The sequence below is a fragment of the Dermacentor silvarum genome, chromosome 3 (genome assembly GCF_013339745.2).
Source record: "Dermacentor silvarum isolate Dsil-2018 chromosome 3, BIME_Dsil_1.4, whole genome shotgun sequence".
In the NCBI taxonomy this organism is placed as follows: domain Eukaryota; kingdom Metazoa; phylum Arthropoda; class Arachnida; order Ixodida; family Ixodidae; genus Dermacentor; species Dermacentor silvarum.
This window is the reverse complement of record NC_051156.1, coordinates 110286098-110430276: the sequence shown is the minus strand read 5'-3', so window position 1 is coordinate 110430276 and position 144179 is coordinate 110286098. Positions and strand designations below refer to the sequence as shown.

The 144179-nt window shown below is 46.5% G+C and overlaps 2 protein-coding genes and 1 long non-coding RNA gene across 3 annotated transcripts; 2 read left to right on the top strand and 1 right to left on the bottom strand.

The window, feature by feature from the left end:
• The first annotated feature begins 56633 nt into the window (after window positions 1-56633).
• LOC125939638 (nematocyst expressed protein 3-like) lies at window positions 56634-63465 on the top strand. The gene is made up of 4 exons (XM_037709967.2): window positions 56634-56792; window positions 58292-58362; window positions 59536-59628; window positions 62555-63465. The coding sequence occupies exons 1-4, from the start codon at window positions 56726-56728 to the stop codon at window positions 63410-63412; spliced, it is 1089 nt and encodes a 362-aa protein (XP_037565895.1). The 5' UTR covers window positions 56634-56725; the 3' UTR covers window positions 63413-63465.
• Window positions 63466-69389: 5924 nt separating this feature from the next.
• On the top strand, window positions 69390-115658 carry LOC119445688 (uncharacterized). Its single transcript, XM_049663522.1, has 4 exons — window positions 69390-69624; window positions 87431-87501; window positions 105736-105828; window positions 115032-115658. The coding sequence occupies exons 1-4, from the start codon at window positions 69561-69563 to the stop codon at window positions 115497-115499; spliced, it is 696 nt and encodes a 231-aa protein (XP_049519479.1). The 5' UTR covers window positions 69390-69560; the 3' UTR covers window positions 115500-115658.
• On the bottom strand, window positions 77056-80490 carry LOC125943937 (uncharacterized). Its single transcript, XR_007466003.1, has 3 exons — window positions 80137-80490; window positions 78939-79042; window positions 77056-77338 (listed from the first exon to the last, which is right to left on the bottom strand). It is a non-coding gene; the product is annotated as an uncharacterized LOC125943937 (long non-coding RNA).
• Window positions 115659-144179: the final 28521 nt, after the last annotated feature.

Sequence of the window (144179 nt, the reverse complement as noted above, 5' to 3'; positions counted from 1 at the left end):
TGCTGGCCAACTTCCTAATTCATCACCCCACCAATTTTCTGCCGTCCTCCACTGGGCTTCCCTTGTCTTGGTACCCCTTCTGTTACTCTAATGGTCCACCGATTATCCATCCTACGCATTACATGGCCTGCCTAGCTCCATTTTTCCCTCTTAATCTCCACTCGGCCCCATCGACGCAAATAATTTCCAGTGCAGATAACTTCCAGCCCACACTCTTTCCAGCCAGCGCAGATAGCGCAGATAACCGTATGAAGAGTGTGGTGCCGACTTCTCAGATTGGTTCGTTTCGCCTTACTTAGCTTGTGGTGGCTGGTCGAAAATTGCAGCGGCGTGCAACGAAAGGATATGAATGCCGCTAAAACGAATCCTCAGCAAGGAAGAGTTGGCAGAGCGATATCGTATGCATGCCGAATGGGCTCGATAACTTTTTACTGCCACGCAAAAAGGTTTATCATGCGCAAATAAATACACGCTAACGGGCAGGTGAGAGTACCGAGGGCCTGAGCGATCGGCGGATAGCCATCTTCTATTCCTTTCGGAAGGGGTCAGTCTGTGGCTATTCAGAAAATTTTCAGTTTTGTTTGGCATATTAATGCATTTTTTTCGCGTACACGTCACTTTGACGTAGTGAGTTCTCGCGCTTTTGTGAGGTCGAATGAAAGACAGGCGAAGGGGGCGCAGCCAGAAAACATTGGACCAATAGCAGAAGGCTAATGGTGAAAAGGCGTCTAATCAAGAATGATTATTTTTGTTTTGTGCGGTTTAATCATGCATAATCAGCGTGTACACGTTGTATCGGATGGGGAGCTATCGCGGTTTTCGTGACGTCGCGCGATAGACAGGCGAAGTTGGCAGTGACCCGAAAATGTTTTGACCAATCGCGGAGGCTGATTGCAGAAATTGGAATCAAAACACTTTGGAATCATTTTACGTTATAGCGCCCTTGGTTAATATTTTCTACAGTACTGAGAGCAAGCTTATCGGCCAATTTTTTTCCAATTACCTAACCTCTCCCTACTTACAAATTAGTATATTGTTGGCATTCTTACAGTTCTCTGGTATTTTAAGTCGTGAGGCATTGGGTATGAAGGGCCGCACGCTTTTCAAGCATGATATACCCTACGTCTTTTACTAAATCGGCTGTTATTCCCTGTTCTGCCACTTTTCCCCTGGTTAGTCTTGCAAGGCCTTTGTAATTGTATCACTAATTATAGAAGGAGCCTCTGTATTCTTTTCCTCGCTGCTTCGAATGAAAGTAGCTTGGCTGCTTTGGGAACTGTACAGGTCAGTATAGAATCCTTCCGCTGCTTTTACTATGTCATCGAAATTGCTGATGAGATTACCCTGCTTATCTTTCAGTGCATAAATCTTGCCTTGCCCTGTGCCAAATTTTCTTCTAACTTGTTTCATGCTGCCGTGTACATTTTACGGATTCCTCAATCTTTCCCACGTTATAATTTCGAATATCCCTTACTTTATTCTTGTTGATCAGTTTTTGACAGTTCAGCGAATTCTATCTGATCTCTTGAGTTTGAAACTTTCAGGCTTTGTCGCTTCCTTATTATGTTATTTGTTACTTATGAGAGCTTACCTACGGGTTGCCTTGGTGCCTTACCAGCCACTTCAATTGCGGCTTCTGCGATGAGCCTCGTCTGCGTAATGGGATCCAAACCCAAACACAGTCACCGGGCTGGTACTCCACGTAGCGTCGTCGAAGATTGTAGTGTCGGCTGTCCGCTGACTTTCGTTTCGTCGTAGCGTGTACGGTAGTCAGTGGCCACGACGATTCACTGGTTTCCATATGTTGACGTCGGAAAGGGCCCGAACAAGTCCATCCTGATCTGCTGAAATGATTGGAAGGGAGGCTGGATCGGCTGTAGCAATACCGCTAATATTGTCGATGATGTCTTGCGTCGCAGGCAGCCTTGACAGGTCTTGATGTAATGGGTGACGTAGGCGTTCGAGCGTTGATAGTAATACTTCTCTGCATTCTTGCGAGCAAACGGGAAAATCCGAGATGCCCTGCCATTGGGTAATGATGAAAGGTATGGAAGACCTCTGGCCGCTGCGCTGAAGGCACAACCAGAAAATTGTTGGCGCGGACTGGCAAGAATTTTTTTATGAGGAGGTCGTTTTACATTTAAATAGAAGACAATCGGCGATTAAATAACCTTGCTACAAAGCCGCTCTTCCCTTCCAAGTACGGTAGCTAGCTGCGCGAGTCGGTACATCTGCATCTTCACTTACAGCGCGAACGAATCAACGAAGACAAAGAAAGGTGGAGGCTCCGACTGTAAGAATTCAGTATCGCTGTGATATACAAGTCCGACGAAAAGACTGATGTGGACTGCCTGTCCCGTGCTCCTAATGGCCCGCCGCTGCAAGACGACAAGGACGAAGGCCCAGATCTGAGAAGTCTGGTCGAGTTTTTGGAAGGCTGAAGACGTAACACGAGCGCTGACTCGTGCTACGTGTTCAGGTCATGGCCATGTCGCAAAAAATGTGACCACCAGCATTCTTCAAAAGTATTTTTCACAAGTATACCAGAGGCAGCAGCCATGTAGAAGTAATGCAAGCTTGCCCTCAAGCGTAGCTGTTTTCTGCAGGGGTGTGATGTCGCGAAGTTGCGGTAGTTACTTTTCTTGTGAATACCTTGAACCTTCTGGCGCCAGCCATGCCTTACTCGTCCCGTCGGCGGCGTTGAGCGAATGAGGGCACGTCCCTTTTGTCAAGCACGCTCATGTCCACTCGAGCGCCTTCACGCCTGATTATCTTGGATCCTACTCGGAGTGTGCATGGACGAAAAAGAAAAATGTAGTTCGAGAGGAGACCGACAGACAAACAACTTTATTGATATCCTGAGCAACCGCGTTAGGGTACCTCCCTTTTCAGCGAGTCCCCGTAGCCGTCTCGGGCCGCACCCACGTCGCGGTCGGAAGATCGTGGTCCTCCGCCCTGTCGCATGCCCTCTGCACAGCCTCTAGTTGCTCTGGGAGGTCGCCGCTCTTAAGGGCTGCCTCCCAGTCCGTTAGAGTGGTAAGCGATGAGCTGCGTAACGCAGAGAATTGCCAGAGAATATGAGATAAAGAGCAGTACGCCTTCCCACAGTCTGGACAGTGGGGTTCTACATTAGACGCGAAGTGACTGAATCGGCCCCTGGAGGGTAACCAACCCGTTTGGAGCATGCGATTGTGGGCTAGTGAATTTAGGATGTGGTAGCCGAAATGCCCGCCGAGCAAGTTGATAATGTGCCAAGATTTCATAGAAGGTGAGGAACGAATCCCTGTACAGTCCTAAGTCGCCACCGTGAGTCCACCGGAACTGCCGCGGTGTGTACGACCTCGCGCGCAGTCATGGGCCAACTCATTGGCGTTAACAACCTCAGAGCGCACATTGATTCCCATATGGGCCGGGAACCATTTGATGATATGAAACCAGCAGGTCCCTCAGTGCCGAGGATGGCCACCGCCTCCTTTGAGATCGAGCCGGAGGCGAACGCTCGAGCTGCAGACCTGGAGTCTGTAAAGATATGGGGATTTAGAGGGTCCTTCAGTGCTGTAGCTATAGCAACCTGCTCGGCTAGTGTTGCAGAAACCTTCCGCACAGATGCTGAGTTAATGAGAGTGCCACTGGAGTCTACCTAAACTGCGGCATTGTGATCAGAGCGTCCGTACTGGGTGGCGTCAACGAAAAATGCAAGATTCGTAGTGGCCTCAGCCGCTTTTAATAGGGAACGAGCCCGGGCTACCCGGCGCCATACATTGTATTGAGGGTGGACGCTACGTGGCAGGGGGTCTACCTTGAACGTATCTCGGACCAAGGGTGATAGGGTCGCATTGCGCTCCGTTATTTCCTGGTGACCGCATCGAACGAATTCGAGGATGCGTCTCCCCGCTCTTGATGATGAGAGTCGTATTATTTGGGCCACTCGTTGGGCCTCGATCACCCCTGACAGGGTGTTGTGCATGCCTAGTTGCATGAGACGCTCGGTGCAGGTAGTGAGTGGTAAACGAAGCACGCGCTTGATGCTTTTGCGCATGAGGGCGTCTATTTTGGCCTCTTCCGGTTTGGACCAGCGCAACGCGGAGGCTACTTAGATAACGTGGCTCATAAGAAACGCGTGGTAGAGTCTGAGGTGGTTGCTCTCAGTTAACCCCCCCCTCCCCCCCTGCGGTTCGAGGGGATATGCCTAAGCATATTCTCCATCTTGAAGTTGATGCGGGCTATAGTTTGGGAGTTACCCCCGAGAGATTCCAGCAAGAGTCCAGGACCCTGATGGTATCCACTCCGGGGATTTGTTGTCTGTCCCTATGGGAACTTGATGTAAGGGTGTGGAGCACCTAACCCCCAATCGGCTGGGCCTATACAATAGAAGTTCGGACTTGATTGGTGAGAGACTCTGACAGACAAGAAGTATTCTGTGATGTCGAGCGCCTCTTGGAGCGCACTCTAAACTGCAACGTCAGACCCTCCCATGCACCACACGGTAATATAATCCACGTAGAGGACGTGACCTGTTCCTCTTACTGTGGCCAGTCTTTCCGAGAGGCCCTTCGTGGCGATATTAAAGACTAGGGTAGAGATGACCGCCCCTTGCGGGGTGCCTCTGGCTCCCAATGTAAATTTCTTGGATTAGATGTGCCCTATTTTGACAGGGGTCTTGCGATCCCTGAGGAAGGAGCTAACGTATGCATGGAATCGTGGCTCCAGGCCCAGGTCCGAGATGGCGTCCAGCATGAACCGGTGTGACATGTTATGAAAAGCCTTTTACAAGTTTAGATCCAGGATGCCCCGAGTGTCTCTAGTGTCGTCTTCAATGATTTGCCTCTTTATAAGTAGCATGACGTCCTGTGTGGAGAGTGCCGGCCGAAAGTCGACCATGTTGAGAGGGAATAACTCATTAGTTTCTATGTGCCTAGACATACGGCTGTGAATGGCATGTTCGGCCACCTTGCCCATGCAGGACGTGAGCGAGATGGGCCGCATGTTCTCCGGCTAAAGAGGTTTGCCTGGTTTCGGGATGAGCACCACTGAGGCTGTCTTTCAGGAGTCGGGGACGAGGGTCGTTTCTCAGATTTCATTGTCTTCCTAGGTGAGCAGCGCAACTGAGTGTTCGCCCAAGTTGCGGAGGAGCTTATTGGAGATTCCATCCAGGTCCGGTGCAGAGCGACTGCTGAGCGTTTGGAGCCCCTCCCAGATTTCGGATTCCGTGAAGGGGGCGTCGAGCTCTTCCACCAGTTGGAGAGGAGTAAGGGGCAAGAGGAGAGGGAATATCTGGGTATTTCCCCTCGGAGTAACGCATGTTGGTGACGTACAGAGCGGTCCACTGCTAAAGGGAACATCAGAGCGCGTTGCGTCTGCTCGGTGCCACCGCCGACCAGCGGCTGCAACGACCGTCGCGCAAGCGCAGTGTGTGCTGTGGGCGGTTCTTTTTCGTCGTCTGCAACTGCAGGCTTCCATGCTTCGGATCGTCGCGAAAGAAGCAGCTCGCGTAATTCGTATTTAGAAGCAACCACTTTCCTTCCAGCTGGAAGGAAATTGACTGGGTTGATTTATAATCAAATAAATTCCTAAACGTTAGGAGCGTTGCCAGTGTTGTCTTTTGTTCGCCTTTGCGCTTCATAAAGATTTGCCTGCTTCAAAAATTTTTTTACTGTGCTCGTCGATTCCAGTGATTCAAAGATAGCTCGAGTGATAGCTCTTTATAAAGTACGCTCGTACAATAGACTCCCTTAAGACGAACTTGAATAGACCATGAAAATTTGTTCGTCTTACCGGAAGTTCGTCTTAACAGAAGCGCACTCCAAAAAATTATTTGCAACATGACCAGGTGCATGCAAATATCTTACTTAAAAACGGTAAATAAAGTAGACTTACAACGGGGGAAAAATGACATAAAGCGCATTTATTTAGCTGAAAACTGTTTGCAAGTGGCACTCCTGCTTGGTTTTATCCAGTCCGTGATGAATGTTTGTCGCTTCTGTGCAAATCGGCGAGCAGCCACAAACGACGTCATCTCACCTAATGACCTTAATTCTGTGCTTTCGTGCTGTCGGAAAATGTTCACTAGGGAGTTCAAGCAGGCATCAGCCGCCTCACAGGTCATAACCTGTAGGACCCATATAATGACGCGAGGTCACATTCTCCCGATGAGAAACAGCGCTGACTAGGAAAGTTTCTCCGCTTTTTTCTTTTTACTTTGTTTTTGTTTTTCTTCTTGTTTTCGCCTCTGTCCACCGACGATGTGCGCCGCAGACCTCCAGTAGGCTAGCCTCCAAGATCGGTAGCGGTGGTGGTCACTCCGTTTGTTCACCTTAACCGAAGAGTACGTCTGAGGTGGTTCGTCTTAAGCGGACTTTTTTGTTGCATTGAGTCTATGGAAAATCAAACAAACGTTCCCGTGTTTGTCTTGAGTCAGGAACATGAACCAACTAGACTTCGACGAATTATCAGGCTACTGCCGCCAAGCCCATGGCTGTGTTGGGCAACATCTTTTTCCTATAAGTTCGGAAAATCGATAACTGGCTTCGCTAGAGGTGTTGCACTAGCCGTATAAAAGACAGGTTTATCGTTAGTAGAAACGGTGAATTTCGGTTAATAAGAAAGGTTATTATAAGCATCATCTTATTCACCATCATTGACAGAAGCTACCCCCCCCCCCCTCCCCTCAGAAAAACCTAGATCCGCCCCTGTGTCATGTAACTCCAGAGTACCTTGATAAAATATGTGCCCGCATACGACCGCAATGAGCAGACGAGCATTTGTTTGCCTTCCGCATTCAAAGCAGGAAGCAGCCTATCAGGAACGCTGATCTGTGTTGAGAAACATCCAAACGTAGACGGCGCAGATGCAGCTTTACTCATTCCGTTAATGCATGCTAAGAGTGTGTTTCATTTACTTTCTGCGGAGCCTGTTTTATCCATTTTCATTGTGTTTCAGCAGCACTTTAGCTTATAAATGCCGGAAGTATCACGCTACATATTTACATTATGCGCGATAACACACCGGTCATTCACAGATCCTTCTTAGTGGCGTCCTTGCAATAGTTACCATAGTTGTCCCTGTCTTTGGCTGCGCTGAGGAAACGCTTCCCCCAATCTAGTACACCACAGTTCCGAAAACTGTGATAGCACGTGGTTTGTTTCTGGTGTCACTTCAGGACACACAGTCGCACTATATCCTGAATTTTTCCAATGCGGATCTTTAAGTTCGTAAACGACTTTTCCATGGTTCGAGTGCTGGTGCAGCGTTTCGTCACCGCCATCTGCCTGGAATACAACAGATGACACTAGCAGGATGCGATGCAGCCGGCGGCGCTTTTCGTGTACGATATTTCTCATTAGTTTAGCCGTTGCACAACACCGACCACGGCTTTACATTTTTTCTTGCTTTGTAATTCATAACTTGTTTATGTTCAATTCGTTTTCTCTCTCTCACGAGTGTGCCGGAACTGGTTGTGGCTCGTGACGCCTCATGGCGGCGTTCAGAGGGCATTGAGCACTGAGTCATTCACAAACGTTAAAAAAGACAAAAGAAAGAAATGAATAGCGGAAGAGGATGGCACGTGCGCATTCCTGAACGTTCGAGCAGAACTTCAGTTAGGTACGTATGGATTCTGTGCGCTACAGAAAAAACGTGCTGGTGAAGCTTTCTACGAAGCTGTTGAATGAAACGAGCCATAGTTTTTAGTCGCATTCACAATGAAATACGCGACGCTATTGTGCGTCTTATTTACTGCGGCACTTTGCAGTGGTAAGTGTTTTTTTTTTGTTCACTTTTTTTTTACAGCAGAGCACAGCAGGGAAATAAGTGTTTGATGGTGCAGAAAGCACCTTTCCAATTATATATCAATATCTTTCACTTTCTCTAAGGAATTCTTATTGCCAGGCGTTTTTCTACGGACGCACTGTTTACTACGGCAGCATTTAGATGATATAAATGGGCTTTGTTCTCAGTTACCGTCCATTCTTCCCCTTACGCCACCGTTATCGCCTCTCAGGCCACCTTCCTATGCCTAAATTCACCATAACAATATGGCAAAAAAGTAGAGAATTGTTGAATCCCATGCACAAGTGTCAACCGGTGATTAATAAAGCTGTCCGTTATGTTTATGTTTACTGATACATATTTACTTCACTTCTTTATGTTTGGGTAGCTCAACGCCCCGTGCGTAATGCACGCCCTATAGGCCCATGCTTCAGACTTGTTTATCAACACTACGCTGCTTCTGTTGCCGAATTATTGATTTCTGTGTAGCCGAATTATTTATTGTTTTGTTGTTGACTTCATTTGTATCTCTAGTTGTGATATAGATATATACTTTACGAGAGATATATACCTTACTGAAAAACAAGCAGAGAGGTCGTCTTGAACTAGAGTGCCTTGACCTGCTTCTTTGCACGTTGAGATAGTATAACTCTAACCGGACCACATCATCTCTGAGCGTACGTTGCATACTGCCGCAAACAATACTATAACGAAGGCAGATGACAATGTGCCACATCGTGAAGACGAAGTGGTTATTGAGAAAATGACATGTTTTTTTTGTTTCCACTCTTACAACGAGCATTTCTCTTAAGCTACCTCCTGCCGTCGATTCTTGGACTATCCTCCTCAGTGGCTGCGCGTCATAACTGCGGAGCATCATCATCATCTTCATATCTCATAGTAATAGCTTGCTGCTACTGCAGTAGAGTTCATATCTGGAAAAGCGAAAACCTGTCGTCTCGTTGAGCAGCATCAACAATTGACCAGTTTGCTTCTTGAGGGATGCTCTAGATGGTTATTGGGTGATCTTGTAGATGCTTTGAACTTTAGGGAATTCTGGACACTTGAGATCGTAACTGATGTTAAAATACGTGAGGTGACCCGAGGGTGTGTGTTTGCTCTTTTCTTTTACTTCAGTTACAGCGTTCGTTGACATGTGGTGCACATTATCCTGACATGAACAACAGGAAGTTTGCTTTTTTTTTTTTGTTGCACTGCAGTTACAGGGGACGTTGACATCAGGGGCAAATTATCCTGACATGAACAACAGGTAGTTTGCTGTTTTGTTTCGCTGCGGTTACAGCGGCCGTTGATATGAAGTGCACATTATCCTGACATGAAATACAGGAAGTGACACCGCCATAATTTATGCGGGCGCATTTCCATCGTCAGGATAGACGGAACCCTGGTCGCAGAAAACAAAGCCCAGTTTTCATGGTTTTTTTACAATGGCTGGTGTGGAAAGGATTGGCTAGCTCCATGGCTTCGCAACACTTGTCGCATTCATCGCAGATTCGACGACCTTTGATAACTGACGTGGCATATCTTCCACACGCTTGAATACGTGTCTACCGATAATCTGTCCAAGTTCTCCCAGGGCAATAACTTTAGTCACCCTCCAATCACTGAAGCCCGTTGCTACGAAGACACCTGCACAACGTGCCCACCTGCGGCGAGCGTCCGCGTAACCGAGCGTACGAGCGCAGCCAATGAAAGAGCGAACGCGAAGTGCAGCGGGTGACGAAAAAAATCGGCGAGAGTGAATCGGGCGCGAGGAGGCAAGCGGAGGAGCATGGCTGCCCAAAAGGCGTGAGAAGAATAGTGTAGTGCCGCGCAAGGCGCACAGTGCGGCGATGATGGCTACTAGATGGCGCCAGAGTAGCGTGCGTCATCTTGGAGGAGGTCTGTCTGCGGCGGCTGCTGTGAATCGCGCCCACGCGTCAACCACGCGCTGCTTCTCGAGATCTCCCGATTAGCGAGGCAGTCGCTCCACTCTTCGCTCCGTTTGCAACGTGCCGCATGAGACAGATTGTCCGCGCCAGGCAATACGTCGCAAAATGGTTCCTTATGAAGAAGAGATTGCGCCAACCTTTCCCTTCTTCATAAAGAAACACTTCGACATAAAGAAAGACTGCGCTAAAATTTTGCGTTAGGGAGTATCGTTATAGTCGGCGAATTTTTTTTTTTTTTTTTGCGCGCTTACTCAAGTTTCCTTGGCGTATAATTCTACGCACCACCCTAGCACTCCTAGTCCTCTTAAAGCAGTGATTGCTATCTTTATTTTTGCTAATACATGCAATCCTAAATATTTTCGTTTGTGTTCCAGACCGCTTCCCAATTACTAAAAGTTCCCCAAGTTGTACCGCATATTACGCACAGAGCCGCTGGTATCGTTGTGACCACGTGTAGTATCTGCAACATGCAACCATCCAGAAGGGAGGTGGATATAATGGTAGAGAGAACGCCGTGGAGAGCAGGCCAAGAATGGCTAGAACCGACGCAGTCACAAAATGAGTGAATAGAGAAAGTGATCAAAACAAGGAAATGACGCTTGATTCTGCAACCCCTAAGGGATTGAATAGTGAATAACAGCGAGTGAATAACAGCCTTGGTGTTCTTTGCTAGCAACTCGTTTATATGGGGGAAGCGAGGGCGAGGGAAACGGCGACGTAAGAAGGCAAGGAGACGCTACTACTAGGCACGAAAGCGGTTGCGGACAAACTGGAGAAACCGAAGTTCAAGGTAGGGTACGACATGTTTCTGCCATTTCCGGAAAACAATAAACATCACGGAAATTTGTTAAGCAGACAACTGACACACGGTGTGCACACTCAAAGCCGTATAAAAGCACCGTAGCGTCTAGGCGACATCGTAGCCCTGTAGCATATAGGCGCATGACGTCATTTTAACACTTCTGTGCTCGGCGTGGTGGCTTTGCGGCTATGGGATTGCTCGAGGTCGCGGGGTTGATCCCGACAGCGGCAGCCACATTTTGATGGGGGCGAAACACAAAATCACTCGTGTGTTTAAATTTAGGTGCTCGTTAAAGAACCCCACGGGGTCAAAACTATTCCGTAGTCTGCCACTACCGAGTGCCTCGTAATATGATTCTGGTTTTGGCACGTACAGCTCCACATCTCAATGAAAGTTTAAGACTTGTGCCACGATGCGATGTGCCGTGGTAGGGAATGACAATGCTAGCCTTCTCGGAGGCTATGAACAACGGCGCACAAAAACGCCTCAAGCAAACACGTCTCGGTGTGTGTTCTGTGTACTACGCAGACAAGCAGTTGTGGTGCACGTAAGCTAACATTTACCATGAACTCACCGTTGTCGTATTGCACTAAACGCTGCCGAAATAAAAATTTCACCGTCAACATAACCGCTACTTATCGTCAGTCCAAGGAAACAGCACAGAAAGCTGCGCTTACGTCGATTACCACATTGCGTGGTATCCGCATGACTTCTTATCTGTGCTACCCCAAAGAACGTATTTTCCGATGTTCTACTGCGGCGACAATATCTGACAATATGCTTTCGCGTGACGTAGTACATGGCGCGTTGTATGATTCGAGCAGTTTTGCTCAACCAGCCAATTACCTCAGTCGGTTTTGCTCAACCAGCCAATGAGAGCCCATTCAAAGTGTCATCTCCGAAAGCGACTGCTCGACGGACCGCTCCAGTTCACGTGGGCTGTCAAATAAACGTGTGCTTTAGAGCACTGCACGGGCCGATTTTTGCGGCCCGGGCCCGACCCGGGCCCGTTTTTACATTGGGCGGCCCGTCCGAGCCCGATCAAAACTTTTATGGTGAGACCCGGGCCCGGCCCGGGCCCGGAAATAATCTACGTTACCCGCCCGGCCCGGCCCGCCACCCCTTTACCTTAAGCCCGAGCCCGGCCCGAGTCCGACTCGAAACTGGCCCGAACCCGGCCCGAGAACGAAAAATACATGTTTTTCAGAGTTGAGAAGCCCGAGAATATCTCTCAGAAAGCCCGAGCCCGGCCCGGGCCCGGGTCAAAAAGCACACGCCATGCCCGAGCCCGGCCCGAGCCCGTGAAAAAACTGGCCGGGCCGGGCCGGGCCCGGGCTTTCGGGTAAGCTCGAGCCCGTGCAGTGCTCTAGTGTGCTTTACCATCTTCTACGGCACGTAAATCCCTATAATATAATATATAACATCTTGTACAGTGATCTGTAAGATGGTCTGACCAGCTATTTCCTGCACATTAGAATAGGGCTCCGTCAGCCTATCATTGACACACGTACCGGTTTGTGAAACAAAATTATATAATTAGGAACCAGATAAGAATACGAGGTACACCACCGTTAGGCATGCAAAGGAATGCGCGACATGCTTTGTTGCGCAGATGGCACCTTTTTCTTCTATATTGCTGGTGGTTCGGTACATGTGTGCCATCTTCTCGTGCGCTGAAAGCAGTACAGGGACACCATTCTTAGCACCTTTTCGGCCAATGTGAGAGCTGGTGTGCATGGGACAAAACGACTGATTGCTTCTGAGGTTGACGGCGATTGCATTTTACTTTCCTTTCTTAGGACTTTACCTCTTTGAGCTAGAATGCTCTTTAGCACAGAGGCCACACTTTCTGGAGGAAAACCCGCCTCTTTTAGCCGCTGTGCCTGCTCTTCTAATCACGTGGCCAGCTAGTGCTCATACGACTTACTTAGGGCCGCACGCAGGCATTTGACAGCAACGACATGCTTAACCCCCTCAAAACGAGCCGATCCTTAGCGCAAGATACGCTTTTTCGAAGGGGATTTACATATCCAAGACACAGGCTCATGAAGAAAAAAAATTAATATCACGAAACTTGAGTTCACCCTCCACGGGTGAACTTCTGGACCGGTGGACATGGCCTGAACACCCCAAGATCCCTTGTTAATAGTATCGGTAGTTTCTCAACACCGACACACTTAAGAACCACGAGATAATTATTAACATAACTGAGCATTTTCGCCACTTTAGATTTGTCAGTCTAGTGCTCTAACGTTTATTACATTAACCTAAAAACAGTTTACATAAAAAAGGTACTACACAGCACCTAATACAAACAATGCTCTGGTTTACTTACTTTTGGCCTACGGCCGTCTCTACGGCCGTCCCTTCAAAGTGGTGACAGACCACCATGCTCTATGTTGGTTGGCGAACATACGCGATCCTTCAGGGCGGCTGGCACGGTGGAGCTTGCGGCTACAGGAATTCGACGTCACCATAGTTTATAAGTCTGGCCGCAAGCACGAAGACGCCGACACGTTGTCGCGTGCTCCCGCCGAATCTTTCAGTCGACAGTCAGAGGACGACGACGGCTTCCTCGGCGCCCTTACTACGTCGAACTTGGTCAAATCGCAGCGTGACGACGCTGAAATTCGACCTCTCATCGACCACTTAGAGGGCCGTGAAACAACCATACCACGCCATCTACGTCGCGTCTTGACGTCCTTCTGTCTACGAGACAATGTGCTGTACAAGAAGAACGCCCGCCCGAATGATCGAGCCTACCTCCTAGTAGTTCCCAAAGACTTGCGGGACGATATTCTTTTCGCTTGCCATGACGAGCCTACATCTGGCCACCTCGGCTCCTCACGAACGCTTGCTAGAGTGCGCGAGATGTATTACTGGCCCGGACTTTCAGCAAGCGTCAAGCAGTATGTGAAAGGCTGCCGTGAATGTCAGCGACGAAAGTCACCACCCCTGAAGCCCGCCGGGTTATTGCAACCCATTGAACCACCTCATAAGCCATTCGACCAAGTCGGCTTGGACATTCTTGGGCCTTTTCCTCTGTCAACCGACGGCAACAAGTGGGTGATTGTCGCCACTGACTATTTAACCCGCTATGCCGAGACAGAGGCGCTCCCACGAGCCACGGCTTCTGAGGTAGCACAGTTCTTCATGTGCCACATTGTATTGCGTCATGGTGCCCCATCCACTGTAATCACAGACAGAGGAACGGCGTTCACGGCACAGCTCATGGACGAAATTTTTCAATTGAGCAACACCAGGCATCGAAAGACGACTGCTTACCATCCGCAGTCCAATGGACTTACGGAGCGATTAAACAAGACCATCACAGATATGATCTCTATGTACATCGACGTCCAGCACAAAACATGGGATCGCATCTTGCCTTACGTGACCTTCGCGTATAATACCGCCGTACAAGAGACGACGCGGTTCGCACCATTTCGCCTCGTTTACGGCCGCGAAGTACAGACGATGCTGGACGCTATGCTTCCGTGTCACGACACCGAGCACCTAACGACTGACGCCGAAGAATTTGCTGAGCGCGCTGAGGAAGCCCGCCAGCTCGCGCGGCTGCACATCGGTGAGCAGCAACATGCAGATGCACGGCGCTATAACATCCGTCACCGGCAAGTGCGCTACAGTCCCGGAGACCAAGTGTGGGTGTGGACCCCTGTTCGCCGCCGTGGCCTTTGTGAAAAGTTGATTAGCTGGTATTTTGGCCCATACAAAGTGCTGCGCCGCATTAGTGACGTGAACTACGAAGTCGTTCCAGACAGTGCGGCGCAAACACGGCGTAGACAACAACCTCGCCCTGACGTAGTTCACGTTGTGCGCATGAAACCATATGTTGCGCGTTCGTGATTATTATTTTTTATTCATCTTTCTACTTAAGCTACTGTTTGCAACCTCTCTGTTTCTTGAGACTGTACCCGTTGCGCTTCCCCGCTGCTGTGCTTTTGTTTTTCCTCTAGCTGTGATAGTGTCCTTTGCACGAGCACCTGCCTTGCCCATGCTGTTTCCCCCTCCATTTCTAACACCGCTTCTTGAGCATCGAGCCGATGCTCTTTCCGAGGAAGGAGGGAAATGCCACCAGCAGTAGTGGGTACAGTGCTAAGAGGCAGGCACAGACAAGAAGAAAGAAGTGCGCGTGCTTCTCCGCCCGCTCGATAGCCAGCCCCCAGCGCCGTGCTTTTCAGGAGCCGCTACCCTCAATAAACGTCGCGTCGCCCGTTCTCTCACAAGGCACGTGACAATATATAAAAGCAATTAAGGTAGAGGATAGCTAAAAGAGAAGCCCTTCAAGAAAGGTGTCACTTGGTAACAGTGGGGAGCTCTTGAAAGACAAAAGGCCAGAGTCTTCAATAAGTTATCTCACTACCCTGTGAAATTCAGATTTAGAAATAAAATAGAACAAATCAGCACCAACCGAAAAGGACCATGTTGCGGAGATCACTGTAGATGACGCAATTGCCCACATTTATGAGAGATTTCACGCGTTTCAGATAGATAAAGAAAGTAGAATAATTTATGAAGCTTACTGCGTCGTAAAAACGAAGTGAGATGTACCGGAGCACTGCGTCGAACCCTTTCACCACGAAAGAATTTAACTAATTTATTCAGCGGGTTCATGATGTGCATATGTGAAGAACAATGAATCGTATGTGCGATGACTGAACCATTCGCTCTGTGTCCGCATGGCATGTAGGTGTAAATCTTATGTAGAAAAATTAGTTGAAGGCCAATGTCTTATCGTTATTGTTCCCCTGAAACGTTTCTTTTTCCTACACGCGTTTGATATGTAATACATCTCTAGCTTCTAACTGGCGCATCTGTCAGCTTTGAATACGTCTACCAAAGGTATCGTAAAACAATTTCGAAGAACGCTTAGGCCATTCTCCATCAGCCGGACTTTATCTTTAGACCAAAACAAGCATTTGGATTGCGTTTCTGGATATGTAGGTATTTCAATGAAAGCTGTTAAATGGAATAACGTATATTTATAATCCATTTCCATAGCCTATAGTGGCGGAAGGTTCCAGGAACTCTACATGGTAAATACGTACAAGGAAGCCGCTTGGTCATCAAGTGGAAAGGCGACCAGCTCGTTCATCTTAAATCAGTAGTCCGCCCTGAACAGCAAGCAGGTTAGAAGTGCCTGGGCAGACATGCTCGGTACCGGGTTGCAGGTTCTTAACAGTAACGCTTAAAAGCATGTTGTCCAGCAGTAACGGCGTTTATACGTCCAACAAACTTAAATTCTTCTCCTGTTAAGGTACATGGGCCCATGGCCTCTCGTCAATAATTTCGGCCACACTTTCTCTAGCAGATTAAAAAAGATATTTGTTAGCTCCTTGCCCCACTATCCACAAATGGCCTTACGCAGAAGCGTATCTCGGGGCATAAAATAACATGGTGCTGTGTAAAAACGCACCTGTGAGATGGCAGTCGGGTACGTTAACGGTGCAATTGAGAATTCGTTGCGTTTCTACTCGGTATACATATTATGCATGGACTGCGGGAACTCACGCAAAGAGCGAAAGATCAACCGCGATAACGCTCACCCTGTTTTATCGCATTCTCGCTACCAGTGATTTTGTCGTCAAATGCACCGCGATCAAAACGACAGCCAAGCGCGGGCTGCGCTGACAGCTGGCAACAACGGTCATGATTAATGGCGTTCATTTAAACAATTCGATTGAAAAAATGGTTTTAATCTGATAAAGAACCACAACTTACAAGTTGACGTGTTAGTTTTGTTGATGTAATTTGTGTTTAGAAGGTTTATTATTCTTGCGTCAATGCTTCATTTTGAACAAAAAAAATGTTTTAAAGGAGAAGTCATTTTGAAATGTTCTATCAGTTTAAATCTACACCATTTATTTGCTTTTACTTCAGTGTGCGCTTGTGAATATCTCAAACTCTTGTTTAGGAAGAAACTCCTTTTCACGGGACTCCATGCACGTGCACAATGAATGCATCCGCGGAATAGTACTATCATGACGAACATATATTTATCCATGCCGAGCTAGAATTATCAAAAGTGGAGGGTTCGCAAGGGCAAATGCACTATTTCTCGGCGATTTGAACGGCTGGTTCAACGATTGAACGCGAACGCGATTGAAGCGCCAAATTTAACGCTCATTTTGTGAATACCTAAGTCCATCTCAGAAGGGTTTGGCCAATGTTTGAAAATGAAAGTCTATCTCTTCACAGCGTGCTTTCATTTACTACCTTTTATTTCACACACTGCCCGCCATATATTGATGCCCACATTAAGAAAACTTCGATTTTCAAATGCAATGACTAAAATAAAATTCCTGGACAATAAGCGGACATATTAAAAGCAATTACACTCGTAAGCTGACGTGATTCAAATAATTTATATTGCTTTTAATTTTGCAGATGTGACCGTGAACGACGTACCTTTAGTCGACTATTGCCGACGAGCTATGACTTTTGTAAGTTCAGCATTCCTGATATGTGTCGGAAGGTTTTTCTTTGTTTTCATACTATTCAGAAGGCAACCAACGAATCATTTTGTGCATGCCACGCAGGTGCGTTACTGAGTCACAAGTGTTATGCAAGAGAAACAGTTCGGTTGATTTAATTCTGCTAAAGCTTGGTGGAACTCGTGCAACGCTATGGCGTCATTTATCTTACCGAACCTTTGAATGCCTGAAATGGGGTCACAACTTGGGCACAAGGCGGTCTCAATTAAATGTTATCTACGTAACAGAAACCTTGGGCGCGAATTAGAGCACTGCACGGGCTCGGGCTTACCTGAAAGCCCGGACCGGGCCGGGTAGAGGAGTTTTTTCACGGGGTCGGGCCGGGCTCGGGCACGGCGTGTGCTTTTTGACCCGAGCCCGGGCCGGGCTCGGGCTTTCTGCGAGTTATTCTCGGGCTTCTCAACTCTGAAAAACATGTATTTTTCGGTCTCGGGCCGGGTTCGGGCCGGTTTCGAGTCGGGCTCGGGCCGGGCTCGGGCTTAAGGTAAAGGGGTGGCGGGCCGGGCCGGGCGGGTAACGTAGATTATTTCCGGACCCAGGGCGGGGCCCGGGTCTCGCCATAAAAGTTTTGATCGGGCTCGGGCGGCCCCGCCCAATGTAAAAACGGGCCCGGGCCGGGCCTGGGCCGAAAAAATCGGCCCGTGCAGTGCTCTAGCGCGAATCACTGTTTAAATATGAGAAATATTGTACACTGAACAGGCTGATGTTCTAGCCCAACCTCGGCACATGGCGATCACAACGTAACGTTAATGTGATCTACGCCTGCAAACCTACTTACAATGTACGATGCCGCAGTGTATTATGTTAAAAGGCACGTTTCGGTCACTTCCGGTCAATTTTAAGTAGGGTAGTTAGCGGTGTGTTTTTTAAAGCAGGCATGCATTATCCGAGCTGTGTTTCATTACTTGCTTTGTGGCCTTTCAGTTTTGCCAGATGTTCCACACGTGTTAGTTCCCTCACTAAACTCGATTAGCCGAATCTCTTAACAACTGTCTACAGCACAGAGGTGCAATCATATGTCCGAGCGCACTGCCCTCTAGCTTTAGACAGACATTCTTGGGGCAGTGCCCATTTTCAGAATGTATGCAAATGTCAGCAGGCTACAGTGGTTCCTTTAGCTCCTAACAAATTAACTGCGCTCATCGCCATTTTCAAGCAGCATTTCTTCTACATGATTCACACAACGTCGCCTCAACTGAGGTACAGCACTGTTTGCTGTTACTTCGAAAATGCACACAAGGACGCCACTGCTTTCAAAGCCTTCGTAAGGTCCAAGTTTCCCATACATTGGCAAGCCGTCAAATGTGCGCTCCGGTGCAGCCGTTAGCGTGTCCAGCTTTACCTCTACATTCCTGCAATGTCGTTAATACAAAAGTCAGGACTGTGGTAGGCATAACTAAAAGGCTGGCAGAAGAACACCTTTAACGCAAGTTAGGGTTTTTATCTTATCTCGATGTAAAAGAACATTATAGATGAAATATTTGTGATTTACCAATATTCGGTGACAGGTTTCAAATGCTGGAACGTGTTCATCTATTCATATAAGGCGTTCAATTAGGATGAAAAGCTATGCACAATAGGAAAGCAACATCGAACATACGGACAACCTAGAACATGACACAACGCTTGTGTCGTTTTCTCGGTCATTTAACACTACTGCTGAGTGCATAAGCTTGTGTTCAGTACACCTTGTGTATACGATCTATATACCGAATGCTTGGGCGCGAATTACCGTTTCAAACACTGATAAATATTGAACACAGCGCATGCCGATGTTCGAGCGCGATTCATTTACGTTCTGAAGTCCTTGCTTTCAATAGTCTGGAAAACATACCCTCAATTTAGCTGCGCAGATTGCACCTACTTTCTTCAATACATTGTTGGCAAACTGGTGTGGATCCGTATTAACTTACCATCGTGATTATTTGAAAGAGGAACACCAGAAACCACGCTATTTTTTTTCTCATTTTGTAGACGCCAAACAAGAGATAAGCCACGTGCGCAGCTGTTCTTGGCTTAGCATATAATGGACACGTGGCGAAGCGAGTGTGCATCATAAACATAGCGTGGGGCCGACCCTTTGCTTGTTTCTAGCACGTGCCACCACTACGCCTGTAATATAGACTAAAACACGTGCTACAGCATAGTTGCAGGGTTATCTTTTTAGGCGCTAATCATGACCATTTTTATGGTGCCGCCAAGGCCCGTGTCGGTAGGCGCGGTATTTGGAACGCCGTCTCACTCTCCTGAACGCGAATGTGGTACGGGTTTATTGACTGGGCTTAATATCCGCTAACCTCCGTTTGTTAAAGCGAAGCTTCCTCTGCCTACCCTCCCCGGTTTGGCACGGTGTGATGCATAACAGTGTGCATGAAATCCCAAGAGAAGCAAGGTATAGGAACGTCACTTTGATAAGTGAGAGTGTGCTATGTCATTTGTGACACATGTTCATGCAGCTGTTCAGATGTTACAATCTAAGTATGCTATTGCGTACTTAGAGAGCCAATTGTGAGACCCGCCGCGTTGGCTTAGCGGCTATGGTGTAGCGCTGCTAAGCATGAGGTCGCGGAATCAAATCCCAGCCGCGGCGGCCGTATTTCGATTGGGGCTAAATGCAAAAATTATCGTGTCCCGTGCATTGATGATGATATTAATGGCATACGCTTTGAAACGGGGCGGTGACAAATAGTCACCAAGCCTGCTTGATTTAATCAGGCATGCTAAACATATTTTAGCTTGCCTTTTTGTATCATCCTCATCACCCTATATTTATGTCCACTGCAGGACGAAGGGGTCTCTCTGCGATCTCCTATTACCCCTGTCTTGCGCTAGCTGAATCCAACTTGCGCCTGCAAATTTCCTAACTTCACCACCCCACCTAGTTTTCTGCTATCCTCGACTGCGCTTCCCTTCTCTTGGTATCCATTCTGTAACTCTAATGGTCCAGCGGTTATCCATCCTACTCATTAGATGGCCTGCCCAGCTCCACTTCTTTCTCTTTATGCCAACTAGAATATCGGCTATCCCCGTTTGCTCTCTGATCCACACCGCTCTCTTCCTGCTTCTTACCGTTACGCCTAACATTTTTCGTCCCATCGCTCTTTGTGCGGTCAATAACTTGATCTCGAGCTTCTTTGTTAACCTCCAAGTTTTTCCCCCATACGTTAGCAACCGCAGAATACAACAAATGTACACTTTTCTTTTCAACGACAGTGATAAGCTCAAAGTCAGGATTTGGAAATGCCTGCCATATGCACTCCAATCCAATTTTATTCTTCTGTAAGTTTCCTTCTCATGATCAGGGTGCCCTGTGAGTAATTGACCTAGGTAAACGTACTCCTTTACAGACTCTAGAGGCTGACTGGCGATCCCGAATTCTTGTTCCCTTGATCATTATCTTTGTCTAATGCATATTCATCTTCAAGCCCACTCTTACATTTTCTCGGTTAAGGTTCATTTGTTGTAATTCGTCCCTATTGTTGCTGAATAGGATAATGTCATCTGCAAACCGAAGGCTACTGAGATATTCACCATTGATCTTTACCCCTAAGCCTTCTCAGCCTAAGAGCTTGAACACTTCTTCTGAGCATACAGTGAATAGCATTCGAGAGATTGTGTCTCCTTTCCTGAGTCCTTTCTTGATAGGTAACTTTCTATTTTCTTGTGGATAACCAAGGCAGCTGTGGAATCCTTGTAGCTTTTTGCCAATGTATTTACGTGTGCCCTCTGTACTTTTTGATTGCGCAATGCCTCTGACTACTGGTATCTCTACTGAATCAAATGCATTTTTATAATCTATGAAAGCCACATAGAGAGGTTGATTGTACTGCGCAGATTTCTCGATTACCTGATTGATGACTTGGATATGATGCATCGTAGAGTATCCCTTCCTGAAGCCAGCCTGTTCTCTTGGTTGACTGAAGTCAAGTGTTGCCCTGGAAATGATCTTGGTGGCATATTTATACAATACTCAAAGCAAGCTAATAGGTCTATAATTATTCAATTCTTTAACGTCTGCCTTCTTATGGATTAGTATAATGTTGCCGTTTTGTATACATCTTAACTTTTTTTCCTCTCGAAATCTACCTTGTACCGCTACCTATGACTGTAACAGATCCTGTTCTATCAATCTCTTCCCTGCTTTTCATTCACCAATACTCTAAGAGTCTCTTGCTTACCTAAACTGCTGACCGGTTGATGCTTCCGTCCACTTTAAATCCAAGCGCTTCTGGGTGGTGTACCTTACCACGGTTCTCACTGGATGAATCGATTCGCATTATATTAGGATGTGCTGAGCGGTCTCCGGATTCTTTCTACAGCATACACAAGCCTCATCTAGTTCGGAATATTTCCACAATGGGGGCACGTTAAAGATGCCCTCGTGGTGAAGCTTAATCCGGAGTAGAGCCCTGCAGGGGCTCGGGCTTACCCGAAAGCCCGGGCCCGGCCCGGCCCATGGGCCGGGTCAGGCTGGGTAGGGCAGTCTTTTGACGGGATCGGGCACGGCATGTCGTTTTAGACACGGGCCCGGGCGGGGCTCGGGTATTTTGACGCGGGCCTGGGCCGGGCTCGGACTTTCTGGTGGTGTGCATGTAACGTGCAACGAGTCATCCTCGCGGGTCTCGACTCGGAAAAACCTGTAGCCCCGGCGCAGCTGGAAGCTAGCAGTGCTATACTCCTGTGTACTTCCTTTACTACTTCCGTCATATTTTGCGCTGTTTGAACAGAATGTAAAAGTCGAGAAAGGCCGATGTAGCCTCAAACCAAAGGATGCCATTGTATTCTTGCCTAAATCAATGTAAATAATGCTTTCAGCGTGGTACAAGCGCGTTCGCGACTTGTTGATTCTTCAAAGGCGAATTGGTAAAACGATGACTGGGTAAGTTAATTCGTCACGCGGCTGAAATATGGCACTGCGTCCATCCATGATTGCACGCATGTTCTCAGCCGACCGCCCAGTAGCAGCGCATTACGCTGCACCATGGAGGAACGAGTAGCTTTCTTTCTCCATTTACTCCATCCATGCTGCTGCGCTCACGACCATTCATGGCTGCGCTTCGAATATAGTGTACTAGAATACGGTAGAGTGGGACGAGCGGCTGGGGTGGCGCATGCTTTGCAGTGAGGCGCCCGACGTGGAAAAATACTGTGTCGGCGCTGTGATAGAAATTGATTGGGCAGCATCAAGATCGCGGCGTTGTAAACTGCTGGCGACAGTGCTCGGTAGGGTCATTCGTACTACTTTGCGCGCTGGTATTTGCCTTCAGACCGCTCAAATGGTGTTCATAATTGCATACGACATGTATTTATGCCTTAAGAATAAATTCCTTTCATTCTCTTCTTTATTTTAATTTTTTTATTGCCGCTCGGTGATCTTTTTCGGTGTCGAGCCAGGTTCGCGCCGGTTTCGAGCTGGGCTCTGGCCGGGCTCGGGCCTAAGGTAAAGGGGTGGCGGGCTGGGCAGGTCGAGTAACGTAGATTACTTCCGGGCACGGGCCGGGCACGGGTCTCGCCATAAAGCTTTTGGGCGGGCTCGGGCGTGCAGCCCAACGTAAAAACGGGCCCGGGCCGGGCCCAGGCTGAAAAAAATGCGCCCGTGCCGTGCTCTAATCCGGAGTCCTCCACTACTGCGTGCCTCGTAATCAAATCCTGGTTTTGGCACGTAAAATCTCAGAATTCATTCATTCAGAGTCAGTTGTGCTAAGCTCTGTCATACTTCTTCTGTCATCTCAGGCGACCCATGCAGCCTCGTTAATGCAAGGATTCCCCTTTTTTCTCGTTATGAAAAATGCAAATCTGTCTAACGCGTCATGGCCTTTGCTCTTTTCTTGTAGGTGGTACGTACGTCTGCAGCGGAAAAAGATTAGCAAAAGTGACCGATCACCCGATCAGGTAGATTGGGGCACACAAAGCTGTTCTTCCCTAGCACGCAGAAAACGAGAGTGCCAGGCTCCCCTCTTTGAAACGTGAATCATGCGGCACTATAAATACCAGTGTGAAGGGGAATAATAGCACCGCGTACCGCAATTTCCCTGCTCCGGTGATCGGCCACTGGTGCTAATTTTTTTTCCGTTGCATCTGTACATCGGTACACTAAAAGTTACGCAGTGTCCTACTTGTTGCAAGGCGAGCATTATCTTCCAGAATGTGTATAACACTGGACGCAGATAGCTGAAAAACTTTGAATTTTAAAGTTATTTTTGCTGCAATATGCTCAGTACTGATTTGATTAAAGTATTGACAAAAGCTATTCATATCAGGTTCGAGCTCTGCAACCTTGTTCGATGAACCTATTCTTTCTGGGGTGCTGCTGTGTTAAACGAGAGTGAAAATCAGCCGAGGGAATTAGGTAACAAATGTTTTGTTTTGTTTTGTTTTTTGGCAAGCAGATGGTCCGTGGTGAGTACGTTTCCAGCTGCGTGTATCTCTGTGAAGGACTGCCATTCCAGGCTGCTAGGGAATACGACGGTACCCCATGCGTAGTAAGTACTTGTATTTTAGAGACACATTTCGGGTACTAACTTTCCAGCTGCACTCGCGTTACAACAGGAGGTCGTCCTCATAGGCATCCGGTCTTAGGTTGTTGCAAAAGCTGCCAGGTAATGATGAACACCATGTCGCTTTCCCAAGGCTGAAACCAGACATAAACAAAGTATTTTAGAAAACCAAGCATGGCGATCATCTATGAATCTATAGCCAGCCGACTCCGGGAAATCACTCATCGTCGCAGAATCAGATTCACCACGAAAGAACGCAATACGACATCCACGAAGCTTTTCTGTGCCATGCGATTTATTCTTCACATAAGATGGCCTTTTGAGCTGAACATAGCAGCTCCAATAGTATACTTTACGTCACGCAATGGCTTCTAAATGTAGCCCTCCAAAAACGCACTGCTCCATTGTGTTCATGTGTTGATGACGGCGCTCAGCTAAGACATATTAAGTTCACATTAAATTACAAATACAGCCGATAAATGTAATATCCTTCACCGTATCATCATCATTATCAAACTATATTTGTGTCCACTGCAGGACGAAGGCCTCTCCTTGCGTTTTGTAATTATCCCTGTCGTGTGCTAGCTGATTCGAACTGGCGCCTGCAAATTTCCTAACTTCGTCACCCCACCTAGTTTTCTGCCGTTCTCGACTGCGCTTCCCTTCACTTGATATCCATTCTGTAACTAAAATGGTCCACTGGTTATCCATTCTACGCATTACATTGCCCAGCTCCATTTTTTAAAGACGATAGTCTTTCTTGGGGAACTTAAACGCTGAAAATTTGGTCTGTTTGTCTGTCTGTCTGTGTCTGTCTGTCTGTTTGTCTGTCTGTCACCCGATTCAGCCACCCGGCCAAAGTTGGACCACTTGCTTACCGCCCACACTACTTAAACTGGTACGGCTGTTCATACTTGTGAACGTTATCGATCACACAGTAAATATTACGCATATCTGAGGCGCAACATCACTAGGTAAGTATTAGGAGGTGTGTTCCTTTAATAGAAAATACATAGATACGTAACTCTAAAGACCCTAGTTTCTTAAGCTGCGCTGAAAATGCCATGCTATGCGCGCCGACGAACGACGTTCCCCGACTGCGCGCCGACGAGCGCCCTCTGCCATGGAGGAAGGAAACGCTCTGCACAAGCTCATGTTTCCCGATGTATTGCCAGATGGCGTCCATGTCTCACGCAGCGCCTCCTCAATTTTATCAATGCCAGCCAGATGCGGCCGATTAAACATAAAGGAAGCGCTGTCTGAGGCAGGGCAAAACATAAATGGCGGCTTGATGAAATAATGCGGTAAAATGAAATCTGTTCAAACAAACCTCCATTGCATTTATCATGCCAGGACGGAAATGGTAAGAGAACGGCATCACGGGTGGCCGCGGATCAGACCAGCACTCATGTAGTACGGCCGGCAGAAGACTATCGTCTTTCGACGACATTTTGCAGCGAAGCACGCAGATACGCGGCAATTTTTTTCCTCTTAATGTCAACTAGATGATCTTAATGTCAACTTTGCTCTCTGATCCACACCGCTCGCTTCCTGTCTCTTAACGTTAGGTCTAACATTAGAGTGTTTTAGCTGAGCGCTTGCTGTCACGTTCCGCTCAGACCGGCATATGCTAGCAAATGCCACAAAACTGCTTAGCGGGAACGCTATTGCGCTTGCGCACGACGCTCATACCGGCAGCGGAATGAAGACCGCATCCCTTGTTCCGCTACAAAGCCGACCGAGCGGAGCGTGAGAGCGTGTCTACTTGGTCTCTTCGTTGTTTTGCAGCCGAGTTGATAGCGACTCGCTCGCGTCTCGGCAAAGCGCGCTTATCAAATGCGAAACCTACGCAGTTCCCTGCAGTATCTCAGAACGTGAAATCTGAGCGGAGTGGAGCGTAAGCGGTGCTATGCTAAAACAGTATTTTTCGTTCCATCGCTCTTTATGCGGTCCTTAACTTGTTCTCGAGATTCTTTGTTAACCTCCAAGATTCTGACCCACATGTTGGCACTGGTAGAATGCTATCATTGTACACTTTTCGTTTTAACGACAGTGGTAAGCTCCTATTCAACATATGGAAATGCATGCCGTATGCACTATAACCCAATTTTATTCTTCTGTAAATTTCCTTCTCATGATTGGGCTGCCCTGCGAGTAATTGACCTAGATAAATGTCCTCCTTCAGACTCTAGAGGCTCACTGGCGATCGTGAATTCTGGTTCCCTTGAAAATTATCTTTGTCTTCTGAATATAATTTTCCACCCCACTCTTTCACTTTCTCGGTTAAGATCCTCAATCATTTGTTGTAATTGGTCCCCCTTGTTTCTGAACAGGACAATGTGATCTGCAAACCGAAGGTTGCTGAGATATTCGCTATTGATCTTCACTTCTAAGCCTTCCCTGTCGAAGAGCTTGAATAATTCATGTAAGCATGAAGTGAATAGCATTGGAGAGATTGTGTCTCTTTGCTCTACCCCTTTCTTGAGAGGTATATATATATATATATATATATATATATATATATAGAGAGAGAGAGAGAGAGAGAGAGAGAAAGTTTATTTGACAGCAAAACATTTTAAGGAGCGGTAGTAGGAGCCCCTCAGTCCAGGGCCCCACTGGCCTCTGCCGCCTGCCTCACCTGGCTAATCAAAGACTTTTGACCTGCCAAGTCAGAACGGGCGAGCTGTGCACCCCACTGCTCCTTTGTGATATTGTTAGTTTGCCTATGAGGGGGTTTAGTGCACTCCCAGGTTACATGTATTAGGGTGGGTATTACATGTATTAGGCTGTCGTGTCCGCTGCCCTAGCGTTGATGCGGGCGAAAGACTGACGCCACTCCGATGTAGCCACGTACCCAAAAAGCCCCGTGTTTATTAGACAGCCGCTTTTTATCCCTTTTCCTCAGTGACGTCGCAGAGCATGTGCACACGAGTGCTTGGTCAGATCCGAGATAACCGATAACACTACATCTTCCTCTTTTTTTGACAACACATAGAAAACAAATGAATCACAAGACAACCAAACAGTATGAATCATACAAATTGAATTAGTATGAATCGCAAGAGCACCGAACTGCAGTATGCAGGTCTCAACTGTAGCCATATCGCCGCGGCGGCCTTATTTCTCGACTGTAACGTGTCATATAACCACCGGGTCTCCCGTCCTCATATGAGGCAGCAGCCGGCGTTGGATTAAGCGAAGACGGCTCTGCCGAGGCCTGGTGTTCCTCGGATTGGCCTGCAGCGTCTGGAGTCGCAGGCAAGTCATGGGATGGGTCATGCGCACCGGTTCGCTCGCTGTACTGGACCAGCGCGCGTCTGTTTCTGTCTAGTTCAACCCCGTCGTCTGTCCGCACCCGATAAGACCGAGGCCGCATGGCTGGACTCAACACTTTCGCTGGAATTTTGCTGTCTTTTATCCATACCCGGTTTCCTGGGGCGAGTAGCGGTAGCTGCGTTACCGCATGGCGACGGTCGTATTCTAGTTTTTGCTTATTCCGCACTGTCTTGTCTTTGTATCGGAGGCTCCTGAGACCACTCGTCATTGACGGTACTAGCTTTTTCGGCTGCACGGGAAGCGTAGAGCGCAACCGTCTGCCCATCAATAGCTGGGCTGGGCTTGTACCCAATGGACCTGGGGAGTCCCTATAAGCTAGGAGGGCCAGGTAAGTGTCAACAGATTTTTCCAACATCCGTTTTACTGTGTGCACTGTACGTTCGGCCGCTCCATTTGACTGCGGGTACGTGGGGCTGGACGTCACGTGATGGAAGTCATAACTTGTCGCAAACAATGCAAATTCTTCAGAAGCTAATTGAGGACCGTTGTCCGTTACGACAAGTTCTGGAATCCCGTGTCTAGCAAATATACTCTTGATTTGCGCAATAACCGCCGCTGAGCTCGTGGAAGATAAAAGGACAAGCTCTGGATAGCGCGAAAAATAGTCTACGACTACAAGGTAGGATCTCCCGTGCAAATGGAAAAGGTCAGCTCCTACCTTCAGCCAAGGCAAGCTGGGAGACTCTGACGGCATCATGGGCTCGGCTTTTTGAACGCGCAGTCTCGCGCAGCCTCGACAACTGTTTACCAGAGCTCCTAGCTCGGCGCTGAGACCGGGCCACCACACCGATTCGCGGGCCCTTGCGCGGCATTTCACAATACCCTGGTGACCAACATACAATGAACAAAGTATTTCACTTCTTAGATTCTGAGGCACCACGAGACGAGACCCATGCAGAAGCACACCGTCACATATTGTAAGGTTTGCTCTCTCCGACCAGTAAGGGCTTAGCCAACTGCTCTCTTTAGCACGACGTGGCCAGCCCTGCCTACAATACAACCGAAGTTGTTGGCAGGTTTGGTCTTTTTCTTGCGCGAACTTTATTTTGTTCCAATGGGCGGAAAATTTCAGTTCGCTATACAGCCTTCTGCATGGCTCGATACTTAATTGCAATCTAGCTCCCCCATCTCTAAATCTGTTTCCGTGCAAGGTGCACGAGAAAGGGCGTCGGAGGTGCCAATCTGCTTTCCAGGGACATAGGATACTGAAAAGCGATATCGCATGAGCCTCAACCGGAATCTTTGTATTCTAGGAGGAAGCACATCAAGGGGTGACTGACCGAGTAGCGATACGAGCGGTTTGTGATCGGTCTCAAACTGAAATTCCAGACCTATCAAAAACCCTTCCAACCTTTCTGCCGCCCACGTCAGCGCAAGCGTTTCCTTTTCTATTTGCGCTTACCGTTGTTCTGCTGGTGTTAATGAACGAGAGTGATATGCAACCGGCCGGCTTTCCCCATCTGATTGCACTTGCATGAGCACACAGCCGAGACCGAATGACGACGCATCGGCGGACACAATAGTGCGCAGCTTAGGGTCGAATTTTGCGACACAATGCGCTGAGGCGATGAATGCTTTCAGAGACTCGAATTATTTTTGCTGAGGCAGCCCCCAGTGCCACTCACGGCCTTTCAAGAGAAGACTACGGAGCGGTGCTGATACGTCAGCAAAGTTGTTCACAAACCTTGCCAGATAGTTTATCATGCCTAAATACCTGCGGACATCAGCAACACTTGATGGCGTAGCCATTTCGTTTATGGCTCGAACTTTCTTGGGATCCGGCGTGATCCCCGACGCATCAATCACGTAGCCTAAAAACGCTACTCTGCTTACACAAAAAGAACATTTTGCCCGATTGAGTGTTACCCCCGCTGCAACCAACCTTTTGAGCACTGCGTGCAGCCATTCATCATGTTCACGCTTCGTAGCTCCGTAAACCAGAACGTCGTCCATCAGCTTCACTACTCCTTGAAGGCCATCTAGGATTTCCGCCATTCGCTTTTGAAAGTATTCCGGGGTCCAGGTGATACCGAACGGCAGTCACTGGAAGCAGTACCTACCAAACGGGGTGATAAATGTTGTTAGCTCTTGACTTTCTTCCGCCAATTTAACCTGGTGAAATCCTGAATTGGCATCTAATTTCGAAAAGTATGTGGCCCCCGCCAATTGCCCAAGTGCGTCGTCTACGATTGGAAAGACAAACCGTTCACGTAGGACACTCTTGTTCAGCTGGGTTATATCCACACAGATTCGAACTTCCCCACTTGGTTTGACTACTGGCACCATTCCTGCACACCATGTAGTCGGGCCATCTACCTTACGAATGACTTTTCTTTTGACCATTTTGGCCAACTAGTTTGATGGGGTTCTTTAACGGTATGGGTACCCGCCGCGGCGCGAAAATTGCGAAGGGGACCACGCCCTCCTTCAAGCGAATGGTGTATTCGCCTGACATAATGCCTTGTCCCGAGAAGAGCTGCGGATACATGTGCTCGTACTGTTTATCGTCAACCACATCAATAAATTTGACTACACCAAGTGCTTCAATGCCTGGGAGTCCTAACAGGACACACTGCAGTGACTCTACAACGTACAGAGTTTGTCGCATTGTTTTGCCTTTCCAAACAATCATCATCATCATCATCAGCCTATATTTATGTCCACTGCAGGACGAAGGCCTCTCCCTGCGATCTCCAATTACCCCTGTCTTGCGCTAGCGTATTCCAACTTGCGCCTGCGAATTTCCTAACCTCATCATCCCACCTGACTTTCTGCCGTCCTCGACTGCGCTTCCCTTCTCTTGGTATCCATTCTGTAACCCTAATGGTCCACCGGTTATCCATCCTACGTATTACATGGCCTGCCCAGCTCCATTTCTTCCGCTTAATGTCAACTAGAATATCGTCTACCCCCGTTTGTTCTCTGATCCACACCGCTCTCTTCCTGTCTCTTAACGTTACTCCTAAGATTTTTCGTTCCATTGCTCTTTGTGCGGTCCTTAACTTGTTCTCGAGCTTCTTTGTTAACCTCCAAGTTTCTGCCCCGTATGTTAGCACCGGTAGAATGCAATGATTGTACACTTTTCTTTTCAACGACAGTGGTAAGCTCCCAGTCAGGATTTGGCAATGCCTGCCGTATGCACTCCAACCCAATTTTATTCTTCTGTAAATTTCTTTCTCATGATCAGGGTCCCGTGTGAGTAATTGACCTAGATAAACATATTCCTTTACAGATTCTAGAGGCTGACGGGCGATCCTGAATTCTTGTTCCCTTGCTAGGCTATTGAACATTATCTTTGTCTTCTGCATATTCATCTTCAACCCAATTCTTGCACTTTCTCGATGAAGGTCCTCAATCATTTGTTGTAATTCCTCTCCATTGTTGCTCAATAGGACAATGTCATCTGCAAACCGAAGGTTGCTGAGATATTCGCCATCGATCCTCACTCCTACTCCTTCCCAGTCTAAGAGCTTGAATACTTCTTCTAAGCATGCAGTGAATAGCATTGGAGAGATTGTGTCTCCTTGCCTGACCCCTTTCTTGATAGGTATCTTTCTACTTTTCTTGTGGAGAACCAAGGTAGCTGTGGAATCCTTGTAGATATTTGCCAAGATATTCACGTATGCCTCCTCCACTCCTTGATTACGCAATGCCTCTATGACTGCTGATATCTCTACTGAATCGAATGCCTTTTCATAATCTATGAAAGCCATATAGAGAGGTTGATTGTACTCCGCAGATTTCTCGATTACCTGATTGATGGCATGGATATGGTCCATCGTAGAATACCCCTTCCTGAAGCCAGCCTGTTCTCTCGGTTGACTGAAGTCAAGTGTTGTCCTAATTCTATTGGAAATTATCTTGGTGAATATTTTATACAATACTGAAATCAAGCTAATGGGTCTGTAATTCTTCAATTCTTTAACGTCTCCCTTCTTATGGATAAGTATAATGTTGGCGTTCTTCCAGCTCTCTGGTACACTTGAAGTGGTGAGGCATTGCGTATAAAGGGCCGCAAGCTTTTCAAGCATGATATCTCCTCCATCTTTGATTAAATCTACTGTTATTCCATCTTCTCCAGGCGCTTTTCCCCTGGTCATATCTTTCAAGGCCCTTCTAACTTCATCGCTAGTTATAGAAGGAGCTTCTGTATCCGGTTCATCACTATTTCGAATGGAAGAAGCTTGGCTGTTTTGGCTACTGTACAGGTCAGTATAGAATTCTTCTGCTGCTTTTACTATGTCATCGAAATTGCTGATGATATTACCATGCTTATCTTTCAGTGCATACATCTTGCCTTGTCTTATGCCTAGTTTTCTTCTTACTGATTTCATGCTGCGTCCATATTTTACGGCTTCCTCAATTTTTCCCACGTTATAATTTCGAATATCCCTTACTTTTTTCTTGTTGATCAGTTTTGACAGTTCAGCGAATTCTATCTGATCTCTTGAGTTGGACACTTTCATGTTTTGCCGTTTCTTTATTAGGTCCTTTGTTTCTTGGAGCTTCCCTACAGGTTGCTTTGGTGCCTTACCTCCCACTTCAATTGCTGCTTCTGAGATCAGCCTAGTTACGGTTTCATTCATTAGCTCTATGTTATCTTCATCTTCCTGTTCTAAAGCTGCATATTTGTTTGCGAGCACCAGCCTGAATTGGTCTGCTTTTACCCTGACTGCCTCTAGGTTGGCCTGTTTCCTCTTGACTAATTTCACTCTCTCTCTCTTCAAATTGAGAGAAATCCTAGACCTCACTAACCTATGGTCACTGCACTTAACCTTACCTAACACTTCTACATCCTGCACTATGCTTGGATCGGCAGAGAGTATGAAATCTATTTCATTCCTTGTTTCTCCATTAGGGCTTTTCCAGGTCCACTTCCTGTTGCTGCGCTTCCTGAAGAAGGTATTCAATATTCGGAGCCTATTCCTTTCCGCGAATTCTACTAACATCTCTCCTCTTGCATTCCTAGAATCGATGCCGTAGTTGCCAATGGCTTGCTCACCAACCTGCTTTTTCCCCACTTTTGCATTGAAGTCGCCCATGACTAAAGTATACTGAGTTTGCACCTTTCTCATTGCTAGTTCAACATCTTCATAAAACTGTTCTATTTCTTCATCATCGTGACTAGAGGTTGGGGCATAGGCTTGCACTACCTTCATTTTGTACCTCCTATTCAGCTTCATTACGACGACTGCTACCCTTTCATTAATGCTGTAGAATTCATCAATGTTGCCCGCTACGTTGTTATGCACTAGAAATCCTACCCCGGATTCTTTCTTATCTGGAAGACCTCTGTAGCAGAGGACGTGGCCGTTAGTCAGTACTGTGTAAGCCTCACCAGTTCTTCTAACCTCACTAAGGCCAATAATATCCCAGGAAATGCCTGATAATTCTTCAAATAGTCCTGCTAAGCTAGCCTCACTCGAGAGGGTGCGCGTGTTGAACGTTGCCAGGTTCAGTTTCCATTGGCGGCCTGCCTTGACCCAGAGATTCTTAGCACCCTCTGCCGCGTAGCAGGTCTGACCGCCGCCTTGGTCAGGTGCTCCGCAGCCACTGGGAACTGAGGGCCATGGGTTAATTGTCGGAGTCATGAGGGAGGTAGTGGCCGAATACTGCACCAGGGAGGCCAATTCCTGTTCTGGTGAGGGAGTGACTTTGATGAAGCTTAGTGGGCCTGCCTAGTTTGGTTGCACCTGAACTAGTATAGCCCCACTAGCTCTCGGCAATATGTACTACTTTTTCTTTGCCGGTGTCAGGCACCACTCCATGCCTGAAAATGTAGTGGAATGGAGCAGGATTCGAACTTACGACCTTCAGATTTGAAGTCGGGTGTTCTACCTCTACTCCACGCCACCAATATCTGCTGAAAAACAACCATTCACTTCGAGGCGCCGATTTGCAGCGCTTCTCAACACAGCTTGTGACCTGCCTATACGAGGCGGTACACCGGGGAAATCGGGCGGAAAAACAGTGACTTCTGCTCCTGAATCAATTTTTGCACTTACGCGTACACCATTGATAGACACTTCCGCGTATATCTGGCATTTGAGCCGTTGAGTGTCCCGACAAAAAAGTTTTGTCCGTCACCTTGTAGCATAGACACGCCCACCTGGTTGTTTTCCGTTCTCTTGTGACACGCCACGGCGAAATGTCCCTTGATTCCACAGTGGTCACACCGCGCTGAACGTGCAGGACACCGGGCTCTCGGGTGGCTTGAACGTCCGCAGAACTGGCACCCTTGCGGTCGCCGCTGTACCAGCGGCCACCCCTGGAGCGACTGGTGTTGCTGTGCTGTGGTGCCCGCCTCCCAGTGGCTGGACGGCTTCCTCGTTGTTCGTTGGACCACGTCAAGTTCACCTGTAGTCGCCTCGTTGCTGACGGCCCGGAGGTTCAGTTGCTGTCGGTGAACTGTTTCTTTGAGCCTGGCCTTCGCCAGAGCAGTCGCTAGCGTAAGGGTGGCATCCATCTGGAGTGTTTCCGACAGTTGTGCGTCCTCGAGGCCGACCACAAATCTGTCGCGGATCATCCGATCTCGGAATTCTGCAAATTCACAGCGGTTGGCAAGTTCGTGCAGGGCTGTCACATAGTTGTCCGCACTTTCCCCGGTTTCTTGCTTCCGGCGATGGAAATTTGCGCTTTCATAGACTATATTCTTCGTGGCCACAAAGTGGGCGTCAAACTTTTTCACTTTTTCGTAGCTTCGAGACTCCACTTTGGTAAGGCCGAATGTCTGAAAAATATTTCTGGCCTGCCTGCTCATGGTGTACAAAAGCGTTCGCACCTGGGCCTCCTCCGTTCTGTCGTTGAGCCCCGACGCGTAGCGGTAGTCATCGAATGACATAATCCATTCTGGCCATTCGGAAGTCCGGTCGAAGTTGAAGGCTGTTGGTGGCGGGATGGCTGCCGCTGGCGGAGCCACCATCGCGCAGACTGAACGCCGGGTGAGCGCCGCCAAGGCAACAAGGCTGGGGGGGTTGATCCCACTTCTGACACCGTGTCGTGTCCGCTGCCGTAGCATTGATGCGCGTGAAAGACTGACGCCACTCCGATGTAGCCACGTACCCAAAAAGCCCCGTGTTTATTAGACAGCCGCTTTTTATCCCTTTTCATCAGTGACGTCACAGAGCATGTGCACACGAGTGCTTGGTCAGATCCGAGATAACGGATAACACTACATGTATGCCTCCGCACCACGGGCACTTAGCTCTATAGTGAATGGGATACATGGCGTTTAGCATTTTTCGTTACCTCTCAAGAAGGGAGAATACCTCGGTCCTCAAAATACAGACCGAGGTATTCCCCCTGCTTGAGAGGTAACTTTCTACTTTTCTTGTGGAGAACCATGAAAGCTGTCAAATCTTTGTAGATATTTGCGAAGATATTCCCGCATGCCTCCGGTAGTCCTTGATTTCACAATGCCTCTATGACTGCTCTCATCTCTACTGAAACACATGCATTTTCCTAATTTATGAAAGCCTTATAGATATGTTGATTGTACTCCGCGAATTTCTTGTTTGCCTGACTGATCACATGGATATGGCCTCATCGTATACGATCTCATCGATGTCCCTTCCTGATGCCAGTCTAAATAATAATGAATTTAAATATGGGATTTTTTGTGCCAAAACCATGATCTGATTATGAGGCACGCCGTAGTGGGGGATTCCGGAAATTTGGACCACCTGGGGTTCTTTAACGTGCACCTAAATCTAAGAACACGGGTGTTTTTTCGCGTTTCACCGCCATCGAAATGCGGCCGCCGTGGCCGGGACTCCATCCAGCGACCTCATGCTTAGCAGCCCAACACCATAGCCACTGAGTAACCACGGCGGGTCTGAAGCCAGCCTGTTCTCTTTGTTGGCTGAAGTTATGTGTTGCCCTGATTTTATTGCAAATTATCTTGGTGAATAGTTTATACAATACTGAAAGCAAGCTAATGACCCTATACTTTTTCAATTCTCTAACTTCTCCCTGCTTATGGATTAGTACAATGTTGGCATTCTTCCAGTTCTCTGGTATAGCTTTTCCCCGGGTCATGTCTTGCAAGCTCCTTCTAACGTCATCGCTAGTTATAGAGGAAGCCTCTGTATTCAGTTCATCACTACTTGGAATGAAAGTAGCTTGTCTGTTTTGGGCACTGTACAGGTCAGCATAGAATTCTTCCGCTGCTTTTATTTTGTTTTAGAAATTGCTGATGATATTACCCTACTTATCTTTCAGTGAAATCATTTTGCCTTGTCGTCTGCCAAGTTCATGTATGATTAATTTTATGCTGCGTGCATATTTTACGGCTTCCTCAATCTTTCCCACGTTATAACTTCGAATATCCCTTCTTTCATCGTCTTGATCAGTTTTGACAGTTCAGCGAACTCTATCTGATCTCTTGAGTTTGACACTTTCATGCTTTGCCATTTCTTTATTAGGTCCTTTGTAACTTGGGGCAGCTTACATACTGGTTACCTTGGTGCCATACTTTCCACTTCAATTGCTGCTTCTGAGATCGGCCTAGTTAAGTAGCTATCGCGGTTTGTTTTCGTGACGGCGCGACAAACAGGCGAAGTTCGGAGTGCCCCGAAAATGTTTTGGCCAATCGTGGAGGCTGATTGCAGAAATTGGAATCAAAACAGTTTGGAACAATTTTACGTTATAGCACTCCTGGGATCGGCTGAGAGTATAAAATTGATTTCATTACTTGTTTCTCGATTAGGGCTTTACCAGGTCCACCACGTGTTGCCACGCTACCTGAAGAAGGTATTCATTATACGGAGCCTATTCATTCCGCGTGTTCTATCAACATCGCCTCCGCTGTGTTCCTAGAACCGATGCCGTAGTTTCCAATTGCTTGCTCACCAGCCTGCTTTTCCCTACTTTTGCATTCAAGTTGCCCATTACTACAGTATACTGAGTTTGCACCTTTCTCATCGACTTCAACATATTCATAAAACTTTTCTGTTTCTTCTTCATCGTGACTAGAAGTTGGGGCGTAGGCTTGTAATACCTTTATTCTACACCTCCTATTCAGCTTTATTACGATAACTGCTACCCTGTCATTAATGCTGTGAAATTCGTCAATATTGCCTGCCACGTCCTTACGGATTAGAAATCCTACCTCGTATTGTATCTAATCTGGAAGACCTCTGTAGCAGAGAACGTGGTCGTTAGTCAGCACTCTATAAGCCCCCACCAGTTCTTCTAACGTCAATAAGACCATTTATATCCCAGGCAATGTCTGATAATTCCTCAAATAGCCCTGCTAAGCTAACTTCACTCGAGAGCGTTCGCGTGTTGAACGTTGCCAGGATCAGTTTCCAGTGGCGGCCTGTCCGGGTCCAGAGATTCTTAACACACTCTGCCACGTCGCAGGTGTGACCATCACTTTGGTCAGGTGTTCCGCAGCCGCTGGAGACTGAGGGCCAGGGGTAATTGCAAAAAGTCATGAGGGAGGTAGTGGCCGAATGCTGCACCAGGGAGGCCAATTTCTGTTCTGGTGAGGGTGTGCATTTGTTGAAGCTCAGTGGGCCTTCCTAATTTGGTTTCACCTGGACTAGTATAGCCGCACCGGCTCTCGGTATTTGTTTTGCCGAGAGCCACTCCAAGCCTTAAAATGCGGTGGACTGGCGGAGGATTCGAAGCTCCGACCTTCGGATTAGAAGCCCGGTGTTTATGCCAGGTTTATGCCCTACCCTAAAACGTTATGCTAGTGTTTGGTGGCCGAAACGATCAGCCTCCTGAGGTGGTGGTATGGTAGCGTGAACAGGAAACTGGCATGAAAAGCTTTGCGTTGACATAAAAGGCAGGTGAAGTGGCCGAAGCTAGAAGACGGGAACAAGTGTCGTATTGAAGCGTAGGGTGTAAGCAGTCGTAGACTTCTCCATTACAATATTTTCATATATATAGAAACAAGAAGGGTAACCAAGGGGCTCGATATTTGTTAATCACAACCTTTCGAAGCCCACGAGGAAATCAAGTGAAGGAAACATAGGGGAACTTTGTTGCGTTTTGAAGCTTAGAAATGATAAAGGGAAACGAACGTTGATAAACAAAAATAAGTTGCCGCCGGTGAGAGCTGAACCCACCGCCCTTCAGGTTAATGTTTTGTTTGAACATGACTAATGAGCACCAGCGCTAATCGCTATCCAGTTTGCCTCACGCGGCCATGGTCCCCTGTTACCCACTCAGCACGGCAACAGAAGTAAGAACAGTTTGCGGAGAAGAAAAGGCATTTATTACAATATTTACAGTCATGAGAATAATTAAAAAACAACAATGCTATCGTCATTGTAAACACTGGCGCAGCAATATTCTCAAAAAAATTGAGATGATTGCTGAACTTCCATGCTAATACGTATATTTTGAACACTTTTTTATAGCATACACTTGATTTTTTTTACTAGCAAATCATAGACTTAAAGAAAACGACTAAGAACACTTTCACTTTCTTTATTATTCTCACCACTTGTACTTAAACTACAAACAACAAGCCCTGCACAGCTCTTTGTAATATATATATATATATATATATGTATATATATATATATCACTTTCAGCTGATAACCTGAATTTTGCAGCCTGCCCGGGCAAGCGAATCTCCACCAACTTTCCCTAATAATACAAAAGCATTATGTGCCCCTTGAAGCAAATATTCTGGCGAACACCCGGCGTTAACATCCGATGGTACTAAAACCCACGTGACCCAGTGATGACGTCACGTTCCCGACGCCGGTCCTGCAGCGGCTCGCACTGCGAAATTCCGCGGTTAATAGCCACGGGGCCGGACGTGCGCTGTGGCCCTCACCCAAAAATTAACTTTGCCTAATTCGAAAATTCAGTTCACCGACGTTCTAAACTGACCTGGCCCACCCCCCAAATTTGCGTGGCCCACACACAAGCAATTGACGTTTCCCAATTCGAAAATTGAGTTGACCCACGTTCAAAACCGGCCTGGCACACTCCCAAAACTGACTTAGCTCACCTCCAAAATTTCGTGGCCCACCCCCAAAATTTACTTTGCCCAATTCGAGAATTGAGTTGACCCACGTTCAAAACCCACCTGGCCCACTCCTACAAATGTATTGGCTCATCCGTAAAATTGACTTTCCCCAATCCGTGCACAAGACCAAGTGATAATGTCGTGCGGCATGGTCACGTGGCATGGACGTCGATATTTATTATACCCAAGCCCACGGGGGACGCTTGCTATTAAAGAGAGAAGCAGACCATCGGCCGTCCGCCAGAACGCATTTTTACTTCTTTTTCCTCTAGTTTCTTATCGCCCGCCATCCGAGCGCCCGCGCCCAAGTGCGTCTCTTCGTCTGCTCACTTGGCGACGCTGCTTGTTTCCGGCACGACTTACAAACACACCGATTAACATGGAGGTAACTTGTCCAAGGAGTGAAGTCATTGGTGAGCCGTCCAGTGCGTAACCATGCAGGTTCTCTGGTGGGCGGCACTGGCTTTTGCGCGCTCGTCGTAGGCCTTGTCTACGATTATCCCGTCGCGATTGGGCACGTACGGCAGGAGATTCTGTACAGTGAACAGCTGCTCCGCCCAGCTGTCGCGTGCGTCGTTTTGATGTTGCCGCTGACTTACCAAGTCTCGCCTATGTGTTCGAATCCGTTGAGTTCAAAGAAATGCGGGCTGCGTCTGAGTTGTCCTTGTGTGGAGATGGAAGAAGGGTTATTGGCGTTGAAACGGATGGTTGGGGGGGGGGGGGGGGAGGGCTTACGCATCTTGTTTCTTGTGCGCCTCTTGCGGTCTCTTGCGATGGTACGTTGTGGAGGTCTGTCGAGCGTCTTGAGGTCTTTTGACCTTTTGCGGCTACGGGCAGGTCTTCGATGAAAATGACCTCAGCCGTGTTACTCGCCTTCTTTTCCGTCAGCGAGACCTAACTCAGCGTGCCGCGAACAGCTGCGCGTTCGGCCAATGACTGCGTTGAAATCCTAGCATCTGATGAGGAAAAACATATCTGCCTGCTGTGATCCATGGGCATATCGGGTTTCTAGAGTGCTAGTGCCTCAAGTACTCAAGGAGCCGGTGCCTCCTTGTGCCCCTGCGTTGATGAATTTGGTAGCCGCTTCACTGACTGCTGTGGACGGAAAGCGGTCTTGGTGTCTAGAAGTAATGGTTTGGTATCGGATGCTGACGCAGAGTCGGAGACCCGCGGCATAAAAAATGGCTCGCATCCACTGTCTACAACAGAGCAGGCTAGTACTTATAGATTTAGGTGCACGTTAAAGAACCCCAGGTGGCCCAAATTTCCGGAGTCCCCCATTACGGCATGCCTCATAATCAGATTGTGGTTTTGGCAAGTAAAACCCCATAATTTTTTAACAGAGCAGACTACTAGCCCATCTACCAAAACCTTGGCGAGTGCAGCTGAAGCGGCGAGATGGTGCTGCTTCCGAGCTTTAGTGGGTCGCCACTGCAGCAGCTCGGCTGGCGTAGGCGGCCACGTCGAAGTAGCAGCAATATTCTGCTGCGTGTCTATGGGATGTGGCGGAGCCGATGATATCGTTTTGGGATGCGCCGCCCGGTGGTGGTTATATGCGGGAGCGAAAGTCGTCGTGCATTTGCCACCGTCTAGGATGGGGCCGGCGACGACACTCGGGGAGTCGGCGTCTACGGCAGGGCAACCTGCGATCATGGCCTGAGGAACAGATCCATGGTAAGGGAATCGTGGACGGGCTTCCCTGGTTGCATGATGCACCCAAGACTGTGTGGTCCCTCGATGACCATTCCTAAGACTGGGATGCCTTAGGTGGCATTTTCGTCGACTGCACCTTTGTAAACTAGAGTTGTTATTGCCTCAGAAGTAGACTCTCGGCCGTCTGCCAGAATTGCTGTTTGCTTCTACTTCTTCTTTATTAGCGCCCGCCCTCCGAGCGCCCACGGCGAAGTGCATCTCTTCGTCTTCAAAATATACGAGTATACTGTATATATATATATTTAAAGAGGAAAAGAACAACTTCGCGGTCATCTTTGGTTGATTTACCCAACAGTCTTGGTCGGTCTACCGGCCGAAACTGTGGGGTAAATAAACCAAAAATTCTCATCTTTTAAATACGCTTGGCACATTGCATAGTCCACTCACTATATACATATTGTAAGAATACAATGAGCCGGGCAGAGCGGGAAATAAGGTGGTGAAGAAGTAAACAGCGCTGTCGGAGGGAGGCCTTGCCTGTTTATCACAATGATGCCGTCTACGAAAACCCAGTCTTAGAGCAGTACTTGTAGGTCATCACGGTCCTGGGTTTCTCCTGCTGCCAGGGGACAACACCCATGCTTCCTTTGCCATAGAACTCGTTGCCAGCACTTCTTCGACCTGTGAGACGCCAAGGCATGCGGTCCATGCTGCGCTGGCCATAGATACCACTTCCGTGAGCAGCCTGACAGTCGCATTGGCCGAGGAAGCCAATGAAAGCTCCTAGGGTGGCTTGCCAACCAGCCTGACTAAGGTAACGCAAGCCATCTCGCTGCTGTCTCAGCAACTTGACAATATTGTCTCAGTAACACCAGCTTTGCCGCCTGCAGCCCTACCATCGCCGGTTGTCTTGGAACTACGGGATTTTCACGGCGTCTAGGATGATCTCATCTTTGGGTGCAAGCAGCGAAATTGCCGCGTGACTGGCCCCTTGAGGCATTTCGCGTGTATTCTTGGACTTCCTTCACGCCCTGAAAATCACTTATATGTAGCACTTATTGAGGAACAGGAAGCTTTATCAGCAGTTTTTCATGTTGCTCTAGAATTTTCTCATTGACACTTTTCATCTCATTATAGTATTTATTAAGGTGAATAACTAATTAAGTTTAAGTATGTAATTAGGCGGAGTGCAAAAGATAAACAGAGTAGAACATTACCTTGGTTCTGTCCAGATACGTGGCATTTGCATACTTTTAAATCTTGGTGCATGATAATGGGGACACGCCGTAGACACACATAAGAAACCTCACCCTATTGGTGGATCTGTAACATATGTGCATGCATTTCTGGAATAAGCTTACTTAGAAGTTGGAGCTTGTTGTGTATATATTGTGTGTCTTCATGCCGTTGCCGTTTTTTGAGCCATTCTATCATCCCAACGGAAAGTCTTTTAATGGGTGGCCGTACTTTAAGATTCTTGCTGCTAACCTACTTGTTTTCCTGTTTTTGGTTTTGTTGCAGAAACTAATAGACGGAGACACTACTCCAGGTTTCTGCAAGGACGGCGAATGCGAGCTGGTCGAAGCATAAGGACCTGTGCAAAAGCCCAGTGACACCAGAATGGACACTACATACAGCTTTGTTAATCTTACAAGTCACACACAACCTTCAATGACCTCTCGTTATCCATAATTTATTTCTGAGTCGGGCAGAGGTATTCAACGAGCTACACTGCAATTTTTCTGAATAAATGCTCCCAGTTTATGTTTGTGGCTGTAACATTAAACAATGCTTCCTAGTACCAGAAGTATTAAGAAATGCTGAGAGCACTACTTTATTCTTTTGAGCAGAGCTTCCCGTAACATAAAATTCTAATAAATGGCCTTCATGCACACAGTGAATCACTCTCTGACCAATTGCGGGCCGTCCAGAGGGCCCGCGATGTGGCTGAAGGGCTCGGCCAGACAGTCCCAACGTGGGAGCGGCCCGCGTCAACCCAGGGTTGACCTTCACGACTCAATAAAGTTCTTCCTACCATACTGTGATGATGTGGATAGTGGCGTGTGGCGGTGCCAAAACAAAGTGCAGGACAAGCCAGCTTGAAGTGTTGGTGATTGTATGGCAGCACCAAGAAGGGCATTGGTGATGATGATAATGGAAGAAGACCACCACGTGCCACGAACGAAGAAGAGACGAGAGCACGCAGAGCGTGAGAGCGAGCGGCAGCTTCGAACGCAAGCTCGCAAAACGGCGGCTCCAGGCTCTGGTACCGGTGACCGGGTGTCCAGCTACCGTGCGGACCTGGTCGAGGATCCAGTTCGTGGCTGGGCCTTCCTGCGCGCCAGCGGCCTGCTGTGATAGCGGCCTGGTGCAGTGCTTCCTGCTTGGACCGGGACGCCTGAGCTACCAGCCTGCTGAGCGAGCCCGAGGACTGGCGACCGGGCGTCCTGCTACCGTGCGGACCTGGTCGTGGATCCCGCTCGTGGCTCTGCTCTCCTGTGTACCAGCGGCCTGCTGTGATAGCGGCCTGGTGCAGTGCTTCCTGCTGGCCACCGGGGCGCCTGAGCTACCTGTCCGCCGACCGAGCCCGACGTTATAGCGGCCGAGGCGTTACAGGCCAGGCGTTACTGGCCTGCTACAGCAGTGGCCTGGTGTTCTACCGGCCTGCTGTTTTCTTCCTGCTGCCACGTCGCGACAAGGTGCGGCGCGACAGCAGCGACCTAGCCACAACGACGCTCCACCGTCACAACCACCGTCACGGGCACCGCAACGACGAGGCACTAGGGCGAGTGGTGACGCATGAGGGCTAGGCACATACTTATATAGGACAAACGATTCGCGGACTCTAGTCCACGTACATGTAAATCGTCTGTATGTAAATAGTCTGTATCGTGCTAGCGTGTCTGTTAAAGTCTGTGTTTCGTGTAGCAAGCTCCCGTCTGCCGTGTCATTATTAAAGGATCCTGGGCCCAACTGGAAACCGGCGAGTTTGTCGTTGTCGTTTCCCATCACACATACCATACAAATATACATCTAGTTGGACAGAAATCAAAGAATCAGAGAGCTGTGTCAAACAACGCTGACACAACGGCGGTTTCAACAGACAAGTCTCGGCAAATAAAAGACCTCATGACTTTCCTCTGAATTCACTTTTAGTCAAGGAAGGCACCCCCTAGACCAATCCAGATAATCTATGAACCGGCAGCCTCACCATCGGGAATCCCGCATTCTGGAATTGGGCCCACCTTCTCTTCATCGATTTAAGATCGGCGTACACGTGGCCTTGATTGCTCTGCAACGCATCAGACCACACGTTTGAAGTATGCTGTGAGGTGCTCACTCCAAAATAACAGCGAAGAAGCCTACAAGAGTGGAGACGCTGCTTCCGCTGCGACAAGCTGAGGCGCATGGCGAGCGTTTGCCGCACCGCAGGAATTTGCAGTGCACCCGCTGCGCTGCACAACACGTGACGTCACTGCTTCATGTCACTACTTCCGTGCAGAGCCAGCCAGGGAGAACGGACAATGTGTTTCCGCCTTTAGCGCATCAAGACCGCACGTCGGATACCGTAGACACGCGGTCTAGAGCGCATCTGTATCGGCGAGCGGCACTGAAATGATGCCCATATTCCTTCCAACCACCAGCACTGTCCTCGCTGGCGCTGTCGCATTACAGCGAACATTGCTTTTGCAGTTCCTTCTAGTCATGGGAAGGAAGCTTACTTCGTTCGGTAGGACGTCGCACGACCCCTGAAATGTCCTGTTCGTGGAATGGAACGCAATATCCTAAACAAATTTGGAAGAACACTATACCTTGTGCCTATTACCTGTAACCGCGTAATAGTCAAAATCCGAAGCCAGCACAATTGCAACCACATAACTAAAGAAGCTCTCTGAATTCCAGAAATAGGTGTCGCGACCTGTCCACCGTTGTACAGTGAGATCACCTTCATGATGAGACACAAAGTCGTGTTCACACCGTTGCAAGCCCTGAAGCGGCAAATTTTCGAGAGGACAACTCAGGAAGCCCAAGTAGCTAGCTAGATACAGCTTGAGCAGGCTAGAAGCACTTAGAGCTATCTCAAGCAATAGTTTAGATATCTTCAAGATGGCTAGCACTTGATTTCTCTAAACTATACGCACTAGCAATTGTGAAGACGGTTAGTTAGAAACACTGTCAGAACTTTTCAACGCCACGGCTAGCACTTGATGTCTTCTTCTTCTTTCTAGTGTTTTACGTGCCAAAACCAGTTCTGATTATGAGGCACGCCATAGTGGAGGCCTCCTGATTAATTTTGACCACCTGGGGTTCTTTAACGTGCACTACAACGCAAGCACACGGGCGTTTTTGCATTTCGCCTCCATCGAAATGCGGCCGCCGGGGCCGGGATTTGATCCGCACTTGATGTCTCCAAGCCATACGCTTCTAGCCGTTGTGAAGATAATTAGTTTTAAAAAGTGCCAGCATTTTGAAGGCATTGTCAGGAAGAATCCAGGGCAGCCTCAACGAAATGGAGGGGGGCGAGGGGGGGGTGGTCGCCAATACTTAAAGTGAACGGGGGGGGGGGGGGGGCAACAGGATCAATTTTTTTTAAGTGCGTAAGTTTCCAGCATGCTTCGGAAAAGGTGAGGGAACAGTTTGCGCTGGTAGGGCATATGGAAACCCTGGTAGCGTAATCAGTACCATAAATGGAGCTCGCGGAAAGCGATTCTTGATACGAACTGTTTTGACGCGCGCAAGTTTACCGGTTCAAATCTGGCGCCACATCGATAGCATGCATGCGACTTGCATTCCGCAAAGGGGGCGCGAAATTGAATAATGTACATAAAGAGCAAGCAAGAAAAATGAAATTTTTGCTGTTCAAAAAAATTTACCTGTGCATCGAAGTTCTTTTAAAGTGACAATATGTAAGCATGAGAAATGTTTACGCAGCTTTATTCAAGCGCAACGCCCGCAGCGCATCTGGCGCCACATGCAACGGTGTCGCTTCGCTCTTTCTTGCCGATTTTGAACTTTTCGGCAGCGGTGGCGGTGGTTCGCCCGTGCTGTTTTCGAGTGGAGAACTTCGGATCCGTGTCTGGAAGAACGGCCAGCTACAACACCGCTTTATTTCGGTTCGGTAAGTGTTTTATTACATGATTGAAGGGTTCCTACTTTGCTGGAAACCATGCTACACGATTTTAACAATAGCACGAACGTCAATTAACTTTTTTTATTCTTGCGTTCATACAGTTATTGACGTAGCATATTTCAAATTGCAAGTGTTTTTGTAGGTTTGTTAGCAGTATTTTCTTTTTCCATTTGCCTGTTTGCAACTTGAATATGGTACTGGCTTTGAGGCTACGGCGAGAGCTGTGTAATTCCGTTACCGAATCGCTATGCGGTTGCAGTTCTATACTCATCACTATGAACTGTTATGAAACATGATCGCCTAAATACCAGTCGCAGACTGCGGCTACAAACGACAGATAAGCGAAACCACACAAATATTGCATAAAAGTCGCCTCAACACCGTTCTTTGACCTTGCAATTCAGGAAAGAATTGCTAATGACGCCACATTTAGTTCACGGATGTGTGTTCACAGCACTATTAGGCATGAAGGCAATCCAAATAATACCAACAGCAGGCAGCAAACAAGTGCGGTAGCCGAAGGTAAGGGCCCCCTAAGCTTAGACTTCTTTTTTACAATGATGTCAGTAAGGAGCAGCACTTTATGATACCGTTTAGAGGGAAGCCACAAGGAAGCAAAACATAAGCCTCAGCTGGTTAGAATAATACATGTGCAACATTTTATAAAAATTGAACTTTTTAAGTGGTTCAAAAATCTGAAGGGCACGGTATGGTATTTTGAGTGCAAAACATTCTCACTTTTGCACATTAGCTAAATGAAACTTGCAATTTAGTACTCTGTGACTCTTTTCAATGTTCCTGTGTGAAATGTAAAGTCTATCCGCAAATCATTGTTAACTTTGAATTACTTTTGCGTGAATTGTTTTGGTTGAATACGTATAATAAATATTTAAAAAAAACGTTTAAGCAACATACCTTAACCGTCAATTGTCCTTTATTCTATTTTTACTCAATGATTTGTGCGCTGCACTAACCATTGTGACTTAAGACAGCTGGGCCACTTGCAGTATTGTCACAGTTTAGTGCGAAGTCAACGTAGTTTGCCTGTTTTTAATTCTTGTAGTTCCGAGCACATGAATATTTTTTTTGGAGCACCTGTGTTGTGGGATTAATTTTGCTGCAGAGACAGAGCACTGGCAATAAATTTGAGACAGTAAAGTAGAGCATGTCTTGCCGTGGCAGAAATAGGCGAGCCCTCGGATGCATCCGGCCGGTATGGCAAAATTGTGTCGATGGTGTGCGACGGCTGCCGACCGTACAGTAAGGCCAACACCGCTGACATCTATGTGTACCTCTGTAGGGGCCGTGTCGGGTCGTAGTGGCGCAGAATTGGGGAAGACGTCAGCAAACTACAGAGATTCTGAGAAATGCCACGAATGAAGGGGTCCGTTGCTTCCAAGGAGCTTCGTCAGGGGCGATATGATGGCGGAGAAATTTGCAATGAAGCTTCGAAAGTAGGATCACAAACCTACTAAACTTCGCACATTATTGGTGGATGTAGGTTTAAGGAATTCGGCGACGGCACGAAGTTAGGCTGGATCGGGGAGAATTCCATCCTTGGAGACGACCTAACCCAGTATCGTCAGCTGCCGCGCTTTTTTAAATTAAATCGGCACTTCTTTAAATTAAGTCGTAGGACGGCGTTTCTCAAACACATCAAAACACGCCGGAGGCGTTGAAGTTGCGTGGAGAAGTACAGAGCAAAACAAACGACGTCGTCAAAGCAGCACAAGCAGGTGTGCCATTTGAACCTGCGCAGAATGGTATCCATCATGCAATCAAAAGTTGCCCGCGCATTGCAAAGTCCAAACAGCATGACGTTAAATTCGTATAAGCCGTCGGGCGTAACAAAGGCAGTCTTCGGTTGGTTGTCATTTGCCATAGGTACTTGCAAATAACCTGAGCGCTGATCGTGAGATGAAAAAAAGTTCGGCTCCTAGTAGGTTGTCCATAGCGATTCGCGGAAGCAGGTAAACGTCCTTGCGTGAGTGATCCTGTTGAGGCACCAATAGTCCACACAGAACCGTACAGGGACGACGTAACAAGGACGACGGAAGATGCCCATGGACTGTCGAAAGTCGGAACAGTTCGCATATCGGCCACTTGTTCATTAATCACGCGGCGTTCTGTAGCAGATACACGATATGGGCGTTGCCGCAATGGCGATTGGGAGCCAGTGTCGTCCGGACCAGGCAAGGTTGCCCGACATTGAAAGAACGAAATTCTTGGTAAGATACAAGGAAGCTGAGATCGCTGGCCCGGTGTGAGGTCATCGGCAATAGAAGAATCGAACACATCAGCGGGCAATGAGCCAGACGTAGAAATAGAACCGAGCGAACTGTAACAGGCACAGTATGTGTATTCGGGAACGCCCGTAATTTGCTCGTCTTCGATAGCTTCGACAATGCCAAGACATTCGCTTCGGAACAGCATCACAGGGCACGAGAACGGGTTAAAAAATATAGCGCTGGAGCCCTGTGGACGTTCACCATCGCAAAAGGCAGCAGTGGGCCTTTTTGACGGAAAAAGCGGCCAGACGGAGAACATAGTGCGACGGCTTTGGAGGGGCTGCTGCAGTACATAGAGAAAACCATTGACGAGTTGGGAGGAACGTTGGTGTCGTGCTTGACGAGTAGTTTGTTTGGAAGACAAGCATTGTTGGCGAGCGTCAAATCTTAGTGCGGCGGTAGTTCTAGTTCGGCCCGTGCGCAATGAATGACGGCATTGTGGCGGAAGAGAAAATCCTAGCCGTGGACAACGTCATGGGGAGCGTGACGAAATTTCAATAAATCCGATGGCGTATACAACGTCCTCAATGACAACACGAGTGGTGCACGCCGCGATCGGGTGAATAGGGTGTGCGCCGGCTGAGCAGAGGGACAATCCACTAAGGGGCGGCGTGACTTTTTGAATCAAACGACAGTTTTGCGTCCATAACTTATACTGGCGGCTCCGGTGTCCACGAGTGCAGATATGTGAACACCGTCAGCAAACACGTCTATGCCATACGTCGGGCTACGTTAAGGACTTTCGCGTTGCGACGGCGTCAGTAGCCCTTGCCTCGTGGAGCGCGACGATTAGCTTTCCTCTTCCCGAGCTACGGAACAAGCCCCATCGGAGATAGCGAGTGGCGGCGTAGAGAAGGTGAGCGGCGGGTTTTGGCAACACCACCTAGATAGTAGAGGCCTAGGCACTCCGATTTATGACGTCATGCTACCTTGCCAAAATTTTCATTGCCAAGACTGGCGTGACGGAAGTGGTGACGTTAAAATAACTGTTACTTAAGCGGGAGCATCCCCATTATATTCTATGGCAGTCGGGCCTGGTAGCATGGCGTCATGATCGGAGTGCGTAGGCCTTGTGCTGTTTAGAAATTATCCGCTGCGCAGTTAAAGGTGGATACACACGCGAGGGCAAAATCCCGCCTGCTCCGCGGGCCAAACAGTCACGTGATTACTTGAATCCGGCGCAGCCGAGTTAGGTCGCATTCCCACAGCCGGAGCGCCGTTTGCGGAATCCGTGTGCTTACTCTCGACTCCAACGCTTATTAGCAGCTGCGCGTTTGCATACCCGGTGTGCTCCATATTTCATAGCACTGTGAATCCCTCAACAAGAGCCAAAAAAGTGACGGTTGTCTCGTCACTTAGCGTTTTCTTGTGCACCTCACTCATGTTGAGATCACGCCGGCTGCGCGGTCTGAGTAAATGGAAATGCGCGCGCAACCATGACTCGCCTTTCTCGCTGCGCCACAGCAAAAGCACGTGCGGTCACTCCTGCACAACAACACAACTGGCTTCAAGCCGACAACACGCCATCGTAGCCACGCAAATCTGTCCAATGTGGACAGATTTGACGCTCACTACGCTAAATCGACGTCAGACGACCGCCAAACGGACGGATGGAAATACCGGCGAGAAAATCCTGACCGTGACTGGAGGAGGTCAGACTGGGCGAGGGCGGCACGTTTTGATGACGCGCGCGTCACGTGATATGCCATCCGCTGCGAAAATTCCTCCTCCGTCCGGTTGTGTGAAGGCACCTTCAAACGCGCTTCGGCCTGCAAGAACCACTGAACAAGGTCTGCGGGTCAGAAGGGTGGGAACTCGATCCAAAGTACCTAGGTGGCAGGGCAACAGTTGCGGAAGGCACGTTGCCGACGGGTTGCGTGTCGTCGGTCATCGCCCCAGGCTAACATCGGCGTGTTCGATCGGGTGACCATTGTAAGATAGATAAGGGCGAAGCAGAGACAAGTCGTACAGACGTTCCTTAGAAGCACGTTTTATTATTAAGGTCTTCGCTCGCTTATATAGCGCGTTTATCATGCGCGCACGTTTATCGTGGGCCACCGGTCAGCGGTCGCATGTGCGCGTGAAATGAGGAAGTGCCCGAACACCCTCAAATCTGCAAGGTGTGTTTCGCACAAAACACCCTTTAAGAATCTTAGTGTAATGAAAAGATTCACTGAGACTGTGCTGCTAACGAAGCCACTCATTTTCGAAATTTTCGGCGAAAGGCTACAAAAGGTGGTTTTGACATCCAATCCACACTCGAGGGTGCAATGTTCCGGAGTGCGCACCACCATTATTTCGCTACAGAGCAAATACACCGTGCAAGACGGAGTTCCATAATGTTTCCAGCACACTGCACTGAGTGATAGTTCCCAATCTTGCTTTGTACGTGGAAGCACATACATTCAATCCTAGGAAGTGCGCACCTGGCATATGTACGAGGTGGGGTCAGAACGTTTTAAACTGGCTCTGTTTTGTAAAACAAGAAGTAATTCATTTACGTGCCTTCAAACACTTTTACCATCGAAATAGTCCGCATACGCAGCAATACAGCGTTTTTAGTGTTTCTGGCAATTTCCAAATATTTACTGGAAGTATTGCTTCCTGTACGAGTCAAGCGTATTTGTTATTCGGTCTTGAATTCAGCAACGACGTCAAAACGGCAGATTAGGCCTGGTTTTTTTAATGATGAAAAGAGCTCGAAATGCCAGGAGCCAAATCTCATGAGTAGGGTGAATGTGCAAGAGAAACCATATTGTTGCCGTCGAGAAACTGGCGTATGCTGAGTACGCTGTTACACGCTGCATTGTCGTCGTGGAACATCCGGCTCCCACTACTCCCCAGATCAGGCCATTTTCTCCGAAACTTCTACCTCTAAACCCTATAAATTTGGCACCAGGACACGCCTTTTATAGTATTCCCATTCGGAATGATTTTCTCATGCACAATAAGGAGCACGTAGAAAAAAAATCGCCATTTCGCCCGAAAGGGAAGCATCGATTGTCGTAGCAAATTACTGGACAGACAGCTTGTACGAAGTAAGTATAGTAGTTTTATTGGCCGTATAAACTTGTAAACATAGACATATTAACTCAATAAGCAAGCATGGTGTCACGCGCGCACAAGCAAACACGAACACATCTCACTGGATGACCGCGGAGACTCGCTGCCAGAATGCTAGAGTGAGGTAGAGCGACAGCCAGCGAACTGACCTTCGTGCTGCGTATCGCATCAACGCGAAGTAAGTTGCGAATGCACAGCGAACGGGGAACTTTGTCCCCGAAGCAGATATCTAAAGATACAGCGGCCCGCGCGGCCGCCAGGACCGCAAGGCTCCAGGGGAAGGTTAGGGAGGGGTAACGCGCCCCCTCCCTAACCTTCCCCTGGAGCCTTGCGGCGGCCGCCCTGGCCCGGGCGGCCGCAGATGGCTTTCAAGATACAGTGTCGCAGGGGCGACGCAGTCGGACGTGAGCTGTGTTTTCGCCGCCGCCAGGAGTAGAACCCCCCCCTCTCAACGCTCCCCCCGGAGCGCTGTGCGCGACGGAAGACGGCGCTATCCGCCTCCTTCCTGCTTGTCTCCCTTGCGTGTGCGAGATTGAGCCACAATCGCCGGCTCACCCTCGCACGCTTTCACTCGCACAAACAGCATAGGGCGTACGGTGACGATTTTATCGCCGTTGGACTTTATATGGAAAATCACGGCGACGACGACGGCGATGGCACATATGCGCCTGGAGGCTCCATATAATTGCTAGCGCAATAACATATGATGAGTATGCTCTTTGTCAAGCTGCGGAGATGCGCAGCCTTTTTTTTTCTCGACGAGACGTTAGGCTTATTCGCTGAGGCGACTTTTGCTTCGTCTCAAGGTGGTACCCATACACGTAAGTTTCGACCCTAGTGATGATCCTCGGTGTATCAGTTCCCTTTGTTCTACTCTCTTTTGAAAATTAGGAACCGACCTAGAAGGCCGCCATTTTTAACACGATTACTGAAGTCATGAACTAATCTCAGTAATTGCTTCACTCGTACAGGAAAACGAAGACTTACAGTACTTATTTACAAAGTTGTAGGAACACTAAAAGAGCTGTATTGCTGCGCGAGGTGTCTATTTTGAAAGTGACAGTGTTTCACTGCACATTAATAAATTACTGTCCTCAAAAAGGACCCGGTCTCTAAACTTTTTTTATACCACCTTATAAGTCCATCCTGCTGAAATCAACTTCTAAAAGAGGGGGTTTACCTTCGTCTTTTGTGTCGAAGCACTGAAGTGCACTTGTGCGTCACGTACACCACCGTAGTGTTAAAAAAGAGCGACAACAATAAACAACAAGACATACCAACTAAATACATTCATGGTAGAGCTGACGGCGTCCGGAGGTAATGTTGATATCAAACGTTCCTTGTTTACGTTCGCCACTCTGACGGCCCTGATGGCCGGTCAGAGCGAAGGTTTCGTCCATGCTTTGCAGCATGACGTGAGGGACACTTAGGAGCGTCATCGTTCGGCGCTGACCTATTCAGCTGGCATAGTTCCAGCCAGGCTGTTGCCAGCTTCAAACATCTCTACCTTGGTTGTAATAGCTAGGCTTTCCCTCCACTATAAGGCCCGGTTCATCGATAAGGAAACGAGTTGTCACTTTCTCGCATACTGTCATTTTGTTTTGAGGTGGAGCCAGTGCAGCAGGAATTGATATTAGACAAACATTCGTATTGCGGTGCTCACAAGCTGCCATTAGTCCAGAAGGCTCTGTGTAGCTGCCCCTACGAGAGACTAGCAACAAACAAGAATGCAAACACCAGCTTGTCACCCGAAAGGAGTACGCTTTAAGTATATTTCACTTTGTTAGCTGATCCATCCAGTCAACGTAGGAAGAGCCTACCAGGGAAAAACGCGTGCCTAAACCAATTACAACGAAACAAGTTTTTTGGCTTTTGTTCACACATGTAATCTAGCATATTGCATTCTGCATCTCTAAGTTTGAGTAATGCTGGGTATCGCGTAGTGTCTCATTAAACATTTTATCGTGTCCTCTCTTTCGCAAACGCGAGTGGTCTGGGCGTTTCACCGGATGGGCGAAAGCGTAAACGTGAGCGGCGGAAGCGTTGCAGCCGCCTGGTGTCGCAGAGTTCAACTAGACAAACCGAGGGCTAAAATTACAGTAAGGAGGTGTATTCATTTTGCTGGTGGTCTAAATTTTCTCAGCGGTGTAATTGTGTCCCGATTCACCGCTTCCGAAAATTTACAGCAGCAGCGAAGTAGAATGCACTTAGTTGATGCAAAATTAGCTCTGTGTTTCTTTGGTTCAGCTCTGCGCCACCAAGTGGCACCTTCTGTCAAGACGCTGAGTAACTATTCAAGAGGAAAAAATGAAATCAGGAAAGAAACAATTTACGATAATTCATAGGGAAGATCTTCACTTTTCAAAGCGAGATGAGGATGCCTTAGAGCACAAAATTATAAAGCCAGGCACAATAAAGAAGAAGAAGCATGTGCTTGCAGCGGTAAAGCTAGGGAAAACGATGAAGCATGTTCTATTAGAACGTGAAGATATCTGCCCAGCGGTCGATTTAGGCACCTCTGGCCTCCTTCAAGCCCTTGGGTTCAGCGAGAGCCCGGGGAAAGTAAACATGTCCACAATAGGGTTAGTAAGAGGTGATTGGAAGACTGGTGGAAGAAAACTAGGCAAACGACAAACGACGTAACGACCTAACCTTCTGAACCCCAATAGGGGTTCAGAAGGTTAGGTGATAGAAATTCTTCGTGATTTGTTTTTTTGTTTTTGTTTTTGCTGACAAATATAACAACGAGCTTGGTGGCGCAGCCCACCGCATTGTTACAAAGGGAACACTCCTAGCATCCATAAATCCATCCTCAGGTTTGCGCCTCCCGCCCGTCTAGCTAAGAAACTCAATCCGCTTGCGTTTACCGGAATACCAGACACGCTAAAACTCTCTAATAATTCCATCATGCGAACGCTGCACATTCCCACTTTAAGGACTGTTTTTCTGGTATTTCAGCAAGAAATGCCATCTAGTAACATTGTTTCATCTGCGGTTTTTGTTTCATCTGCGGTACCCTTGGTTTTTGAAATATAGCCCGAGACCATATGGTCAAGCTGTACCCTTGGGCTGCAGCAAAATGCACAAAAGACAAATCTTTATTTTTGCCTTAAAAGGTAACATAAACATATAAACTATATATTTATCTATTCTGAAGCATTGAAAGCGCCTACAGTTAGACAGAGAAGAACTAGTTAGAGGCATTAAAATTAATTCTTATCACTTGTGGTACGTTAGAAAGCATGGCACACACATTACAACATCACATTGCGCACTCTGTGTGCGCCCTTTGCTGTTGCAGTTCTCCCCCTGCGCACCTGCGCCTCTCTACCTTGGCTACTACTACAGCAAAATGACCCCCTTGGTCCTTATACCCTGATAGCAAAAAACAAATAAACAATGTCACCACTAGGCGGGCTTTTTCGTCAACCGGGTCTTCCAACTCCACGGATTGCCATAGATGGCGATTCTGCAGATTTTTACGTTTGCATCTATCTGCCTACCGTATCACTATCGTATTAGGGCAACAGAATTTAGGCGCTGTACCTTAATGCACCTTCTTTACAGCAGGGGAGTATATTTATGCAGATGGCATCCTCTGTCATCAGCAAAGATCTGTACGACGCAAAGAATCACCGATGGTCGCATCTTTAGAGTACTTTGTTCAGAGATGCGCTACACACTATTTCTGTGGCAAATAATTGAAATGAAACAGACTTACCCGCGGAACCTCGGCATAACGAAGACTCTTTCACTACAGCGTCATTTTTCGCCTTTTTGAGAAGGTCCAGCAAAAAGATAGAAATGTGCGGCCACTTCGTCTTTGTAAACAGGACCCAGCCTGCAGGCAACATTGGCGAGGCTTTTAAAATCTTAATATATTGCCATTCAGTTGCCCTTGGTCGCGTAACCACATCATCACACTCATCCTTGATGGTTTAACCACTTGAGTAAACAGCAATACACTGCCTTGCTTGTTTCGCATGATGATTCTTATCAACGTTATTCAAAAGAAGATTTAATAAAGAGCAAGAGATAAGTCTGGCAAATGCTTCTGCAAGTGGGACAAAATTCGGCCTGCATCAAACAGCGAGTGGCCTTTTAGCTAAGGTCGTTTTCCCATTTGGAAATTTATGTTTTTCGGATCGCTGAACGATGATAGGCCGAGTGCCAATGCATAAATCTCTATGCAAGCTTCTACTGCATCAACTGCAATTTAAGAGATCAACATCATGACAAGGAAAAGTTCCACAGCCATAGGACATCTTTTCTAAACAAATATTGTAAGAAATTTCCAGGGCATCACATGATACACTAGTGTATATCACTTTTGCCAAGCATTACAGAATATTCCACTCTTAAGAATAATACTGGGTTAAGACGTCTCCAAAAATGCTTTTTTGTACAATGTCCTAATTTGGAGACTCTTGTTGTGGTATTCGAAGATTCAGTGTTACGACTCTGGAGTCAAACCAGGCAGTTCTGTCACAGACAACCTGTCGGTTGACGTCTCGCGGAAACCGTATGCCACTCATTGCTCCACCATAGGAAACTGCGCATCCATTTCCTGGAAAGATTCAGTGACACATTGCGTTGCATCGATCATCCTCATATCACTTGCATCCAATGATGCAAAAGGTTTTGTTCCTCTACATTTTACGTCGTACGTCGTACTTTCCAGTGTAGGAACGGCCTTTCCTACTAAAACAGAAACATTCCCTAACGCTGTGTATAAATGAACTGTATTTTTTATGCCATCAACACCTGCATTTCAACCAGTCCCCACTTTAATAACTGTCAGCTGTTATGCTATATATATAAAACATGGGTATATCCATTACATGGCAACCCCACGACAGCACGCCCATCCCTACCCATGGACTATTACATATATGAGCTTCTGCGCATTAATCAGTCAGCACGCACTAATGATAAGAGTGAACGCTTGTGTCTGGAACATGAATAGACTCAGCTGATTCCTTTGGCGCATCAAACAGCAGCAGCAGCAACAGCAGCAGCAGCAGCGAAACATACAAAAGCCGAGAGCAATATGGCCAGCGGACTAGCTGTCCAGCTGTTCCGCAACTGATACACCTTCTGCTGCTAGTGCCTCGCATGCGCGCTTGGTGGTAGATGTGTTACGCACTTTGAGAAGCTGTTGCTGGTTTTCGACGCACCTGAAAAAAAAACTCCTGGAAAGACATTGCTTGGGACGCAGTCGCAGTGTTTGAGTGACTGTAAAGGAGAGCGCGTATCCAGCAGTTGGGATGTAATGGCGGAGCTTACGTTCGCAGGAAGTTTGAGCCGCCTTCGCAATGGGGCAGGCAATGGGTAGAAGGAGTGTGCTGTACAATGTAATTGGACTGTGCAATGTAGATATATTCTGTTCGCTCCATTATGCAATAATGTCTGCACGAAACCCTGACGCGTCTCCTAAAGAAACAGCGTACGCGCGGTGCGACTCGGTTCGGGACGCTAGTAGTTTCCCAGTATAGTTATTGTAATATACTAACCTCTTCTATGACTTAGCTGCCAGAGCGAACATTTTCGACTGAGTGTACAACATTATTTTGCAAACCGTGGTGGTAAATAAACCATGTTATAGCTCAAATGAACAGTTCCAACTTACGCTACTACGTGGAAGTACTAAAGGCTTCACACCAAATTCGGCTTCAAATTGGCGGCGCCTTTTGTGCGCAAGTTCTGTTCTCCATTGACCGGTTGTCTTTGCAAAGAATATGACAACACCACGATTGGCTGGCATCTCCTCTTACGGATAGCTCGAGCAGAAGAACATTTTTTTCTAAGTACAGGCCATGGATTGCCATCATTGGCTTGAGAATTGATGAAGAAATAGCCAACAGATTGCATATGACTCGATATTTTCCAAGATGAGTCATGGAAACTGAATTTTTTATCAAGTTTTCATTACAGAACATGCATTACCGTCAGCTTCCGAGCGTCAAGACAAGCACAATTAGTTCGCACTTAGTCTAACGGGGCCGTAGACGGTGTTATCTACATCCTGTCGCACAAGAAGCGGCATCCGGGAATAATCCTCCCGCGTGTGGTTGTCACCTTGAATGTGACATGGAAGGAGCACAGAGAGCTTAAGAGAAAGCAGGCTGGCGACTGAAATTTCCTGGCGATAAACGAGCAAACAGTATTGGTTTTTGGTCTTACTAAAAACATCGGAGTACAAGACCGCTGAAGACAAAATAAATATTGCCAAAAAAACAACAAGAAACACAAGACCACAAGCACCAAGGCTGTCTATCGTTTGAGTACGTGTGCTGCTGAAGAGATAAGAGTGAAACAAACACTAATTGCCCGTCACGGCGCTGTGAGCCGTAGTCGGACGAGCGGTGTCTTCACGTAATAAATTTTTATGATACTGTGCCCATGATATGACGTCACCCGGTGGAGGGGTCACCGAGACGCTTATCTGTAGCGGTGTCGGCGCAGGCCCCTTTCTCAGAGACGTCAATACTCTCTGCGACGGCGTTGCCGTGTATTTAGAAGGGGGGCTCTAAACGGAACTCTCATAAACGTGACGCCACTGACGTAAGCTCGGTAGCCAATCAAAATAGAGCTTTGCCGGGTCTGCGCGGTTCACGGTAAAGCAACAGCCAGGCGTATAAAAGAGCGCACGAATATAACCGGGCACACAGTGAAGGCGAAAGAAACGTTTGAAACTGACAAGCACAAAGGAGTACCACCCGAGAAGCAAGATGATCGTGAACGCAAGAATCCTGTGTCTCAGCGCCGTCATGGTCTGCATGGCGGTGCAAGTTATGGGTGAGCAGTTCTTGCTGGATTTTCCGGCCTCATGCTAAATAAGTGTGCGATGAGCAAGATCATTAGAATTCTTCTATACGTGTTAGCTTCTTGATTTATTTTATTACTTTAGCCAAGTGGTTATGAATCAAACCTGTGAGGGTGATTATACCAGCTGTGTCTATATTTCATGAAGTGCAAGGTGGTCACACTTGTAGGAGCCCAAATACGTTGTATGTGGAGTACAGCGCAGTTAATGAGGATTGTTGAGGTATTACAGTAAGTTCTGAACATAGCCCGCAGCCAGAATCGAATGTTCAGACCTTAGAGATGATAATAGTTTCAGCTGCTTCTATATTTATTTTAAAATGTCAACTACTTGGTAAATATTTATTATATGTTATCTAATTTATCAAATACCAAATATAATGGAAGGACTTGTTTAACTATGTGTACATGAGTGAGATGTCAAAATTCCAGTAATGATCCGCACTAAAAGTACCAGTACGTGCAGAAAAATGTCTACAAAAGCATTGGTTCTTTTTTCTTACGGTTGCCAGTAAAGAATTAAAGTGTCACCTTTTAAAAGCGCATTTAGAACTGTTCCAGTCCAACTCTCCTATCGTTCCTAATTTCATTGCGCTCAAACTTGTAATAGCAATTTACTTGTTGCAATACAACTGGTAAATTAGGACATCGCGCCCAGTATTCTCAAAAACTATATTACGCAACTTTCGCCTACGACTCTCTATACCGGCCTCAATCATCACGCTATTATGCCAATTGGTATCGACAGCAGTGCGCACCGCAATGACGGCCACTTTCTAAGGCTTATAGCGCAATAGGACTTCTGTGGTTCTGGGCGAAGGATTCTACTTGATGAGCACTTCAAACACTCAGCATGATCAAGCGAAAGGCAAACAGTGTTATATGTGTAAAGCCTGTGTACAATCGACCGATTCTCTAATAGTAGCACTCGTGCGTCGAATGGCTGGCTGGTAAGCACCTTCTAACGTGGCGAAGTGACGCAATCTGCAAAAGCAAGAGAGACCAGCTTGAGATCAACAACTTCCTGCTCATCTATAGTCATTTCGCGCCGTTAGAAGGAGCTAACCGGCCAGCTATTGGACGGTCGCCCGGTTGTGTTGGGGAGTTCGTCGACTGTACAGGATCCCTCCCCGTCCCGTGACTACTTTAGCAGCTACGCACAGAATGCCCGTATTCACGAAAGAGGTCTTACGCTAAAACTGTTAGTGAGAGCCGGCGCCAAACAATTGTGATGTTGGAGGTTTCGTTAGCAGAAGGCGACCGGCAATGGCACACAGCACTTACGAGCAAAAAGCTTTGCGAATTGGGCCCAGAAGAGAACAGGTCTTTTATGTGAGATTGGTATCGCGAGAAGCATTTGGACACTTGCCTTTCGTATTCTGTGCGTATGTTGAGTGACTGTGAATTATTTCAACACATCGTGGCTAAGCACACACTATTTATTTTTTGTCTTGCCTCTATCGCTTCTCTAGCCGTTCCTTTGGGCGTGGCATCACCTGGCTTGGCTGTTCCCAAGTGCCCAGAGGCAACCAACTACGGCTTTGTAAGGAAACTTATTTACATTTTATACATACTGCTGAAACATTACGAGAATGTTCAAGATATGTGCAATAGCACACTATTCTTTGTTATAATTACCATGTATTAAATAGTGTTTTGTTGCTAAGAGTAGTAATTGATAAGTTATTACCTTCAGCTGAAGTTTGCTTAATAATCATCTTCTTACACTGGAATATTGCCTTCGGTTCAAGAACGTTCGCCTTGTATGTCCAATTACTTAAAAACAGCGCTTGCGCTTAGCCCGTATGAAATTACGTATGTGACTACCTCAAGTCCCAGCGCGATTGGTAGACTGACTTTATGCAAACAATTATGCCAGCAATAATTAAGGAATAAACACATCCGACTGTGTCTCGTCCAACACCGTACACTGTGCTGTAAGCGAATCTGGCTCGTTACATGTTCAATTGACTTTTGGTATGATACGACTTGTTATAGGAATGCGCAAGTGTATCTACAATGCGGCAAAAAACGATTTTGTTACAAGACAGGGAAACTTACAATCACCCACAGATGCGACAAAAATATAGGAAAAAGTATAAGGGTATATGGCAGTAAGACGCGTTCACTTACCAGCGACCAGTTCAAAACATAAAAAAAATTAATAATACACTTTTTTTCATATGCCCATAAAAAGGGCAGCGAAAAAATTTTCGGTTCGCTTCAAATCAAGAAATTATGAAGTTGTAATCAAACCACTGCTGTCTCCTTAACATTGACCTTTATTTATTTGATGTAACAGATCAAACAAAACGGTATCCACTTCACAATCCACAAATTACAGTAATTGTCAGAGTGGTCAAATATGTGTAAAGTGGGACTTGATTTCGTGGTGTCCTGTCGGCATCATTTCACTCGGATGTCATTTAATAACGGCCCGTCATTTTGAAACAAAAACATTCAACCCTTTCAGGCATATGGCGACGATGGAACACTGCAGGATCACACTGTGAGCTTTAGATATAAATGGAATCGTTTGCTAAATTTGTAGTGAAGCATCACTGTAATATGTAACATTAAAATTCTATTTTGAAATCGTTATACTTTGTTTAGGCACTCAATAGCTATCGTTATGCATCCACGAACGACTGAAGTTTCATCATGTTAGGATTTTTTTTCTACATCTATAGCGCGTAATATTTTTTTTCACTTTCAGCTTATCTTCGCACGACTAAGAAACCCGTGCAAGTACTTATGTCAAGGATATCCAATTCGCTTTGAGGCCGAAGACAATGGAACACCATGCTCGGTAAGTAAGCATTTTATTGTGCCTGAAGGTTTTAGGAAATTATGCGGTGATTCCTAACTTTTGTAGTGCTAGGAAAGACTTCAATACTACAGTTTTCTTGGAGTCGAAGGTGAGATTTCTGAGAACAAATAAACTGCTCCATCTAAACGGATTTGAAGGCGTGCAGTTTGCATCGTGTTAGGTGGGTAGTTTGCGAATTATATCGCAGCAGCCATTCGTTCAAAGCTTAGGTTGAACTGCAATACTGGATATTTTCTCTCTCTCGGGCGATACACATTGAGTTCTACATCTAATATGACTAGAAAATATTCTTTAATGCCGCCATTAGTTCAACATTGCGGAAGTATCGACCAAATTCGGGAGAGTCACAAGAAGTATTTTTGTTATATTTCTTATACCCACACGTAGGTTCAAAAGTGAGTTTTTACGATTACTAGGGAACGAGATGTGTGTTTTCCTTGTTTCTGATAAGTTACTTTTGAAAAAAGGATGCCTTTATATGATGTTCCAGACGTAATCCTCTTCTTTTTGAGCAGGAAGTATGCGCAATTATTATTATTGTAATTTCATTATTATTATTAATATGATTGGCATCATGTCACTTATATATTAAAGCAAAATAAAACAAATAAAACGAGCAGGCTAGTTAGCGCCACCGGATGAAGCACAACTCCACCCATTTCTGATGAAGAAGGAAAGGAAATAGAAAAGAAATGAGTCCACCGAACCATGCAATCAATGCCTTGCCTAGTTTGGCAGAGTGCGGATTGAAAAGGAAGCATTTTTATGGCGCTAGCACCTAACGACATTATGTTTCTGAAAGAGCACAACGGAAGTCGACCTCGGGCAACCCGAAGTTGAGTTGTCTCCGAAACCGTGAGAATAATAAAACCTTCTAAAAGAAGGTAATGGCTCAATTTAAGAGTTGTATAAGATAGATATGATACAGGAGCATAAGTTTAGTTACGGAAAGGGCCATTTAACCGTCAGGTCTGTCTCATCATTATGACAAACTATCATCATCAGCAATGGCTCAAGCGTCATCTTCTTCCGCAGCTGATTCAATGGCGCCCTCGGCGCATCCGCGCGAACGCGCTCGTGCCACTGCTCCCGCGTTCGTTGTCGTCTTCCAAAGTTTGCTCCGTGGCCGCTCATCATTCCAGCGTAGAATTTCCCTTCTTTTCTGTCGTCATAATGTGAGACCGCGTTAACGGGGTGTGAGCCGTTGCTTTAGTTGGTAAGAGCCATTCATTGTTCGTGCCCTAACGCACGCTCCGTGGGGGATTTAGGACACGTCGTCCTAATTGCTCCTCTGGGTGTGGTAAGAGAAGGATTTGCGTTAACCTAAGGTCTAGAAGCTAGCTCCATTAAAGGACACTGAACGGGAACCTTAAGGTCACCCACCGTTTTTTAAAAGACCTTTCGTTCAATATCGAGGAGTGGATGGTGGGAGTAGGGCAGGGTCTTTCATTGAGTGTCACGATCAACAGTTTTCCATTAAAGGCGCTGTTGTTAGTAACGGTCAAGAAAAGGGATATCAAGCGACAATGCAAATCTAGCGCTGCATCAATATTCAACCTAACAACATCGACTGAAGAAAAAAACGAACTAACATTAAAATAAAACCGTTATAAATAAAGCTGCTTTGTAAAAGGCTGCTCTGGAATCTACAAGTGTCCTGAATGGTGTGAAAATTAGAGTACGAAGCGAGAGTGAATCAGCAATAGTAACATCAGGCCGCGTTTGTGCTATGCTTACATCAGCAAGAATACCACATACAGGACACATATATGATTCTTTACTATAAGGTTTCCACAGTGATCAGTTGAAACAACTTGAAACGGTGCTATACTGATCGTTAGATCTGGATTCCTCGTATTATTATTACAAAAAAATTGATACCCGCGTTTATAGCCAAAGCACCGTCTAATTTGCCCTTATGCGTGGCGGAAATGGGTAAAAGAAAGAGGAAGGAACGCTTAAGACTGATCCAAAATACCTTGCAGTGAAGGCCCCGCTTCGATCTCAAGAAGGGCACCTAGCTTTGAAAAACAAAATCGGCACAGACACTTAAGACTGCTTACGTGTGGCAATGCGAAAGCATTATAATATTTGTATTCCTCGGAACGTCATGAACGCGCTCATTTTATACACTCATGACGTGGCGCCACCTCCTCCCGTTGCGTGTGCCGTCACGTGCCCAATGACGCATGCACTAGGTCAATACCACTTACATAGCACAGGCCTACACACTCCCATCTATGACGTCATACTACCTGGCCTGAAATTTTCATTGCCAAGGCTGGCGTGACGAAAGCGGTGACGTCAAAATCACTGTTGATTACGCGGGAGCATCCCCATTAAATTCGGTGGCAGTCGGGCCAGGTAGCATGATGTCATGGATCGGAATGAGTAGGCCTTGTGCCATCTAGGTGGTGTTCACTAGGTACATCTTCAGTCAGCCAGAACCGGGGATCCGCCGTGGCATCAGTAAAAGTTTCACGTTTTACACTTTTGCTTTTTTTCTTGGTGTTTTGTGTTTTTGTTGGTGTATAATATCAAAGTCGGCAAGAAGGAAACAAAGCCGCCGTGGCGTCGGTGAAGCGTGTTTGTCTCGCACCCAGGAGGCGCGAGTTCCGTTCTCAACCAGACCGAAATGTACCAGTTTTTTTTTTTCAGAGCCGTTACTTTACGTGATGTACAGGAACCTCCCTGTAAAATTTGACATCAATCCGAGCATTCTTTGACCTGCTTTTACTCTTCGCGCCGTTCACCACTTTTGTTACCATCTTTCGGTCACGCCGACTATGACGAATTTCCCGTAGTGTGGCACATAATGCTTTCGAATTAAAAACGCAGTTGTCTATACGCAAACCAAATATTCCTTTGGACATACTATACACCAGAGTTGCCCTCATTTTTGCAGACTAAAAAGGTATTCAACGGCGAATGCCTAAATGGCAAGTGCGTCGCCGTGCTGCCGCCACCACCACCACCACCCGCACCGGCGCCCGCACCAGCTCCTGAACCAGCACCCGCCCCAGCTCCTGAGCCAGCACCCGCCCCAGCACCTGAACCGGCACCCGCTCCGGCCCCTGCACCTGAACCCGCTCCGGCCCCTGCACCAGAAGCAGCTCCTGCTCCAGCCCCAGCACCTGCTCCCGCACCCGAGCCTGCACCTGAAGAACCTGCACCTGCCCCAGCTGCGGAAGAAACTGCGGCCGCTGAAGAATCTGTGCCTGCACCTGCAGAAGAGCAACCGGCTGCCGAACCCGCTGCCCCCGCAGAAGAGCAACCCGCTGCCGAACCCGCTGCCCCCGCAGAAGAAGCCGCTCAAGAAGCCGAGGAAGTTGCACCTGAACAAGCACCGGAGCAGCCCGCTGAACAAGTTGCTGCTGAAGAAGCTCCCGCTGAGGAGGCCACCGCTGAAGAGCCTGCAGCTGAAGAGCCGGCCGCCGAACAGTCTGCTGCTGTAGAGCCAGCAGCTGAAGAATCCGCTGTAGAGGAGGCAGCTGCCGAAGAGGCTGCTGAGGAGCCAGCTGAGGAGACTGATCAGGAGGTTGTCGAGGAAGCCGCTGAAGAAGCTGCTGAAGAGGCTGCAGAAGAACCCGCAGAGGAAGCTGCAGCACAAGAGGCAGAAGCACCAGCTGAAGAAACCGCAGAGGCCGAACAGCCCGCTGAGGCTGTGGAGGCAGCGGAGGAGGCTGCTCCCGAGGCATCTGCTGATGACGCCACAGCGGAAGGGAGCGCAGATGGAGCCGCCGAGGCTGAAGATGCAGCGTGAACAATCCATGTAGTATAGCCAAATGAAATAATAAATTTATACATGACACACTACTGAACAATTTTCTAGAAGATACTTTTTGCTGCTCCATTGTTCAACAGCGTATATAAAATATTTAGGACCAGAAACTAATTATTCCTTGATTCCATCTTTAGAGAACCGCATTACGAAATATACATGAAAAGTAATGTCTACTTCACGTAAAAATTATACGAAATTCCTTTGTACAACTTCGTACTTTCTGCTAGCCTAGTCACCAAAACTATTTGTTCTGTATTTATGCCCCTCTCTGCGCTGTGCGCGTTTTCAAACATGTGAAACCAACCCTGAAGACAATTAAAAAGCACCTGAATAAACAGCTGCAACTCCAACTCATTTCTTTCAGTCTTCCCCGTCACACTCCTCTGAATTTTCTAAGAAATTTGTCTACAGCTGCTATATAAAAACAGGAAGAGTAGTCTGCGCAGAAGGAATGCTCCCAAGACATCGGCCCTATTTTGTAGCATTTTTTTTTTCAAATTATTAGTAAGTCCACAGCCGCGGCAACCCGCAAAGAAGCGTACATGTTCGGTTCTTTTCAATAAAGTAAGATAAAGAGCGAATATATAGTTACTACAAGCTTACTTTTTACAGGAATCACATAAGCGACATTAGCGGCCCCTCAAATTCGTGTCTAACAATGTCTAACGGTAGTGATCGCACAGACAGAAAACATACCAAATAGAGAATGTGGATAAGCAGTTCGAAAGGAAACATCCTGTTAAAGTAAACACTATAGATTGACCAGCGAGCGCTAATATCCTCACACTGAGATAGTAGTATCGTATATGCGCCAGAAGGGTTGGACAGCACTATACTGCTAACAGGGCTGCGGTACTGCAGCAACCACTATACTAGATAAGAAAGCTCCTCGCTTAGCGCCGAGAAGCGGAACGCCAGCGTTAATCTTCGACTGCTGTGCTACCAATTACTTCATGAAGCAATTCGTTTACGACTAGTTCGATGGGGTGTGCTCGATCGGCTGCGATTAGAGTAGGACATTCAGTAGCGATCACCTAGGAAGAAATATACCGACATCCCTAACAGCCCCATTAAAACCTTTGTCCTCACTGTACGTTTCCAAAACGTGACAAAACAAGCGCTTCCATGTATCATAAAAAAACTTATACACGATGCCTTCAGAGTCATGCCAGTACACTTGCTACATTTCAGTGATCCATGGACATTTAGGCGGATTAACAAAGCTATCCACTTATTGATCAACTGCAATGGTTTCTGCATATTTTACAGGGACCGTAGAGCAACTACATTTTGGGGGGAAACATGTACAAACTGCAAACCGCATGCTACTGAAAGCAAAACGATGTGATGACCTTTCAACACAGAAGCGCCCCCCCCCCCCCCCCCTCTTTCTAGAATACATTTTTCAATCAAGGCAAGTATTCCGATTTCTAAGGCCGTGTAGCGAAATATGCGTCGATTCCGCATGTGCTGTAAGTAGTTCAGGAGCCGCACGATGGCAGGCGCTGTGGAAACGGCTGATGGACTGTAGGAGCCCCGTTTCCCTTACGTTTTCTTATAGCACTGCGAGATGATTGAGGTATTCACTATCCGAGTTGTACTCTGGATTGAGGAGTACATTATTTGCTGCAATCAAGTGGGGCACCATGACAGACCAGAACGAGGTGAGTAAACGCGGTTTTGTTGAATTTTGTTGCGAAGTGGAATAGCCTAAATTAATAAGTGGTGTACTTATAATATATTCTAATTGCCGCCTGTTCGTTCCTTTGGAAGTTCGTTGTATCATACGCAAAGAAATGGGTCCTCGTCAGCAACCAGCAGTAGCCAGCGCCATATATAGCCCGTGGCGGGGCAGTCATGATCTATTCATTTCAGAACGGAGCATTCTCCAGCTACTCGAAAAATATGCTAGTTTCTTTCGGCACAATGATGCATCTGAAGTGCGCACATGTCACTTTGACGTGGTGAGAATTATGACGACGCATCACAGGCAGGTTAGTGGGCACGTATCGAAATATTTTGACCAATCATGAAGAGGCATTGGCGGCAGGGAAATAAAAACATATTGGAATGGCTTCGCGTTATAGCGCCAGTTGTCTACGAATGCTCCATCTTACTATACGTTGCGAGTGCGCTGTACCGGCAGATTAATGGAATGATCGCCAGCGCTGCTTTTACTTCTGACTCTGTAATACTGCTTTCTTTGTACGCAGAGCTGAAGCTATCTTGTAGTGGACAGAGTGGACTAGAAGGAGCACGTATTTTATGTCGGACAATTGTTTAAGCAATTAACTCAGGTATGTGCGGTTTCAGGCGGTTCGTGTTCCAGGTTTTTAAATTCCGCTGACGCCGAAGGCAAGAGCAGGGGAATTGTCAACCTGCGTATTTCTCATCAACGTGTGCAAGTTGAAAGTTTTATGCTCTTCGGCTCCCTCTCATCGCGTTTCTCTTTCTATTCTTCCTCAAATGCACATCTCGTACAGTGATATAAAGCTGGTAAAATTAAACCGCAGTGGAAACAATGCGTACTTATTACACTTATCTTACACTTATCCTACGCCTAACTGCGCTGTGAGCATCTACATCTGAGCAATAAAAGCATTTGGATGTGTAACTGGCAGTCATGAGTTCGCAAACTGGCGTTCACTATTTCAGTTTTAAGTACGCAGCTAAGCTGGACGGCTGTATAGCCGACTAGCTATATAGCCGGTTGTGAGGTGCGCCATAGTGGGCATTCTGGATTTGTTTTGACCACCAGTATTTTCTTACGTGCACCAAATGCATGCTACACGGATGCTCTACGCATTTCGCGCCAACGAAATGCGGTCGCCGTGGTCGGTATTTGATCCCGCGACCTCGTACTTAGCAGCGCAACGCCATAGCAACTAAGCCATGAAGGTGGGTCTCACGAACTTGAATGAAGTACGCATCTGATTCGAATCAACGTTTGCAATCAGATGTGTGAGCCTTCTTCGTATCCCTTTACATGCAATCTTTGTTGGGCTGTCTAAGTGAAAAGCTGCTGACATATGAATAAGCTCTTGTGAAACGATAAACGTCGCTCATTAAAAAAAGTTGCAGTGGCTTAGCTCGGCTATGCCAGGATATACGTAGCGTTAGCAAAGGTTCAGCTGATTTCGGGATCCGATGAGTCAAGCTTCTCCGTTCTTCTGCGCTGTTGAGCAGCATTTGCGCTCTCCTTCTCCATGGCTATACCACACTGGCAAACGCCAGTCAGAAGCGCCGCGGCTCCAGCGCAGTGTCAGACGGCGACTGCACAGCGAGCGCGCGCCGGCACCACTGCGTCTACCACGTCTACGACGTCACTCCTCTGGAATGCGCAGACCGGCGGCGGAGTGCGCGAGAGGTGCCGGCTCCAGTGGCTCCCGTGCGCAAGCCGTGTGACATCACTGATCCTTGCGCATGCGCAGCACGGCTCTTGATGTGCCGCGCGAAACGGGCTTGGCTAGGCCAGTGTAGCTAACGCTACAAAAATTATGGAATTTCACGTGCCAAAACCACGATCTGATTATGAGGCACGCCGTAGTGCGGGACTCCGGAGATTTGGACCACCTGGGGTTATTTAACGTGCACCTTAATCTAAGTACACGGGTGTTTTCGCGTTTCGCCCCCATTGAAATGCGGCCGCCGTGGCCGGGATTCGATCCCGCGACCTCGTGGTCAGCAGCCAAACACCATAGCCACTGAGCAACAACGGCGGGTGTCACACATTTGGCTTGCGCTTTGGGGACAATGAGAAACCAAAGAAACAAGGGAAATATTTAGCAACGATTGCATATTTATATCTTGCCACTAGGTGTGGACGTGTTTAAAAAAATCCGCCTCAGTTGCACCCTGTGAACGCGGATGTATAGGATGTGCGGACGTTAGACGGCGTTACGCAATCACCGCCACCACAACCGACGCACAGGGTCGGGCAGTGTAGGAGTAAACGCCTCATTAGTATTCAAGCTGGTCTAACTTCAACATGTCGTCTACATCACGGAGGAATGTGCCGAATACAGCGCCTAATGATGGTAACAATAAACGAAATAATCGTTTTGTTTATTTTGTGCGGACGTCAGAATTTCTGTCGTAACGTCAGAATTGTCTGTCGCAACTACAGAAACATCAGCAACTTCAGTCGTACGACAGGAATTTCTGTAGTCACGACAGAAATTTCTCTTGTCTTTTTGACCCCGGTTGTAATTCTAATATACGAGAACACATCATTCTGTTGCATGCCCGGAAAAACACTAACCCTGTTTTTAGCTGCCGTTTTTCGGTGCGCTCCACACGAAAACGCCCGACCAACTACAAGTTAACAGGCTCGCGGTTAAAGAATCTATGGTAAGTACGAAAATGTTTTTTTTTTTGTGCGGTATACTTCGTTGAAGAGACCGTGTGAACTCATTCATGACTAAAAAGAGCATTTGGCGGACGAAGTCTGAACATAAGCCTAGACCATATCATGCATTCATGCCGCGCCCTGAGGAACCCATGTACGCGCCCGTTCATATATACAGGGTGTTCATTTTTAAGTTTTACAAATTTTCTAGAAATAGCCTGTGGCATGTAGCATAATTCTTATCATTGAGGTGGGTAATCGATGAAGCAGACATTAGTAACACGAAAAATCGAAACACATATTCAACTAATCAACAAAAATTCAATAATTCACTTCTTAGTTCGGTGAACTAAGCAGCTACATAATAATTGTGTCATAAAGTAATTACCTTCTAAGTTAAAACTTTACGACACATATTGCAATTTACAAATTGTAGCCGGTGAGCTTGTCAGGCGTATCCACTGGGAATGAATTTGCAGAATGACACCAGTTTGGAGATATGCGCCAGCAAACTCGCCGTAAAAATGCACTGTTGTTCCACTCACTTTTTTACCAAAATGCTGTTTTATACATTGAAGCTAGCGCAAAAGTAACTGGAGTGCCCATGTGTTTCGGCCCACAATTTGGGAAATAATATCTCGAAACTGGTGCCATTATGGAAATTCATTTCAACCCGCCGGGTGGCCCAGTCAGCTAAGGCGTTGCGCTGCTGAGCACGAGGTCGCGGGATCGAATCCCGGCCGCGGCGGCCGCATTTTGATGGAGGCGAAATGCAAAAACGCCCGTGTGCTTGCGTTGTAGCGCACGTTAAAGAACCCCAGGTGGTCAAAATTAACCCGGAGCCCTCCACTACGGCGTGCCTCATAATCAGAACTGGTTTTGGCACGTAAAACCCCAGAAGGAAGGAAATTCATTTCAAGTGAATGCGTCTTGGAAACTCACCGGTTAGAATTAGTAAATTGCAATATGTGTCGTTAAGCAAATAACTAAGAACTTCATTAGTCATTTTTTGCTAGTTAGTTGAATATGTGTTTAGATTTTACGTGCTACTAATGTCCGCCACTTCAAATAACCCAGATCAACGATAATTATGTTACCTGACATAGGCGATTTTTAGAAATTCCGTAAAGCTTAAGATTGAACACCCGGAATTTGAGCTAGTGTCAAGCTCATATCGTATGCAATTTCTTTCTATATATTTGAATTTCTTTCTATATATACCAATATCTATCGCAAAAATGGGAACGCGTTATCGAAAATTAGAATCGTACAAAAGATTGGTTTAGCTTCCTAAGCGGCCAGTGAAGTATTTCTGCTGAAATGTCTGGAAGCTTTCGTCTCTTTTTTTTAGGAAATTTAAGTTGCCCTAGGCCCCTCGCTCCATAGCCTGATATCAGTGTGTGACCCTCACCATTCAGGAATAAAATCTTGGGCAGTGTTTTTAGTGTACTCTCCCTAGATTAGTTTTTGTCTGCTAAGGCCGTTCTCCTATCTTCATGAGTGAGGGTCCGAAACTCTGAGAAAATGGCGTGACGTTTTTCTCTATATTGCGCAAGCTGTTGGCCGTTCCTCAGAGAAGGTTATATAGCGCCGTCATAAACCATCGTGAGACGAGCTTGATTAACTGAACATTGGGCCGTTACAAAGCGTCTGTGCACAAAACGCGCAGGACAGTGTTTTTTCAACTTGCTCTAGCGCTGTCGTTTTGACCGCAACAATCTAGAGAAGTCTGAGGTTCTGCGAGGGTGGAGAACTTCCTTTTTGTATAACATTATCAAAATGCAGTGGAAAGCAGCAATAATATTTGTCAGTGTACTTGCAGGCATAGTGGCCCTGGACGCAGGTAAGTTTGCACTCTACCCATTATTGCCTGTGCAACAAGTGATGTCATTTGTTTATTGTAATCACGCGCGGGGCTCGGAAAGTACCAAAATTTCTCACTCTTGTTGTTAGAAGTGTGATATGCCTCTACGTTTATATAGTCGAGATGAAAAGCGCTAAAATTTTCGTACCTGTTTTACCTCTCACCCTTTTAATTATTTTATGGCGAATGGTAAGAACCCTGTAGGACAGAAAGATACGCATACAAATTGAGCTCAAAATTTCTGTAGCATTACCTGTCTCGCTAACACTAAATTTGTCGCTGCATATTTGTAGACCGCATTGCACTGTAACTTCGATCAATGTTTACAGCCATCGTGTGTGCATACCAAGCTAGCCTGGTATTAAATGTGTGAATTAGGACTGATCCAATGTTTTCATACATACGGATTCAAATTATTTTCGCACACACCTTCTGTGATAAGGAATGTCATTAGGATTATTACTATCGTGAAGATCAGCGTACTGTGATACTGTTCAACGAAAGTCTATTCGAATAATCTCCAACTGCCAAAGTAGCGAATCAGCCGACTCTTTCATAGGCCTGCAATTTTTCTTATCTCATCACGCCATCTCACCTTGGGCCGTCCTCGCTTTTTTCCTTCTCTTGGCACCAACTGCCCTACACAAAAAGACAACCAGCAGTGGGATCTAGGCCTTCTTTCTCATACCATAAACATTAACAACAGTTCCATTCGTCTGTTTCTAGTACACTCTGCTGTCTCTCTTTCTTTTTTATCAATATGCCTTAATTTTTGGCTCCTTGCATTTTAGTATCATGGAATATCCTTTCGTATTATCTCAAACAACTAAATTCTCTTGTACTGTGTCACTTTCACTCAAGTGCAGGTGGTTCGTATAGGCATCATATGAGCTAGTAATTATGCAGAAAATGCCGTAAGACGTCGTTACCATGAGCTACTGCATGCCATTGTTACTCTAGGAGAACCGTTTTTAAGCATGGTAGTAAATATAAAACGGAAACTACACCATTAGCAAAACCATATTGTGATTGCAGAGCTTGCCATTGCTAAAACATTATTATGCGAAAATTTTAGCTACCGACACAAATTATAGGGCGCACCTAGCTTTAAGCCTGGAATACTCGCGATGTAGTACGCGAATGCATCCTGATAGTCTCATGAGCAAAGGGCGCAAGATCCCTGTGGTGCTTCACGTTATGTCTTTTCATAATTTGGTACAACAGAATCGAATATATGTATAGCGAACTTGTAGTCGATCGGACTTGCAGAAGGTAAGGAAACGCGAAATAAACGTCGAGATGTAAAAAATACATAGGCGACTTCTGCAATCTTGCAGAATCAAAACCAATTCCCAGCGATGCTGTTCATTTCTATAATTGCAAGAAATGTTTGAGCTGCCTGCAATGAAATCACATACTTGGAAACGTTGTCTGTATATAATTATCCACGTGTAACGCTTTCCTGCACCTATTCGGAAATTTCACAATGACTCTAATTATTCCACACAAAATTTTATTCACCTGAGCATTGGCTATAGCGTCAACCCTTCCCCCAAATTTTCCTAATTTCATCTTCGATGTGCTCACACTCCTTCCAGGCAGCAGCTCATAGTCTGCATTGTTCGTAAAACGGACTTATACAGGTCGGGATCGCTTGCATACATCATTTACTGCACTGGCCGAATTATTACGAACATTTTTAAGGTAGGCTACAAATTAGGCTTAACGTGCTCCACCGAGGACACCAAAGAAACAAACTACGAACATCGTATGACGCGTGAAATTAACAAAAAACGATGGTTCCGTTATTTTTGCAACGCTTATAATTAGGCGAAGAAAGAGAGGATTTTCTCACACAAGGCACTTACCATGGTGCCCTTTTCTGCGAAATATAAACCTGGTGTAGCCTACGGTTATGCCGTGACATTGGGAAGCGTAACTTATAGTGGCCATATGACACTTTCTAAAACTTTACAAAAAATGTTTTTCACTGTGGTACTAGTTCCACAAGCATATAACTTCCCGCAGAAATTTTCAATTGCGTTATAGTCATTTTCGATAAAGTAAGTATTGGTGGTACTTGTACTTCTGCCAGGGCAACAGGCAAAACTCTGCACCACTCGTAATACATAATTATCCAGAACGCTTGAATACGTAATTCATTTCCAATGGCCCAATTATTCCACCGACTTTAAAGTTTGCTTACATATCACCATTTACCTGGCCTTTACAGGCCCCAAAAAGACATGAGAAAGCTGTCGCGGTTATTTCACTGAGGATGCAATGGGAACCTCGTATCATGCATCAACAGAAAGAGGATTAAATAATTATTTCTAACGATCTACTTTTAAGCCAAGAACGCGACAATTTTAGGACACCTTGGACTCAAAATGTCCCACGTGTCTACAAAATTCTAACTTAGTTGTAACGCAGAGTTATTTCAGCACACTGGGAAACGTAGCTGGAAACGGTATCATGACACTTTCGAGCAGTTGATAAGGAAGTGTTAGCAAAAACTTATAGTTATTTCGCATGCGTTAATCTTGGCACACAGTTTTGTCATAGTGCTTATCGAGTGTGCTGAACGTGATATTGGTGGCACTTGTAGTCACGCTAGAAACATTGGCTCAAGTTTGCGCCACTTGTAAAACACACTCATAACGCTCCGGAGCACTTGCGCAATTAGACCGCAATTAACCATCGTACTTTGGTCCTTGCATACATGTTAACCCTAAGCTGTCCTTTAGTGTCGTCCGATATAAATAAGGTGGCTTGTATTTTTCACCGAGGACACGGGCGAAACCCAGCACAATACTCGTATCACGCACGAAAATACTGAGGGGTCCATCATTTTTAACGTAAAATTTGTCTCTGTTGGACCACAGCGAAAATCTGTCCCGTGTACGTACATCACGCAATCATCATCACGCAAATCCACGAGACGGCGATAATTTCCCGATCTGTGTCTACCTTATGGTTAGAATAGGCATAAACAGGCTTTCTTTGTTAAATGAATTGTGCACTTAACGTATATTTGCCGCAATTAGAATATTTACATGTCATTTGCTATAGTTCCATAGCAAGCACGGCCGGCGCCTAGAGACCTGTAATGATGGTAACGATTGTAGTGCTTGGAAGTGTCTTGTGGCCTTAATCAGTCGGGGTCTACGGGTGATGGCGTTCCTGGCGCTTTTTCTGAGGGGATCCACGACAACCGTGTCACCGCTCGCTGGCGCCGCGGCGACTAGCGCCGTGTTCGCGCGTTTGCTCATCTTTCAACATATGTATTGGCGCGCGTGTGCGAGGCCGCCAGAGCTCTAACGACGCAGTTTCGCCACATGCGCACTCATAGCCGCGTCGAATACACTTATCACGCCTGGTAGCCTCTGGAGCGCGCAGAAGCGCCTAGCCTATCGTGTTTGCTAACGGTGTCATTGCTTCGCGCTTCGAGCGAAAATGTAATTATTAAAATACTTTGCGCATTTATGGGATTTTATTTGGCAATGGTAAACAAGGCTAGCAGTGCTTCTTAGAAAACACTCTCTTCTTATGACCATTTTCATGGAACAAAGGACCAACCAATTTTTTCTACCGTTTTTTTGTTGAAGCCAGAAACATTATGTTTTCGATACTCAGTACACCTAACATGCACCCTTCTTTCACTGAATTATGAAGTTGGTGTCTCGTATAGTTGCTTTATGAGCGTGGGAAGCATCGCTGATAACAGCAGTATTACACTCAGGGGTGCTTGAATAAGTAGCTTTCTACAAAGGCTGTAACGGAGAATAAACACTTATCCTTCGTCACTCCCAACATGCTTCCTATTTATACGAAATATAAACACCGCACCTCGCATAGTGCGCTGAGGAGACCGGGTAAACGCACTACATGTCTAGTGTTAGGCGAAAAAAACTCGTTGATCACAGGTATTCAGTAATTATTTTCAAAGCACATAAGTCCAAGGACTCGAGGTCGTCACCTAGGCTGGGGTGTTTGTGGCGCCGCCCCGCTCAAATCACTGGACGTTTTCAATAAAGTTATCACTCACTCACTCACATAATTTACCTCCACCCTTTAATTTTATGGTACCAATAACCGATTAAGTGGCCCTTTTTGTTTATTACATACGAAATCTCTGCTGTTCTCATACTCTCACGGAAGCGGAGAAACTTGCGAAGAGTTACATATAACGCCTCTAAACAAGCCGAAAATGAACATCTAGCACGTTTAATTCAACCTGTAATTGAGACACGTATTACTATCTGCTTGTATGTTACATATTTTGTCAAAATTTAAACGTCGCGATTTGTTTAGTTTTATTTTGAAAGGAACTTGTAAAATGTGACATATAACGTTTTCGAGCGTTCCTAATAATAAATATATATTACCTTGTACGCCCTTGAAAAACGAATTTACTGGTAGTTCAGGCTTTGAACTCGAAGAAACAACTGAATAATTTTGACTTTCGCTTCCGCCCAGAGATACAACTCTCCTGTATGTGTTCGCTACTCGATAGATTCATGATGCATATTATCTGCGCCAAACGCAACTTTTCATCTGTAGCTTCATTGATAAGCTATTGTTGCTCTGGGTCTGACTAGCTGCATTGTGTGCCAAACATCGTTCGAACAACAGAAATTGGGGCTTTGCTGAGACTGGGTAATGCTGTCGGTCACGCGGGAATGACACGGACGGGAGTTTAAGCCCCGGATGCGCACAGCCAAGCCACCTGTGCTGCGCACAGTGCTGCGCTTCGTGCAAAAATCTCTGTAGTGCACCACGTGTCAGTTCCCTTCCGTATGTCGTACATCTACCAAAGCGGCAGGTGCACATAACGACAGAGTCAGGGAATGCTGACCCTGACTATCGAATTCGATACGCACACACTTGGCAGATCAGAGCCGTAGTTGTGGCTGCAGACCGGTGTTCCCGTATACCAGCATTTTCTGAAGAGACGGGCAGCAAATAGACAAGAAATTTATGACTACGTTGGACATTGTTGAACCGTTAGGACAGACAGACAAATAACTTTTATTTCGGTCCTGAGAACACGATGAGTGTCCCCGTTAGGGGGCTTCTTCTGCGGGCCGCTCAAACACATGCTCTGGCAGTGCCTAAATTTGCGCAAGGGCTCAGGGTCTCCCTCTTCAGAGGAGGACTGGCATCCGCTCGTCACCAGCTCCGCCAAGAAAGAGCAGCTCAGGGCAGTCAGGAGACTCTCGTTTGTCTTCCGTCTATTTTGTTGACAGAAAAGTAATACATGCGCATCAAAAACATGGCGCGGAATTCAATGAAAAAAAAAGAAAATGATCTTTCTGGTTAGCGTATTTTATTTATTAGTTTTTAAAATAAGTTTTCTAATACCATATGGTGTTTTGAAGAGATGCACATTATAAATAAGGGTGCCTTCAACTAAAGGTAACTGTTGAGAATTTGTGGTCACCTGGCCCATGCCGGCCGAGGGTCTCACGCTCACTTCAAACTTTCTACCAACAATGCTCTGGTGTCTCGCATGCTTTGAGGTTCCGATTAGTAAGAGAGGACATTCCGTGGCAGTTCAGTGCGCGTTTGTTACGGTTGAGTGTCGGGTGCGTGTGCAAGCAGAAGCACTTCCAACTAGAGCTGCACGGGCCGATTTTTCCAGCCCGGCCCGGACCCGTTTTTACGTTGGGCTGCGCGCCCGAGCCCGACCAAAAGCTTTATCGCGAGAACCGGGCCCGGCCCAGGCCCGGAAAAAATCTACGTTATCCACACGGCCTGGACCGCCACCCCTCTACCTTAGGCCCGAGCCCGGCCCGCCACCCCTTTACCTTAAGGCCGAGCCCAGCCCAAGCCCGGCTTGAAACCGGCCCGAGACCGAAAAAGATCACAGAGCGGCATTAAAAAATAAAATAAAGAAGAGAATGAAAGGAATTTATTCTCAAGGCATAAATACCTGTCATATGCAATTATGAATACCATTTGAGCGGTCTGAAAGCAAATACCAGCGCGCGAAGTAGAACGAATGACCTTGCCGAGCAGTATCGCCAGCAGTTTCTAAAGGCGCGACCTTGATGCGGCCCCATCCACTTCTATCGCAGCGCCGCTACAGTATTCTTCAACGTCGGACGTCTGACTGCAAAGCATGCGCCGCCCCAGCCGCTCGTCCCACTCACCCGTAATCTAGTACACTATATCCGAAGCGCAGCCACGGCCGGTCGTGAGCGCAGCGCATGGATGGAGTAAATGGAAAAAGAAAGATTCTTGTTCGTGAATGATGCAGCGTAATGCGCGGCTGCTAGGCGGCCGGTTGAGAACATGCGTGCAATCATGGATAGACGCAGTGCCATATTTCAGGCACGTGACGATATATCTTACCTTACCAGTCATCGTTTTACCAATGCGCCTTTGAAGAATCAGCAAGTGGAAATCATAGTCTGCTACTTTGCGCACAGACTTCGAGAAAAAAGCGCAGAGGTGTTTCTGTGGCCACACGGCTTCTGGCGCACAAAGAAAGCTACGGGTGATGGCTATCTGTGGACATAGCTATCTGTGTGACTTCCTTGATGACTATCTGTACGGTGACTATCTGATGACTATCTGACTTCCTGATGACTATCTGATGACTTCCTGATGACTATCTGATGACTATCTGTACGGGGACATAGCTATCTGTGTGACTTCCTTGAGCAGTCTGGTCTTCCATCCAGCGCACTAATGCCACAAATACTGTGACGGGCGGGACATGACGACCAACATAGAATTATCTACTCAGCCACGCACTATATATAGTTGTACGCAACCGATCTTTACTCTCGGCTATATATGCTACCCTTACAAAAAATTGTAGTAACTTTCAATTAAATTTTTTTAGACAAATGTTACTAAAACCTACCAACAGTCTATTGAAAGTTCTCAAACCGTTTGTAAACGTCCTCAATACTTCCTACCAACATCCTGTCGACTATTGGCCACTGATACTCAATTAAAATTTTATTTACAAACTTTCCTTAAACGATGAATGAACATCCTTCAAACATTAAAAGCAGGGTATCTTTTTACTTCTTAGAAACATCCTAGTAACTTTTTTCCTACTTTTTGCTGTTCGCCCTAGAAACATCCTTGTAACTTTTTTCCAGCATTCTGTTGCTTGACCTAGAAACATCCTAGTAACTTTTTTCCTACTTTTTGCTGTTCGCCCTAGCAACATCCTTGTAACTTTTTTTCTAACTTTCTGTTGCTTGCTCTAGAATCATTCTTGTAACATTTTTCCAACTTTCTGTTGCTCGCCCTAGAAACATCCGTGTAACTTTTTTCCAACTTTCTGTTGCTTGACCTAGAAACGTCCTAGTAACTTTTTTCCTACTTTTTGCTGTTCGCCCTAGAAACATCCTTGTAACTTTTTTCTAACATTCTGTTGCTTGCTCTAGAAATATTCTTGTAACTTGTTTCCAACTTTCTGTAACTCGCCCTAGAAACATCCTGGTGACATTTATCCACTTTTTCCAGCATTTTTAAAAATTGTCTGGTACTGTTCTGATGCAACCTTGTACATATAAAAGTATGTACGTGTTGGCGAAACACACCAATCTTTTCAAACACTGATGTTTATTTTCCAACCCTTTCATACATGCCCTCAGAAACCACAAGCAAGCAGTGACTATAATGTGGTCTTGACATCTCCCGTGTTCTTGATATCCCTCTTGCTGCAAGCCTAAAGGAGGAAAAATACAATAATAGTTAGCCTTATGAATTGTATCTGGACGAGATAGCATGATGCAGTCATTCACAAGAATTTGACTTCAAATGACCCACAATCAAAACGAAGATTTCAACTGACTGCCTTGCCACACATACTTAGAATGGCATTCACACCTCTGGGGTGCAAAGCTTTTTTTTGGACGACGTCCTGGTGGGTATTGGAACGCCACCCAAAAAATGACTGAAGTATTGCTGAAGCAGAACTGCTGCACATAATATGCATGTGTTACATGTAGGAATCGTACACTTGTGTAAAGTAGCTGTAAATCAGTTGCAGTAAAGATAGTCAAAGTTTTTAGAACGGCTTCCACGAGATATGCCGAACTGAATAATAGGATGACAGGTGTAATGCACTTTTTGCCTAAACCATGTCTTAGGAGGTAGAAAACATTTTTATAGACCCTCTAGTGTGCATTATTCACAGTTTGAAAACTCAATTTGGTAAAACCACAACAAATTATTATATTAAAAAGTGACTATTTCAATATTTCCACCAAGTACAGGGCAGCTTGAGCATGAAGCAAGCTTCCTTGTGACATCTCAGTAAATCCGAGGTAGTGAGCATGTGGTACCACAAACCACAGATGCACACATGTTCTGGGCAGTAGTCAGCACTGTTACCATGTCACCGGAAGCTTGTGTATTAGGCAGCTGACAAGTAATATGAAAGAAAAAGTAAAAAGGATTGTTTGCATTTCAGATAAGTGACAGCAAAGAACAAGCTTTATCCAATGTCAACTGTAGAAGGGCAGAGACACGCTGAAAAAAAGCCAATGTAAAGGCGAACGCTCAGCGTTCAGCTGCACTGTCGTGGCTTGCAACTACTGCCCACAAAAAAAGTGCCAATGTAACGATGAACACTCAGCGTTCAGCTGCACTGTCGTGGTGGCTTGCAACTATACTGCACTGTGCGGATTGTTGTGATTTAGCAGTTTGCGTTACCACCTCAAATTTCTGTAAAATAAAAAGGAGACCAGCTTCCTGCTTGAAGCCAACCTGCACTTCGGGTGCATATTGAACTTGTCACATTAAAAGGTTATTGGTTTGTTATATGCTTGAGGAATTACCTGCTCATACAGTGGCTAGGGATTCAGCAGCTACCTAATAAAGAAAATCTTGCTTTTTGTATGCTAATTTTAAGAGATGAAGTACGGTACGCAATACATAAGTGTGACCGATTAGAGGGAACAATATAGGCTCACAGGCAATAGTGTGAGAAGTGAGCTTCACAATACTGCATAATAAAATTTACAAAAAGATAAACATCTCGAGACATCATGCTTCTCAACGATTATCTTAAAAAGGCAATCTGACTAGATTAATATACAGTCTGTACAGAGTATATCATGCAGTTACTGAAGTCATAGTTATATTTAGCTCAGAGGAGGCTAGTTAAAGGTAAGTTCATTAAACTGAGGGCCCTCCAGATGACCAAAAGTGAAATGCGAGTGATTTGCCACTAGAAATCATGAAAATGGCACACACAGTAAAATGATTGCATATTACAGAAACATATCCTACAACACACAAGGCAATGACAGTTTTGAACGCACCTTTGTAAAAGCACGCAGATCAGGTGCTTTATAGTGGTGCTCTCCAGCTTGCAGCAGTGCTGCAGGTTCCTGTGGGATGCCTCCAGAATCCGCATAGCCTTCAACTGCAATGAATTTATTGCAATGTGAGTCTGGAAACCTGTCATATCAGTGTAATACTGAATTGCAAAGAGCTTCACACTAGCAGCTACATTAATGTGCGTCTTGTACGAATCTCTCCATTATACCTCAGGAGGTTACACGGTTATGTTGTAACAAGTGCGATTCAATGTTGGAATGCAGCAAACATAAGACTACCAGGAAAATCACCGAAACTCAAATATTTAATAAAGCAAAAAGAGCATTGGATTATGAAAAAAAATATTGAGCACATGAAATGTCTTTTGAACCCTAGGCCGTGTTTGTATAGCGATGGTATTCCTTCTCGCTCTTCGTCAGAGGTTTGACCGACGCGCCGCCCGTGTTATGAACTGGAATAGCCGGCCGTTCACGGTGGGTGGTAAGAATGACGTAGGATACAGCGCAAAGTATCGCCACGATATCGCAGCCCTTACTTTATTACTGCCAGGCCCAGTCATTACCTATGACTGGAAGAGCTGGCATACTGTTCTTTAGATGAATATGTATAGTAAAAGCCAGCGTCTGATTGAGAGGTCTCGATTAAAAAGAAACCTCGTCACTGCAATATCGGCGTATATCTGCCTCGCAATATAGAACACGACAGGTTCTATAGTTCAATATAGAATACAGACAGGTTCTCGCGACGCGGTCCTTCAAAGTGAACTGTATACAAAAAAAGTCTTCATACAAGGTAATATGTGTGCAAGCGTCAAACATAGCTATCCTGTGCAAACGCGTGAAGCCCATGACACATCGACGTGTACACACCTGCAGTGTACTCGCGGAAATGCTTATATAAGGAATAATTTTCTGCCGGGAAACTACCCAACAAACAGTACCTTTCAGTGTTTCCATAATTGTGTTCCCAATTCAGTCAGAGCAATCATACGAGGTAGCATACTTCACAGGAAAATGCAAGTACGCGATAACATCAACAGAAGCTTTCGTAAAATTGCTTACTAAATGTGCACAGAAACATGGACAACTTACGCTCAGAATGCGCTCTGCTCTAGTTAGACAAAGCTCATTACATGAACCATAAGCAACAACAACGCGCACAAGCGCCAAACTTGCTTACCTTTCAAGACGTAGTCAGCAAACACTCCTTCGTCCCACAGGTACCGTGGCACCAACTCTCTTTCGGGCGCAAACACTGTAGAGCTGCCGATGAACTACAGCACCACGAACGCACAACCTACAACAAATTCTTCCGTACACTGTGATGAAGCCCCAGTACCAGGCTTTTCACGAGAGAGCGCAGGCAGGCGGGAACAAAAGCAGCTCGGACGGGCGCTGTAAGACACTGTTGACACTGGCGTATCGCTCGAAACACACGGCGAACACACGGTGTTTCACAAGTCCAGAGGTTGTGCGATGGTTAATGCACACGATAAGAAGCACATTTTGCCTAGGCACTTCTAATATAAAATTCAACTACCGCCTCACTGCAACAAGCACTCGCGCACAGCCAACGTGGTCCAAAAACTGCAGCAACTTGGATTGGATTGGATTTATTGATGATGATGATGATGATGATTTATTGGCATCCCCTTTGAAACGGGGTGGCGACAAATAGTCACCTAGCCTGCTTGATTTAATCAGGTATACTACACATGTTCTTTATCTAGCATTTTTGTATACCTTTTTCAAAATTTAGCTTGTACCGCTGCCTATGATTTTAAGAGATCAGGTCGTATCCATCTTTTCCCTGCTTTTTTTCCACCAGTACTCTAATCGTCTCTTGCTGATCTCTACGGCTGATCTGTTTATGTTTCCTTCCACTTTAAACCCAAGCGCTTCTGGGAGTTGCACGTTACCTACGGTTCTCGCTGGGTGGATCCCGTCGCATTCCATTAGGATGTGCTGAGTGGTCTCTGGATCTTTACTGCAGCATACACATGTCTCATCTAGTTCCGAATATTTGTTCCGATATGTTTTCGTCCTTAGGCAACCGGCTCGAGCCTCAAATAGCAAGGCACTGCCCTTTGTGTTATCGTACAGATTTTCCCTTCTAATTTCTTTCTTCTCATTCTTGTAAATCTCCATTGTCCTTTTCGTTTCCATTCTTTGCATCCAATTCACGGTCTCTATTTCTCTCACTTTCTTTCTGATGACCCCTGGTTGTCTATTTACAGTTTCGATTATCCTGTACTTGGTTGCCAACTTCCTTGACCTCTTCCTCCATTCTGTGTCCACGCTTTTCATGTAGAGATATTGTGCACTTTAGCCGCCCATTTATTTTCATCCATGTTCCTGAGCCTTTCTTCAAAACTAATTTTGCTTTGTGCTTCTCTGACTTCAAAAGAGGCCCAACCCATGTCTCCATGCACTGCCTCATTTGTCGTATTACCGTGTGCTCCCAAAGCCAACCGGCCTACTGATCTTTGGTTAACTTCCAAACCCGCCAATATATCCGATTTTAAGCATATAATGGCATTTGCGAATGTTAGCGCTGGCACCATTACTCCTTTCCAGATTGCACGCACCACCTCATACTTATTGTGGCCCCACAGTGCTCTGTGTTTCATTAATGCTGCATTCCGCTTCCCCTTTATTTTCAGATTATCTTGGTGGTTGCTTGAGTAATTCTTTCCTTCGTTTATGTGTACGCCGAGGTACTTATATTGCTTCACTATGGGTATTACTTGCTGTTGAATTGACACCACGAAGTTACTCGTGTGTTCATTAAAGATCATAATCCCTGATTTCTCTGTGCTAAACTTAAGGCCTAGATTTGTCGCTGCGTTCCCACAGATATTCGCAAGTATCTGTAAATCTCTTTTATTGTCCGCTAGTAGCACAATGTCGTCTGCGTACATCAATCCAGGGACCTTCTGTTGCACCATTTGTCCATTACGCATGTAGGATAAATCAAAACCTAATTCGCTGTTTTCCAGTCGTCTTTCTATGCCCTTGACGTAAAGCGTGAACAACAATGGTGACAGAGGGCATCCTTGCTTCAATCCTTGGTGAATTCCCACCATTTCATTTCCTTTTCGGCCTTCCCATGCCACTTGTACTTGGTTGTCTCGATATATCTCCCTCAGAAGCTCCACGAAATCGTCATCTATGCCTTCGTATTGAAGAATATCCCACAACAATTCCCTGTCTACGTTGTCATAAGCTCCTTTAATATCTAGAAATGCTACCCATAAAGGTCTTTTCTGAGCTACTGAAATCTCTATGCACTGAGTTAGTACAAACATATTGTCTTCTAAGCGTCTGCCTGGCCTGACCCCATTCTGTAGTTCCCCCAATACACCGTTTTCCTCCACCCACTTCGACAGTTCTAATTTTATGGCTTGCATTGCCATTCTATATATCACCGACGTTACTGTAACTGGCCTGTACGAGCTCGTCTTATCCTTATCTCCTTTGCCTTTGTAGATGAGATTCATCTTGCTTTCACGCCATCCAACGGGAATAATCTTTGTTCTAATCACTTGCTCTATGGCATTAGTCAGCAGTGCCTTGCTTTTTGGACCGAGGTTTTTGATTAGCTGTATTGGGATTTCATCGGGTCCTGCTGCCGTGTTGTTAGGGACATTTTCTGCTGCCTTTTTCCAATAGAAGCTTTCTATGCTGAATTTTGATCTCTCAAGCCTCTCTGTTGTTGCTGGATCTGTTGTCTGAACTACACTTTTTCTCTTACCGAAGTTATGCCTGATAACGTCTGTGATGTACTGCAGCGCATCATCGCCTTCATAGATGTTACCGTCTTCATCCCTTATAGCCGTTTGCGAGTTTCTAGTTGGAGCTCCGAGTGCTTTTATATGGTTCCAGAATCTTTTTGGGGCGCCTTTGTCTCTTTTGTGAATGTTATGCACCCAACGTTCACTTGCGCATTTAATTTTCTCTTGCACGAGCTCACTCGCAACCCTTTTCTTTTCTCTGTATGTATTCCATCTAAGGAGCACCTCTTCTTCTTGTAATCCCAACTTTTTGGCTTCTCGATGAACCCTAGATGCCTCTTTACGCTCTTCTATAGCTTGTTTAATTTCCTTGTTCCACCACTTACGTGGTTTCCTCTTTCCAATCCAACAATTGTATTGCCTTGTCCGCCTTATTTCATGCTGCATAACCTCCACCAGTTCCTTATATTCCCAGACTGCTGTAGGAAAAGCCTCAATTTTCTTCTCTATGTTGTTTGCGATCTCTGTTATTTGCTCGTCATTCATTTTTAAAAACTCTGAGGCTATTGGTTCATGTTCTGCGCTGGCATCTCTCCCAAACTTTAATGCTAAACGTCTATGATCGCTTCCCAGGCTATTTTTTCCATTTTCGTCTATTATCATTTGTTCCAGTTGTTCGTAGACCATTTCTGAGACTAAGGCGTAGTCGATACATGACTGCCTTTTTCCGCATTGCCACGTTACCTGTCCATGACACTTATTCTCCCTGTTAACTACTATAAGGTTCTGTTCATCACACAAATCCAGCACTAGAGAGCCGTTGTAATCAGTATATCCGTCTAAATCGTCCATGTGCGCGTTCATATCTCCCACTAATATCCCCTGGCCCGAGTTACTGAACCAAACACTGCAGCAGCACCACACTGCGGTTAATAAAAAGGAACCTGCCTTCCCGATTCGCATCGCTTCAGGAGCATAGCCTTCGAGATTCGCATTTATCACTCAAGGGAAGTCGTAGCTGAAGCATGAGCCAATCCACGCGCCGCCCGTGCGGTTCCGTCTGCTTGAAATGACGGATGGTCTACGGGCTAATGTGACACTTACCGAGCACATATCTGTGATCACCGCCCACATACACGTTAATTATGGCGCCAAGTGTAATGTTTTCGAGAATATGTGCCCTCATCTTGAATTGGTGAGACCATATTTCCTCTTAGCGTCAGGAATAAAGGTAACAAAACGTGGCGATGGCTGGCGTGCTACTGCAGCTGAAGCTTCGGCTGAAGTGCAACAGGCCTAATGCTTGCACGCACGTGTAAACAAACAGATACGGCCATGCCAAGTACACAACTGACTACTCAGTAAACTGACAATCGTAAATTATTCACTTGTGTGCCTTAGCAAGCATTTACGGAATCTTTGCTGCCGTACGAATCCCGCCAATATATTGACACGTATACATGTTTATCTTTCACCGGTGGCCGCTTTCCACCGGCTAACAAGTGTTAAACGTTATCGCTCGGGGCAGGACGCGCCTGCATCGGAAGCTTCTAGAATGTTATCGATGCTTCTTTCCGTTGCCTGTTTTCACCGACGCTTATGTTATCTGATTGTATAACCGACGCGAATTGTCTAGAACTTTCTGGAAGACCCGCGGGCATCAGGGATTAATCTGGAACCTTCGATGACACAGGTATAAAAGCCGACGCGTTTCGCCGCTGATGAGATTTCGACGACCGCCGACTGTGTTCGCCGCTTTCGTTGTGCTTCGAGTGTAGCTTGCTTTTATGGGCACAGGTTCGCCCAATAAAGAATTAGTTTCGTCATGCACAGTTTTACGACTGTTGACTTCAGCGTCACTACTACGTGACAATATCAACACAACAATCACCCGCAGTTTTGAAAAGAAAGGCTCTTTTAACAGTGACCGCAGGTACTGCATTTGCGAGAGTTTTGTGTATAGTTTGCATAAAATCGTAAAGGAAAGGTTTCTTAAGAAGCCGAATTCCGAAAAAAAGGTAAGCGTCGTGAAAACAAATAAATGGCCTTACGACATGTCAGAAAGTCTAGGCATTGTATAGTTCCTGCTAGTGCTACTGTAATATGGGAGTAGTGGTACCGTCTCTGCCTCACAAGCAGATCTAAGTCCCGGGTTCGAGTACCAGTCAGTGTAGAACAACTTTTTTTTGAAGTAGGAAAGCGTTATATGCAATTTCAATGGGACAGGCTAAGATATTTTACCTTAGCTTCTGCTAATTATATATGCACGCATAATGACAAAAATTATTCTGTCTCCTCGCTTTCTCTTAAACTGCAGGAAGCAATTGTCAGTATGACACTTAGTTTATTCGTACTAATTATTGTATTACCGATATTGCATGTTATGCTTCTTTATTGCGGTGTTAAATGAGCAAATGAATGAAACAAATACAGTTGTTATAATTTTCTTTACACAAAAGTAAAGACAGAGCCTACCAACTTTCCTTAAACTTCCTTTAAACTTTCTTCAAACGAACTTGCTTCAAGTGAAAACAAGAACCTATCAACTTTCTTTAATGTTGCTTTAAACAAGCTTTCTTCAAACGAAAATAAAAACAGAGCCTACTAACTTTTTTTAAACTTTCTTTGGACAAACTTCGTACAAACAAAAGTTAAAACACAGCCTACCAACTTTTTTAAAACTTTCTTTAAAGAAACTTTCTTTCAACCGAAGTAAAAACAGAGCCTACCAACTTGTTGTAAGCTTTCTTTGAACAAACTTCCTACAAACGAAAGTTAAAACAGAGCCTAACAATTTTCTTTAAACAAACTTTCTTCAAACCGAAGTAAAGACAGATCCCACCAACTTTCTCGTAACTTGTGTTAATAGAAAGTAAAAGTACATAGAGTGTTACTAAAATTGATAGAAAGTTGGTAAGAGTTCTAAAGAAAGTAAGGAAGTATTTTTGTATGGGTATATATGACTGGGAAGGCTTAGGAGTGAGAATCAACGGCGAATATCTCAGCAACCTTCGCTTTGCAGATGGCATTGTCCTATTCAGCAACAATGGAGACGAATTACAACAAATGATTGAGGACCTTAATAGAGAAAGTGTAAGCATTGGGTTGAAGATGAATATGCGTAAGACAAAGATAATGTTCAATAGCCTGCAAGGGAACAGGAATTGAAGATTGCCAGTCAGCCTCTAGAGTCTGTAAAGGAGTACGTTTATCTAGGTCAATTACTCACAGGGGATCCTGATAATGAGAAAGAAATTTACAGAAGAATAAAATTGTGTTGGAGTGCATACGGCAGGCATTGCCAAATCCTGACTGGGAGCTTACCACTGTCATTGAAAAGAAAAGTGTACTATCATTGCATTCTACCGGTGCTAACATATGGGGCAGAAACTTGGAGGTTAACAAAGAAGCTCAAGAACAAGTTGAGGATCGCACAAAGAGCGATGGAACGAAAAATCTTAGGATTAACGTTAAGAGACAGGAAGAGAGCGGTGTGGATCAGAGAACAAACGGGGATAGCCGATGCTCTAGTTGACATTAAGCGGAAGAAATGGAGCTGGGCAGGCTATGTAATGCGTATATAGGGTGGATAACCGGTGGACCATCAGGGTTACAGAATGGATACCAAGAGAAGGGAAGCACAGTCGAGGACGGCAGAAAACCAGGTGGGATGATGAAGTTAGGAAATTCGCAGGCGCAAGTTGGAATATGCTAGCACAAGACAGGGGTAATTGGAGATCACAGGGAGAGGCCTTCGTCCTGCAGTGGACGTAAATATAGGCTGCTGCTGATGATGATGATAATGATGATTATATATGCTCTGCCGCATACTCACTGCCCTCCCATTGCACCTATTCCGGCTTCCTCATCTGCTTCCCGTTCAAGCGTCAGGGATAATGCTGGACGTTTATAGTGCGATCCGCAAGAATTCTGCCTTCAGTTTCGCCAATCTTTTATTACTCATTAGAAAACAGCCGACTGCTACTATAACATAAAAGGCGCAACATTGGTGAGCACTTTGGTGCATTATGAGTACGTAAGTGGAATGACTAATCCCTTGTATTGAGCAAAATATCAAACGGAAGTGCATACTAGCACATACGTGCGCATGACGTTGACTATTGGTTTTATTCCAGTAGTAGATTTGTAAAACTTCGGCCGCGTAGACTTTGCCTATTCTGGCATATATATAAGTATTCCAGCATATCTTTCAGATGAGACGGAATATCCTACGTACGTGTAGGCGGAATAGCCTATGTATGTGTACATTTGATTTCAGAGGCTGACTGCGTGATCGCAGTGTCTTCATGAGGGTGCTTCTCAATAGTTTCGGCACATTTTTTTTTTCACAAATGAGCGTTCTTGACAATTTTAAATGCTACAGCGTGAGCTTCTACTGTAAGGGACAATAAATACAAAATAATTATAAGCCACCTACCCTATGAACTAATCATACGATTACTTCCTTTGCAAAACAAATTATTTGAAAAGCATCTCGCAATATAGCCAAATTTCCTCAAATAAGTGGGTGTTTTCTCTATATCCCCCTTCTTTTATTGCTGCAATACCTGTCTTCTGCTGAATAGACCTGTAAAGCCAAGTGCTTGAAAAATTAGACAGGTTGATCTGCAGAAACGTGTCACTGTATACGATTGTATAACTATATATTTACTAATATTTCACATGAAAACCAATGCGTCGTTGCAACAACTTTTGATTGCTAAAGGTACATATCTGCAGGTGTTCAAGCTGCCCCGTCAGCCACGGAAATAGCCCCGGAAAAGTGTGAGCCAGCCACCGATTACAGATTTGTAAGTTATAATGCGAAATACATTATCTTAAAAAAGATTGCCTTATATTCCAGGTAGCATAGCGGCTGCAAAAGTATATCCCACCTAATGTGGCCTGCTCTACTTTAGAAGAGTAGGGGTGCTATGCAGGGGTGCTATGCAGGATGCGCCGACTTTGGGGAAACTCGGGATCTTCACGAGCTCTGGCGACGCCCCAAGATGAAAGAACTAATGGTAACAAGGCAAAGTTTGTCCGTCGGCACGCCTCCAGTTTCATTGGTTTATCTAGATTCTTGGGATTTGCCATATGGGCGGTCGACAAACGGGGGCTCACGTGATCATACGGTCGGTGCATGGTCGTACCTTCTTTCAATTTTCTGTCGTTCCACCAAGTGCATTATAGGCACAAGCATGTTATCAAATAAATGTATTTAGTACTATAATATTAGTCACTATAATGTTGGTTATAAGCATTTGAAAGTTTACAAGATGTGCACTGAATGTGTATTAGACTAATTTGCCGTTTAATACGTTTCGCGTTATACCATGAGGGGACGCTCACCCTCCTCTTTCTTCCTCTGGATTGGATTGGCGCGGCTCGCTACGCGCTTGCGCTAGCATTTCTGAGCACAGATCGGTGTGCGCTGGTTTCTGCACTAGGCTTTCAAGAGATCGCTCATCGTTCTTTCTCTTTCCTCTGGATTGAATTGGTGAGGCTCGCTACCTGTTTGCGCTCCCATTTCCGAGCACAGATAGGTGTGCGCCTGGTTTCACATTGGGCTTTCAACAGATCTCTCGTTGCTCGCGCTCAAGTAAGGCTGCGAGTACTAAACCATCGAACACCAGTGAAGATATCTATATATGCCGATGATATCTGCATATGGGTCTCCGGCTACCAGCATCGGCGCCTCGCACGAATAGCCCAGAGAGCAGTAAATGCCATTCAAGGCCACTTGGCAACGCTTGGACTATCAGTATCAGCAGATAAATCATCATTCATACTATTTCCTGGAGTTAAAAGAAAATCTACACGCTTGAAGCTGAATATGGACTGATACCACATTCGACAAGTCACCAACGTCCGATTTCTTGGCGTTACCTTGGACCACAGGCTAATCTGGCGCCGCGCTGTTGACCACGTTGTGGCGTCATCGTCACAAAGGCTACATGTGCTCAAGCGAGTCGCTGGCATACGCTGGGGCAACCGACCGACATCGATGCTACGGCTACATACAGCGTTGGTTACCAGTCGGATCCTGTACCAGCTACCCCTGATGTTACCCTCAGATAGCCAATACGAGCGCTTAGAAGCCATCCACAGAAAAGGTATTCGACTTTGCCTTGGAGTCCCTCAGCCAGCGTCGAACAAGAAAGTGCTCTACGAAGCTGAGTCACGCCCTCTGCGACTTCAGGCTTCCCAGAGTCTCATGATCCAGTTACTACGATTGAGTGAGTCTACGCCCGGGAAAGCCCTGTTAAGACGTATAAGTAACAGGCCACGGTCACATTTTTATGCAGCACTGAACACACTTCGCGTCTTAGGATTGCGCTGCTCGAGACAGAGGGAAAAGATAGAACCACCCTGGACATTCGAGGACATCACATGCGACTTAAGTATACCACGATTGCAGTCAAAGAGCTGCATTCCATCTGCAGAAGCCAAGTCATTAGTCCTACAACATTTGCACACGACTTACCCGAACCACCTACAAGTATACACAGATGGCTCTGTCAAAGTAGACGAAGACCGCTGTGCAGCTGCATTCTGTATTCCCTCTCTGAGATAGCTTCTGCGCTGCGCAAACTAAAGTCTCTGCCTTCGCAGAAGGTGGTTGTCCTTACGGACTCAAAGGACGCGTTACAACAACTATACCGCGGTCTGCCATCCACCAAGTTCCCACGCAAATCACTAGCCCTTGTGAAAGAACTCAAGAACAAAAGCTTCACGGTAAAGTTTCAGTGGATTCCCTCCCACATTGGTATTACTGGCAACGAAAAAGCTGATGCGCTTGCATACGCAGCGCTCTATCATCCTCCCAAAATCAAGGCTCCAAAGAGTAATCAAGTGAAAAAATCGGACATTCGAAATCACTTTGGATCGCTTTGGGATTCACCACATATGCCCTGCGTAACCAAGAGATTTCATCGAGAGGAAGCATCACTTTTATATCGAATCAGGACAGGATCTGCTAGTACACCGGCCTGGTTATTTAAGACGGGACGAATCAATTCTCCGAACTGTACGGCATGTGACGAGACAGTGCAGGTGATGGAGCGTCGCTTAATGGGGAGACATAGGGCTTGAGCCTGGCGACGTGAACAACATCGCTGGTGACGTTGGGAGACACTGAAGGCTGACCGACTGGGACGATCTCGTATGTCACGTCGGACAGTTGTCGTAAGATCTGGTATGGACCAGAATAACGGGAAAGGAGTTTGTCCGACAAGCCGACTCGACGTGAAGGCGTCCAGAGAAGGACAAGGGAACCAGGTGAAAAATGGTGGTCTCGGTGCCGAAGGTCGTAGCGTCGTTTTTGAGAAGCTTGCGAGACTGTGAGGCGATGACGCGCGACCTCTCGGGCCTGGGCGGCTAAGGCAATAGCATCGCGAGCGTAACCAGTGCTGGGTGATTGTACTGCGGAAGGTAGCAACGTGTCGAAGGGCAAGGTGGGGTCGCGGCCATACAAAAGGTAAAATGGGGAGAATCCGGCAGTATCGTGACGGGACGAGTTGTATGCGAAAGTGATGTACGGTAAAGCGACGTCCCAGTCGCGGTGATCGTCGGAAACGTACAGGGCCAGCATTTCGGTTAGTGTGCGGTTGAGTCGTTCGGTGAGGCCGTTTGTTTGAGGGTGGTATGCGGTAGCGAGCTGGTGTTCTGTAGGACAGGAGCGGAGCAGATCATCGACGACCTTCGAGAGAAAGTAGCGGCCGCGATCCGTGAGTAACTGGCGAGGGGCGCCGTGGTGCAGGATGACGTCGTATAGTAGGAAGTCGGCGACATCTGTAGCGCAGCTGGTTGGCATCCCTCGTGTAATGGCATATCTCGTGGCATAATCTGTTGCTACAGCAATCCATTTGTTTCCTTTCATAGAAATAGGAAAGGGGCCAAGGAGGTCGAGGCCCACACGGAAGAAGGGCTCTGTAGGGATAGCAATTGGTTGAAGCAAACCAGCAGGAGGCATAGCAGGCGTCTTGCGGCGCTGACACAGGTCGCAAGAAGTGACATAACGGCGCACAGAGCGATAAATGCCGGGCCAGAAGAAGCGGCGCCGCAGGCGGTCGTAAGTACGAGTGATGCCCAGATGTCCAGCAGTAGGAGCGTCGTGAAGTTGCTGGAGCACGGCAAGTCGAAGATGCTTTGGAACGACTAGGAGCAGCTCCGGGCCATCAGGACGAACACTACGACGGTATAAAGTTCCATCGCGCAAGGTGAACATCCGCAGAGACGGGTCATTAGGCGAGGAGCTTAGGCGTTCCATAAGTGTTCGAAGAACAGGATCTTGGCGTTGCTCGTCGCCAATATGGAGAAAGCCGGAGAGAGACAGAATACTGATGTCCGAGTCTGCATCGGTATCGTCCGGTTGATCCACAGGATTGCGGGACAGGCAGTCAGCGTATTTATGCAGGCGCCCTGACTTATACGTAATAGAAAATGTATATTCTTGTAGACGCAATGCCCAACGTGCAAGTCGTCCAGTTGGGTCCTTCAAAGAGGAGAGCCAGCAGAGGGCGTGATGATCGGTTACGACGCAGAAGCTCCGACCGAAAAGGTACGGCCGAAATTTCGCGACCGCCCATAGAAAGCCGGAGAGAGACAGAATACTGATGTCCGAGTCTGCATCGGTAACGTCCGGTTGATCCACAGGATTGCGGGACAGGCAGTCAGCGTATTTATGCAGGCGCCCTGACTTATACGTAATAGAAAATGTATATTCTTGTAGACGCAATGCCCAACGTGCAAGTCGTCCAGTTGGGTCCTTCAAAGAGGAGAGCCAGCAGAGGGCGTGATGATCGGTTACGACGCAGAAGCTCCGACCGAAAAGGTACGGCCGAAATTTCGCGACCGCCCATACGAGCGCGAGGCATTCCCTCTCAGTGATGGAGTAATTTCGCTCGGGCGTGGAAAGAAGGCGGCTGGCGTAAGCGATGACACGGTCGTGGCCCTGTTGACGTTGAGCGAGGATAGCGCCGATGCCATAACCACTCGCGTCAGTTCGTACTTCAGTAGGTGCAGAAGGGTCAAAGTGTGACAGAATCGGGGAGGTTGTAAGCCGCTCGATCAGGGTAGAGAAGGCTTGCTCCTGCAGTGGTCCCCAAGAGAAAGAGGCATCTTTCTTAAGAAGGTCAGTGAGAGGGCGAGCGATGTCGGCAAATTGTTTCACAAATCGTCGGAAATAAGAGCATAAGCCCAGAAAACTACGGACATCGTTTGTTGAACAAGGTACAGGAAAATTGCGCACAGCGTGGACTTTCTGTGGATCAGGTTCGATTCCGGCGGCGTTTACGAGATGGCCGAGCATGGTAATTTCACGGCGACCGAAATGGCACTTGGAGGAGTTTAGCTGAAGGCCAGCCCTGCGAAACGCGGAGAGTATGGTCGTGAGGCGCCTCAGGTGGCTCTCAAAGTTCGACGAAAAGACAATCACATCGTCGAGGTAACAGAGGCATGTAGACCACTTCAAGCCGCGCAGCAGAGAGTCCATCATGCGCTCGAATGTAGCTGGCGCATTGCATCATCCAAAGGGCATGACTTTAAATTGGTACAGACCGTCCGGTGTGACGAAGGCGGTTTTCTCGCGGTCCATCTCGTCGACGCTAATCTGCCAATACCCGGAGCGGAGGTCAATTGATGAAAAGTATTGGGATCCGTGAAGGCAGTCAAGAGCGTCGTCAATGCGAGGCAGGGGATAAACATCCTTCTTTGTTATCTTGTTGAGGTGACGGTAGTCAACGCAGAAGCGCCACGAGTTGTCTTTGTTCTTTACTAAGACAACCGGTGATGCCCACGGGCTACTGGAAGGTTCAATGATGTCCTTGTCCATCATCTTGTCGACCTCTTTCTGGATTATGGCCCTTTCTGTTGCGGAGACACGATATGGCCGCCTATGAATGGGGCTGGCGTCACCGGTGTTGATGCGATGCGTGACAACAGATGTCTGACCAAGTGGACGGTCGTCCAAATCAAAGATATCCCGATAAGATGACAGGAGGTGACGAAGAGCTGTTGTTTGCTCGGAAGGAAGGTCAGGGGCGATCATCTTACAAACATCGTCCGCAGGCGTCGAGCACGAAGGAATGGGTGACAAAGGTGCGTTGGTAATCAGGAAGGATTCGGAGGCCAAAGAAGAAATCTCAAATTCATCCAAAGGAGTGATAAGTGCGACGGCAATGCCGAGTGGCAGCACATGCGTCGAAAATCCAAAATTGAGGATGGGCACCCGAGCGCAGTTTTCGAGGATCCGGATTAAGGTGCTCGGTAGGGCAATATTTCGTGACAAAACCACGTCAGTAAGCGGAGACACGACGTACTCGCCATCAGGTACGGGAGGACAGGGCGTCAGGAGGACATTGGTAGCCGCCTGTGGAGACAGCCGTGCAAACTCAGCAGAACATAAGCGGGGTGAAGCACAAGTTGTTGCGTCTGCGTCGGCAGGAAGCGGCAGATCCAGCTGTACAACACCTGCGGAGCAGTCAATTTGGGCAGAGTGTTTCGAAAGGAAGTCGAGGCCGAGAATTAGGTCGTGTGGACAGTGCTCGAGGACGATAAATAAAACAACGCTATAATGGCCCGCAATGGTCACACGTGCTGTGCACATTCCAAGAACAGGTGAAGTACTCCCATCGGCGACTCGCACAGTGCACGGTACGGCGGGAGTCATAACCTTTTTGAGCCTTCGGCGGAGAGCAGCGCTCATAACTGAAAGCTGCGCTCCTGTGTCAACGAGAGATGTGACAGGAACACCATCAACTTCAATGTCCAGTAGGTTTCCACGTGTAGGCAGGGTCAACAGAGGATTTGTGGGCCGGGTCGGAGTTGCAGCTTCACCTCCGGGAGCTGCACCGCCTAGTTTCCCGAAGGGAAGCGACCGGTTGCAGATGGGGACGAAGAGCGGTGAACGAGAGGCGAACGGGACCGACGGCCTTGCGGAGACGGGGAGCGGCTGGATCTTGGTGGAGCACTGTCGGCGTTGATGTTCCGAGGCGGCGTGTAGGGCGAGAAAGTGCGATTGTCTGGTACTTGGCGGTAGTGACTCGGAGACGACCACCGAGGAGACGACGACCAGCGATTACGGCAATGACGGGCGATGTGTCCAATACCGGAACAATTAAAACAGATGGGTCTGTCATCCGGTGTGCGCCAGTCAGCGGGGTGGCGGCGGAGTGGCGGGAAGCTTTGCGTCTGGGAGCGAGCGGCCGGAGAAATCTGGTAGGTGTTCGTATGGCGGACCGAGCAGAGAGATGGAATGCCCAAACTCGCTATTTCTTCCCGAACGACCGCTTGTATAAGCGAGATAGCGGGCACACTTTCCCGACAGTCGGAGCGAATTGGAGCCGCAGCCATGGCCTCAAGCTCACGACGAACGATACGCGTTAGATCTTCTGATCCTGTCGGCTGAACGAACCGCGGCGGGTCTGCGCACGAAGATGTCGCGGCGGTATTGGGCAGCCTGTCGAAATGTTGAGGGACGCGGCGGCCTTTCGCTTGTTCGAAGCGCCGGCACTCCTTTATAATTGCATCCACAGTGGCACAATCCTTACACATCAGGAGATTGAAGGCGTCGTCTGCAATACCTTTTAGTATATGACCAATCTTGTCCGCCTCGGTCATGGTGTTAGCCTTGCGGCAGAGAGCCAGCACATCCTGTATGTACACGACATAGGATTCTGTGGACGTCTGAGCGCGGCATGCAAGTTCTTTTTTTGCTGCCAACTGACGACCGACAGGTCTGCCAAACAGGTCACGCATTTTTTCTTTGCAGACATCCCAGCTTGTTAGGTCAACTTCATGCGTATCGTACCATTGCTTCGCAGTTCCTTTCAGATAAAACATGAGGTTTGCTAGCATCATTGTTGGACCCCACCTGTTTTTGTCGCACACTCGTTCGTACATCGCAAGCCAGTCCTCGACGTCGGTGTTGTCCGTGCCACAAAATGTCCCCGGGTCCCACAGATGAGTGAGGATGACCGTTGGCGTGGACTGCTGAGGCGTTGTCGGTTGTGTCGGTTGATCTGCCATTGTGGCGGCAGGTAGATGACGTCCACTGCGAAGTTCCGTGATTGTACCCAGCACCTTCCACGAAAATATTGCAGGAAGAAAGCAGGCCCACGAGTGTAGAAGGATGTATATTTACAAGCGAAGAAATATGGCGTTCAGGCAACGGCCAGAGACTTCGTCTTCCTCTCGTTCGCGTCACCTTCTTCTTTCCCTTCACCGTAACAATACGTTGATAACAATACGCGGCGCTGGCGCGTTTCTTTGCGCAGCCTTCTGTGCTTGAAACACCGCGCAGGGTGCGCTGATGTTGTCATACGTGGCTTTATCTCGACATTTCTTTTGGCCCGTTGTTCTTGCGCTTTCCTTGCTATCTCCGTTCGCTGACTGCCATCGAGCAAACTCGGGTAAAACTCGTGCGAACGAGAAACTCGGCACATCCTGCATAGCACCCCAGGATGCGCCGAGTTTCTCGTTCGCACGAGTTTTACCAGAGTTTGCTCTATGGCAGTCAGTGAGCAGAGATAGCAAGGAACGTGCAATAACAGCAGGCCAAAAGAAAGGTCGAGATAAAGCCGCGTATGACAACATGAGCGCACCCTGCGCGGCACAGTGCTGTTGCGTTTCAAGCACAGAGGGCTGCGCAACAAAACGCGCCAGCACCGCGTATTGTTATCAACGTATTATCGCAATTTAGCAACACCATCACTGTCCCGCTGTTTATCTGCACACTTGCCGTGAGCCGCTTGCCACGCCTTTCTCGGGCGCGTCAAGGGCGTGCCTCATCTTTCGAGCATTATCTTTCTATCCTCCGTCGAATGTGAACAGGGCGCGTGCGGTGCATTCTTGCCCCTACACTTTCCCTCAATCGAATACTTTGAAATAAAAGAAATAAAATAACAAACATTTTATTTCCTAAAGTATGGGTTTTTCGTTTTGAATGCTATAAATTTGGAATGACAAACGAAAATCGAGTGAATTATTAAATTTTTCACTTTTTTGCCGCGAGTGGCGACAGTGAGGCGAAAGCTTACAAGCGGATGCATTCTAGAGGGTTGCACGCACGAGGGAGTTCATACGGTGAGCAGTCACCAGGGGCACTGCAGTGCTGTTCTCGATAATGCCATAATGACGCACAAAGGCAGTCATGACAATGATCTGTCCATTCCATGTCTATTAGGGGAATGGCAACGCAGTGCTGCGGCATGGCTGTTCACCGCTAGTGCTTTCAATCAGGCGGCTATTAACGTCGCCGCTTTACCAACTGAAACGACACTCTAGCCATATAGAGACGGTATACAACAGCTGTCGCTGCAAAACTGCTGTGCGGTATTCTAGGGTCCGTAGTAACGCAGCACACTGAAAATGCACCAGTTTATCTGCGTGCGGGAAGTCTCCGCGGTGCATTGCGAAGAATAGCGTGCTGCCTGCAGCGACACAATTGATCGCTTGTCACCGCTTGCCCAGTGAAGGTGCCTCCGTGAGCATGTACGCAGAATTTGAGTGTGTTGTTTACTCCAATGTGCTTGCCGATTGCCTTTGCTGCTGAGCTAACAGCGATCGCAGATGGATATCGTAACGACAGCGCAGCAATCGCATTTTGGTGGGTGAGGGCTCTTGTGTGCAGTTAGGAAATTAGACATCGAACGCAGGAAGGTGTTGCAATTGTTTACTGTGCCGCGCTTGTGATGAAAAAATGCCATCGCACTGGGTGTGTTTGCGCTGACCGTTGACGGTGTTTGCGACACTGCATCATTGACAGAGCAGCCATCTCAAATGACAGCTGCGATACGTTGTCGTTGCAAAACACTACGCACTGCTCAGGATCATCGTCCACCACGGCGCATCGACGCCTTGCCAGCAGCTACAGTAACGTGCCGATAATTATTTGCTGTGCCCTACGTCACCAGAATGCAGGCAGTCAACCTCAACAAGGTTGACTGGGGCCATCCCAGCCCAAGAAGATATAAGCCAGCGAAAGTCGACGCTTTTTTTTTTTTATGGTGGTGCTAAGTGCATCACAGATCACAGTGTGGTGTGCGTGTTTTATTCGCCGGTAAAGATTCTTATTGCCTCTCAGTTCCGCACCCCGTCGCTGTTGCACCAAAATAAGTTGGGCGTGGCCCAACCGTGGTGGGCGCGCACAAGCGTTACGTAGGGCGCGGGGCGTGACCTATGGTGTTGATTTTTTATATATATAGGCATAAGCCATCGAAAGACGACGCTCTTTTTTTATGGTGGTGATGAGTGCATCACTGATCACAGTGTGGTGTGCGTGTTTTATTTCGCCGGTCAAGATTCTTATTGCCTCTCAGTACCGCACCACGTCGCTGTTGCCCAAAAATAAGTTGGGCGCGGCCCAACCGTGGTGGGCGCGCACCATAGTGGGCGCGCACAAGCGTTACGTAGGGCGCGGAGCGTGACCTAGAGCACTGCACGGGCTCGGGCTTACCCGAAAGCCCGGGCCCGGCCCAGCCCGTGGGCCGGGCCGGGCCGGGTAGAGGAGTTTTTTCACGGGCTCGGGCCGGGCTCGGGTTTTTTGACGCGGGCCCGGGCCGGGCTCGGGCTTTCTGCGAGTTATTCTCGGGCTTCTCAACTGTGAAAAACATGTATTTTTCGGTCTCGGGCCGGGTTCGGGCCGGTTTCGAGTCGGGCTTGGGCCGGGCTCGGGCTTAAGGTAAAGGGGTGGCGGGCCGGGCCGGGCGGGTAACGTAGATTATTTCCGGGCCCGGGCCGGGGCCGGGTCTTGCCATAAAAGTTTTGATCGGGCTCGGGCGGGCCGCCCAATGTGAAAACGGGCCCGGGCCGGGCCCGGGCCGCAAAAATCGGCGCGTGCAGTGCTCTAGCGTGACCTATGGTGTTGATTGACAGGTGGACTCGTGCCAAACTCGTATATCGTGAAACGCCCCTCGAGTTAAACTCGTGAACATGGCGACGGCAGCAGCAGCCAGTGTCATCGCATCCAGCGGCAGTACGTCTCAATATGACCATCTGGACCCGTTCACCTACATGACCGTCGTTGAGTTTAAGCATCATTTTTGCCTTTCCAAAACGTCAGTGCGCTGGTTGTGTCACGAGTTAAGCGAAGGCCCTCGTCTGCGGAGACGGCGTGACGGGTAAATTATGCTTTCCGAGCACAGAGTGCTGTGACTAGGCTGAGGAGGAAAAGTTCGTGCGATCCCTTCGGCTCTCTCCTGTTTCAAGCGCTGGTCGTCCACGCGCCCCAGCCCCAGGTCAGGTCCGGCGTCGTCATCGAAGTACTGGGGCACCTGCGAGCACCTGGGGTTCAACCCAGACCAACCAACCAACCTGCGAAGGCGAAGTGGTCACATTATATTGGAAGACTATAAATCGACGCCGGGCTGCCTTCTGGTGCAACAGGTGCCAAAATCAGTTTTCGCAGTTACACGGTACCGCTGCACTGCACGGGCAGAGAGGCGAAGGAAGTTACTTCGTCAACACGGACCACCTCGGAAGTCCGAACCACCACCTCTCCAGGCGGCAAATGATATGGCTCACATACTCTGTGAGCAAAAGCATAGATCCCTCGTCCAGGTGACCACTGAATCGTTGTTGAAGCGGTTGAAGGAGATGACCAGCGACTTGTTTCCTCTATCGGAGCACGCCATCGCCGACTGGAGGAACTACCTCCGTAACGCCGAGAGGAAGGAGCTGCTAGCGCGACCTCCACTCGGTGCCCCGGGTAGATAGCGCAAATTGACGAGTGCCTTCTTCGCGGCGAGGAAAAGTACAGTCGAGGCCGCCTAATGTCGGGCGACAACTTTCCGCCGAGGAGCCAAAATTACGGCGGTGTTAAAGATGGTGGCACATGGGTCTTCGGCAGGTTCTGCGCGACCAGAGGGGTGCTGCGACTTTCAAGGTCGCCTAACGAAAGGCGGCGATGCTAGGCGCCATTACTGCAGCCAATGTTCAACCGCGGACCATTATTCATAGTGATGAATTGGCCGCATACAAATGTATCCCAAATTTAGTGGATGCTAACGAGGCTATGCCTCAATCCGCATTGGTAGACAGTCCACCACAGCGTGAACTTTGTGGACCCCATTACGGGCGTTCACACGCCAAAAATAGAAAGTTAATGTCAACTGCAACGGTAACTGCACCGATGCTGGAGTACCACCTGGGATGGATGTGGTGACACTCAATGGCCACGTGCGCTTGAAAGACCCTTTCTTGCGTTTGTTAGAAGCCATCGCTCGACGCTTAGCAGTATGAAGGTGCATCGCAAATTAAAAGAAAGTAAAGCGTAGTTTTCTGACCCTTGCATGAGTGCTTGCCGGAATTCCTGAGTGCTTACACGGTAAGCACGCGGCAAACCACTTATGCGCTAGCCGACGCGCACCTCGTCTCCCAGCTGGGCCAGCTGGGGCACTTCGATGCGCGCGCGCGCATCGCCTTTCGCCAATCGCTCTTTTCAAATACTTAATATAATCTGTGGCTGAAGTTTCGCGCCTGGTCTGACTGACGGCCTTCCCATGCAACCAAGAAGCGCTCATGCCAAAGAAAACATAATAAAAATGGGCTTTTTTAAAGTACTCTGGAAATAGAATGATTTGAGCTTTAAGATTGCATTGAAATTAATTACTCAAAAATGGAAAAGGAAAACACACCGGGCAAAATGTCATTTTGTGTAGAGTTCCGCTTTAAATGCACCAACTTCCTTACAATATCTATCGACCAGATTGATACCTAAGAACTGAACGTAGAAAGCAAATAACGTTTTCTAAAAATCAGGTCAAATTTCCTTTTAGAATTTGATTTGTACCACATTTGTGCCCGGTATGCATTTCATAGGAAGGATCTCTAAAGGACAATAAACATTTTTCTGGAAAAGTACTAGATGTGCTTCGCTGAGCTGTTGCTGTCGCGCCTTCGAAATTACGAAAGCAGAAAGAAACACTCACGCAGGTTCGCAAACACGTGAACAACATTCTTCTAGATGACACAGGGAAAGTCTGCTTACTCGCGCGCACGGATACCTCCTTTTGAAATTTGCTATTTAAGCAATATGTTGGTTTGAAGATTCAAAGAAAAAAGAAAAGGTGCCGCTGTAGGAAAACATTTTGCGCAGTATGTTTCAGAAGTCCGTTTTTTTTTTCTAAATACCGCAAGCACTCCTCTTTATTGCAACGGCAGGTGAGTGCATAATGTAATAACCCTAGTATTACCCACATATTCCACATCAGTATTTCCCCTAACAGTGTAGCTTTAAATCAAACTATAACCCTTAAGATTCCTGCAAGCACCACCTAAAAATGGCATTCAATACCAACAGTTCCGTTATTACTTTATGGAGAGACATGCGTTTCTGTTAGCAGCGCTCATTTCAGAATAATAAAAAATAGGGAAAGAAAACTATTTGGCAGTAAGTGCGTATTGGTAAAACATGCTAAATAAATTTCACACTTGTACGTGAAGAGCAGGTGCCCCCGGAAATCTTCAATTGGAGCTTTATATAGCGCTTCCCTGTGCAGAGAAAAAAAACTTTTTAAATTGTTCCTATAAGCAAATGGCTTCCAATTTCTGATTAAAGCTGCACAGACGTATGCGGAAAAGCATAATTTGTAGTTTAAAAAGATATTGAATTCAGGGCAACCCGCCACTGTAGCCCTGGGCTTGGGCTTTGCACCGTTGAGCCAGATGTTGCCGTTTTGATCCAGGGCGTGGTGGGGGAATTTACATAGACCCGAAATCTAAAACTGTTCATGTACTAACATTTAGGTGAATGTTCACAAAATATGGGCAGCTTACACTAGTGGTGCAAGGCTGTAGTAAACACAGGAGCTGGTGATCGACCTAGCTTCTTGCAGGTTTTACTAGGCTTGGCTAAGTTTTGCTAGGAAATGCAAAGTGTTGCTAGGCAGGGTATTACGAATCGTTCTCGCGTGGCCGCGCGACGCCCTTCAAGATGAGCGGCTTCTTCTTCGGGTGTCTGGATCTTCTTTCGTCGTCCCATGTCAAGGCTACATGTACTCGCCACAGAGTCAACGAGTTATCTTCCCCATGACGTCACGGCCAAGCTGAGCCTCCACACTTGCCGGGGCGTGGCTGGTCAAAACCTTCCGAGCCGCCGCCAGAGCCGCCTGCTGCAGTCATGGACACCGCACGCGTTCGGCGCGAACGCGGGAAATGGGGAAACGCGGACGGCGTCGACAGAAGCTCTGCACGTTGACTTGTTGGTGTTGCTTCAATTTCTTTCTGTCTTTCTCTCTCACTCTCATTTTGCTTTCTCTCTCCCGAGCATAGCGCGCGCCGCGCGCATGCTCTCCCTACCTCTCCTTAACGCCCCATGTCAAGGCAGCATGTGCACGGCAAGGAGAGGAGGCGAAGCACACGCCGCTCCGCGAGGTGGTTGCTAGGCAACGCGCGGTGACGTCATGGCCAGGAGCAGTTTTTATTCGCACTACGCGGCGAAACCAAGACCTTAAACAGCTCCGCTGTTAAAAGCCTCAATTCATCAAAAAAAAAAAATCCGGAGTCCCTCACTACATTGTGCCCCATAATCATATTGTGGTTTCGGCACATAGCGTGTTTTAACTTAATTTACATTGAGGGCATTAATTTTAATAGTCGAGCAAGTAATGCCACCGTCACAAAGGCAGTTATTTGGCGCCACGGAAACAAATGATGATAAATCTGCAAGAGGGCAGAAGAAATGTTCCAAGGGAACCGAAAAGACATTTGGCGGGAAAAGGATCAGAGTCTACATAGTTAATTGAGCGCGATGTACTTCCTATTTAGTTTTTTTTTTCTGAAGGGAATGCTGTTTTCTATGAGTTTGGGTTGTTATCCTGCAAGGTCGCACAATTTAGCACAACCTCAGGCGAGAGAGGGTAGCTGGAAAATCATATTTATTTCGTTTATCGAGGCAATGCGCGTTTGTGAAGCTTATTCGGCAATGTAAAATGGAACGACAATAGTGTTTTATTCACAAATTCTCCAGTTTGCTTACAGAAAACCAGAAGGGCCAGGACTAAAGGCGCTAGCAAGCGCCTGACTGAGGTGCTCACCCCTGTACAATCTGCGCTCCAGCGACGCAATCAGGACAGTGTAAGAATAAACGAAAAGGAACAAAGTAGGGGAGACGTGAACAGGCAAATTAAGCAGGCACGTTCGAGAAAAAAATTATACATGCAATCTAAGAAAAACAAGCACAACCATGTGCAAGCATTAAAAAAACAGCATGAGCAACACAGTTTGGGCGAGTAATAAGAAACGTAATTAACCATATTTCTAGTACTGCTGTTCCAGTTCTTGACGTCACGATTTGCTACAGTACGCATCCGGGAGCAAATATAGGAAACAGGGAAACAAAAACAGCCATAGTTCATTACTGTGGCTTACATATAAAAGCGCTGTACTATTCATTGGGCTCCAACTGGCATGAATAAACATTTAGAGCGAAAAAACACACATAATCCACATGAAAACCGCACATCCCACCAACGAACTATGTTCGGTAACATATATTTATTTTATACAATTTTATTGAAGACGATTGCTTTATTAGGTCTAACATTTCCCTGTTTTCATTTAGGAGCTTAGGAATTTTATACCTCAAGCTTTGCATCCCATAATTAGTTCCAATGTTAGGTAGTTTATAGTTAATCACACGAAAGTTGCGGTCTGTGGTCGTTTGAAGATTTACTCAAAATTTGCCCAGTTTTCTTTAATTTGCCTCAACATATAAAGTGAGAGCTTCTCTTTATAGAGATGATTTGGTGGAACTAATTTATACCTCATTTTATATGGAGATCTGGTATCATTGAAGCGGACGCGTTCAAGAGCACGAACAGCTCTCTTTTGTAAAACCTCTAGTTTTTTAAAGTTGGTCTTCGTTGTAGAGCCCCATATCAGTAAGCAGTATTGTATATCGGACTGAGTTAATGCATGATATATAACCGGTTTTAATCTATTTGGAATGAAAGAACCTATTTTCCATAGTGCGCCAATTGTTCGAGATAGCTTACTTTGGAGGTGGGATATGTGGTCATTCCACGATAAATATTCCTGAAAAAATACACCTAGAAACTTTATACGGCTCGTCTTTTCAAGCACTGCGTCTTCGAAACGCAGTTTGAAACTGTTTTGTATATGCGAGTTTCGAGCTCTGAAGATGACATATTTCGTTTTACTTATATTCAACTGCAACTCATTTGCATCCAACCATAGTGATAATTCTCTTAGCCATATATTAGCTTTTAATTCGGCCTCTTCCAAATTTTTACTATGGAAAAATACATTTGTATCGTCGGCAAAAAGTACTATCTCCTCAGTATGGGGTATGTTGCAGATGTTATTCACGTATAAAAGAAATAAAAAGGAACCTAATATCTAGCCTTGTGGTACTCCCGTTGTGATTATGTGTTGATCAGAAGAACAGCTGTTTGATGTTACGTACTGTTTGCGATATTCCAGGTAACTGTTGATTAAATGATAAACCTGTCCCCTTAAGCCGTAAGAGGGTAGCTTATTTAATAATATAGAGTGAGTAACTGAGTCAAACGCTTTATTAATATCTAAAAATATTCCCACCGTAAAGTGTTTGTTTTCAATGTTCTCAACTAATTTTTCTTTAATGCCTAGTAGCGCTAGCTCAGGCGACTTGTTTTTCTGGAATCCAAACTGCTGGGGTACTATCAATTTGTGTTTTCCTAGAAAGTCAGTTATTCTTCTAAATATAACGCGTTCAATTACTTTCGAGAATACATTCAGAACGGAGATAGGACGATAGTTTCCTAAGTCACCTTTTCTTCCACCTTTTTGTACAGGAGTTACGCGTGCTACTTTTAATTAATCGGGAAAGTATCCGTCTTTAAAAATGCAGTTACAAATGTGTGCGAGGGGAACTCAAATCGTTGACGCTACAGCTTTGATCGAATCAGCCTTAATCTCATCGTGACCAGCTGCAGTTTTACTATTTGTAGATTCAATTATGTTAATTATTTCGAATTCACTAGTAGGCATCAGGTATAAAGTATCAGAACAATTTATGTTCATATAACGGCTTGGGTCAACTTTTATCGTATTATTTAATTTCCTGCCGCAAGTTAGGAAATGATGATTAAATTGGTTCGAAAGGTCTCGACCTGCGACAGTTTTGCTGGCAAATGTAATTTCATCAGGGAATAAATGGATGCGCTTTGAATGACATATTTCATTATAGATATTCCAAAGTTTAGTGGAATCATCAACGCCATCAAATTTATTACCGTAAAAGTTGTCTTTTGCTTTTCTGATTTCCTTGTTTAGTTTATTGCGGTACCTTTTATATTCATTGAACTTATCGCTATCTTTCAGTCTAAAGAACTCTTGAAACAGCTTGTTCCTGTCTTGTATTTTTTTATAAATTGAAGGTGTCATCCATGGTTTCCTAACCTTTTTCTTTTTTTTCCATATAACTACTGGGAAAGCTTGGCTGTATAAGTCCAGTATCTTTTCGTAAAATCTTGAAAAACAGACCGAAGAGCGGTCTTCGTTCAGGACTTCGGACCAGTCTGCATCAAGCGAGATCTGCTTGAACACTCCTATTTTAGAATAATCTATTTTTCTAAATTTATGGCATTTATCATATTTTTTCTTCCTTACTGTTTTTCCTAAGATACAAAAGACAGGTAAATGATCACTCATATCGATAGATAGTGCTCCAGAGGCTATATTGTTTTCCACACTATTTGTATAACAAATATCAAGCATTGCTTCACGGGTAACAGTTATTCGCATGGCACATTTTACGAGATATTCACAACAATAACTAGACCTAAGAGATGAAAACTCTTTTTCTGCAGGGCTGTTTGACAAAAGGTTAATATATGTGTCACCAGTAACTAAAATTTTTTTTGAAGAAGTTGACACATATGCAAGAACATGATCAAGATATTCGAAGAAGCGCGTGGCATTTCCCGATGGAGGCCTTTCCCGATTGAAGACATTTCCCGATTGAAGTCGTTGTTATGACCGAAGCCGCTGACCAGCCTGGATATGTACATGAACGCGACAAACAGCTATCGTTTCTTGCTGATGATCGTCGTCCATAGAACACTGCAGACAACGAAAACGTTCAGGAAAAGTGGAGGCAGTTGTCCTCTTTTTAACATTTGTACTCACATTCCTAACTATGCCGCACCCGAGATCACAGGCGTAATTCTCCTGCGTTTATTGTTTTCCTTTTTTTGTGCTTATACCTGTTAAGCATTGTACAATGAACGGTTTCCTCTGTTACCTTGTTCTACTTGATGTGCAATAAAATTGTTTACTTTTATGTATTCCTATTGTTGGCAACGCGACTAATACAATTCTTGCTCTGGTCTAATCCACGTGCTGTTACCCTTTAAATTTATCCTTATGGTTCCATCTACTTGGGCTGTAAACACCGCAGTATGTGCTAAATAAATAAATAATACCAAAATTACAGTGATATTAAAGGGACATTCAAGAGAAAAAAATTATTTCTTCTGTATTAGGTAAATGATCCTTCCATATTAGCACAAACAGCATTCATAGCGCTATAAGCCGCTTGGTAAGCCAGAAAAAGCGCAAAAAAGAAAGTCAGGTGCTGATGCCTCCTTGAAGTTCCCGCACGATCTCGCTATGACGTCATTGAATTTGACGGCGTCTTATAGTGCCTGTTATTTATTTAGGTTTAAAAACGACTACATTGTCTTCTAAAGGAGTCAGAGATTGGACAGGGCAAGTTTCGAGAACTCTCATTGAGCCATCGTAGCCCAAATGTTCAAAAAATACGTTGAAATTCGCAACGTCACACTGACCTACAGGCGTCTGTGTTTCGTCGCGAAATTCAAAAACTGAAACTTTGACCTCCATTTTCTCCGCTAATTATGAACCTATTATTTCAAATTAAAGGCAACACAGTTTTCAAATGAAGCCTTAGCAGTCTAAACTCATTTAGTGTTTTGTTTTAGTATCCCTTTAAGTAACTATGGAGGCTTTAAATTCGTAATGCAAATTTGTATTGCACCGGTCCCTGCACTGCTGATCGATTTCTGTCTTTTTTTCAGTTTATCTGGCGACGAATTTACCAGCCATGTCAGTACCTCTGCGCTGGATTGTTCGTAGCGTTCGAGAATGAAGACGATGGCACGCCGTGTTCGGTGAGGTTGGGTTCTATCGTCGAAACAGCAGTTGCGGAGTGACGCGCCACAATGAGTATGAGACGCACAAACTGCAGTGCACTACAACGGCGAAGAGTTATTGTTTACTCAAAGGCATAAATTCAGGGCGTCAGGTTAAATAAAGCAACAGAATCATTTTTCTGGCTGGGCAAAGTCATTGCTGCCAACGTTCCACGCAAGGAATAACACGGGAAAGGCGTTTGGAGGATGGTAATCTCAGTAGAACGAAAATGCACATGGTGCATTTGTACAGCATAGCAAAACGGGCTCATTTTAGTTTTGCCTGACATAATCTTATGGCACTATCAAATGTAGCAATACTTAAACATAATGAACGTGAAACGCGAACTCTTCAGGAATTACACAGACGAGAAAGGTATGCCTCGGGACATTTATAGCAAAGTGTCTTGAAATTCACTTTTTGCATAGTTCTGCAGAAACGACTCACAGATACTCACATGTTGTAACTGATTTAGCAAATCATGAGTGGAAGGTCAGAACCAGAAGTCGTTTTTATATGGGGAAAAATATGCGTACCCCACGCACTGTGCAAATCAATGTAACCGAAGCTTTGATTGCTGTTTTCCTTGATTTACAATTATTAGTGGTGATGTTGTTAGCGAATGTGTAATTTCTTCAGCGTTTAGTCCAATACGAGAGTGCTGAGTTGAAGTTTAACGTTAGCTTGTGTGCATCACTTCTGTTAGTCTGCGTTGTCCACAGAACAAACATCGAGACGCGTTTGCTTGAGGCGTTGTGTGTCATTGTTGATAATCTCTGAGAGGGTTCGGCATTATCACTACCTCCCTTGGTAATTACATCGGGGCAGACGTGTTAAAGTTCAATTGAATTATGGGGATGTACGTAATTCAAGTAATTATTACAATTATGCATAGATTGTATGCATACATTCGCAGTCTCCACCATGTTTTGCTGCGTAGCGCAGACGCTCTTGTTCCGGGCGACGCTTCATTCGGGCCCGGGAGTCCTTGACGCTGAGTGCCACATCCAAGTGCTCTGTTCAGGCTATGGACGATTGTAATGTCTACAGTATCACAGCCCAGCACTTGTATTTTTGTCGCCTATGAAAGCAAGCACAACACGTGCTATATGCACTAACTGTGAAAAATAGTCGCGGCGGCGCCACCCAGGATGCGCGGAGGCGAGAGCCATCTGGGGGTGTTGCAAGAAACCCAGCGGCACGCGTGGCAAGACCATCACAGCAGCAGCAGCGCCCGGAAAGTCGGGATGGAATGGCAAAGAAAGCTTTGCTTTACCAATTAGATTTCGCCACACAGAACACAAGGAAAAGGTACAAGAATAAGTCCAGCCTACTGGCTCACGGTAACTCATAACAAGAAAGCCAGTATGAGTTCGTTAAAGGTCCCGATATAGTATAACGCGAAGTGTTGAGGGAAAGCGCTTTCAAAGATTGGTCACATCTTAAAGAAAAGGTGATGACTAGCAATGGGTAGGATCCAGATAGTTCGGGCAGCTCAAGTAGATGGATTGTGAGTCTGATGGAGCTCGTAGCGTTCCGTGGTCGCCGCCAGGTCAACGCACGGTACTCACGTCAGGCATGCCACATCTAGTGGAGGCCGCTAGGAGGAGGAGGAGGTTCCAATTCCCAAAGAGGAAATCGCCTTGGCTGGGTCGCAGTTGCGAAGCTCGGGATCTGGGAGCGACAGCTTCCTCCAGCACAGCTTCCTCCAGATGCAGCGGCGGCTTCTTCCCGCCCGCCTGGGACGACGACGAAGTGATTCTTGTACAGATCAGTGTTCCTTCGCGCTGCAGTATTTTTGGTTATTACCCGTGGTTTAATGGGAGACGCCGCTCCCATTGCTGCGGCAATGGAAGTGGAGTCAACCGAACATACCGACGGGACGTTAATACCACGTCAGGAACCGGCCCGAGGAAGAGAAACTGCCCTCCAAGTCAAGCCGGCAGTGAGGACACTGTGTTGTACTCCTGCTCAAGCGATGACGCCTCAGATGATGAAGGCTTCGAGAGAGTGGTGCACCGGAAGGCCAAGAGAAGAAACATCAGCGAACGGTCTTCGTCAAGTAAGTCAACTGTCCTGCCACAGCGAAGGCCATCGGCGCACACACTTCTTTTTATGCCTGACAGGCCTGTGGACAACCTCAACCACCTTAATCGACAAGCGGTTTCCGGTACTCTGGAGGCTCTTGTCCCAGGAGAGATTAAAGATATCAGGATTAATAATCGAAAGAATGTCCTGGTTATTGATGTTCACAACCGAAGCGCAATCAATGCTTTGATGGCCGTAAAGCTCCTGGGCAACATTAATTTCCACGACCTCGTTCCGCAGGACTACGAAACCACGGCTGGTGTGGTTTACGATATTGATACATCGATTAGCGATAGCGACCTGCCAATTTTAATCAAACCTGGGACAGATGGTATTGCCTTACTGCAAGCTCGGCGCCTTGGCAACTCTAGCTGTGTAAATCTCGTCTTTAAAGGTGACTGCATACCATCGCACGTAAAGGTCGGACACTTTAGTCATGTGCTACGGCCTTTCCTACCAAAACCACTTCAGTGCAGAAGATGTCAAAGACTTGGACACGTGAGTGCTGTCTGCCGAAATTGAATGGTATGCCCACGATGTTCCGAACAACACGACGCTGACACCTGCCGTGCAACGGAGCTCAAGTGCACAAATTGTGAAGGATCGCACGCTGCATCCTAAAAAGACTGTCCACGCCTAAAGAAAGAGCAGAAAATCTTGAGGAAAAGGGTCAGAGACGGATCATCACTCAGAGATGCTTCTGCTGTGAAAACCAAAAATATAGAACGGTGCTAAAAATTCAGAACGGTGCTAGGCAATCTCTGCCTAAAGAAAGAGCAGAAAATCTTGAGGAAAAGGGTCAGAGACGGATCATCACTCAGAGATGCTTCTGCTGCAATAAGGCGACATCGCTCCCGAAAAGGAAAGTCCACGAAATCCTCTTCAGGTTCGAGGGAGATGACTCGTCCTGCAGCGCCGCCTCCTGCTCCATCTGTCTCCAATAAGAGCACGAATGTCAGCGAAAAAAGCAGCCATGGTGTTGATACCTCTTCAAGTGAGGAGTTGCCAGCGCTGCTGAAGACATGCCAAACACCAGAGCCACAGCATATGACTCGCCACTTGCAGTCCAACGTCGCTGCAGTTGACCATATCCGAGACAAGGATTTGCAAGTTATTGCTATGCTGAAGTCACTCACGAATGTCATGCGTCTACTACTGACAAACATGGATACTCCGGCTGCTCGCAGCGCTCTGGAAGTACTGGACACGTTGACTCCAGTGCTTGAAAGATTCGTATAGCACTATGGCCCGCTCCTCGCTGCCATTCCACAAGGAAGTCAAGAAAGCCTCTCTATTGCAGTGGAATGCCCGGGGCCTCAAATCAAGAATTTCCGTATTTAGACACTGTGTCTTCGAAAACCGTTTTCCCATCCTCGTAATTTGTGAACCGAACGTTCAAAATGCCATCCGCATTCCTGGATATGAAGCATTCATGTCCTCTACCTGTGGTGATGTGAGCAAGGTGATTGTATATATAAGATGTGAACTGACGTACGTGTTGCACCTAATCCCACCTCACGACACCAACCAGTACGTTTCTTTAATCGTAAAGACGAAGGAACTTACGTTCACTCTCGTCGCTGCCTACATTGCTCCTTCAAGTCGCTTCGACTCTAAACGACTGCACGACATGCTATCCACGACACCCGGCCCTACGATACTCACTGGAGATTTTAATGCTCACCATCCGCTTTGGGGGAGTTTGAAGATGGACTCCAGGGGAAAGAAGCTTGTATCTTTTGCAACACAGTACGACCTTCATTGCCTCAACGATGGTAGTCCAACATATTTACGAGGGATTACGTACAGCAGCTGCCTAGATTTGACCCTGATCTCTCGGCGTCTTGAAAGAAAAGTGAAATGGTTCTCAGATATCGAATCACATGGCAGCAACCATATTCCCACGTATCTGAAGATCAAGGGACTATTGAAATACCCCTCCACGACTCTCCAACGAATTGACTGGTCAGCGTTTCGGTCACACATGGAGGAAATATGTCAGGAAGGAAACCATTCTAGTCTTGAACACGAAATTCAAAAAGCCATGAAAGAGACTACGCGCGGTTTTCAGCCTTTCCCGAAATATGAAGAATTTGAAGCCGAATTTCAGCCACTACGAGCCATTCGCCGGCGGGCTGAAAGAAGATACAGGAGAACAAAATCCATCCACGATCTCAGAGAGGCAAGGCGAATGCAAAAGAAGATTCAGCGGCGCATCGATGCGCTCCAATCTCAAAAATGGAAACAATTCTTTGAGTCGTTGGATCAACGTCAGCGCTTATCTCAGATATGGAGGACCGTGCGTGGACTTCGCGTATCACCGCAACAGCGTGTTCCTTTCAAATCTGTCGCTTTGCACCAAGGTTGCAGAGAGATTGAGATTGCTGAAGAATTTTGTTCAAGACTTGCTGGCTTGGAGCCCCAATGTGCACTTACACCATGCGTCACTCCTGCGTCCCGGGACTCCCGTATGGATGTCATGTTTTCGATGGAGGAGCTTGATGCGGCCCTGGCGACTTGCAGGCGCTCTTCGTCACCTGGGCCAGATGGCGTTACCTATACGGCGCTCGGCAATCTTGGCCAGAAGGCGCAACCCATGCTGCTAAACCATTACAACGAGTCTTGGCGCAGTGGTGTGGTTCCACGTGACTTGAAATGCAGCCACTTGGTACCACGTACTTCTCAAACTAGGTAAATCACCGTTAGATTTGTCATCGTACCGTCCCATCGCTCTGGCCAGCTGCATCGGAAAAATAACGGAAAGAATGGTTTTGACGCGCCTGGAATGGTACCTGGAGAAATACAATGTGCACCCAGATGCTATGGCTGGCTTACGGCATGGGCGCTCATCCATAGATAATGTCATCGATTTGGTCACATTTGTTGAACATCAAAAACGTCTGAAACGACTCACTGCGGCATTGTTCCTTGACATAAAAGGCGCCTACGATAACGTAGCACATTATGCCATTATAGAGGCTCTGATTGAAGCCGGAATTGGTGGCCGCACTTTTCAGTGGCTATGCAGCTATCTGACCGACAGACATTTCTTCGTGATGACCGAAGATGGTGCCACGACTCACCACCAAACATTCCGTGGAGTACCACAAGGTGGGGTGTTGAGCCCGACACTATTCAACTTAGTGCTCGTTGGCCTAGTCAGATGTTTGCCCAACACCGTTGGAATATCAATCCATGCTGACGATATCTGCACCTGGGCGTCTGCTGTAACACGACTGCAGGTACGAGCAAGGCTACAAAAGGCAGCTACGTTAACATCACTGTACTTACGAAAACAGAACTTCGAGCTGTCTTCAGAGAAATGCTGCCTTGTTACATTCACTCGGAAGGCAATGAGGCCTTACTCTGTAAGTGTCAATGGGCAAACAATTGCAAACGCACGGAAACACCGCTTTTTAGGGATAATTATCGACCGCGACCTTTCATGGAGCCCGCACGTTTCATACCCAAAGAAGAGGTTAACGACCATAACACACCTCCTTAAATTCCTCGGTGGAAAATCATGGGGCACATCGGTGCGGTCAATGCTGCAGCTTTGTAGTGCCTTATTCCTCGGTTTCGCAAGATACAGCCTCCCGGTGCTAGGCAACACCTGCAAAACAAACCTGCGTATATTCCAGGGACTACAAGCTCAAGCCCTAAGGACGTGTCTCGGTCTTCCGAAGTGTGCGTCTACGGCGGCAACGATTGTCATAGCGCGAGATCACCCAATATCAACGTACTTAGCCACCAACGCCCTCAGGGCGCATATTCGGCACGTTGCCCGACTACCTTCCCACCATCTTGCATCTTTACTTACAGAAAGGCCACACACAACTTTCAGTCGTATAATTGCAGCCAATCATACCTCGTTGCCATCGAACTACATGCCTGCAGCAAGACCATCCTCACCGTTATGGTGCCTGCACAAACCTGAAATACGCCTCACCATCCCAGGAATCACGAAGAAAGCTCACATGCCGTCATCTGCCCTGAAACAGGCCACGTTAGGACTTTTAAATGAGGTTCACAGTGGCCGCGTAGATGTTTATGTCGATGGCTCAGTCACACCTACAAGTTCAGCTGCCGCAGTGGTGATTCCAGCAAGATCCGTCAAGATGCAGCTAAAGACGTCACATGTCTCATCAACGACAGCTGCTGAACTGGTAGCCCTCCGTGCGGCTCTTCATTTCATTCTGGAGGAACCACCCCATCCATGGTCAATCTTTTGTGACTCCAAGGCAGCACTCCAGAGTTTACTCTCAGTACTGCGCCATGGATCACATGAGCAGCTCTTCGCAGAGATAAGATAAGTACACCATCGCATAGTTGATGAAGGGCACATTATAATATATCAGTGGTTGCCTAGTCACTGTGGCATACATGGCAATGATCGAGCGGAAGCAGCGGCCCGATCTGCCCATGACGGAGTCAACTACGTTGCCATTCCTCTTTCGAGAGCCGACGCAGCGAAAAAACTTTCCGCGCTTGCACGTGAGCTAACATTGATGCAATCGAATTCCCCCGATTTCACACGTGCACGCCTTCATGCCCTGGACCCTAATTTGCAGCTTCGTATTCCATTCAACCTTCCACGACGGGACTGCACACTTCTAATCCGTCTATGGCTTGGAGTAGCATTTTCAAATGCGTACTCCTTTCGTATCGGAATGGCCAATAGCCCACTTTGTGAATCCTGCGGGTGCAACGAAACAATCGCACACCTTCTTTGTGAGTGCCCTCGTTTCAACCCGCAGAAAGCAGCTCTCTCAGCGACGATAGATCAACTGGACAAACGCCCAATAACAAAAAAGAACATCCTTGGAAACTGGCCTACACAAACAACGGCGCGAGCCGCCCTGAAGGCACTGCTGCGTTACTTGAAAGACACCGGACTCAGTGACAAATTGTGACTCTGCACGGTGTTACGTAGGACGGAACGTTCACACTATGCAACACGAGAACGCCTTCGCGAACTTCATAACAGTGCCCAGAGAAACAGTTCTGTTTTGTGTACGTGTGTGATTTTCTTTTCTTTCCTTCCTTTTTTGTTTATTCTTTATTTTCACTTATTTTTCTCTCTCTCTCCTTTCGCGTCCCTTTACCACTCCCCCGGTACAGGGTAGCCAACCGGAGATAACCTCTGGTTAACCTCCCTGTCTTTTCTTTACCTTTTTCTCTCTCTCTCCCGCCCGCCTGGCTGGTCTCGTGCACATACTGTTCCAATTTTTTTTTCTTCTCTTCCTTCGTAAGACACCGTGTCAGTCTCTAATTGGTTCTAGTGCTCTGGCTATTTTGCGTCTCAGCTGGCTCGTGCCCCACCAGAGTATTCATCGTCGTACGCATCATTAAGCCGTTCCTTCGTGCCGTAAGCGGGTGTCCGTAGTCCTCCTTTTTTTTTTTCTCCACTAAATGGCACCTTCAACAACATTCTCGCACTTCATCTTTAATACTGGTATTGTAGAAGCTTTTGTCGAAAGCCGAGAAAATGACAGCCTAATTTAATTTATTCTCGCTTTATCTATTCTTAGGTGGCGCTCGGGGCTATTTCATTTACGTCGACCAATTTTAAGCGTTCTTCTTGAGTCCATTTGTAATATTATTAGCAAACAGCTGGTAGCCTACAAATGATAGACGGCAACATATCAAAGGTATATAACAGATTTAGGCCCACGATGCCCAAACACAGTTCGGCTATACATAAAAGAATATCAGAACGTGTTCTTCTTTATTTATGGTCACGAATAAAAGAACTGTAAAAAAATTCAATGAAATTTTATTGTCGTAAAATCTTAACTAGTCTAATGCCTGATTAGAGAATAAGTGATTTACTGACCAATGTACTACAGCAAACTCGCTGAGGCGTGTGAAAAACGCCACTGCATGGTGTTCGTTAGGTTCCTGTGGTTAAACAACGTTGTTGAAATACAAAACTCGGCACGCAAAAGTTATACATAGACATTGAAGGGATAAAATATATATTTTTTTAATTTTCACATGTGCCTAAATCCTCAAGGCGCCGTATTCTTCTGTTTCATTTTAGCTTATATGCCTATGAAGTTCTGCTGCATACAAAAGCATACACTTTCACGTTTTCACCAAACACCATTTCATTTCGTATATTTGCGAAAGCAGTAAATGTGGGAATAGCGGTCATCGGGCATAGTTCTTACACAACAGTGGTCAATATAGAAAGAGACAATAAAAAAGAAATAAAGACGGAAAAGGAAGAATCAATGAATTATTTAAATAATGAAAGCGGGGGTAATATGGTCAAACGGTATTAACGAACCTTTCCAGCTGACGCAGTCCAGAAAGTTTTTTCTTTTTAAATAATTTTAATATTTTTAGTGGAGCTGTTAAAACCCAAGCACTTTCCAACCGGGTTGTATCCTGGGGCGCTGTTCGAAGGTATCGAAAGCAGTCCAACCAAACCGGAAGAATAGCGGTGCTCGGGAAGAGACAGCTCGCGCGCTGATAATGCTTCAGCGCGGTAACACTGCGGCCTTAGAGAAAATGCATGAAAACAGTATTCATTTGAAGTAATCTATACTTATACCATGATGCCCCAACGTTTCAATAAAAAACATGCCCCGCTAGGTTTGTTAAGATAATTGATGTGATTTGTTTAATTAGTCAGTTTACTTGCTTTGATTTTCTCGCAAATGATTGCGGACTTTGCAAGTAATTCATCTGGACAGATGTTATCCTAGAAAATAATTTCAGACCTTTTTAAAGACAAACGTTAGAATTATCAACAAAACACATTATAGATGCGCGTGTTAGTATCCTACGGAAGGCAGCACGACGTTCACCATGTGTCTTATTTTTAATTTTTTTACGAATATCAACTCGTTGCCTAACGACAGCTGGTGCCTCAACATTATTAACTCACAAATAAATGGAACTTTTCCTTTACCATAGATTTTTTTTTAAATCAGCATTAGTTTTTTGGCCGTACGAATTTATTCCACAAGTACTGCGTCTTTGTTCCCAAAGAATTTTCTGAATTATGAATGTCGGCACATAAAGCAAATGGATACCTCTGTGCACTTCGCATGAAATATTAATGGTGATCCGCTATTCTTTTCAGACCCTGTCGGTGCCTGACGGAGAGTGCTTAAAGGGCATTTGCGTTGCTGCGCCCGAGACACCTACCACGACGGTCGTTAGCTCCACAACAGTGGCTTTCAAGGACGAGCCAGGGACCACTTCAGAGAACTTTCAAGCAACATTTGACACAGTTGAACCAGGAAACCTGAGTTCTGATAACGTCCACGATGAAAGTGAAAGCGAAACAACCGAGTTAGCGGCAGAAGCGAGCGTCATAAATGACGAGACGGGTAACTTCGAAAACACTACGGAAGATGACGAAAACAGCAAGAGTGCTGCTGCAGAAGACGCGAAACTTGTAGAAGACCGCTCGATGGCAGCTGAAACAGAGGAACTTGACTCTGACGTCACTGTTGAGGAGGAAGAGAGCGGATTCCTGTCCGAAACTGTTGCACCACAGGATGCTCAAGGCGACGACGAGGATGCAGAGACACAGCGCTCGTTCTAGACGCTTTCCAGTTGACACAGTTGTTCATGAAACTATGGATGCGTTTCTTTCGTTAGAACGCTATCTATGACTGCAAAAGCGGCAACGCGACTCGCTGTAGTTTGAAACCTACAATAGTGCTCAGACCAAGATTATCAAATAAAGAAGTAAATGGAAGCCCTAAGTTGTGCTTGCGATTATCACTATGGCCCTCGCTACTTGATTGAGCGCACGCGAATATCTTTCTCTTCTTTTTTTTAGGTACGCGTAATATAAGAGTTCAGCATATTTATATAGGATACTGACACACACTTAAAAAAAAGGATGCTTTATTTCCTACTTTTCGGCCGGGCTCCGGCCTTTGTCAGGGAAAACATGAAACGGTGCAGGGTGTTGTGCTTAAATACGTACATGCTATAGGGGGCCCCCATGACACATTGTTGCTGTAAGGTGCTTGAACCCGTGAAGAATATCATCACGGGTTCAAGCTGGAATGAATTACTCCTTAATTCATTGCAGCTAACTCTTGCAGACAGCACTATTATCCTTCCAGATCTGTGCTGCGCCGTCTGAAACAATATATTTTTTATATTTTTAACACACTCCCATTCTGCCTATCTTCATTTCGAACTAACGGATTGAAATTTGGTTGAGCTGGTTGGGGATTACAAAATGATTAAAAAACATGAACCTTCTTTTAAAAGTCAGGAATTGTTAAATTAAAATATCCTTAATTGTACAAGAGTAAACTTGTTCTTATGGTTGTCTTAGCTTTTTCGTCAGTCTCCATGGCACTCAATCTTGCCTAGTGACTGGAAGTTAGGGTCGTTGCTTTCAACCCAGAATTCGGGTAATCTGCGATCCCCCGTACACAACCTTCCTATATTGCTTAGTAGCATTCCATGCAATATTATTGAACATTAGAAGAGAAGACTTTTGGGCCAGTTGGCCATGCATTTATGACCGCAATGAACGGGATCAAAGGAGGCGAGGCAGATGGGACAAGCGCTTTGCCTAGGCTAACAGCCTAACGCATGCCCAGTCTGCCTCGATTTCTTGAGATCCCATCTATTGCGATTCACCATAGTGAAATCTTTGAATACATCATTTTTTGGAATGCTGGGAACTGAGATTAGCTCATTATAAATAATAATAATATAAATAAAATATTTTTCGTAGTTTAAGAAACTATTTTCTCGTGAAAGTCCTTAACTATCCTTAACTGACAACTTGTTTTCAAATGTGGATTCGGGTTCCTATACTGAGTCCATTGTATTCGTATTCTCTAACCTTTTGCACGCTGTTTTTCCTGAAGAATTCTCTTGAAAGCGTAACAAACTACAGTTGGAGCAAAAGTTTATTTATTAGATTAAAACTATTTACAAAGCCGTTACGTAGTCACTAACAATTCGTCTTCCTCTGAAGAATGAGGGATAATCTAGCCTCTCAGCAGGTTAGTGCGTTTGACGCAACGTGCTCGCCATGGGCCATCATATAACTACAGACCTAAACTTACCAACCGAAACAAATGTGCGCAACTAACCGACTTTGCCAATGGCAACAGCGATTCTATTTACATTCAGGTGAGTGCGAAGTGTCGCTTGTAATATATCCATTTATTAATAATATTGTTACGCGAAGGACGAGACGAGTCAATTAGACGAGCAACTATTAGAGATTATATTTACAACAACGCATGCAGCGCTGACCGGTTGGATTCACAGCGCGAGCCCAGTTCGTTCGCTTTCCTCTTTTTTCGAGTGATGACGCCCGCGCACCTCGTTCAACAAACAAAATACAACACGCGTGTAGCATAATCACCCGACGGCAGAAGCGACGTCTCGGAGCGCCTAAATGTCATCACTGTGAGAGTGATACTGCTTCAATTGTGCAACGTGCCAACGCCTCCTAAACCTTCCAGGCCTGCACGTCATGTGCCACGACGCCGGCTACGTCACGACGCGTTGGCAGATGGCTCTCCGGCCGCGCGCGCGGCTGTATTCGGCCGTAGCGCCGTTGGTATGTTGCATTTAGCTTGTACGCTGCCATTTTCAGTGCGTTTTTGTCGTCAGGCGTGATCATGTGGGCTTTGTGAGCGACGAATGAACGTTCCATGCATTTGTGGATGTCAGCTGGTGGGTGTTTTCAGCAACTAACATTGCTCAACGAGCAAGCGAAACGATTTGGCATCCGGCCTATTTCTGCATCATGTGAACTCAGTGTATGATTTTCGGGCGCGTTCACACTGTTGTCTATTGTTTTTCGTTGTCAAATGTGACGCACCAACAGGGTGATTCTGGCGGTCGACGAAGTGGGTGGATGCAAAACGTTTTTTATTTCATTGGGCTCATGCTGACCTCGGTTTTTTTTTTCTCGCTCTTCATGTTAGTGACCCGAAAATGGAAGCGCCGTTTTTGATTCTATGAATTAGTGTGCGGGCCATACAACAGGGCTAATATAATGATTAACTGTGAACTGCAGCCGTTGACCAGATAATTTTGAATCACTACAGCACCGTTATTACATTATTTTCCTTATTATGCGGACAATATGTGCGGCAGGTGTTGAAGGCTGCACCACATTTACAAATATTCGATATGCCACTCTAACAATCCAACAACCGAACGTAGACAACAAGGTGACCGAACAAATGTTTATTTGCAGTCAGTCTCTCTTACAGCCATTGCAACTTTATATACAGCACGTTGGTGATTTTTGACCTCCAATGTTTAGTTACAATTCATCTGTAGACTTCATGCGAAGTTTCAAATGTACGCGAAACTTTGCTCTCTCTATTTCTTTCTCTCTCTTTTCATCCCTATACCCCCTTTCCCCAGTGCAGGGTAGCAAACCGGACGTGCGTCGGGTTAAACTCCCTGCATATCATCTCTTCTATTTCTCTCTCTCTCTCTCATCTTAGTCATTACGATATCACTTCGACTGAACATATAAAAAAAACTGATGTCTAACTGTATGTTAAAAAGCATTTAAGGCTGTTTATCCACAAAGATGCGTGCCTTCCTTTTCTTCGCGCATTCCTCTTTTTCAGCACGCTGAAGACCATTTCTAAGCTTACATAAATTATTTAGTAACACATTCGTGGCACAGTTTGCAATTAGTATAACTACGAGCTGATATGTGTGACCATTTGCACATGCTGTCAGTTCTTGAAACTGAGGCAGGGACTGTAAAGTGAGCTGCCTAACAAGTTTATTTTGGATCTGCGCCAGTAAAAATTTAGAAAAGTAGTTTTCCTCTGTGAGCTTTTTCATGACAACTTCAGTATGCATTACCACGGTAACAACAAACGAGGACGGCAGTGTCAAGCCACCTCTGTCCAATCGAGTAATTAAGGAATGTGGGTCGCTTTCCAGCTCAGCCTCTTCTTTATCGACAACTAGGCTTTCTTGGCAGCTTTCACATTTAAGCAACGTTATTGCTGCATGGGCGCAATAACCACCAACGCATGCTATGAAAGGCATATGTGCACTTAGTGCTGCAAGGTCGGCATTTCTGACAGTGATCCAAAAGTTGTAAGTGCCACTGACAGGGCTTGTATCTTCGATGCCTTTCCGGTCCACCGAACTCATTACTGGCAGAGGGTTCTGTAAACGAATCCTCCCCCCGTCTCGTAAATTTGCCTAATTGATATGTGGTAGTTTCCTCCTGCCATCTGACGGTACTGCCCAAAGCGGCTTTCTAGACAGTCTGTTTGTAACTTTCCAAGCAGCACATACTTGTGGCCTAGTTCTCTGATACAGTACTTTGAAAGCGCCAAAATACAGTGTGCAGACAACCTCAGCGCATTCAATGTCTCGCTAGTGAGGCCACCAGTATCATGTCTGTAGAACTCCTATACATCAAGCCACGTGATGAAGGAATCTAGGAGCGCGCACACTTAGGGTCATCTGTCAATCACGATATTGGCTCCTCAAAGACATTACGATGGTGTACGCCCTTGTCCGGTGTCTTCACATTTACGAGGCTCCACCAGCGTATGGTGATGTTAAGAAAATCTGATGTTTCTTGCGCATGACAGAGGGAAGTTGTCTCACGGTGGGCTACAAAGGCGTCAGCAACATGTGGGCTAAATACCGGCAAGGCAAGTTTAACGTTCTGACGCTCGAAGTTGATGGGATTTAGTGCCTTGGAATACCCACACTTAAAAAGCTGGGATGATTCTAGTCTGTATACCTGTCAAAAATCCTTGAATGAGGCACTCCTAATGCTGTCTGGGTGTACGCTGTTGTTAGAGAGGTCAAAGTGTGGGTAGAAGAAGTAGGTGCCTGCATCTTTTTGGTTAATCCAGTTATTCCTTATACATTTCAGTAAGTGCACTGCGTCAACAACATAAAAAAGCAGCCGGGATGGGTCTGCTGGGTGGGGATACAGAATTCGAAGTTTGTGTGGTTCACTAAACCTCATCATTGCTGTTCTGTTCAACAATTTATTTATTTGTTTATTTATTTATTTATTTATTCATTTATTTATTTATTTATTTACAAATACTGCAGCCCTGGAGGGCTATTGCAGGAGTGGGTGAATAGAATGTGGGAAATACAAATCACAAAAAGAAGCATATGTGAAAACATGGGTAAAGGGAGTTCTCAATAGCATCTCCAAATTCTTTATGTGGTAAACAACGGATAGAACCAGGCAGATCATTCCAGAGTTCAATAGTCCTAGGAAAGAAACTGTATTTAAAAGTGTTGGTGCGAGCAAAAAAGACTGATAAGTTTAATTTATTGCTGTTTCTCGTATTCAGGGGCTTTGCACGGGTCAGATATGTGTTAGGGGAGGCATAATACGCAGAGTGAAATAAAGAGTGCAGAAGTTTCAGAGAATTGATGTGACGTCGGTGGGAGAGAGGGGTTAAACCAAGCATATGCAGATGAGATGAGGGTGAAAACATTCTGTCGTAGCGGCGGTATATAAAACGAACCACCTTTTTCTGAACAGATTCAATTTTCTGATTGTCCGAAATTTCGTAAGGGTTCCATATGGTAGCCGCATATTCAAGAATAGGTCTTACAAGTGTTTTGTATGTAAGGAGTTTTGTTTCTTTCGAGGCAACACGTAGGGTTCCGGTGAGGTAACCAAGTTTTTTCAATGCTTTGTTGCAAGTTGTTAGAATATGTTCTGACCAGGATAACCTTGGAGTGAAACGGAGGCCTAAATACTTATATTCGTATGCGCGCGGCACAAAAGTGGATTTATAGGAGTAATTAAAAAATGAGCAATTAGCATGCTTGTGAAAGGACATCACGACTGTTTTTTTTAAGTTAATGTTCATTTGCCAGCGTTCACACCATTCACAAAAGTTTATAAAAGATTGATTCATAGTGTTATGATCATAAGGTGTAGAAATGACGTTGTAGAGAACGCAGTCGTCTGCGTAAAGCCGAATTTTTACCGAGACAGAGTTTGGAATGTCATTAATGTAAAGCAAAAAAAAGCAAAGGCCCTAAAATAGAACCTTGGGGTACTCCGGAAGATACTGATGCGTCAGGGGAGTTTGATAAATTAAAAGAAGCATACAGTGAACGATTATAAAGAAAACTACGGATCTAGTCAATAAGAAGAGGGTTATTAAGGATAAGGCTTAGTTTATTTAATAGTTTATGATGTAGTACAATATCAAATGTTTTGGAGAAATCAATGAAGAGCGCATCTACTTGATGACCTAAATGAAGAGCAAAAGCGATGTCATGTCAGCGAAGTTATTTGAGTGACTGTGCTAAAACCACTACAACATCCATGCTGAGCGCTGCACAAAATGTTATTAGAATCGAGAAAAGTGATAATGTGTTTATAAATTATGTGTTCAAGGAGTTTGCATGTATGAGAAGTTAAAGAAATGGGTCTGTAATTTAGAAATGATTGTTTCTGCCCTGATTTGAACAATGGAATGACTCTAGCCCGTTTCCATGAACAAGGAACTGTACAAGTAGGCACTGATTTCTCAAAAATTAATGTGAGGTACTGACATGTCCAAAGCGCATAACGATCAAGGAACACATTGTTGACATTGTCCGGACTGCAGCCTTTTTTGGTGTCAAGATTTAAAATAAGGTTCAGGACTCCTTGCTTAGACATTTTAACATTGGTATTTGCACAGGATATGTTAGTTGTCGTGGAGCAAGGAGGAATTTCGCCATTGTCCTGTGTAAATACTGATTGAAAATAGTAATTGAATGCTTTAGCAATAGCTCCAGGATGACTTATTTCTGAATCATCTAATAGCAATGTCTGGGTGGTATTTTTCATAGGCGAAATCGAACTCCAAAATTTTCTTGGGTTATTTTTAACCAAATTAGGTAGAGTGAACTGATAATAGAAGTTCTTAGCTGCATGAATTTTTTGGCGAAGTTCTTCCTTCGTAAAGCGAAACTGGGCATTTGTTTCGGCATTCATATGGCACTTCCGACGTGCTCTGGCTATTCGACGCTTCAAATGAAGTATTTACCGTGTCATCCAAGGATTGTCGATATTTTTCTTTTTCGTTTTTAATGGCACATAGCGCTCTATGCAAGTATGAACAATGTTTTCAAAATGGGATACTATAGCATTGATATCAGTGGTAGCGCATATCTGGGAGAATCTGTGAAATGAATTGCTTAATGTATCAAGTATGGATGTATCATTTGCATGATTGTAATCATAAAAACTGGTATATTCATAATGGCGCCTTGAAACTGAAAGATTAATAGTAGCAATAACAGCTTTGTGATCTGAAATACCGTCCGTAATCTCACACTCAAAGCCACTTGTAATGAGCGGTGCATTTAAGAAAATCAAATCTAGTATTGTGGACTCTCTAGTAGGATCAGATACAATTTGTTTCAATCCAAGGGACAGTGAAAATTCAAGCAACTCTCTAGAATGCGGATTGTTATCGCCTGTTACCGATAATGAAGCCGACGAAATGTTTGGTACATTAAAGTCCTCCATGCAGATTAAATTTGAAGAGCCAAAACCGCGCTCTTGGATAAACGCGTTAAGGATCGTTATTTCATTCGGGGTATGTTTGAGAGGTCGATAAAACACACCAATGATTACATTCGTTTTAATAATGTGCACCTTACACCAAATCGTCTCAATTTCAGGTGGGGATTGTAGTACAGAATACTGTAGGTCAGAGCGCAAAAACAAAGCAACGCCTCCACCTCTGCCCTCTTTTCTGTCTACTCTTAAGACGTTATATCCTGGGGGGGTTACCTCGCAGAGTTTATCAGTTTATCAGTTTACAGAGTTTATCATGCATGACATTGTTAAGTCAAGGATTGTTCTCTTGGGAGCGCAGTAAATGATGGTGAGTGGCACCATCACGAGCTTTCACAAGCGAATTGGAAACAACGTCCCAATTGTAGAGCTGATTATCAACAAACGCATGGTCGTACCTGAGGTGTACCACTGAACCATTGTTACGGAATGGTGCTGTAGCGTCCCATAGTTTTTTACGGATGGAGCGTATGTTCGAAGAAAAATCTTCGGATATGCGCCACTAAGAGCCTTTTAGTTTATATCCATTCTTCAGAGCACTAATCTTTTCACAACAATCCAGGAGTTTCATAATGACGGGGCGAGGTCTCCCACCTCTAGGTCTACCAAGCCTATGTAATCGCTCAATATGGGGAAAATCAAGCTTGAGTACGTCAGTAAAAAATGTTCGAACTTGCAATTGCAGTGATTCATTAGTGTCATGCTCAGATTCTCTTAGACCATAAATAATAAGGTTGTTCCGACGGGAGCGATTTTCTAAATCATCATTTTGGGAAGAAAGTGTGCTAATAGTGGATGACATTTTCTGAATCTGGCTTTGTAGGTTATCGTAGTGTGCTGCGCTAAACGAGGGTGCCTGCTGCTCAAGATCAACTATTCGTTTTTCGATGGCCTCAAAGCGTGCGTCGATAGATTTTAGCATGTCTGCTATGTCCTGTGCTATCTTACTTTGCCCGGCAAGAAGTTGAGCAAACATTTCGGATACCACAGAGCCAGATTCATCCGTTTGAGTGGCGGAGCGTTTAGAAGGGCCCGGATTTTTTTCAATATCGCCGCTCAATAGGAGGCTGGTCATGTAGTAAACAAGATGAGCACATACAGAAATACACCTAGAAAGACATTCGTGTGGGCAAGGCATCAGCAATAAGAAGCTATTGTCAGACCGAATACAATAAGCGTTATTAAGGTAACATACCTGCACGAAGAAGAGACATCGTTTGAACATGTCGCCAGTTTTGCTGCTGCCTTGCCCACTGAGGCGATGAAGTTGCGGCGAGGCTTTTATACAGAACGGAGCCAGCGCCATGACTCGGAATAGCGGGTCATCCAGGCTGACGTCACCGATAGCAGAAGTCAGTATCTTGTCGAATGCCGCGGTGAACAGACCATGACTATCCTCCAGGACGGAGATAGGGCAGTCACTGTGCGCATGCGTAGACATCAGCGCGTGATGACAAGTGAGCGGTTATGCATCCAGGAAGGCCGTCGTAGTGTCATCTGGGAAAGCAGTCAAGCTGGTGACAAACTGCACGAAGAAGAGACATCGTTTGAACATGTCGCCAGTTTCGCTGCTGCCTTGCCCACTGAAGCGATGAAGTTGCGGCGAGGCTTTTATGCAGAACGGAGCCAGCGCCATGACTCGGAATAGCGGGTCATCCAGGCTGAATAGCGGGTCATCCAGGCTGATTGTCGCAGACAACTGCCACCACCTTAAACCTAATTTCTTCCAGACGCAAAATAGCCTTCTGCAGTATGATATGGAGATCATGACCAGTCAATGTTTTCACTGGAAGAATATAGGCTACCTCTCGAAATGATGTCAGCAGGCTTTCCATCATAAACACGTGAGCTAATGTTGCTGCGTCACTGGAATTTGCAGCTGCACCACATATGCTCCGGCCTTTATAGTCAATGAAAGGATTGATGTGGATCTCATCCAACATCAACGTAACACAAGTCTCATGAGGCTGTAGCTGCTTCAATCTGCGTGCGACATATTGTAGAAAACTGCTCCCTGACGACTCTGCCAGTAGGGCTAGCTGGTAAGATGAACACACATTTCGTATTGTGCTCGGGTGAGACAAAGTCAGTCTGCTCACCTTTCTTGAAAACTTATACGCATGTGCTGATATGGTGTACAAACTACATGAGAGTACCATTAGTTGAGAACTGTACTGGACACGCCGTTTAGCGAATGTTAGCAGCTGTTCCTTCAAAAACTTCACCATCTCTTTTTTCAGCATGAATGTTGCCTTCAAGCTTGTCAAGGAGAACACTGATTGCATCTACCAAGCGGCAGTTTTCTTCCTCACGTGACAACATAAACAGACTGTCCAAAACTTTAAACAAGGATCTTGCGTCATTAACTGCGTCTGGAACACCTTCTCTCAGCCTTTTTTGACTGGAACTCCTTGATAGCAGGCACGAAGTTTAAGACTGTCAAACACTGTTAGGGAGGCCTTCAAACACGGTTCACTGCGTTTACAATGTACAGGAGCATTGTGCACCTCTCAATATGTACGACAGTCCACACATCTGGCACTGATGCGGCTTGACGGCATGTTTTCATTTCTTGGTGTGTTGAAAAGCGTTGCCTTTCTTTCTCCGCTTCATACGATGCAACAGATTCTTGGATAGCACGAGCAAGTTCCGAGGCATCCTGTCGGGATCGCTTCATGTCTGGCGCTTCTCTCGAGCTCTGTTTTTCGTTCGAGAGGTATGAAGGACACCCGGGGAACACGCTAGGCACAGACGAAGGGCGCAGACGTGGCACAGGCAATGGTACTTCTACCACTTTTGCCGTCTTCCGGTCGGTTTACGAAGTCATTCGTTCCAAGCATGATGGGTCGAAGTGAACGGCACAGACCTGCATAATACAAGACATGCATGTAAATATGTGAGCAGCCAGTATAAGAAAAAAAATACTCATGAGTCGTAGACTGCCGCAGCAATAAAATGCCCCATAAACGTTATGGATTTCCCGCATTTCCTTCCTAACTGTTCTGTAATAAATACGCAAACACTATCACTTAATAACAAAAATATCATTTGTGTAACAAGACAAGCAAAAAAACTCATTTGTTTATGGCAAAGAACGGTAAATCTCTACACATAGTATCATCATCATCATCATCATCATCGTCAGCCTTTATTTATGTCCACTGCAGGACGAAGGCCTCTCCCTGCGATGTCTGATTACCCCTGTCTTGCGCTAGCTGATTCCAACTTGAGCCTCCAAATTTCCTAACTTGATCACCCAACCTAGTTTTGTGCCGTCCTCGACTGCGCTTCCCTTCTCTTGCACCACGCGCTTCCTTTCTCTTGCGCACATATACGCAGACACCGGTAATAGATCGACAGTAAAATTTAAAGCTATTCAACGACCTTATTAGCATGCTGAATTTTTTCCCTAGGGCTAGCTTCCTCAGTCTTCGGCGCTGAGTCTTCCATCAAGACTTTTGCATTTGGCAGCTTACACATGAGAATGCACTGATTAATACAGTTATGCGAAGTTATCAGAAGGTTGCGTGTTCAAATCACGTCCGGGGCACCAATATTGTGGATATTTGCAAGCATACGTTGCACGTAAAATGTTGCTTAAGAACGAGTAAGCACACATCTACAAATAGAAACTTGTTTATATGGAAACGTTGTGAGGCGAGAAGGTGGCAAAGACTTCCGACGCTGCTCGACGAGTGTCCCCTTCTGATCTCGTCGAAAACCTCCGAGCCACCCTCAGAGGCACCGGCAACAGTCACCAACGCCGCGCGCGTTCGGTGCGAACGCGGGCAAAACGCCTACGGCGTCGACAACAGTTCTGCGCGTTGCTGGTGCCGCTACACATTTACAGACACGTACAAAGAACTGAACAGACGCTGCGGCAAACAAGCAGCAAGTAGTCTACGTGATGCACCGGGCGTAAGGGTTAACAAAAACGTTTTATTTGTGCCAACATACAGACGACACCTGTATATCATTCGCACGCGCGACGTTTCACAGTGAGAAAACCGAAAACATCCCTTCCAAAAAAATGCAAACTAAAAAATGCACTTGAAAGGTATTCGTATCTTGGTATATGAAGTTGGCACGAAATCCTTCCTCGGAATAGCACGCAACCACTTCTTCAACGTGTCGTCGTCCTTTGGAAACGAGAACACCTGAACTTTCTTCTCGGCACTATAGTTGCCGGAGCAACCCGCTACACAGCACTTATTAGCCATTGCAGCATACCACGAATAAAACGCGCACAAACCGCGATGGCAAAAGATTGGGTTGACCCCGACAGCGATGCCACGGCCTCTGGATAAAAAGCAGGTGGCTATGCTTACATCGCAGCCGCCGACAACGCACTACCAACGCCGGCGTTGGCACTACCCGCTCTACCACAGCGCGGGGACGCGGCGGCGATTGCCGGCAGGAAGTGACGTGAAATTTTTTGGCGCAGGCCTTCAAGTTTTAGGAGGCGTTGAACGTGCACGATATCACTGGACTGGGAAGCGGATGGCGCGTCAGGGGCGATCTCGTAGGTGACGGCAGTCACGGCACGAAGCACTCGGTATGGGCCTGTGTAGCGAGACAGCAGTTTTTCAGCCAGGCTGACTTGACGCGACGGAGACCATAGAAGCACCAAAGAACCAGGCGGGAAGTGCACGTCTCGGTGTCGCCGGTAGTACAACCACCTTTGTTTTCACTCTCTTGGGAATTCAGAAGGCAGTCACGGGCAACTTCCCTTGCGTGGGCAGTGCGGGCCATGGCGTCAAGTGCATATTCACTTGTCGGTGCAGCGTGAACAGGGAGGGTTGTGTCGAGGGGCAGTGCTGGTTCTCAGCCGAGTAGAAGGAACAATGGGGAATAACCAGCTGTGTCGTGGTGCGAGCAATTATAAGCAAACGTGACAAACGGTAGAGTGAGGCCCCAGTCAGTGTGATCTGAAGAGACATATTTCGCGAGCATGTCTGTGAGAGTGCGATTGAGACGCTGTGTGAGGCCATTTGTTTGCGGATGGTATGACGTGGATAGCTTGTGCCTCGTTGCACAGGACCGCAGGATTTCCACGATAACTTTTGATAGGAATGTCCGGGCACTGTCTGTGAGAAGCTGTCGTGGAGCTCCATGTAATAAAATCACGTCGCGTAGAAGAAAATCGGCGGCATCTGTGGCGCAGCTTGTAGGAGGCGCTCTGGTGATGGCGTAGCGCGGGGCGTAATCTGTGGCCACAGCGAACCACCTCTTCTCAGAAGTAGATAGAGGAAAAGGGCCAAGTAAGTACAAACCAGCCCGAAAGAATGGCTCCACGGGAATGTCGAGTGGCTGAAGGAACCCGGCAGGGAGCGCCGATGGTGTCTATCGTCGCTGGAATTTCTCACACGATAATACGTATCTTCGAACGGAGCGTGCAAACCCTATCGAAAAGAAGTGTCGGCGGATCCGGTCGTAAGGACACTACGTGACACACAGAGGTGACCGGCCGTTGGGAGGACATGAAGTTCGTGAAGAACAGCCGAGCGAAGGTACTTATGGGATCAAAAGGAGCAACGCCGGGCCGTGGGGGTGAAAGTTGTGGCGGTAGAGTACGCCACCTTGAAGTATGACTAAGCGAAGGGAACTGTCGGCAAGTGACGATTCTAGGCGGTCAATGATGGTACGCAAGGATGGGTCACGGCGCTGCTCGTCGGCGACATGGAGCGGGGAGAAAAACGATTAACTTTGCGCTCGGCCGCGCAACGCTTGAAACAGCGAAGCTGGGCGATCGTAGCCCAGCATTTTCCGGAAGTGCGCTCGAACTTTTCATCTCATTACTCATGATGGTGATATTTTTTCTCGCGCCTCAGACTTACGGCTGTCACTGCGCGTTGCATAGAGCAGCTTGCAGCACCGACACTGCGTTACAATGCCGACAACGCGTTCCAGCAGACCGGCTCCGTGAATGCGCCTCTTTCTATCTCGCTCTCATAGCGCGCAAAACCTCTTCACCTCGCACAGCACGAGTAGGGAGCCTACATGCAAACGCTCAGAGAACTTGCATGTAGGCTCCCTAAGGACGAGCGTGCGAAAGCGCCAGATGTGGACGAAGACGACGACGCTCGAACGCAATCATATGATTCGCATAAATACCTCTTCTGTAAGCGTGGCTGTATAGCCTAGCGGTTACGACGATCGCTTTGGGACCGGGGGTACGCGGGCTCGAATCCCGCCTCAGCAAGAAAGCCTTCTTTCTTTTATTGATTCATAAATTTCTTCATACGCACCACGAACCACAAATTGCAGCTGGCTAAAACAGCTTCGCTGTCTGATACTGTCGGTGTCAGTATCAGACGTAGAGATCGGGTCTTGACTGGGTAGCGAGAGAGGCAGTCTGCGTCCTGGTGTTGGTGTCCCAACTTGTAAGTCACTGTGTAGGGATATTCTTGTAGTCCGAGGCCCCAATGACCGAGCCATCCAGTAGGATCCTTGAGCGACGAAAGCCAACAGAGCGCATGATAGTCTGTGATTACTGAGGACTGGCCATATAAATATGGGCGGAACCTTGAAACAGCCCAGATGAGAACAAGGCATTCGCGTTTGCTAATCGAATAGTTGCGCTCTGCAATTGCCAGGAGCCGGGTCGCGTAGGCTATAACACGGTCGTGTCCTTGTGGGCGTTGCGCTAAGACGGCGCCGATCCCATAATCACTGGCATCGATTCTGACCTCTGTAGGTGCGGACGGGTCAAAGTGGACCAAGACAGGTGGATTGGTGAGAATCTCGATAAGGCGTGAAAACGCGGCAGCCTGAGGGGAACCGCACGTAAAGGGCACGTCTTTCCTCAGAAGTTCAGTGAGCGGTCAAGCGATTGCTGCGAAGTCTTTCACGAACTGTGTGAAATAAGAACAGAGCCAACAAAACTCGGGACGTCTTTGACAGACTGAGGTACACAAAAAGCCATTACTGTTCGAACCTTCTCCGGGCCGGGTTGTACGCCGGAAGATGGCCTAGCACTGTAAGCTGTCGGCGGCCAAAGTGCCACTTCGAAGAGTTTCATTGGAGCCCAGCCTTGCGGAAGTCGTCAAGGGTAGCTGCGACACGCTCAAGGTGCGTCTCAAATGTACGAGAAAATACAAGGACGCTGTCGAGGTAACAAAGGCAAGTTGACCATTTCAAACCTTGCAGCAGAGAGTCCATCATTCCTTCGAACGCGGCGGGGGCATCGCATAGACCGAACGGCATAACCTTGAATTGGTAGAGGCCATCTGCAGTGACGAAAGCGGTCTTTCTTGATCTTGCTCATCGACGGAAATGTGCCAATAACAAGATCGAAGGTTTAAAGACGAAAAGTATTTGGCACCTTGAAGATAATCAAGTGCGTCGTCGATTCGTGAAAGGGTAAACGTCCTTTTTTATTGATTCGGTCTAGCTGGCAGTAATCAACGCAGAAACGCCACGTGCCATCTTTCTTTTTGACGAGCACGACCAGCGACGCCCAAGGACTCGACGAGGGCTCAACAATGCCTTTGGCGAGCATCTTGTTTACTTCCTGCTTAATAACTTGCTGCTCTGCCGCGGACACGCGATATGGTCGGCGCTGAATGGGAACAGCATCACCAGTGTTTATCTGCTGCTTAACAAGGGACGTCTGAGCAAGTGGTCCATTGTCAGTGTCAAATATGCCGCGGTAGGAAAGCAAAAGGCGATATAACGCGGCTGCTTGAGCAGGTGCGAGGTCCGGAGCTACCATGGGACGTAATGGGCCGTCGAAGTTCATGGCATACTGCGGGTAATCAGGAGGATCTGGAGACGCGTCGGCTGCAAAAGAAGTGACGTGGTCGTCTGTCACTGACCGGAGTGTGGCCACAGCTATGCCTTCAGGTAGCACTTGCGTCGTCAAGCCAAAATTGATAACGGGGCGGCAAATCTGATTCGCGGCAAGGGTTATATTATTAACCGATCATTCAATCCCACAATGTTCTAGCACGGAGAAACTATTGGAGCTTGGTGTTCACAATACTATCGACGAATTAATCGAAACACATCTGACGGCACAGATCTCCAGGCTTTCGTTAACTAAGCCGGGTAACAAAATCCTTACATAAAGAGCTATATCATCCATACAACCGCCACTAGACAGATACCCCCTATCCAAAGAAGCCAAAGAAGGTATAACGGTCGATCCCGTACCGAGAAACATTCATCCGATATATAACGAGGGCCGAAGAATCGCACGGGCTAAAGCCATCCTTCAAAGAGTTAATCCGTAAGGGGCAGATGCACTCTTATGGCGAATTCCATTGGGAGAACAGGAGCAGGGCGCCGCGCAGTGCGGAGTCGGGCGACAGCGCAGTGAGAACAGGCGCACTCGACCCGCCACTGGAATACGGCGTGCATTCGGAGAGCAGGTGGGAGGGGGACATGTGAGGAGAAATGTACCATGTGACTAAAGCAAACGACGTCCCACCATTCTCTGCAGGAGAGCGGCAAAACACGCGTGATCGTCCTGTAATCTGTCGGGCGTAAGGCTGTCACCGTTTGCGGCCACGTACTACATGCGTTTGTGCAGCGCCGACGCATCCCACAAAGTGTCCGCCTGCGAAGATCATCTGAAACTGCAACTTGAATCTGAAGTTGAGCTCCAGCAGCTTTCGCTGCTGTCACCGTCGAGCGTCTCAAGCACTTCAGCAAGGCGACGACGCTTTGCTGCCGCTGTCCCCCGCGCATCCAACGAGAAGCAAGGCGGACTAGAAATGCCAGGATGTGTCGCTAAATCGCTGCGAAGCTCGCTCGTATCGCCGACGTCAAAAAACAGCGGTACCAAAACACCAACTACGCTTGGCTGCCGCCATTGCCGCCGCGCGCGCCGGCTGAAGCAAAATAAAAAGAAATGAGGAGGATATGACGGTTTAAGTCACGTGACTTCCTCCGTACTCCGCTTTTCAGGCGAGAGCAGTCCGGACTGCTCCCGGCTGCTCTCGGCGCAGCGAAACTGCTCTTGTTCTACCACTGGATGACGGCTCTCCCACTCCTGTTCGACCACTGAAACACGGCGCCTCTGGAACGAGCACTTTCAGCGTGCTTTTGAGTGCTCCTGTTCTCCCAATGGAATTCGCCATTAGTTGACGCGGCCAAATACGGCACCGAAAACAGGTTTTCAATCTCGGTCGTAGACGCGCGAGGAACGCTGATTAGCGTTGCGTCCGTTTGCACTAAGCACGCAAACGAGGCGGAGTAAATAGCGATACCTTTGGCCCTTTACGCTGCCAAAGGCCCAACGACTGTTTTCACCGACTCGCGCACTGCCGTTAGGGCCTTCTCGTCAGCCCTAGTGTCTAAGCACACGGCTAGCCTAGGAAACAAATGTCTCCAAAATACTGCAGACAACGAGACAGCAGGTCACCACATCGCTTGGTTCCCGGCCCACGTTAAAGGAGTAGGTAATCAAGCAGGTTGCAACCCCAACAAGCAGGCCCACTTCCTAGCGCGTGAATTCACGAACCGCACACGGGCTAACAGTCCAGCTCTCTCACAAGATTGCTCCCCTAAAGACCCTCTTACCACCTTTAACGAGATCACATCCCACCACAGACTGAGCAGGAGGAAATTCCCCCCCCCCCCTCACCAAAAATTAAACAGGGCTCAGTCTGTCACGTTCAGGCTCTTACAGACGAGATCGTACCTCACCCCCAGAGCGCTCAATCGGATAGATTACAACTTCCTGCAATCATGCTCCGAATGTGGGCACGAGTACTGTTCTTTCGACCATATGCTGTGGTTGTGCCCGTTCAACCCGGGCTGTGATTTTCACGACAAGTCCAAGTGGGACGCCCTACTGCAATGCGCGGACTTCACGCATCAACGACAGGCCGTCCAGAGGGCCCGCGACGTCACCGAGAGCCACCAGCTCCCGGTTCCGTCATGGGCGGAGCCACCAACTAGATTGGGGTGCCTTCGGCTCCCCTAATCTTTTTCCTCAGGACCTTTCCATAAAGTTCTTGTTAACTGTCAACTGTCATTCCATCAATAATTTATTTACCGTGCCCAGGAAGAAACATGAGGTCTGAGTGCAGGCGCATGCGTACATTAAGAACACGGCAGGGGAATTATTATCAGTTAAAAAAATATATGAATAAAAGAGAATAATCTGCAAAAGAAGAGTCCACATACAACAAGGCCCAAGGTGAATACCTTGGGGCCTTGGAAAAAGGCGGAGAAGGGTGGTTGAACAATGTGTGAAACTATGACACAACAACGCAAAGCTCTGAAAAGAACAATAACAGAGAGTTTTGAAAAATATTGAGACCGTGAAAATAAGCGTTACAAAGTCTTAGTATTATGTGAACAGATCTGTGTTGGTGTCGACAGGCAGGAGCATGGAACGGTCTAGGTTCTCTGATGATCTTGCGCGGATTACGAAACATGATACAACTGAGGAGTTCGGAGCACCTGAGGACACCGTGAAGGAATTTGAAAAGAAACAAAAGGTGAGCAAAATTGTGTAGGCAATAAAGTAAGGGCAGTGACTATCATACAACAGTGCTAGAACAAAGTCCAATGTCCGTGTTAGCAAAGTGGCGACGACAAACGCTTACAATTTTTTTCCTGGACCCGGTATATAATGTCACTGTTGGATCGAGTAATGCCATTCTAGAGGACCAAACGTATTTGTGTTGAAGAAGACAGAGAGTTGTGTACAATTTGAAAAATGGTGTAGCAGCATTGAATTCCATTGAAAGTCTATAAAAAGAAACAAGAAAGCGCATACCCCGCATTGCAACTCGTTTATTGTGGGCTGATAAGTGTATGGTTGTATCAAAAAGTGCACCGAGATAATTGATCCCAGACCTTACACAATGTTACAAATTAAAAAGAATAAGAAAAAGAAGCGCTTGCTGTTTTGCGTTTGCAAGTCGTGATTTCGGAATTAGCAGCATGCAAGTTGAGGATATTTGCATCATTGAGGAAAACAGGTCAGAATGCATGGTGTGAGAGTCATGAACAGTATGAATTAACTAAAGATATTGATGTCAGCTGCATATAGAAGGAATGAAGAATTTAGGTTAGCGGAAATAAATAAACAAAAATTAAAAGTAAGAGTCGTCCTAATACTGATCTTTGAGGGAGGCCGCTGGTTGCATGAAATATGAAGACGCTTGGCCATTCACGCTAATATAACATGCTCTATCTAGTAGCTAACTGCGCAAGAGATTGACAATTAACGAGTCAGCACCAAAATGTCTAAGCTTGATCAGAAGCAGTGAGCAACTGACTACCTCAAGAACTTGGGCTCAGCCTGGTTAACTTCCCTACCTTTCCCTTATCACTTCTCTCTCTCTTGCTAAGGTGACAGTAAATGGTGTCAACTTGCCCCCTTTGAAGTATCGGCGCGGAGATCTGTGTCATGAAACGTGGAGATCTGTGGTAGTGGAACGGCCAGTGAGAAATCCATGCTGATTAAGAATCAATGAGTTCATCACAGTAAGATACAATATGTTATGAAGAGCAAACTCAAACATGAGGAACTCCTCTAGAGTCGAGCAGGCGAAAACACTCTCCATGTTTACTAGAGCGCTTGCTGATATACTTCCAAAATCCTGCCGGCCGGTCGGAGGCGCTCTTAAACAATGCCTTAAGAATGCTTGCAACTTGCATTAAAAAATGCAATATATGAGTCGCGATCAAGCTCATAGAGGCGTTTGCAAGTATTCCGAAAAAAAGCGCAATCCTTCTCTCCCCTCACTGCACAGGACATGTGGAATTAATGTGCGCGCGATCTTTATACTTTAGGGTAGTTATAGGTTCAGATGAGAATTAGCGAGGATATTTAGAGCAGTTCGGTCTCTACAGGAGATTTGCACATTCTGCTCAAAACAAGCTTCGTAAAGAGATGCACTTGATCATCAACATTGGTTTTGTCTGCGACCAGTGAACATGTGGCGGTATAGAGTATATCATATAAACAAATGTAATCACCACACTTGAAAGCAAAGTGACAAGATTTATTAATGCCACTGGGGGAGTTCTGTTGCAGGGTTGACACAGAGACCGTTATCTTTAGTGACGGGTGAAACTTATCGGGACGCACAATGTAAATGGCAAAACGAGAGACATTTATAATTTGAGCATTCCAGAGGCAAAGGTCTAAGGCGTTCCCACAGGAATTAGCGAAAAAGTTGCGCTGCTGAAGGGAAAATAAGGACAGAAAGCGAGACAACATGCTACATTTTTTCTCCATGCGGTGGTTGTAAAGCAAATAACTAAGCTTATTCCAATCAAGTCCACATGCATTAAAATCACCAAGAAGGATTATCCCATGCTTGCTATGACAAAATAAGACACTGAATAGAACAGATGACCTCATGGAACATGACAGGAAATGTTCGGCGGTACATATTAATTTTCAATGAACAATTTTTCTCATTGAACTAGGTTGACTTTAATCGAAATCGACTCTTATAAATAATAATAATAGTAATAATGATAATAGTATAATTACTAATTTTTTTATCCTTACGCTGATGAAGGGAGCTGTACGTAAAAGCTGCTCTCGGTAGAGACAGCTTGACAAAAGCGCGCAGCTACCTTTGACAATGGCTGCTTACTAAACAATGGTTTGAAAGGCCTTAACGACAGCATGGAATTGTGCATAATTTTTCCGAACAGCTCCAGTCGTATTGAAAACGAATTACAGCGTGCATCAGCTTTTTTTCAGCTTTAGCCACTGGTGGGCTGCATTTGACGTGTTTTCATACTAAGACGCCCACTCATTGTGTGTGTGCATCTCTGCATAGCAGCTGTGGTGAAGTGTGTCGTGCAGATAGTAGGCTGTGACAGACCACGTAGTCTCCGTGCATGCAGCACACAATGCTGGACCCTTGCAACAACGGCGAACAAAACAAATACACGCCACTCTATATCAGCACAGCCTGTCATCACAAATGTGTTCTTTTTTGTTTTCCGGGTACAATAAACACATGGCGTAAATTCCATGCGATTGCATACCTCATCACTCCGAGATCGATGAAGCGCAGTCAGGCTGGTTGCAAAAGTAAAGTTGTTGATTGCACGATCTTCATTCTTAGCAAATTCAAAACATGTTTGCTGAAGCTGGCATGACTTCAGTTGGGAAGAGGTGGGAGGGGGGGGGGCTATTTTGAGGTATCGGCGCCAAAATACGACAAAACAGTCATCAGCTCTAGGAAATTCAGGGTACAGTAGTGGACTCAATGTCACATCTATCTTGATAAGTAGCGTATGGAGTTTTTACTACTGTTAAACCGTGCGCACGTATCATTAAGCCAATGCTCTCTTCTTTATTAACAAGTCATTTTTCTATTTTCTTCCGATATTCATACCGGCTACATATTTTCACATAATTTTAATAATAATAGAAAAATATTGTGTTAAATCAATACTTCGTCGTTTTCAGATACATGTTAACACAAAAAAGTACAATGAGAAGCGAAGTGAGTACGTACCACGCTCGTAAAGCGAACGTTGACAAGTTTTGAACCGTTCTGCTGCGACACAGGACGATGACGCAGGCGACTGGTCCTGCGCATGCAACGTTCTAGAACGGTGATGGATAGAAAGAAGTTATTTCGGTAACATCGATGCCGACACACGTACCCTTTATTCCGTAGTCATCATTTCTTTAAGGGCACTTCTATAGTAAGGGCATTTTATCTGCGGATACCTTTTTTTACAGGCACGTCGATGTTGCAGGAAATAGGAGTGCTTCCTTGCACTGTTTGCGAGGTTTCGTGGGTGAAGTGCACATGATGCGCAGGATATTGAAAGAACGGTGTTCATTTGTTTATTATGATTTCCGCATTATTTCCTGGCAAAGAGTGCTTACAGGTATACGCTCGTCAATCATTTGTCGCGCTTAACTCTCGCTTTTGGCGTAACATGTGTCAATCATCTAAATGCTGTCAAGGAAAAAGATTAGCCTTACTTGCAGACAGAAGCGCTCATTTTTAAATTAACAGGCTGGAATTGAATAGGGCGTCTAGAGAGACAAATGACGCGTGGATTCAAGAGTACTGGCATAGACATACGAGTACGCTACCATCAAGCGGTGGTCAGAGGCCACGACATTGTATTTCAGTGGCTACCTGGGCACTGCAACATCACTGGCAATGAATGTGCCGACAAAGCTGCCCGTGAAGCACATGACGAATATGAAAGAATCCCCATACCATTGTCAACAACGGACGCAGCGCGGCACCTCAGCAGTCTTGCCCATACTATAACTCTAGGAAAATGGCATACACCAGAGTTTACTAACCGGCGCCTATATGCCTTGGACCCACACATGCAATTACGACTTTTAGCCGGTTTTAAACGACGTGAAGAAACCTTACTGTGCCGCCTGCGATTAGGAGTTTCTTTTACGAACTCCTATTCATTCCTAATTGGAATGGCGGACAGTGCGAACTGCAGCACATGTGGTGTTGAGGAAACCACCAGACATCTCTTATGTGACTGCCCTAGATACGAAGAAGAGAGGATTGCCCTTCGGACTGCTTTGGGGCACTTAGACGACAGGCCTTTTACGGAGGAGAAGATCTTGGGCCCGTGGCCTCGTGCGTCTTCTATGTACAGGGCGACAAAGGCGCTGCTGCGCTTTTTGAAGTGCACAAGCCTACATGACCGCCTGTGATGAAACTTAGCCATGAACGCTTGACTGTAAATGTGTGAGGTGTGAACTGTGAACTTCTGTCTTCCTTCTCCTCTTTCAATCTCTTCTCCCCCTTCCGCAGTGCAGGGTAGCCTACCGGGCTCAGCCTGGTTAACCTCCCTGCCTTTACCTTATGACTTCTCTCTCTCTCTCTCTCATCCCCATCTTTCATTCCCCCTCATCCCGCTCCCATGTTTAGGGTAGCAAACCGGTTCTGCTGAACTCCTTAACCTCCCTGCCTTTCCTTCTCCACTCTTTCCTTCCTCCCCGAAAGAAAGTACTGCACGAAGAAAACTTAAGCAGACCTAATGTACATGTTAGAATCTTTCTGAAGCGAAGCATCCGTGAAGTGGTTAAATAAACGTTGTGACCATATTAGCGACGCGCACAGTGTTCCTCATTGTCTTTATATGTAACGCGTAATCTCGCGCAACGTTTGTGTTTATGTAAGGCATATGTCATAACATTATTACTTATCGTTCACTGATTGTAACCAATGCCCAAGCAAAAAAAAGCAGTTCGAGCGATTAAATCAACTGCTGTTTGCAGGACCGTAAGATTCAGGATGGGCTACTTTGCAATTCAAGAGCAAGTTTTGACTTGCAATTTAAAATTTATTTATTATGGTGAATATAATAAATCGACTCCACATAACGCATGAATCCGACAAAAAATATTTAGATGAGTCCTGCAACATATAATTGTTTGAACTAGTTTAAATTGAGGAAAAACGGTCGACTTGGTGACTCTTTCAGGCCTAATAATTCTTGTAGGAATTGCAACGTTTTAAAACATATATCTGCAATGCATAAAAACATACACCAAAACTGAGCTCAGCAATCTGGGTGTCGCCGATTCTGCTTACATAAGCCGCCCGTTTTCGCCGAAGATAAGCGTAGTTCTCCCTCATAATTTGCGAATATCGTGGCAATGCATGGCGGTGGCGTTAATACTGTGCTTTATTTCAGGAGCGAACTGCCGAATGAAACCTTAGTTTGCACAAGAATGGTCTTGAAATATTTTGTGGCTGTCCTTAATTCGAAGCTCAAATCCTTAATTAAGAAGCTCAAAGAACCGCACGCAGCCTGCAACGTCTTGACTTATGAGAAATGTTTTTACTGTGCTGTTTAAACAGCACCACGAACTTCTTTTTCAAATTTTTGTTGCCTATTAGGTGTCATTTCGATGCACAGAAAATACATTCTAACGCAACAAATGTACAAAGATTAAAGCGCGTGAGTTTGTTGGGGACATTGGAGATTATTGCTGCGTGGTTGTTTGTCTCACCTTCAGGTGTATGCGAAGTTCGATGAATATATGCTGGGTTTTGCAGGAGAAAATTTCTTGCAGAACCCATCTCACGATGGCTCTAGACGATAACGCGGTGAGCCTTCAAGTAGTGTAGCGACACACCCTATTACTGAAGACACCTGAATTTTTAACACCTAGTGGGTCATTCCGAGATGTTCACTGCTTCGGTCATACGTACGCGGTATAAGCGGTCGCCGGAATCAACCCACTTTATTACGACATTTGCCTGCCAGTGTTGTCCATGATCATGACGGAATCACAAGCGACTGTATGACGACGACACAGTGACGATGGTGGAGTCACGAAGAATGATGGACGGCGGTGGAACGACGAAGGCGGTATGACGACGGCGGCATGGCAACACTAGGATCACGATTCTGAAATGATGATGACGGTATAATGAAGACATTGTGACCATCCTGCCATGAGGACAATGAGAAGACCAATGTATGACGAAAATAAAGAAAACAGAGCTTGAAAGGGACCTAGTTGGTATAGTTTCGGTGGTTACTTTCGTGTGCTCTTTGTATTTTATTAACTTCGTGTGTCGCCGTGTCTGCCACTGCTCAACAGGACCATTAAATGTATGCCTACTCTGCTATGAATACAACTGGTAGGACGACGAATATCAAACATCAGCGGCGTCATGACGACGCGCATGACGGGAATAGGGTAACGAAGCTTGAATGGTGACTAAAGACCAGGGGGGCATCTCGACAGCAGTGTGACAAAGAATGAATGGCGACGACTGTACGACGAGGACGCAATGAGGCCGATGGGATGACAAGACAACGGCGGCATCAACATCAGCCTATTTGTAAAGCGAAGCTTTGTACCTCTACCAGCCAAGGGTTCTGTCGTGTTCGTCGTTGTAATCAAAAAACGATCCCGACGAACCGCTAACAATTGCAGGTATAGCACTATAGCTTACTTGAATTCAGGCATTCAGCGTACAACTAAGCACTCGTTTTCGCAAGAAAAACCACAAAAACAAGCTTCAAAGTGATGAGCCAAGATGATGGATGATAAGGGCTGCGGGCAAACAACGGAAACAGGCTCGGCGCGGTTCGTAAGATTAAATTGCAGCTGTTGCAAAGCTTATGCAGCTGCTAGAAAGAGGGTTGACGTCATTCGAAACCCTTCCAGCCTAGTAACTGCTTCGGTTCATTTTCTAGACTACCCCACTATGGGGTAGTCTAGTAGCGTATATCACACCGATCATAAAGCAGTAGTAAACATTGTTGTGAAGTAAATAATAATAAAGGCCGCGGTTAAAGTTACGTTGTAGTGTGTGAAATATCAAGTGCGCCGCAGTCACTGTGAGGGTGGCGTAAAAAGCTTCGCTTTCCAACCACTTTCACAGGGTGGATTGGCGGGCAATTTTTTATGTTCACCGCTGGTCGAAGGCTGCGTGCTCCACTTACCCCTGTCTTGCGCTAGCTGCCTCCACCTTGCGCCTGCAAATTTCCTAACTTCATCCCCACACAGTTTTCTGCCGTCCTCAGCTGCGCTTTCGATTTCTTGGTACCCATTCTGTGACTCTAATGGTCCACCGGTTATCTACCCTACGCCCTACCCTATTACATGGCCCGCCCAGCTCCATTTCTTTCTCTTATATTCCACTAGAATATCGGCTATCCCCGTGATTACGTAAGCCTTACCATAAAACACAGATGGCGCACATTCTCAGTGATTGAAGGATACACGCACCCAATAGCGAGGTTCGATCGCTGGCACCTGATGTCTGTGCTACAAGCATCGCAAGGTCCGCATATTGTGATTGGTGACTTTAACGCTAACAATCCCATGTGGAGTAGTGTTGTGATTTTCGGCCGACTTTATGTGTACTCAGGGACCAAATGTGCTCCGTGGCGGATCTCCTACATTTATTCGTGGCACGTCCTACAGCAGTTGTCTTGACCTAACGTTTGTATCAAGGAGCCTTAAGACCTCAGCCTGCTGGTCGACGGATGTAGACTATGGTGGTGACCACCTCCCAACTTACGTTCAGTTTAGCTGGTTTCGCCGCTTAGCGTCACGTTGCGTCCGTAACACAGACTGGACTTTATTTGAAGCGTCTGTCGATACCAGCTGTCAGAGTATGACATCTTCATCCGAAATACAGGGCATTATTGCATCTACCCTGCGCCACAAAAACAGAGAAGTTAGCTTACCGAGGCACAGATCCTCGGTCGATGAACAATATGAGGCCCTTTGTGCAATCCGTCGCCACGCGGAACGGCGATAAAGAAGAACAATGTCACCTTCAGATCTTTCGAACAGTCGCCGAGCTCAATGACATGTTCTTCGACATCTCGACAAGCTTGACAGACAGTGTTATAGAACATTCTGTGGATCCCTAGACCCAAGACAACCTCTAAGATCTGGCGGTGCATGCGAAGTCTCCAGGCAACTCCACAACAAAGACACCCATTCCGTGCCGTGGTTCTACATCAACGCCGGAGCGAATTGGAGGTAGCAGAGGAGTACTGTAACCTTATTGTGGACACGTCTAATGCAGTGACTTCATCTCTTGTCACCATCGCGCCCCCGTCACCTGATGAGCGACTCGAATCCCTCTTTTACGATGGAAAAGCTTAACGTGGCAATTTCAGTTTACCGACGCTCTTCTGCACCAGGACCTGACGGAATCACGTACGCTGCTCTCTGCCATCTTCGCACCGAAGCACGAAGTATCCTTTTATCTTTTCATAACAACACGCAGGAGTCAGGAAATGTTCCAGATAGTTGAGAATACAGTCACATTGTAGCGTTGCTTAAACAAGGGAAGTGCCCTAATGAGCTTTCCTCCTACCGACCGATCGTCTTAGCCAGTTGCGTCGGCAAAGTAATGAAAAGAATGGTTTTGTAAAGTGTGGAATGGTTCTCAGAGGTAAATAACTGCTTTCCTGATTTTATGAATGAATTAAGAAGAGGCCGTTCTTCCATTGATGGTGCTGTAGACTTGGCCTCCTCTGTTGAACAGGAAAGAAGTCGCCGCCAGTTAGTTGGAGCTGTTTTCCTGGATATTAAGGGGGCATACGACAATGTACTCTTTCATGCAGTCCTTGATGCACTGGAAGACTTAGACATCGGTGGCCGGCTATACGCATGGATTGTTTGCTACACACACACACACACACACATATATATATATATATATATATATATATATATATATATATATGTATAGCGTCTGCTAGCGCAGTAGTGTTATGCCACGCGCTTACCGCGTAAGCACTCACGAATGCTGGAAAGCACTCACACGAGGGTCAGAAAACTACGCTTTATTTTCTTTTGCTTTGTGATGCACCTTCAGACGGGCTAGGTCCGAGCCATGGCTTCTAACAACCGCAGGAACGAGTCTTTCTACAGGGTAGCCCGAGCGATCCGTGGCTTCTAACAAACGCAAGAAATGCTCTTCGTAGCGTACGTGGCGGTTAATTGATTTTAACGACATCTATGCCAGGAATGACTCCAGCAGTGGTACAGTTACCCTGTCATCACCGCTGATGAGGTGCCGATTAACTTTTTGGCAATAAATTTCTACTTTTTGCGTTTGAACGCTCGTGATGGGGCCCACGAACTTCACGCTGTGGTTGACTGTCTCCCAGTGCAGATTGAGGCTCGCCTCGTTAGCATCTACTAAACTTGGAATACCGTTCTATGCGACCCATGCGTTACTGCGAATAAAAGGCCCCCGGTTGAACATTGGCTGCAATAATGGCTTGGTCTCGTCGGTCGACCTTGAAAAGACGGAGCACTCCTGTGGTAGCGCAGACCATGCCGAAGACCCATGGTGCACGATCTTTTAACATCGTCGTAATTTTGGCGGCTTGGTGGAACGTTGTCGCCCTTCATCAGGCGGCCTCGATTGTACTTTCGCTTGCCGCGAAGAAGGCACCCGTCAAATTGCACTATCTTTCCGGGGCCCCCGAGTGGAGGTCGCGCCAGCAGCTCGTCCATCATGGCCTTACGGGCGTAGTTCTTCCAGTCGACGATGGCATGCTTCGATAAAGGAAAGAAGTCGCTGGTCATTTCCTTCAACAGCCACACATTTACGCTATTGCCCACGCAGTACGTGAGCCAGATCATTTGCCACCTAAAGAGGTGGACGTTCGGACGACCGAGGTGGTCTGTGTTGGCGAAGTAACTTCCTTCGCCTCTCTGCCCGTACAGTGCAGCGGTACCGTGTAACCGCTAAGACTGCTTTCGGCGCCTGTTGCACCGGAAGGCAGCCTGGCGTCCATTGTCAGTCTTCCTGTACAATGTGACCACTACAATGGGATCAACCAACTCCGGTTGGAACCCTAGGTGCTTGCAGGTGCCCCAGTACTCCTATGACGCCATCGGACGTGGCCTGGCGCTGGGACAAGGTGGACGCACTGCGCTTGAAGCCGGAGAGAGCCGAAGTGATTGCACGAACTCTTCCTCTGCAGCCTAGTCACACCAATATGTGCCCCGAAACCATAATTTGCACGCTACGCTGTCTCCGCAGACGAGAGCTTTCGCCTTACTCGCTACACAGCCAGCGCACTGACGTATTGGAAAGGCTAAAATGACGTTGAAACTCTACGTTGGTCATGTGGGTGAACGAGTCCAGGTCTATTGACGCTTGCTGTCGCTGGATGTGATGACACAGGCTGCTGCTGCCGCTGCCATGTTCCTGAGTTCAACTCGGGGAGGGTTTCGTGATGTACGAGTTTGGCACGAGTTCGCCTGTCAATCAAAACCATAGGTCGCGCCCCACGCGAGGCATGTAACTCTTGTGCGCGCACCCACCACAGTTGAGCCACGCCCAACTTATTGTTCGGCAACAGCGACGCGGTGCTGAGCAAAGAGGCATCAAGAATTTTGACCACCGAGATAAAACAAACACAACGCACTGTCATGTACTGAGCGCCGACTATCGCTGGCTTATACATACGCGTAATCTTCTCGGGATGTGATGGCCCCTCAACATGGTTTAATTGCCTGCATTGTGGCGACGTAGCACACAGCAAATAATTATCGGCACCTCACTGTAGCTACTTGCAAGGTGTCGATGCGTCGTGGTGGACGACGATGCTGAGGAGTGCGTAGTGTTTTCTAACGACAACGTATCGCAGCTGCCATTTGAGATGACTGATCTGTTATCGGCTATGTATCGGAGCGATATTGTCGCTAACACGGTCAGCGTCGGGCATCGTCCGCTTTTCTAGACCCATTACGATGACATTTCTTCACCACAAGCACTACACACTAAACATTTCCTAACTGCACAATAGAGCCCTCACCTGCCAAAATACGATTCTTGCGGTGTCGTTAAGATATCCATCTGCGATCGCTGTTAGCTCCAGCAGAAACAATCGGCAAGCACATTGGAGTACACAACACACTCAAAATACTGCGTATATGCGCACAGAGGCACCTTCACTGGGCAAGCGATGAAAAGCAATTAATTGTGACGCTGGGCAGCTCGCTCTTCTTCACAGTGCATCACGGAGGCTTCGCGCACAGAAATAAACATGGTACCGTACAGCCATTTTGCAGCGACAGCCCTTGCTCCCCTCTCTATGGCTAGAGTCTCGTTTTTCGTTGGTAAAGCGTCGGCCTCAGTGAAGCGCCTGCGGTGAACAGCCATGCCACGGCGATGCGTTGACCTTCCCCAATAGACAGAGAATGGTCAGATCATTGTCATGACTGACTTATTCGAGAATAGCACTGCAGCGCCCCTGGCGACTTGTCACCGTATGAAC

Bases quoted from the DNA above. Each gene is read 5' to 3' on its own strand.
- LOC125939638 (XM_037709967.2), top strand. From the start codon at position 56,726: ATGATCGTGAACGCAAGAATCCTGTGTCTCAGCGCCGTCATGGTCTGC. The intron at 58,363-59,535 runs GTAAGGAAACTT...TTTCACTTTCAG, and splicing joins AGGCAACCAACTACGGCTTT to CTTATCTTCGCACGACTAAG. The intron at 59,629-62,554 runs GTAAGTAAGCAT...TCATTTTTGCAG, and splicing joins ACAATGGAACACCATGCTCG to ACTAAAAAGGTATTCAACGG.
- LOC119445688 (XM_049663522.1), top strand. From the start codon at position 69,561: ATGCAGTGGAAAGCAGCAATAATATTTGTCAGTGTACTTGCAGGCATA. The intron at 69,625-87,430 runs GTAAGTTTGCAC...ACATATCTGCAG, and splicing joins CATAGTGGCCCTGGACGCAG to GTGTTCAAGCTGCCCCGTCA. The intron at 105,829-115,031 runs GTGAGGTTGGGT...TATTCTTTTCAG, and splicing joins ACGATGGCACGCCGTGTTCG to ACCCTGTCGGTGCCTGACGG.